The 114,773-nt window shown below is 42.8% G+C and overlaps 3 protein-coding genes and 1 non-coding gene across 9 annotated transcripts; 1 reads left to right on the top strand and 3 right to left on the bottom strand.

The window, feature by feature from the left end:
* Positions 1-15,445: 15,445 nt before the first annotated feature.
* LOC106589410 (protein phosphatase 1B) lies at positions 15,446-50,346 on the bottom strand. 3 transcript variants are annotated; one of them, XM_014179371.3, is made up of 8 exons: positions 49,993-50,344; positions 36,604-37,098; positions 22,012-22,185; positions 21,717-21,890; positions 21,455-21,572; positions 21,108-21,219; positions 20,859-20,916; positions 15,446-18,612 (listed from the first exon to the last, which is right to left on the bottom strand). In XM_014179371.3, the coding sequence occupies exons 2-8, from the start codon at positions 37,084-37,086 to the stop codon at positions 18,589-18,591; spliced, it is 1,143 nt and encodes a 380-aa protein (XP_014034846.1). In that variant the 5' UTR covers positions 37,087-37,098; positions 49,993-50,344; the 3' UTR covers positions 15,446-18,588. The 3 variants fall into 3 exon arrangements, with proteins under 3 accessions (XP_014034846.1, XP_014034843.1, XP_014034842.1); XM_014179368.3 differs by lacking the exon at positions 15,446-18,612 and adding an exon at positions 19,066-20,316 and having other exon boundaries at positions 36,604-37,095; positions 49,993-50,346; XM_014179367.3 differs by lacking the exon at positions 15,446-18,612 and adding an exon at positions 19,066-20,316 and having other exon boundaries at positions 49,993-50,345.
* Positions 50,347-57,263: 6,917 nt separating this feature from the next.
* Positions 57,264-57,358, bottom strand: trnai-uau (transfer RNA isoleucine (anticodon UAU)). Its single transcript has 2 exons — positions 57,321-57,358; positions 57,264-57,299 (listed from the first exon to the last, which is right to left on the bottom strand). It is a non-coding gene; the product is annotated as a tRNA-Ile (tRNA).
* A 1,733-nt stretch (positions 57,359-59,091) lies between these two features.
* On the bottom strand, positions 59,092-78,727 carry LOC106589409 (metastasis-associated protein MTA3). Of its 2 annotated transcripts, XM_014179366.3 has the most exons (20): positions 78,321-78,726; positions 76,729-76,796; positions 74,983-75,076; positions 74,674-74,812; positions 74,439-74,502; positions 74,085-74,202; positions 73,893-73,995; positions 73,716-73,815; positions 73,398-73,586; positions 73,124-73,198; positions 72,921-72,979; positions 69,906-70,024; positions 69,561-69,718; positions 69,175-69,397; positions 67,381-67,473; positions 67,051-67,212; positions 66,851-66,879; positions 66,346-66,476; positions 64,578-64,605; positions 59,092-62,908 (listed from the first exon to the last, which is right to left on the bottom strand). In XM_014179366.3, the coding sequence occupies exons 1-20, from the start codon at positions 78,346-78,348 to the stop codon at positions 62,849-62,851; spliced, it is 2,040 nt and encodes a 679-aa protein (XP_014034841.1). In that variant the 5' UTR covers positions 78,349-78,726; the 3' UTR covers positions 59,092-62,848. The 2 variants fall into 2 exon arrangements, with proteins under 2 accessions (XP_014034841.1, XP_014034840.1); XM_014179365.3 differs by lacking the exon at positions 64,578-64,605 and having other exon boundaries at positions 78,321-78,727.
* Positions 78,728-92,440: 13,713 nt separating this feature from the next.
* On the top strand, positions 92,441-108,357 carry LOC106589408 (uncharacterized). 3 transcript variants are annotated; one of them, XM_014179361.3, is made up of 12 exons: positions 92,441-92,633; positions 95,022-95,064; positions 95,593-95,795; positions 96,076-96,157; positions 96,517-96,801; positions 99,261-99,469; positions 101,971-102,006; positions 102,457-102,537; positions 102,920-103,033; positions 103,790-103,834; positions 105,786-105,905; positions 106,030-108,357. In XM_014179361.3, exons 2-12 carry the CDS (start codon positions 95,022-95,024, stop codon positions 106,147-106,149), a joined length of 1,338 nt encoding a protein of 445 aa, XP_014034836.2. In that variant the 5' UTR covers positions 92,441-92,633; the 3' UTR covers positions 106,150-108,357. The 3 variants fall into 3 exon arrangements, with proteins under 3 accessions (XP_014034836.2, XP_014034838.2, XP_014034839.2); XM_014179363.3 differs by lacking the exon at positions 101,971-102,006; XM_014179364.3 differs by lacking the exon at positions 103,790-103,834 and having other exon boundaries at positions 92,442-92,633.
* Positions 108,358-114,773: the final 6,416 nt, after the last annotated feature.

Genomic DNA, 114,773 nt, shown 5'->3' with positions numbered 1-114,773 from the left:
GCAGGGATAGGCTATTGAAAGCAGTTGGCTAACTCCCCTCAAATGTAGCCTGCTCTGAACATGTCATGACTCTGGGACCAAGAAAATGTAGGCCTATTTGAAATAGCTTCTGTAGTTTTATAATTGTATTTCGTTCATGGGAAAATATGGCAGTTTTTTATTTTTATTTTTTCCTGAAAAGTTTCTGTTTTGGAGATTAGATTTTCATCTGACAGCGATTTAAATGGCCAAGGACATTCTACTGGAGCTATGCATGTGTGCAGTTGCGACCCGTCATTAAGGGCAGATGGGTTTGAGCCCCACATTTTAAGCAAAAAAAAAAAAAGAAATACACTACCAGTCATACGTTTTAGAACACCTACTAATTCAAGGGTTTTTCTTTATTTTTACTATTTTCTACATTGTAGAATAGTAGTGAAGACATCACAACTATGTAATAACACATATGGAATCATGTAGTAACCAAAAAATGTTAAAGAAATCGAAATAGATTGTATATTTCAGATTCCTCAAATAGCCACCCTTTGCCTTGATGACAGCTTTGCACACTCTTGGCATTCTCTCAACCAGCTTCATGAGGTAGTCACCTGGAATGCATTTCAATTAACAGGTGTGCCTTCTTAAAAGTTAATTTGTGGAATTTCTTTCCTTCTTAATGCGTTTGAGCCAATCAGTTGTGCTGTGACAAGGGTCAGTCAATACGGAAAATTTCAAGAACTTTGAAAGTTTCTTCGAGTGCAGTCGCAAAAACTATGGTGAAACTGTTTCTAATGAGGACCACCACAGGAATGGAAGACCCAGAGTTACCTCTGCTGCAGAGGGTAAGTTCATTAGAGTTACCAGCCTCAGAAATGACAGCCCAAATAAATGCTTCACAGAGTTCAAGTAACAGACACATCTCAAAATCAACTGATCAGAGGAGACTGTGTGAATCAGGCCTTCATAGGCGAATTGCTGCAAAGAAACCACTACTATTTTTTTGTTTGGTTTTTTAAAATGTATTTAACTAGGAAAGTCAGTTAACAACACATTCTTATTCACAATGACAGCCTACCCCTGGCCAATTGTGCACCACCCTATGGGACACCCAATCACGGCCGGATGTGATGCAGTCTGGATTCAAACCTCTCGCACTGAGATGCAGTGCCTTAGACCGCTGCACCACTTGGGAGCCCAACTAAAGGACACCAATGAGAAGAAGAGACTTGCCTGAGCCAAGAAACATGAGCAAAGGACATTAGACCGATAGAAATGTGTTGTTTGGTCTGGAGTCCAAATTTGAGATTTTTGGTTCCAACCACCATGTCTTTGTGAGACGCAGTGCGGATGAAGAATGATCTCCACATGTGTGGTTCCCACCATAAGGCATGGAGGAGGAGGTGTGATGGTGTGGGGGAGCTTTGCTGGTGACACTGTCAGTGATTTATTTAGAATTCAAGCCACACTTGGCTACCACAGCATTCTGTAGCGATACGCCATCCCATCTGGTTTGGGCTTAGTGGAACTGTCATTTATTTTTCAACAGGACAATGACCCATCACACCTCCAGGCTGTGTAAGGGCTATTTGACCAAGAGAGAGTGTGATGGAGTGCTGCATCAGATGACCTGGCCTCGACAATCACCGACCTCAACCAAATTGAGATGGTTTGGGATGCGTAGGACTGCAGAGTGAAGGAAAAGCAGCCAAAAAGTGCTCAGCATATGTGGGAACTCCTTCAAGACTGTTGGAAAAGGATTCCAGGTGAAGCTGGTTGAGAGTGCCAAGAGCATGCAAAGCTGTCATCAAGGCAAAGGGCGGCTATTTGAAGAATATCAAATCTAAAATATATTTTGATTTGTTTAACACTTTTTTGGTTACTACATGATTCCATATGTGTTATTTCATAGTTGCTATTATTCTAGAAAATAGTAAAATGAAAGAAAAACCCTAGAATGAATAGGTGTTCTAAAACTTTTGACCAGTAGTGTATATACACTACCGGTCAAAAGTTTGGGGTCACTTAGAAATGTTCCTGTTTTTGTCCATTAAAATAACATAAAATTGATCAGAAATACAGTGTGGACATTTTGTATGTCGTAAATGACTATTGTAGCTGGAAACCCCAGATTCTTAGTGGAATATCTACATAGGCGTACAGAGGCCCATTATCAGCAACCATCACTCCTGTGTTCCAATGGCACGTTGTGTTAGCTAATCCAAGTTTATAATTTTAAAAGGCTAATTGATCATTAGAAAACCCTTTTGCAATTATGTTAGCACAGCTGAAAACTGTTGTTCTGATTAAAGTAGCAATAAAACTGGCCTTCTTTAGACTAGTTGAGTATCTGGAGCATCAGAATTTGTGGGTTCGATTACAGGCTCAAAATGGCCAGAATCAAAGTGCTTTCTTCTGAAACTCATCAGTCAATTCTTGTTCTGAGAAATGAAGGCTATTCCATGCGAGAAATTGCCAAGCAACTGAAGATCTTGTACAACGCTGTGTACTTCTCCCTTCACAGTACAGCGCAAACTGGCTCTAACCAGAATAAAAAGAGGAGTGGGAGGCACCGATGCACAACTGAGCAAGAGGAGAAGTACATTAGAGTGTCTAGTTTGAGAAACAGACGCCTCACAAGTCCTCAACTGGTAGCTTCATTAAATAGTACCCGCAAAACACCAGTCTCAATGTCAACAGTGAAGAGGCAACTCCCGGATGCTGGCCTTCTAGGCAGAGTTCCTCTGTCCAGTGTCTGTGTTCTTTTGCCCATCTTAATCTTGTATTTTTATTGGCTAGTCTGAGATATGGCTTTTTCTTTTCAACTCTGCCTAGAAAGTCATCATCCCGGAGTCGCCTCTTCACTGTTGACTTTGAGACTGGTGTTTTGTTAGTACTATTTAATGAATCTGCCAGTTGACGACTTGTGAGGCGTTAATATGTGTCACATATCAGTTTGCAAACAAGGTAAAAAAAAAAATCATTGAGTTAATAAAGCCGCATACAAACATGGTCTCTTTTTTGTTTTCTTGAAGTAAGGCAGCTCCAAAATGCAGGTGTTCAGCCTAGCTCAGTGCTTTCTGTGGTGATGGTGCAGAAAATACGGAATGTTGCGTCGTGATTGGCCCAGTGTTCTGTCACTCATGGGGACACTACTTCACCGCCAATTCTAAGGGTGGAGCTAGAAAATTCAAGCCGATTGGGTGCTGCCATAGAGTTACATTAGAAGTGCCCATCCAAGAAGGCTCAATGTCATTGGCCACAGATAAAATGACATCAAATCACATTATATCTACAGTAGCTTTGATTGGACTGTCAACATCATACTTTCAAAATCTTAGCTAGCAGTCATCATAATGAATCAAGTCAACAATCTACTGGCAAATCCTTCTTAATCCTATGAAGAGAAATAATGTAGAGAAAGTATAGATAAAATGTATCAGTGCTCATCGGCCATTGGACATAAACATTACACAACAAGTTGGAAATCGCAAATTCAACAATGAGTGGTTTTGGAAGGAATCAGTGGCTAACTGCAAGCATTGCAAAGCAATCATTAGCCTGCTATTCAGTGGAGTGGCTGTGTGGTCCCAAGTCTAAGGGTCTATTTTCCTATTTTAAAATGATAAACATTCAACATTGGCCATGCTGTCAATGAAGCATGATTTGTGCCGAGCTCAAAACAACTGTTAACTCGGAACTGCGAAATCTGACTTTAGTGAGTTCAGAAGGGTTGGGTTAAATGCGGAAGACACACTTCAGTTGAATACATTCAGTTGGACAACTGACTAGGTATCCCCCTTTCCCTTTTACTGCCCCTTTCAAAACAACTGGGAACTCGGGAAAAATGAGCTACGACTGGGAAAATACGTTTTGAACTTTCATCCAACTCTTTCTAAAGCTACGACCTGAAAATCACTGACATCATCATGATTCAACCTTTTTTTGCTGAGTTCCCAGTTGTCTTAAAAACACCATAAATCCAGAGAACGTCAGACTTTGATTACAAAGTTTGATGACAAAATTTGCCCACGGAGGACCGCCACGCCACCTTCCTTTTCAAGTGATCACAGCACAACAAGGTGAGTCCAAAATTGTCTTGTATGCTGCTGCATAAATGATGTAATATGCCAGGGAGGTATGTATACTGTAGCTAAGAAAGTAATACTAAGTGTATGTTGTGTAGTAAGCTGTTAGTAGCCCATGTGCCTCACCCTAATAATTTGGTCTATTTCACCTCTTAATCTTGCCTACTGTTCTGACTTGGTGGTGTACATGTAGCCTATAACCTGTTTTTTAGAAATGTAGTCATCGAATATTGTAAGAACTTTCACTGGCTGCTTATTTGCCCCCTTTATTTATCCTACGGTTCTGACTTGGTGTACAGGGAGAACACCGTAAGAATGGCCCATGTTCTGAATTCTGTTGCTGTACATTTCAAAAGTGCCGAACAAAGTTATATTGACGACGTCCGTCCTAGCTCGCTCATTAATTTCTTAATCGAAATTATGGTTTGCCTCTTCTCCGCTTGTTGTCCCCTTATGCCATAGTTAGTACATCTCAATTGTCAGCAGAAACCACATTTGTTTAAGCAAGTCAGCCATATCAGCTATGTTTTTTAAAGACAGTAAATGAGGCTGAATTAACTGTTTCACTGCCAGACAAGGCTCCGCTGATAGCCAGGTGTAGCAGTGGTAAGGTGTTGGGACAGCTTTATGTAGGCTCTAACAGTTTGTGGGCCCTGTTATAGTGCAATTAATGTATTGTTTAGTGTTGTGTAGTGTCTTTGCTGGCATGCATCCCACATATGTTTTATCCCCAGTGCATTCTACAGTCTGTTGTCTCCATCTCGTGGCCACAAGGAGGAAGTGCGCCTGGCAGAATAATGACTTTTTGACCTCATTTTGACCTCCTCCTTTTCCGCAACAACCGGTCAACAGGATCAATGTAACAGTATAGCTTCTGTCCCTCTCCTTGCCCCTACCTGGGCTCGAACCAGGACCCTCTGCACACATAGACAACAGTCACCCTTGAAGCATCGCTACACATCGCTCCACAAAAGCCGCGGCCCGTGCAGAGCAACTGGGGGAACAACTACTTCAAGGTCTCAGAGCGAGTGACGTCACGGATTGAAACGCTATTAGCGCGCACCCCACTAACTTGATTGCCATTTTACATCGGTTACACGGGGCAGGAAGAGATGGGCGTGAAAGAGCTTGAGCGGCGACCTGAACACCATCGGTTCAATGAAGAGAATAGAGAAGAAAAAGACAGTTTTCTGTTATTAGCTCGCTGGTCTGGAGTCTTTCTATAGCTCACCTGAAGGGCAGGGTGGGACCCTTAGTCTGCATCTCCATTGGGTGTCCTACTGGAGGGGACAGGGCTGGAAAAACAGTAATGCAATGCAATAGTCTGGGTGGCCATTTGATTAACTGTTCAGCGGTTAGAGGTGTCCAATCTACCAGGGCACCCAGGCCATCTGCTAGGGCACCAAGGCCATACACCAAAATAGCCAATTAAATTGATTTAAAAATCGAAAAAACACTAGCTATTCTGTTGAGAAAAACATAAGTGTATGTAAATGTACGTCAATTATTTGCATAGGTGATAGCCTGAAAATGAGAAAGACCAGTGAGAAAGGCCACCCACCTTGCAATCTGAGTCGAGGCAGTCAACATTCTGAAACTATTTAAACATAAACGTAACTGTTTAAAACCTGGACGTTTGTGTCATTTTATGAGGCATGTCTTACCGAGTTCTGACCATAGGAATGCTAAGGGGATTCTCTTATAAACACTTCCTCATATGCCATTGAAACCAGTATTTCTCTCATGTTCTCAACTTTCTTTCGGTGTCCAGCAGCCAAAGACAAAATCATAGTCATATTAACAACCCATGCGATTCACTTTTGAGAACCGTGTTTACTACTAATATCTTTTTTGAACATTCGGCTTATAGCCTACTGCCATTTGTGCATGCTGTGCTTAATGTAAAGAAATAGCCTAATAGTTTATCAACATTTTAATCTAAAGGTTCTGATCTGTTGCATCAGCCTCATTGCCTTTTAAAATGTTTTTTTGATACAGTGGTTGTATTAATTTGGGATCTATCACGATATCCCACAACTGTCCCAGAGTATGTTAGGAATATTTCTTGCTCGCACAGAACAACAAGCTGACCAATAGAATAGGTCAACTTCTGTACTATGGGGGATAGTAGAATGACATAGGCCAGTGCTTTTGCTGTTTGTTACTGATCTTGTTGGCTGACGAAAAGTTAATGTGGACAGTTCTAACATCTTCAATAAGAAGGATGTACACCGTTGAGTCCCCGATGTGTCCGTCTTCACTTGTAGCCTACTTTGGATCTGCAATGCCTCTGAAAAGGACCTGATCACGTGACAGGCATTGGCTAATAAGAATTGAGATATGTGAGTGAGAGGTGCTTCGGAGCATGACGATTGGCAGCCAGGAGAAGGGAATTATAATCATTATATTCAGCCCGAGGGCACAACGGCCACTTTGGCCGCAAGGCATGGATTTTATCTAGGGGGCCTTACGGCCACACAAGGGGGCATTGACAGCCATGCCACGGGGAAATTCGAGACCTGGTCTTATGGCTTGGGGGGTAGAAGCTGTACAGGTGCCTTTTGGTCCCAGACTTGGTGCTCCGGTACCGCTTGCCATGCGGTAGAAGAGTGAACAGTCTATAGCTTGGGCCGCTACGATCTTGGACAATTTCCTGGGCCTTCCTCTGACACCGCCTGGTTTAGAGGTCCTGGATGGCAGGGAGCTCGGCCCCAGTGATGCACCGCCCTCTGTAGTTCCTTGCGATCTGGGGCGGTGCAGTTGCCATATTAATGGTGCAGCTGTAGAACTGTTTGAGGATCTGAGGGGCTATGCCAAATCTTTTCAACCTCTTGAGGGGGAAGAGGCACTGCAGCGCCTTCTTCACGACAGAGCTGGTGTGAGAAGACCACGTTAAGTCCTTAGCTCTGTCAATGTTGATGGGGGTGTGCTTGCCCCTCCATTTCCTGTAGTCCACGATCAACTCTTTTGTCTTGCTGACATTGAGGGAAATTTGTTGTCCTGGCACCAAACTGCCAGGTCTCTGTAGGCTGTATTATTGTCGTCGGTGATCAGGTCTACTGCCATCGTGTCGTCAGCAAACTTGATGATGGTGTTGGAGTCGTGCGTGGCCACACAGTCGTGGGTGAACAGGGAGTACAGGAGGGGACTAAGCACACACCCCTGAGGGGCCCCCGTATTGAGGGTCAGCGTGGCAGATGTGTTGCTACCTACCCTCACCACCTAGGGGCGTTCTGTCATAAAGTCCAGGATCCAGTTGCAGAGGGAGTTGTTCAGCCCCAGGGTCCCGAGTTTGGTGATGAGCATGGAGGGGACTATGGTGGTAAACGCCTCAAAGTTATTGGCTGAATCCCTAAACATATTCTAGTTTGTGCTTACGAAGCAGTGTTGAGGCTTAGTGTCTGCTTCATCCAACCACTTCTGTACTGAGCAATACTCCAAAGGACTGAATAATGAAATGCCTATATGGGTCCTCCATTAAAGCTGTCACTGGGTAGTATCCAGCTTTACATGTATGCTCCACTGACCTTTCACACCTTTGCCATTTATTAGAAACTACTATCACCTCCTTCTACTTGATGTTATGTTGAACACAACATACTGATCATACAAAGTGAATGAACAGACATGGGTCTACGCACAAGGGCATGCATGGACTTGAAAAGAGGTGCAAACATGCCTTATTCATGACTTCACTGTAAACATGTAACCTGCAGAGGTGGTTCTCAGTTCATGGAATATACATACTGATCAAAAATATAAACACAACATGCAACAATTTAAAAGATTTTACTGCGTTACAGTTCATATAAGGAAATCAGTCAAATTAAATAAATTTATTAGGCCCTAATCTATGGATTTCACAACTGGGAATATAGATACCTTTAAAAAAAAGTAGGGTCATGGATCAGAAAACCAGTCAGTATCTGGTGTGACCACCATTTGCCTCATGCAGCACGACACATCTTCTTTGCATAGAGTTGATCAGGCTGTTGATTGTGACCGGTGGAATGTTGTCCCACTCCTCTTCAATGGCTTTGCGAATGTGCTGTCATACACATTGATCCAGAGCATCCCAAACATGCTCAATGGGTGACATGTCTGGTTTGTATGCAGGCTATGGAAGAACTGGGACATTTTCAGCTTCCAGGAAGAGTATTTCAGATCCTTGCAACATGGGGCTGTGCATTACCATGCTGAAACATGAGGTGATGGCGGCGGATGAAGGGCACGACAATGGGCCTCAGGATCTCGTCACGGTTTCTCTGTGCATTCAAATTGACATCGATAAGGGCCTCCCAAGTGGCGCAGCGGTCTAAGGCACTGCATTGCCGTGTTTGAGGTGTCACTACAGATCTGGGTTCTATCCCAGGCTGTGTCACAACCGGCTGTGACCGAGAGTCCCAAAGGGCGGTGCACAATTGGCCCAGCGTCGTCCGGGTTAAGGGAAGGTTTGGCTGGGGGGGCTTTACTTGGCTCATTGCGCTCTAGTGACTCCTTGTGGTGGGCTAGGTGCCTGCAGGCTGACTTTGGTTGTCAGTAGAACAATGTTTTCTCTGACACATTGGTGCAGCTGGCTTCTGGGTTAAGCAGGTGGGTGTTAAGGAGCGTCGGTTTGGCGAGTCATTTTTCAGAGGACGCATGACTTGACCTTTGCTTCTCCCGAGGCCGTTGGTGAGTTGCAGCGATGAGACAAGATTATAATTGGATATCACGAAAAAAGGGGTAAAAAAAAGAACATTTAAAACATTTTTTTTTACATATTTATTTTTTGCCATCAACGTTGATATCAGCAAACCGCCCACTAACACTACACCATACACGTGGTCTGCGGTTGGGAGGCTGGTTGGATGTACTGCCAAATTCTCTAAAACTATGTTCTCTTATTGTAAAGAAATGAACATTAAATTCTATGGCAAAAGCTCTGGTGGACATTACTGCAGTCAGCATGCCAATTGCACGCTTCCTCAAAACTTGAGACATCTGTGGCTTTGTGTTGCGTGACAAAACTGCACATTTTAGTCTGGCCTTTTATTGTCTCCAGCTGTTTAATCAGCTTCTTGATATGCCACACCTGTCAGGTGGATGGATTATCTTGGCAAAGGAGAAACGCTCACTAACAGGGATGTAAACATACTTATGCACAACATTTGAGAAAAATTCAGCTTTTTGTGCATATGTAACATTTCTGGGATCTTTTATTTCAGCTCATGAAACATGGGACCAACACTTTACCTGTTGCGTTTATATTTTTGTTCAGTGTAGGTGAATTACGTTTATAGAGCAAAGGTTCTGCACTGCAGCTGCCTTGAATAGTCATTTCGCATGAAACTCGTCAACTATGAAGGCTATTGCGGGAGATGCCATTCGGAGCAGTATAATATACTCTAATATACTCTGACCTCATCCTTGACTGTTAGACGATTACATTCTTGAAAGAACATTATAACCTCACCTTTTATAAAACACCAGCACAGGAGAACCAAACAGCAGTCAGAATGAATGGTAGAGACAAATCTCTGGTATTGGTATACTGAATAATAACATTTTGTCATGATGGGGTCTCTCAGGTTTCAGGGAATACAAGCCCCAAGTTCACTGTCTTGCCTTGCCAGTGTAGACAATGGGTAGTGCTGTATGCATGCTGTTCGCAAAGAACCTTGGCGTGACCCTGGACAACATCCTGTCGTTCTCTGCAAACATCAAAGCAGTGACTCACTCCTGCAGGTTCATGCTCTACAACATCCGTAGAGTACGACCCTATCTCACACAGGAAGTGGCACAGGTCCTAATCCAGGCCCATATCTCCCATCTGGACTAGTTCAATGTGCTGGGCTCCCCTCTTGTGCCATCAAACCTCTGCAACTTACCCAGAACGCTGCAAACCGCCTGGCGTTCAACCTTCCCAAGTTCTCCCATGTCACGCCACTCCTCCACAAACTCCAATGGCTTCCAGTCGAAGCTCGCCTCCATTACAATACCATGGTACTTGCCTACAGGAGGAATGAGGAACATGAGGAACTGCCCTTCCCTACTTTCAGGCTATGCTCAAACCTTGCACTCCATTCTGCCAGCTCTGGTCTCTTGGCCCTCCCACCCCTACGGAAGGGCACAGCTCATGCTCAGCCCAGTCCAAGGTCTTCTCTGTCCTGGCACCCCAATGGTGGAACCAGCTTCCCACTGAAGCTAGGACAGCAGAGTCCATGCCCATCTTCTGAAAACATCTGAAACCCTGCCTCTTCAAAGAGTATATTAGGTAATCCCACAGCCCCCCCCCCCCCCGATTCCCAAACTTTCTTACTCAGGCCTCTTTTTTTCCTGCCATTTTAAAGCTAATTTCTTGCAATTCTACACATTTTGTAATGCCGATCACATGCAGTTTGTGAATCACTGTGCTAAATGACAAAACTTTAAGTTTGAGATGTTAAGTCTTGGCTAGATTGGTGTTTTGTGCATCTCTTACAAACTGGGCATTCTTGTACAATTATGGTTTCATTAAATTCTTGATTAGAATGAACACTATTTGATAGTGTAAGCTACCAGCTCACTGCACGTCATTTTGATAGCTCAACCATTTCCTTGTTTGTAAAAAGCTTGTCCTGTTATGTCATATGCCCCCATTTTGAAACACCAGTGTTAGAGGATGTGCAAGGTCTCCCATTGGACCTTTGGCAGTAACATCTTTCAGAAGAGAAAGCTGTCAAGGCATGTGCTCTTCTTTAAGCCCAATATACTCTGGGATTGCACTTGGCTCCTACTTAGTATGTGAAGCCACAGATACCCAGAAAGATATCAAAGGTGCTAGTTATCTTTTAAAACACTTGTATGCATTTGTTCCATAGCTATCAGGAAACCCAACCCATACCCATATGGCTGAGCCTAACTGAATCTGTGTTAATGCAGATTGAATGTGTTTGTCTATCAGACTGCTAGATATGATAATCTGACTATATTAGAATGTAGTGTGGCTTAACACTCAAATGACAAATATAGCAGAACAGTGATTAGAATAATGGTTTATGTCATTGGAAAACCACTTAGAGAAACAGACGCAGCCTACCGGTGATACAGTGGACATAAAAGTCACCCTGGACCGGAGGTTTCTTTAGCCATAATAATACTGATGTGTGTGTGTGCTTATCTTTGTCCAGAGTGTCCACTACCTTCGGATGCAGAGATCACACAGCAGGATTTGATTTCAGAGGGCAAGATGAAGCTATAGTACCTGTCCAATCCTCTCAGATCTACAGGAGTGCCAATGAGGTCTGGGGGATTGATTTGGGATGGGGCGAGATTGTTGTGCCCTGTCCAAAAACAACCGTATACCAGATTGCTGATTGACACTAAGACCAATGACAAAAACATCTGGGAAAACAAAAAAGCTGGGGTTGCTGCATGGGCTCAATTAATAATGCCAATTACACCCCCCCCCCCCCCCCACACACACACACACACACACAGGCAGATGGATCTGTCTGAGCCCAGTCACACTGTGTGTGTGTGTGTGTGTGTGTAGTGCTTCTCTATTCTCTAGGAATGTGTTGGTGGTTTATTCTCTCAGGCTGATACTTCTGGGTCAGGATATGTCAAGGCTGTGTCCATTCATTCCATACTCTAACACGATTACTACTCGAGACGCCTTAGCTGTTGTTCACAGATCCACTCCATGACTAAGTGGTGTCTGAAGCAGACTGGTGGGTCTCTATAACAGAACTATCTAGAAGAAAAATTAACGCACACCTATTAAGGCGAGGTGCTGGCTAGCGGAGTAGAAAACTTGAAAATAAGGGAGAGCCGCACACTCTAGGAGCTCAGATGCAAAAATGTAATGACCAACGTTTCGACAGCCAAGCTGTCTTCATCAGGGTATCCCTTATTTTCAGGGTCTCTATAACAGAACAAGACCACCAGCTAGGTGTGCGTCTCTCCTTGACACACAAACGTACATCAGGGTTTCTATACCAGGTATCAATGATGTGTGATGTGTATTTATAGCTGTATTTACAGCTGGTTCTCAGGGCTTTCTTAACTCTCTATTCAATACACATATATTGTCCTCAATCTCCCCATAGAGAAATATGAACTGTACAGGAACATACCTCACATTATTACAGGAGAACAATATAGCATACCACCCTGAATCCCACTCCTGACTTGCCTCAGAAGCTAAGCGGGGTCAGTCCCTAGAGGGGAGACCAGATGCTGCTGGAAGTGGTGTTGGAGGGGCAAAAAGAGGCACACTTTCCTCTGGTGAAAAAAACAAAGCATCCAATGCCCCAGGGCAGTGATTGGGGACATTGCCCTGTGTAAGGCGCCGTCTTTCGGATGGGACGTTAAACGGGTGTCCTGACTAAATGTCCAATCTGGGCCCTCATACCATCATGGTCACCTTATCTTTCCCACCGTCTCTTCTTCCCTGTAACTATTCCCCGGGCCATTGCTGTAAATAAGAACGTGTTCTCAGTCAACTTACCTGGTAAATTAAAGGGTTAAAATACATAAATATGAAGAGGAAAAAGAGCGGAGGAGAGGTGTTACCACTCAATTACACACAAACACCCGTCACACACCCAAAAGCACAAAACACTCACCTATAAACAAAATCACAAGATTATTATAAGATAATAATTCCTCCCGAACAAGCCCTCGTCTCTGATCCAAACTCAGTGTTTGTGCCTGAGAGAGATAGGTTAGGATGAGCTGGGCAGATGTCGGCTCTGTATTTAAATCGCTATCCAGCGAATGTGGTGACATCACATTAACCAGGTTGTTTGTGTCGGTGTAGTGGGTGTATGTGGAGACAAACACATTCAACTGCCCTGACAAAGACACCAGCAGCCAAAAACACAAACAGTCGGAGGGACACGGTCTACAGCTATCTGTTTTCAGTATTCACAAATTGGCAAAAGCAAGAGAAACAGAGGAAAGGAGAGAGAGAGCAGAGAAATGTACAGGGGAAAGAGTACAGGACTAATACAAAAGGAGTGAGACAGGAAGAGGAGGAAGGGACCGAGAGAAGCACAGGAAAAGGGAGCTTTGAAGGGAGGGGACTAGGGTTAGAGAGAGAAGAGAGGCCAGATGGGGGCATGGGGTGTGTGTGTGTGTGTGTATAATAATCTGCACTAATCAGGAGCGTGTTAACCCATCTGAGCAGTCAGAGCAGATTATCCCTCTAACAATGGCCTGCCCTCATCTGCTAAATGACCCCACTCGAAATCACATGCTGTCAGTGAAAAACACCATCTATACGTAGAAGGACCCTCCAGAACACAAAGAACTGCAGGACAATGTCACCAAATACAGTGCATTCGGAAAGTATTCAGACCTTGACTTTTTCCACATTTTGTTACATTACAGCCTTATTCTAAAACGGATTAAAATTGTTTATTCCCCTCAATCAAATTGTATTTATCAATGCGCCAAATACAACAGGTGTAGACCTTACAGTGAAATGCTTACTTACAAGCCCTTAACCAACAATGCAGTTAAGACGTGTTAAGTAAAAAATAAGAAATAAAAGTAACAATTAAAGAGCAGCAGTAAAATAACAATAGCGAGGCTACATACAGGGGTACCGGTACAGAGTCAATGTGCAGGGTCACCGGTTAGTCGAGGTAAAATGTACATGTAGGTAGAGTTAGTGACTATGCATAATTGTTACGGGAATTAAGTTAATGTTCTTAAACCGAACTTCAATTAAGCTTGTAAATAAGAATTTGTTCTTAATTAACTGACTTGCCTAGTCAGTTAATACCAGTAAATACCTTATTTACATAAGTATTCAGACCCTTTGCTATGAGACTCGAAATTGAGCTCAGGTGCAGCCTGTTTACATTGATCATCCTTGAGATGTTTCTACAACTTCACAATTCCTTCGACCTCATGGCTTGGTTTTTGCTCTGACATGCACTGCCAACAGTGGTAAATTCAAATGATTGGACATGATTTGGAAAGGCACACACCTGTCTATATAAGATCCCACCGTTGACAGTACATGTCAGAGAAAAACCAAGCCATGAGGTCAAAGGAATTGTCAGGAGAGTTCCGAGGCAGGATTGTGTCGAGGCACAGATCTACGGAAGGGTACAAAAAAATATAAATTATACAGCATTGAAGGACATCAAGAACACAGTGGCCTCCATCATTCTGAAATGGAAGAAGTTTAGAACCACCAAGACTCTTCCTAGAGCTGGTTGCCTGGAGCAATCGGGGGAGAAGGGCCTTGGTCAGGGAGGTGACCATGAACCCGATGGTCACTCTGACAGAGCTCCAGAGGTCCACTGTAGATATGGGAGAACCTTCCAGAAGGACAACAATCGCCGCTGCACTCCACCAATCAGGTCTTTATGGTAGAGTGGCCAGACGGAAACCACTCCTCAATAAAAGGCATATCACAACCCGCTTGGAGTTTGCCAAAAGGCACCTAAAGCACTCTGATCATGAGAAACAAGATTCTCTGGTCTGATGAAACCAAGATGAAACTCTTTGGCCTGAATGCTAAGTGTTACATCTGGAGGAAACCTGGCATCAACCCTACGGTGAAGCCAAGACAACACAGGAGTGGCTTTGGGACAAGTCTCTGAATGTCGAGTGGCCCAGCCAGAGCCCGATGGAACATCTCTGGAGAGACCTGAAAATGTATGTGCAGCGACGCTCCCCATCCAACCTGACAGAGCTTGAGAGGATCTGCAGAGAAGAATGGGAGAAACTCCCCAAATACAGGTGTGCCAAGCTTGTAGCGTCATATCCAAGAAGACTCGAGGCTATAATCACTGCCAAAGGTGCTTCAACAAAGTATTGAGTAAAGGGTCTGAATACTTATGTAAATGTGATATTTCAGTTTGCTAACATTTCTAAAAACCTGTTTTTGCTTTGTCATTATGGGGTATTGTGTGTAGACTGATGAGGATATATTGTTTTAATCTATTTTAGAATAAGGATGTAACATAAAAAATATGGAAATAGTCAAGTGGTCTGAATACTTTCCGAATGCACTGTACCTGTGTTCATGAGAAGCAGATGCATTGAAAGGAGGATGTATAAAAGCAGTCATCAATAGAAGTAACCCATCACCAAATTAAAACACACACCTATGACCCATAACGCTCACGTCTTAATCAAGCTCAGATTGAGAAAAATGATTGTGATTGGACATTATGACGTGATGAGAGACCGATAGAGGGGGATTAGACAAGGGTATGAGGGGAAAGAGGGAGAGGGGCTGCAGTCTGATTCTCCCTGAAGTGTTCACTCATTCACCGTCTCTCGTGGATTTAAATGGAATGGACTTGTGTTTGAAATAAGCAAACAGGGTGCCCACTTTCATACGCTAAGGCAGACACAGAAACATGTACACACAATCCAGAGACACTGACCACTGGTCCTTGGCAGGTATTTTATTTCATATATAGACGCTTTCTGTAATCAAATGTGAGTGCAATCAAACAGCAGCAAATACAAACATTACCGATGTAGTCTGAACCAGGTACACAGGATTAACACTGGGGCTCTACCTGGGTTAAAAAAAAGGTACACTCCACAATATGACATCATACACAAATGGAGCAGCACTCTGCTTTACAGACAACCGCAACATTTTTATCTGCCAAGAAGACTGACCACATTGGGAAGAGTCAAGTGTCAGTTTTGGCAAATTTGAATTGTGTTGGTGATTTCCGTAGCCAGGAAGTTGCCCTGCAGTCTATGATGACACCACATTATGGAGTAGAGCTTCTGGCAGCCAACCAGGGGTGATGTCACAAAGCAGGATCAAAGACTTAGCTAAAGCTCCTAAATATTCTTAAAACAACTCCATATTTCCTAGTTTACGGAGACTGGTTTGAATTCAACTTTAGCTTTTGTAATACTCTGTAAAAAATCAACAGCTACGCGTGAATGTTGCTCAATGTGATCTGGGCCCGGTTTCACGATAGCGATGACCCTTAGGCTTACAAGTGTTTTAACGATGCATATTTCCTACAACCGCCGAAGATATAACACGCGTTTCCAAAAAACACCACGTGTAGAGAACTAAGTGCATCGTTGGAGCATGTGTTGATACTGATAGGATCGAAAGAAAGGGAGCGCTGCTCTCGGATCAGCTTCCTCCATTCAGATCTTTCCTTTACATTATCATTATTTCACAAAACTGACGACGGATCAGCTACTAGAGATATTACCACCTACAGCTGCAAATATTGAGGCGGCTTATTTTTGAATGCTTACCCAATAACAAATGCACTATATCACTGATTTGTTAGGCTACACGTCATGAAATATATTAATACAAATTACAGACAGCATCCTACAGTACAGTAGAAGCATATTTTTATATGTCGCTTCCCACTGTTTCAATGGCAAAGACATTGGCAACTCTGTAGTTGTAGTCAACTTTGTTCTGAAGTTATCGGTGGTCGAGAGAGACTGATAAACCATGTGATTATGTTTAGCGGAGATCTGTGTATAAAGTGACGTGGGAGGGCAAAAAAAAAACATCTAACTCAGCTGTTCTGAGGTGATCTAATGCAGGTGTTAGATTACGAGCATCTTCAAGTGCAACGTTAATAACAATGGTTTTGGGACACGGCTCAGGGATTTATCGACGCTCCTACGACGTTTCTAATGAGCTTAGCCTTAAGATGCTTTTGGGAAACCAGGCCAAGGTTAACTATTGATCCTGCTTTACTCAGGTGGGTAGAGCAGAGGGGAATAGGTGAGACAGTGGGGTCCAGATGTCTGTTTCTGATCAAAGTGATCAGGTTAACTATTGAATCTCTTTGATCAGGAGAGCGGAGGGGAGTAGGTGAGGTCCAGGAACGGTCTGTTTTTGATGCAGCAGGTCCAACTGTGACACCCTAACCCAGTGTTTTCCAAACTCGGTCCACGTTTAGTTTTTTTGCCCATACACCACTGGTTTATATAATGAACTCATCATCAAGCTTTAATTGCTTGAATCAGCTGTGTAGTGTTAGGGCAAAAAAATTAAAACTTGCACTCCTTGGGATCCCCAGGACAGAGTTTGAGAAACTCTACCCTAACCCCTGATCCCTCCCTCAGTTCAGCTGGTGACACAGAACGACGACATCACACAGAACCCCACCACGCCCAGAGTCCACCATTGTGAGTCCACCCCTACCAGAGAGAACAGAAAACGCTGTAGTCCTCTGCCGAATCCCAAACCAGTCCCTCGCCTCTACCAACTCTCTCGGTACTCACTCCTTTGTCACACTTCCTGACAAAACTGATTTCCAGTATGTCAAATCAATAACCCCGACCAACTTCGGGAGAAAGTCTTGACTTGAACGATTCATTTAAAGTTCATAAATTAAATTAAATAAAAATGGACATGTAATTAAAATTGAGAAATTCCCCATTGTTTAACGAGATTTAAACCACACTAACAGCTAAACATTTCATTTGGGATGTATTTCACTGCTTCACAAAATAAATGCAAGTGCCTTATCATTAAACACGACTTTTCAATGTTATTTATGACATTCCACTTCGTAGTATTCCAACACACACCACTTTGCTGTGAAGCCAGGTTGAAGTGTCTATCGGAGAGACTAATTAGACCTAAACCCCTCAATATTTTCACTCCCTCAGCTTTGGGACACGTGCATATAGCGGGCTCACATGAATGCCCAAATCGAGGGCATTGGAGCGAGTGGAAGGGACTGGTTTGGGATTCAGCACTCCTCTCCCTCTCCTTTTTACCGCTCTTCTCCTTCGTTTATCCGACAGCAAACAGAAAATAAAAATGATCAGAAATCTCCATCCATCAGGAGGAACCAATCAGAGGCGGTCAGGTGGGATCAGTTTGAACCAATACCCACCCTGTAGCTGTGGCGTGGCACATAGGGGGTCAGGTGGGATCAGTTTTAACCAATACCTGTTCAGGAGCTGTGGCATGGAGCAGAGAGGGTTGTGAGGGATGGGGGGGGGGGGGGGGGTTGTATAACCGGCAACATGTAGCACGTGGACCCTCTGTGTGAGAGAAAGGGAGAGAGAGATACATGCATTTGCAGGGCGTGGTGTGTAAGGTTTTAGGGTGTGTGTGTGTTCGGGCGGTTGGGGTTTTCAGGCAGCACAGAGTCCAAGACAAGTACCAGATTGAACCAGTCTGGGTCCCAATCCCTACCTCCAAACATACTTTCTCTCTCTCTCTCTCACACACCACACACACACACACACACACACACACACACACATAAATCCACCCCAGGTCCTCATGTCCATGTGTAGTCAGGTGATCAATGTCAACAACAACAACAAAAATAAAACACCAGAAAACCTGGATGGTAAAAAACTTCTACCATCCAGACGCTTCAGCAGTCCTTAAAACAACCGCCACACCTCCAAAAACACACTCCTCCCGAGGAAAAGCAGAGTGTGTGTGTGGGTGTGTTCATCCTCACACGCACACACACACACACGTCGTCCACTGGGCACGTGGGAGGAGGCAATTCTCCCTCTGGGTGGCTAGACCAATCACAGGAGGAGACCAGGGTCGCAGTTACCACGACTACCAGGGGTCCTCCAGATCACACTGAGATAGAGAGAACGAGAGAGAGAAAAGTTTATGAGGCGCCATAGTACATACAATATAAAACTGAAGTTATTAACGTATTGATGTTGAAAAGCGGGTGTGCAAGTGGATCAGGAGCTGAGAATGTGAGGGGTTGGTATGTGGGTCAATCTGTGGGATGAGTCGATCTTGGACTCACCTGATGGTGTCCTACTGAAAGACCGGCTGTGTCCCAATTCTTACACTAGCCTACAGCCTATGCAATAGGCTTTTTGTCAAGAATTAAACATTTGCAGATGATGCTATAAATGCCATGGTGCCATGTAGTAGGAATTCACTGTGCACTATTCAGGACATGAAGAGCAATCAGACCCACAATGTAATGTTCACAGGAAACAGTGATCATACCCCATAACAGTCAGACACTGACCAAATCTGACAGTCAAGAGACAAACCAAATCAGATGGACAGATCTTAGTATTATTATTCATTCAAATAACTTTTATTGATTATTTTATTCATTCACATATTGCTGTATGGAACAGATTCAGCCCACACACAAACACACACACACACATACACACCTTTATCATATTGTGTCTTGTTGCATACAGTAAGTGCCACCATTCATCAGAGAGAAATACAACTCAGTCTTTAGAAATACAACGACACACACACTTTTTTACTTTGGTATTTAGAACTTTTTAGAACTTTGTATACTGTTCCAGAATTTTGAAGTAGTTACAGTACTGTAGTTAGTGGACACACACCTTAACAAATTCTACCAAACACACACACACACACCTCAGCTGGCTGCTAAGACCTGTCTCTCTCTCGGACGGACAGAGAGACACGCAGGCAGGCAGACAGAGACAGGCAGACAGACAGACAGACAGACAGACAGAGACAGGCAGGCAAAGACCGACACACAGAGACAGACAGAGACCGACACACAGAGACCGACACACAGAGAGGGAGTGTGTTGTGCGTGTGTGGGTACTGTGAGAACAGGTATTGGTGGTTTATGGGAACTTGTGTTTTTATATGGACAGTCCAGTAGGTCTTCTCTCTCTCAGTCAGGTAGAGGTCCAGACATGATCGGCCCATTGACTTAGACCACTCATCTTTATATATCTACCCATTATGGCGTCTGTGAGAGCACGGATGGACTAGACGCTGTGAGAGCACGCATTGACAGACTAGATTGGGGAGGGGGGGGATGGGTCAACAACAACAACAGAGATCAGAGGTGAATTAGGAGGGGGGAGGATCTGGTTGGCGAAGCTCAGCAGCTGGAGGATATAGTGGGACGAGGTCTGCCGCCGGAGGTTCAGGTTGGTCAGTGTCTACCGCTGGAGGTTCTGATTGGTTGATGTCTGCAGCCAGAGGTGGTTGTTGGTTGATGTCTGGAGAGGGCGTGTCTTTGCTTTTCTCTGCCTCCGGGGATGAGGGCGTCTCGATGACGACGGGTGAGGGAGGGGGAGAGGGGGGTGAGGGCCGGGGGGAATCAGGGAGGTCGTCAGCGGTAAAGGAGGAGGATTCCTCCCCCGTGTCGGCTGTGTTCTCCCCAGGCAGACGGTAGACTGCCAGGGCTTCCTCCAGCACCGAGCGATACTGTCCCCGGTGGTGCAGGCGGAACTGACGCAGCGCCTCCAAGAGGTTGGTCGCCGTACTGCTGCCTCCTCCCTCCTCACTCTCCTCCTCTCCTCCACCTCCAGCACAGGCCTGGCCGGGGCAACACCACGCCACACACACACACACACACACACACACACACACACAAGCTAGTGTCAGACACACACCAGCGTCAAACACACACACAGGCACACACACACACACTGTCTCACACCATACTACCCCTACCCCTGTGGCCAGCTACCCGTAGTGACATTGTCTTTGTCCAGTGAGGGAGAGGAGAATACAACAGTGCCTTCCCGTTCCCCACTACAACTCCCAACACCCCAAACACAACACAATAAACACAGACTAGACTAGGCCAAATAGTTCATGTTCAAAAGACGTCCCGGACTTTTGTGTGATAAAAGGTTGGGACACGGTAGGAAGGAACATCAGGGAGCAGTATTCATGTGATGTGAAACCAAGTCTTGACTCTAGATGAAATATTCAATTTTGATCATGTTTGGTATTTTGACGGTCCTCGAAGCCCATTCACACGCCAGAAGAGTGGTGCTGTTGTGACTGGGCTGGAGTGGGGTCATTGTGGAAGTGGGAGGTCAGGGGTGAGCGGTCAAAGAAGAGTTACTCACCCCTTCCTCTTCTCTTTGTGGGTTCAGCCTGCTGTACACCGCCTCGATCACACTGCGCCTGACCCCCCCCACACACACACAATTAGACATTCTTATTTGTGAGCTTGTGTGAAGCTTGATTGAGAAGTTGGATCAATAAATCATTACAGTCTCTCATACTTTCATGAAGAAAGAAAGGGGGAGACATTTTAGTGATCTGAAAAGAAAATGGGCAATAAAGCAGTTGTCTTCAGTGTGTGTAGTATTTACTTGCAGGCCAGGCCTCCTCCAGGCGGAAGGTTGGGGATGTTCTCAGAGGCGATGTTCCTCAGAACAGACACCAGGTCAGGAACCCCCTCCTCTCCACAGCCACCCAGCAAATCTAGAGACAGACACAGGGTTAGAGTGGAAACGAAACAGAATAAAAGACGGACAGTTGCCTCTGACCAGAATATTGGCCGTCATATCCACGTTGAAAGAGCCACTGCTCGTCGACACCCAGCAGGTGGTCACTGTAACGCACAGCGGCGACAGCTTCTCGCTGCTATTAGCTGTTCGTCGGCGTAGTGTGTCCAAGCTCTTAGAAAGGATAGGGTTGTATGTGTGTGTGCTCTCACCCTCTACACGCGTCTCCAGGTATTTATCCAGGTCCTCCTCTCTCTTCAGGGCTTCCTCAGACACCTTGGGAGCTCCCGGTAAAGTCACCAACACCACACTCATGTTATCTCTGCTGCCCTGGAAAGACACACATACAGAGACCGAGGCTTAGAGTGTGGGTTAGTTAGAGTGTGGGTTAGTTAGAGTGTGGGTTAGTTAGAGTGTGGGTTAGTTAGAGTGTGGGGTTAGTTAGAGTGTGGGTTAGTTAGAGTGTGTATGTACCTTGTGCAGACAGGTGTCCACCACGGCAGTACAGACTCTTTCCAGGTCGTCAAACACTTGCAGCCGGGACCTGACGAAGTCGCACAGCTCCTCGTTGGACATCACGTCCCAGATGCCGTCGCACGCCAGCACCACAAACTCATCCCCCTCCGCAGCACGCTCCAACACACACACCTGTGGGAGGTACACACACACCTCAGCTGGAGAGATCCCACACACCTCAAGTAGGAGAAAGACCTAGAGTTTACTATAAGCTGTACACAGTAATAAAGGCATTTTAAATACACAAACAAACCTCTGGCTCTGGGCTGACCAGTTGTTCTGTGGGACCCTTCCCATCCACACACTTGTAGTCATAGTCCCCCAGGGCTCTGGACACGGCCAGGGAACCGTTGACCCTCTGGATCATCACTGACCCCCCTGCATTCTGGATACGCTCCTTCTCTCTGGGGTTGCACGGCTTGTGGTCCTGCAGTGAGAAATAGAAAGCGTTTGAGATAGAGGCTGCTGATCTACAAAATGACCTTGCATTCTAAATAACTACTCATTACATGATCAGGTTCAGAGATCATGCATCTTGCCAAGCTCAAACTGATCCCCTGCTGTCTCTCTCCATCACTCCCTCCCTCTCACTCAGTATATTGTACCTGAGTAGAATGCACCAGTCTCCCAAACTTCCTTCCTCCCTCTCTTCCCATCCCCCCTTTCAAAAATAACACCTTGCAAACGTATTTCAGACCCCTTGGACTTAACATTTTGAGTTACAAAGTGGGATTAAGGTGGATTTGTCAATCTACACAAAATAAGATATAAATAAAATACAGTTGAAGTCGGAAGTTTACATACACCTTAGCCAAATACATTTAAACTCAGTCTTTCACAATTCCTGACATTTAATCCTAGTAAAGATTCCCTGTCTTAGGTCAGTTAGGATCACCACTTTATTTGAAGAATGTGAAATGTCAGAATAATAGTAGAGAATGATTTATTTCAGCTTTTATTTCTTTCATCACATTCCCAGTGGGTCAGAAGTTTACATACACTCAATATGGTAGCAACGCCTTTAAATTGTTTAACTTGGGTCAAACATTTCAGGTAGCCTTCAAACAGGCTTCCCAGAATAAGTTGGGTGAATTTTGGCCCATTCCTCCTGACAGAGCTGGAGTAACTGAGTCAGGTTTGTAGGCCTTGCTCACACACGCCTTTCCAGTTCTGCCCACAGATTTTCTATAGGATTGAGGTCAGGGCTTTGTGATGGCCACTCCAATACCTTGACTTCATTGTCCTTAAGCCATTTTGCCACAACTTTGGAAGTATGCTTGGGGTCACTGTCCATTTGGAAGACCCATTTGCGACCAAGCTTTAACTTCCTGACTGATGTTTTCAGATGTTGCTTCAATATATCCACATCCTTTTCCTGCATCATGATGCCATCTATTTTGTGAAGTGCACCAGTCACTCCGGCAGCAAAGCACCCCCACAACGATGCTGTCACCCCGTGCTTCACAGTTGGGATGGTGTTCTTCGGCTTGCAAGCCTCCCCCTTTTTCCTCCAAAAATAACGATGGCCATTATGGCCAAACAGTTCTATTTTTCTTTCATCAGACCAGAGGACATTTCTCCAAAAAGTACAATCTTTATCCCCATGTGCAGTTGCAAACCGTAGTCTGGCTTTTTTAATGAAGGTTTGGAGCAGTGGCTTCTTCCTTGCTGAGCAGCCTTTCAGGTTATGTCGATATAGGACTCGTTTTACTGTGGATATGGATACTTTTGTACCCGTTTCCTCCAGCATCTTCACAAGGTCCTTTGCTGTTGTTCTGGGATTGATTTGCACATTTCGCACCAAAGTACGTTCACCTCTAGGAGACAGAACGCATCTCCTTCCTGAGCGGAATGACGGCTGCGCTGTCCCATGGTGTTTAAAATTGCGTACTATTGTTTGTACAGATGAACGTGGTACCTTCAGGCGTTTGGAAAATGCTCCCAAGGATGAACCAGACTTGTGGAGGTATACAATTGTTTTTTTCTGAGGTCTTGGCTGGTTTCTTAAAATTTTTCCCATGATGTCAAGCAGAGAGGCACTGACTTTGAAGGTAGGCCTTTAAATACATCCACAGATACACCTCCAATTGAATCAAATTATGTCAATTAGCCTATCAGAAGCTTCTAAAGCCATGACATCATTTTCTGGAATTTTCCAAGATGTTTAAAGGCACAGTCAACTTACTGTATGTAAACTTCTGACCAACTGGAATTTTGATACACTGAATTATAAGTGAAATAATCTGTCTGTAAACAATTGATGGATAAATTACTTGTGTCATGCACAAACTAGATGTCCTAACCGACTTGCCAAAACTATAGTTTGTTAACGTACTGTCCTAACATACTCTAAATTTATGCTTTCGCCGTAAAACCTTTTTGAAATCGTAAAACGTGGTTAGATTAAGGAGATGTTTATCTTTCAAATGGTGTAACATAGTTGTATTTTTGAAAAATTTGAATTTTGACATTTATTTGGATTCAAATTTGCCGCTCTTGAAATGCACCTGCTGTTGATGGAGTGCACCACGGGTGGCACGCTAGCGTCCCACCTAGCCCCAAGAGGTTAACAAGAAATTTGTGGAGTGGTTGAAAAACGAGTTTTATTGACTCCAACCTAAGTATATGTAACTTCCGACTGTGTGTGTCTGTGTGTTATAATATTTTTTTTTATTAATAAAAATGTAATAAATAAAATAGTTGTTGCATAAGTATTCAGCTCCCTGAGTTCATACATGTTAGAAACACTGTGGGCCGCAATTACAGCTGTCTTCAAACTCTGCCAAGATGTTGGGGATCATGGCTAGACAGCAATTTCTAAGTCTTGCCATAGTATTTCAAGCAGATTTAAGTCAAAACTGTAACTTGGCCACTTAGGAATATTCACTGTCTTCTTGGGAAGCAACTTCATTGTAGATTTGGCCTTGTGAAGGTTATTGTAATGCTGAAAGGTGAATTCCTCTCCCAGTGTCTGGTGTAAAGCAGACTGAGGCAGGTTATGCTCTTGGATTTTGCCTGTGCTTAGCCCTATCCCATTTCTTTCTTTCTTTCCTGAAAAACTCCCCAGTATTTACTGATGTCAAGCATACCGATACCATGATGCAGCCACCATCATGCTTGAAAATAAGGAGGCAGTTGCTTAGTAATGTGTTGTATTGGATTTGACCCAAACGTAGTTTATTCCTTTGCCATGTTTTGTTGCATTATTAATTTAGTGCCTCGTTCCATACGGGGCGGCAGGTAGCCTAGTGGTTAGAGCGTTGAGCCAGTAACCGAAAGGTTGCTGGAACGAATCCCAGAGCTGACAAGGTAAAAATCTGTCGTTCTGCCCCTGAACAAGGAAGTTAACCCATTGTTCCCCGGTAAGCAGTCATTGTAAATAAGAATTTGTTCTTAACTGACTTGTCTAGTTAAATAAAAATAAAAAAAGTAAAATACAAGATGCATGTTTTGGAATATTTTCACTTGGTCATTAATGTGGAGTCACTACAATGTTAATTCATCCTCGCCCATCTCAGCCATTCAACTTTGTAGCCGTTTTTTTTTTTTAAATCACCAATTGCCCCATGGTAACATCCCTGAGCAGTTTCATTCCGGTCCTAAAGTGCAGTTCAGAAGGATGACTGTATCCAAGATGTCTGGGTGGTTTAACCTGTTGGAGATAGGGGGCAGTATTTGCATGGCCGGATAAAAAACGTACCCGATTTAATCTGGTTACTACTCCTGCCCAGTAACTAGAATATGCATATAATTGTTTGATTTGGATAGAAAACACCCTAAAGTTTCTAAAACTGTTTGAATGGTGTCTGTGAGTATAACAGAACTCATTTGGCAGGCCAAAACCTGAAAAGATTCCAAACAGGAAGCGCTCTCTCTGACTATTTCTTGGCCTTCTTGATCATCTCTATCCAAAACAGGGGATCTGTGGCATAACGTGACATTTTCTAACGCTCCCATAGGCTCTCAGAAGGCGCCAGAACGTTGAATCATGACTTTGCAGGCCATGGATGAAAAACAGTAGCGCATTTGGATAGTGGTCGATCTGAGAACAATGAGACTGGGGCGCGCGTGCACGAGTCGACTCCATGTTTTCATTTTCAGTCTTTGAACGAAAACAACGACTCCCGGTCGGAATATTATCGCTTTTTTACGAGAAAAATTGCATAAAAATTGATTTTAAACAGCGTTTGACATGCTTCGAAGTACGGTAATGGAATATTTTGAATTTGTGTGTCACGAAACGCGCCGGGCGCGTCACCGTTGTTTACCCTTCGGATAGTGTCTTGAACGCACGAACAAAACGCCGCTATTTGGATATAACTATGGATTATTTGGAACCAAACCAATATTTGTTATTGAAGTAGAAGTCCTGGGAGTGCATTCTGACGAAGAACAGCAAAGGTAATCCAATTTTTCTTATAGTAAATCTGAGTTTCGTGAGTACCAAACTTGGTAGGTGTCAAATTAGCTAGCCTGTGATGGCCGGGCTATCTACTCAGAATATTGCAAAATGTGCTTTCACCGAAAATCTATTTTAAAATCGGACATAGCGATTGCATAAAGGAGTTCTGTATCTATAATTCTTAAAAGAATTGTTATGTTTTTTGTGAACGTTTATCGTGAGTAATTTAGTAAATTCACCGGAAGTGTTCGGTGGGAATGCTAGTCACATGCTAGTCACATGCTAATGTAAAAAGCTGGTTTTTGATATAAATATGAACTTGATTGAACAAAACATGCATGTATTGTATAACATAATGTCCTAGGTGTGTCATCTGATGAAGATCATCAAAGGTTAGTGCTGCATTTAGCTGTGGTTTTGTTTTTTTGTGACATTATATGCTAGCTTGAAAAATGGGTGTCTGATTATTTCTGGCTGGGTACTCTGACATAATCTAATGTTTTGCTTTCGCTGTAAAGCCTTTTTGAAATCGGACAGTGTGGTTAGATAAAGGAGAGTCTTGTCTTTAAAATGCTGTAAAATAGTCATATGTTTGAAAAATGGAAGTTTTTGTATTTTTGAGGAATTTGTCATTCGCGCCACGCCTATCATTGGATATTGGAGCAGGTGTTCCGCTAGCGGAACGTCTAGATGTAAGAGGTTAAGGAGAAGTTTATCAAAAATTCTTTGAATAACAGTTGAATATTTTATCAACGTTTATGATGAGTATTTCTGTAAATTGATGTGCTCATTCACCGGAAGTTTTGGGAGGCAAAACATTTCTGAACATTACACGCCAATGTAAAATGTGGTTTTTGGATATAAATATGAACTTTATCGAGCAAAACATACATGTATTGTGTAACACGAAGTCCTATGAGTGCCATCTGATGAAGATCATCAAAGGTTAGTGATTAATTGTAGCTGTATTTCTGGTTTTTGTGACGCCTCTCCTTGCTTGGAAAATGGCTGTGTGGTTTTTCTTGTCTAGGCGCTGTCCTAACATAATCTAATGTTATGCTTTCGCCGTAAAGCCTTTTTGAAATCGGACAGTGTGGTTAGATTAACGAGAGTCTTGTCTTTAAAATGGTGTAAAATAGTCATATGTTTGAGAAATTGAAGTAATAGCATTTCTAAGGTATTTGAATATCGCGCCACGGGATTCCACTGGCTGTTGAGTAGGGGGGGACGCAAGTGTCCCACCTAGACCATAGAGGTTAACACAATCCTCAGCATCATTATAAACTAGACCATGCTTAAGGAGATATTCAATGTCAGATTTGTTATTGTGACCAATCACTGCCCTTTATGAGGCTTTTGAAAAGCTCCCTTGTCTTTGTAGATAAATGTGTGTGTGAAATGCAATACTTGACAGAGATCTTACAGGTGTTGTATGTGTGGAGGACAGAGGAAGTGTTTGTCATTAAATCATGTCAACCCCTATTATTTGCCAGAGTACACGTAACTTTTGTTATTTGGTCATTTGACACCTGAACTAATTTAGGTTTGCCTAAACAAAGGGGCTGAACACTTATGAAATTGACATTTTTTATTCATCAAAAAAAATAATCTTCCACTTGGACAAGAGTATTTAGTGTATATTGTTGACAAAAACAAACCCATTGTAATCCTACTTTGTAACACAAAATGTGAAGAAAGTGCCTTGATGAATACTTCTGCAAGGCACTGCATATTGTACCAGTGTATATCCAGTGCAGAGACGTTAATCGTTAAATTCGGTTAGCCGCCAAAAACACAGTTGACCGATTGTGCTTATTGGTCTATAGGTGAATTTGCATAATTTTGTGGAATGAAATTGGCCGGTGTGTATTAACAAAATAATATATCTTATTTATCACACAAGCAACGTATACAGAGCTTAGTTTGAGCGGAATATCACCTGTCGGGCAAGCTGGTTGCTGCTTGAAGTGAAACATGTAATCTCATAAACCCAGTCGTTGCACAACAATTCTAAATGCAATTTGAGTGAAAACGATGTTGGCCACCAGCCTATTAAAACAGCTTTCTATTGCTACACGTATTTTTCTTCCCTCCTTATATTAAAGCAACTGCACAGTTTTACAAGCGGAGTAGCCCATGGTTAAAAAGGGACCGTTGAAAACATCCTCAACTCGCTATTTGAGTACGCACTGCGTGATACGGTAGGATCAGTGAGTCACCCACTCCCTTTCAATCTGCGCTGGAGGCCGTTTACAGTGCATTCGGAAAGTATTCAGACCTCTTGACTATTTCTACATTTTGTTACGTTACAGCTTTATTTCTAAAATGTATTAAATACATTTTTTTCCTAATTTCTACACAATACTCCATAGTGACAAAGCGAAAAAAGGTATAGATTTGTAAAAAAATTTTTTTACATCTTTTAAAAATACAAAAACAGAAAAAGGTTATTTACATCAGTATTCAGACCCTTTGCTATGAGATTTGAAATTTAACTCAGGTGCATCCTGTTTCCATTGATCATCCTTGATGTTTCTATAACTTGATTCGAGTCCACCTGTGGTAAATTCAATTGATTGGACATGATTTGGAAAGGCACACCTTGGAAAGGCACATAAGGTCCCACAGTTGACAGTGCATGTCAGAGCAAAAACCAAGCCATGAGATCGAAGGAATTGTCCGTAGAGCTCCGAGACAGGATTGTGTCAAGGCACAGATCTTGGGAAGGGTACAAAAACATTTATGCAGCATTAAAAGGTCCCCAAGAACACAGTGGCCTCCATCATTCTTAAATGGAAGAAGTTTGGAACTACCAACACTCTTCCTAGAGCTGGCCGCCGGGCCAAACTGAGCAATCGGGGGGAGAAGGGCCTTGGTCACCTCCCTGACCAAGAACCCGGTGGTCACTGACAGAGCTCCAGAGTTCCTCTGTGGAGATGGGAGAGCCTTCCAGAAGGTCAACCATCTCTGCAGCACTCCACCAAAAGGCACCTGAAAAACTCACAGACCATGAGAAACAAGATTTCTGGTCTGATGAAACCAAGATTGAACCCTTTGGCCTGAATGCCAAGTGTCACACCTGGAGGAAACCTGGTATCATCCCTATTGTGAAGCATGGTGGTGGCAGAATCATGCTGTGGGGATGTTTTTCAGCGGCAGGGACTGGGAGACAGGATCGAGGGAAAGATGAATGGAGTACAGAGAGATCCTTGATGAAAAACATGCTCCGGTGCGCGCAGGACCTGAGACTGCGGCGAAGGTTCCCCTTCCAACAGGACAATGACCCTAAGCACATAGCCAAGGCAACACAGTAGTGACTTCGGGACAAGTCTCTGAATATCCTTGAGTGGTCCAGCCAGAGCCCGGACTTGAACCCGATCTAACATCTCTGGAGAGATGTGAAAATAGCTGTGCAGCGACGCTCCCCATCCAACCTGACAGAGCTTGAGAGGATCTGAAGAGAATGATAGAAACTCCCCAATTACAGGTGTGCCAAGCTTGTAGCGTAAACAAAGTACTAAGTAAAAAGTCTGAATACTAATGTAAATATGATATTTTTTTATTCGTAATACATGTGTAGATTGATGAGGGGGAAAAAATGATTTAATCAATTTTAGAATAAGGCTGTAACGTAACAAAATGTGGAAAAAGTTAAAGGGTCTGAATACTTTCCAAATACAGTGTACTCTTTTTTTTTTTTTTTAAACTGGAAATTTGACCTTATGAACCTTGCTTCAAAGTAATCTAGCTAAAATCCAACCATATAAACTTTGAGGGAATTATTTTATAAAGACTTCCTTATATGCCATTGAAACCAGCACTTATCTCTTGTTCTACTGGTTTTCAATTCTCTTCCAGAAGCTAAAGGCACAATCATAATCATATTAGCAACCAATCTTAATTGTTGCATCTTTAGATCTCACCTCTTTCTACATTTCTAACAGAGATTTTAATCTCTGAACTGCTCACATCAGGTGCGCTTTTGAGAACAGTGTTTTCCAGCCAATTGCTTTTGGCCAAATGTTTGACAGACACTTGTCTGTCCTAAATCTAGGAGATATATATATAAAAAAAAAAAAAAATCACATATTGAACCCTTTTTTTACCAGTATCGGTTACCTTCAGACGAGTCATGTGACACTTGTGGGGGTCGTGGAGCAAAACGCAGAACACCATCGTGTTTGTGAGAGGCTCCCCCTTAGGACGCTACAAACAATTTCGTTAGAAGACCGATTTTCAGATATCTCATGGTGTGACAAACACCGCTCTGTCACCTTCCACTGCAAATGCGGAAGTGCGACACTGGCGGATGCAGTAGATAGAGATGCATCCAATGCAAAAAAACAGATCTCTAGCTTAAACTGATTTTGATGGGGATTTTTTGGCCATGTAACTTAGATGAACGCACCAGTGCGTCAATTGACTCTGGGGAGTTACTAATAGTGTTTAACATGACTGCATTGTCTCTGTAGCCCACACAGACATTTATCTGTTAAGGTCCCTCTGTTGAGCAATGAATTTCAAACAGATACCAGGGAGGTTTTCCAATGCCTCGCAAAGAGCACCTATTGCTAGATCAATGCATTTTACATTTTTAAAGGAGACACGGAATATTCCTCTGAGCATGGTGAAGTTATTAATTACACTTTGGATGGTGTATCAAATACACCCAGTCACTACAATGATACAGAGTCCTTCTAACTGAGTTGTCAGAAAGGAAGGAAAACCACTCAGCGACTTCACCATGAGGGCAATGAAAATCATGATAGGAGAAAACTGAGGATGGATCAACAACATGGTAGTTACTCCACAATACTAACCTAACTGACAGAGTGAAAAGAAGGAAGCCTGTACATAATACATTCCAAACATCCATCCTGTTTGCAATAAGGCACTAAAGTAACATGCTGGCCACACCGCTTGTGTTGCAAAATAAATGTACACATACATGTTATTCAATCATTGCTCCCACACTGCTCGCGCGTGTCTGTGTAGTCAGGCGCTAAAATAGAACTTGGTTCTATTTGTGACGCTTGACGCGCTGCAATTCCCATCTATCCCATCTCATTGGTTTTGAGGAGAATATTCCCACGGGGGTGATTGAAAGATGAACTGAGGGCCACACTCTAGTCCAGTTGGTGGTGGTAATGCACATTAAAGTTGGTTGCCAACCGCCAAATAAACTCCAAAGAAGAATCCTGAAGGAGGAGAGATTACTAGAAACAAACTGGGTTTAACCCTTTTATCTGTGGATTAAGTGTCAGAGTACAGGACTTTGCGCATTTCAAGTTAAAATAGCAACCCAATGTTTGCTTGTAATTGTTAAGGACTGGGCAGTTTTTCAGGATAAACAAGAAATGTAATGGAGCTAAGCACCGGCAAAAACCTAGAGGAAAACCTGGTCAATACAAAGTATTGACTAGGGGGTGAGAATACTTAAGTAAATTAGATCATTTCTGTATTTCATTATCAATAAATGTTCTAAAAATTCAAACATGTTTTCACTTTGTCATTATGGGGTATTGTGTTGTTTTATTCAAGCTGTAACATTTTGAATAAGTAAGGAATATGAATACTTTCTGAAGGCAATGTATAGCCTCTTGGCTGTGAGACAATAGGCTTGTCACGTTACAATTAAACTCTTAAAAAAAAGGTCCCATGCAGACGTTTTTACCTCAATATCAAAATCATTTCCGGATAACAATGAGTTTGGGACCTTATGATCCAGAGATAATTGGCTTTAAAGTTGAGAAACCCCATTTGTTTGAATGAAGTGAGCAATTTTTTTTATCTTGTATTCTTTTGAACTTAACATGAATTGGGATATTTAGAGTACTATATAGGCAGAGAACATTGAACATAATTTTAGGGCCTAACACCCGCCACCACATGCATTAGCGGGTAAGATGTCTATTTCACCATCCACGTTGGCGGGTGGTCAGGGCTCCACAGTACAATCATTTCACTCACATTTCTGAATAAAAAAAAGTATGATCCCATTTAAAGTAAAATAAATGCTGCATTAGCATTTATTAATTTATTCCTGCTGTTTAGTTTCATAAGCTAGTAAATTAATCTCACTAAGTCAAAGAACTACGAATCCTATGTAGCCGATTCCACCTCGCGCTGCAACACTGCCTGGCTGGGGGCTGTGTGCATGTGAAGAGCTGGGTGAAAGATATATTTTTTAAAAGCGCTGTGCACAGGAATAAAAGTTGGTCTAATTTACTTGAAACTAAAGTCTACTGAAGTGAGGCTTTGTCCTTGTGTTCCTTGGCTATTTAAATTGTTTTTTTCACAAGCTGGGTTGTCTTTCTACGTTTGAGTTTCAACTGCTAAGGAAGAGAAGCAACGCGGATACTAGTCAGATTCTCAAATCCACAGGCACAAACATGACGAGTTGCGCAACCTCGGTAACCTCCCACACTTAAAGGGGCAGGTGAAAACGTTTGTCTAATCTGTGATATTTTGATTAAAAGACTCAGGTCACAAAAAATGAAATGGAGAAAAAAAATGGTAAAACATGTATTATTTTAGAAACATTACAAAGCATGCTCATCCATTTTTTTCTCTTTTGTTAGTGTCATTTTAGTCTAAAAATACTTTTGGCTGGTAAAAAATCTGGCTGGCGGACCAAAAAAGTTAATGTTATGCCCTGATTGAACAGAACAAGGCTGTCATTGTCAATAACTACATTTTGACAAACATACAAATAGAACCTTATGTAGTCCCAAGATCCCAGATGAAGTACATTACTGTGACTGTTTCCACTTCAAATTGTCAAAATCTTATTAGCCATGAGCAATTTTTCAAGCAAGAACTTAGCTAGGACTGTGTGGGAGTGGTCTGAGTGGGTAGGGGAAACTGAAAATGACCTTTCATTGGCAGAGGTTTGGAGATCTTATTGGTCTATTAACCTCTCTTGGGTAGGGGCCAGTATTTTGACATCCGGATGAAGAAGGTGCCCAGAGTAAACTGCCTGCTACTCAGTCCCAGAAGCTAAGATATGCATATTATTTGTAGATTTGGATAGTTTCTAAAAGTTTCTAAAACTGTTTAAATGATGTCTGTGAGTATAACAGAACTCATATGGCAGGCAAAAACCAGGAAGTGTGGAAATCTGAGGTTTGTAGTTTTTCAAGCGATTCCCTATCCAATATACAGTGTCTGCGGGGTCATTTTCCACTTCCTACGGCTTCCACTAGATGTCAACAGTCTTTAGAACGTTGTTTCAGGCTTCTACTGTGAATGGGGAGAGAATAAGAGCATATGGAGTCAGATGACTGAGAAAATTACATGAGCTCAATCTCACACGCTCCCGTGAGAGTTAGGTGTGTTCCTTTTCATTTTTGAAGACAAAGGAATCGTCCGGTTGGAATATTATGGAAGATTTATGATAAAAACATCCTAAAGGTTGATTCTATACATCGTTTGACATGTTTCTATGAACTGTAATATAACTTTTTGACTTTGTCTGAACTCACTGCGCGAGCACAGTGGATTTGGATTACTCGACTGAACGCGCAAACAAAATGGAGGTATTTGGACATAAAGGATGGACTTTACCGAAACAAATGAACATTTATTGTGGAACTGGGATTTCTGGGAGTGCATTCCAATGAAGATCATCAAAGGTAAGTGAATATTTATAATGCTATTTCTGAGTTTTGTTGACTCCACAAAATGGCGGGTTTGGTTTTGTGACTGAGCGCCGTACTCAGATTATTGCAAAGTGTGCTTTCGCTGTAAAGCTTTTTTGAAATCTGACACAGCGGTTGCATTAACCTGTTATGGCTAGGGGGCAGTATTTTCACGGCCGGATAAAAAACGTAGCCGATTTAATCTGATTATTACTCCTGCCCAGAAACTAGAATATGCATATAATTATTAGCTTTGGATAGAAAACACTCCAAAGTTTCTAAAACTGTTTGAATGGTGTCTGTGAGTATAACAGAACTCATTTGGCAGGCCAAAACCTGAGAAGATTCCTTACAGGAAGTGCCCTGTCTGACCATTTCTTGCCCTTCTTGATTATCTCTATCCAATACAGGGGATCTCTGCTGTTACGTGACACTTCCTACGGCTCCCATGGGCTCTCAGAAGGCGGCAAAAAGCCGAATCGTGGCTTTGCAGGCTCTGGCTGAAAAAAAGTAGCGCGTTTGGATAGTGGCCGGTCACAGTACTATGAGACTCAGGCTCGTGCACGAGGGGATCCCATGCTTTTATTTTCTCTCTTTGTACGTATACACGCTTTCCCGGTCGGAATCTTATCGCTTTTTTACGAGAAAAATGGCATAAAAATTGATTTTAAACAGCGGTTGACATGCTTCGAAGTACGGTAATGGAATATTTTGATTTTTTTTGTCACGAAATGCGTTGTGCTCGTGACCCTTATTTACACTTCGGATAGTGTCTTGAACGCACGAACAAAACGCCGCTATTTGGATATAACAATGGATTATTTTGAACCAAACCAACATTTGTTATTGAAGTAGCAGTCCTGGGAGTGCATTCTGACGAAGAACACCAAAGGTAATCAAACTTTTCTAATAGTAAATCGGAGTTTGGTCAGGGCTAAACTTGGTGGGTGTCTAAATAGCTAGCCGTGATGGCTGGGCTATCTACTCAGAATATTGCAAAATGTGCTTTCACCGAAAAGCTATTTTAAAATCGGACACCTCGATTGCACAAAGGAGTTCTGTATCTATAATTCTTAAAATAATTGTTATGTTTTTTGTGAACGTTTATCGTGAGTAATTTAGTAAATTCACCGGAGGTTTGCGGGGGGTATGCTAGTTCTGAACGTCACATGCTAATGTAAAAAGCTGGTTTTTGATATAAATATGAACTTGATTGAACAAAACATGCATGTATTGTATAACATAATGTCCTAGGTGTGTCATCTGATGAAGATCAAAGGTTAGTGCTGCATTTAGCTGTGGTTTTGTTTTTTGTGACATTATATGCTAGCTTGAAAAATGGGTGTCTGATTATTTCTGGCTGGGTACTCTGACATAATCTAATGTTTTGCTTTCGCTGTAAAGCCTTTTTGAAATCGGACAGTGTGGTTAGATAAAGGAGAGTCTTGTCTTTAAAATGCTGTAAAATAGTCATATGTTTGAAAAATGGAAGTTTTTGTATTTTTGAGGAATTTGTCATTCGCGCCACGCCTATCATTGGATATTGGAGCAGGTGTTCCGCTAGCGGAACGTCTAGATGTAAGAGGTTAAGGAGAAGTTTATCAAAAATTCTTTGAATAACAGTTGAATATTTTATCAACGTTTATGATGAGTATTTCTGTAAATTGATGTGCTCATTCACCGGAAGTTTTGGGAGGCAAAACATTTCTGAACATTACACGCCAATGTAAAATGTGGTTTTTGGATACAAATATGAACTTTATCGAGCAAAACATACATGTATTGTGTAACATGAAGGCCTATGAGTGCCATCTGATGAAGATCAAAGGTTAGTGATTAATTGTAGCTGTATTTCTGGTTTTTGTGACGCCTCTCCTTGCTTGGAAAATGGCTGTGTGGTTTTTCTTGTCTAGGCGCTGTCCTAACATAATCTAATGTTATGCTTTCGCCGTAAAGCCTTTTTGAAATCGGACAATGTGGTTGGATTAACGAGAAGTGGTATCTTTAAAATGGGATATAATAGTTGTATGTTTGAGAAATTTGAATTATGAGATTTTTGTTGTTTTGAATTTGGCGCCCTGCTATTTCACTGGCTGTTGAATAGTGTGTCCCGCGGGTGGGACGCTAGCGTCCCACATACCCCAGAGAGGTTAACTAATTTACCAGCTGGTGATGTCACCAGGCAGGCCAAAACCACATTCCATCTCACCAAAACAGGCTGAAATTTCAGGCAGTATTTTCAAACAGCTCTCACACTAAAGGCATTAAACTAATTTTAACAATTTCACAGTATTATTCCAACCTCAGTGTGGAAATGTATACACCGAGTGTACAAAACAGTAGGAACACCTTCCTAATATTGAGTTATATCCCCTTTGGCCCTCAGAACAGCCTCAATTCATCAGGGAATGGACTATAAAAGATGTCAAAAGCGTTCCACAGGGATGCCGGCCCATGTTGACTCCAATGCTTCCCGCAGTTGTGTCAAGTTGACTGGATGTCCTTTAGGTGGTGGACCATTCTTGATACACATGGGAAACTGTTGAGCATGAAAAACCAACAGCATTGCAATTCTTGACACACACAAACCGGTGCGCCTGGCACCTACTACCATACCCCGTTCAAAGACACAAATCTTTTGTCTCGCCCATTCACCATCAATAGCACGCATACACAATCCATGTCTCAATTGTCTCAATGCTAAAAAGCCCTTCTTTAACCAGTCTCCTCCCCTTCATCTAGACTGACTGACATCAGTAAGGGATAATAGCTTGCATCCCTAATCTAGTGTATTATATTGTACCTGTGTAGAGAATCCAACTCGTCCATCTCGGCTCAACACGGCCCGGGAGTCGCCACAGTTTATGAAGTAGAAGTGGAAGGGGCTTAGCAGCACACCCACCGCCGTGGAGCCGCTGCGGTCCAGCCCTTGTCGCAGGTCCGTGAAGCTGCGCATGTATTCGTCGATCTTCAGGAAGCCCGTGCGGATCCCATCCTTTACACCTTCCACTGAGCCAGTCCCCGGGGTGAACTCCGCCCCCCCTGATAGGATGTGCTCCAGTAGGTGGGCGGAGCAGTAGTTGGCAACGCGGGAGCCAGCATGCCCGTCGTAGACGGCGAAGAAGGACCAGTCGGTGAGGCCGTGGGGCAGGCCCACCATGGCGGTGTGGGCATCCTCCATCTCCACCCGCCAGCCCTGCATGGAGCTCAGGCCGTAATGCAGCCCATTGCCCTCACCATGGGCCGTATGCTTCTCTGTCTTAGGCTTGTCCAGGAACGCCCCCATACCTACAAACTGCTGACAGAGGGGGAGTACAGAGAGAACATGCATTAAGCTACATTATCAACGCAGTCATATTTCAATAGGCCAATGTTCCCTTCAAGAGGTCCTGACACTTCTCTTTTAACCATGTCCATTAGGTAGCAATTGTAGGCAATGCAATTCACAAGCTGCAGTATTACAGGCTCAAAACTGATCAAAACACTCGCATTTGCAACCCTTTGACTTGGCAGTGTGAAGCCAAATGTTTTATTGGTGACTAGGGTGCCACAAATGTTTTTCAGCTGGTCATGTTAGTTTTTGGTTCACTATTGTATTATTATCAGCATCACGATTTGGGTATGCAACAATGGGTATTCAAAAACTTTGGTTTGAAGTCTTGGTTGAATCTTCGCAATACACAATTCAGTTATGCGCTGTTTGAATAACAATTTCTAATTGCTTTCCCAAAACCTTCCCAATTAAGATGTCGACTGCAAAGTAGGCCCTACCTGGCAAATCAAAGGTTATTTGTCACGTGCGCCGAATACAAGTGAAATGCTTACATACAGGCCCTAACCAATAGTGCAAAAAAGGTATTCGGTGAACAATAGGTAGGTAAAGCAATAAAACAACAGTAAAAAGACAGGCTATATACAGTAGCGAGGCTACATACAGTAGCGAGGCTACATACAGACACCGGTTAGTCAGGCTGATTGAGGTAGTATGTACATGTAGATATGGTTAAAGTGACTATGCATATATGATGAACAGAGAGTAGCAGTAGCATAAGAGAGGGGTTGGCGGGTGGTGGGACAGAATGCAGATAGCCCAGTCAGCCAATGTGCAGGAGCACTGGTTGGCCGGCCCAATTGAGGTAGTATGTACATGAATGTATAGTTAAGTGACTATACATATATTATAAACAGAGAGTAGCAGCAGCGTGAAAAGAGGGTTTGGGGGGGGCACACAAATAACGGGGATGTCGGTCCTGTGGGGTGTTTGGAGAATGTCTTGTGCGTCGTCTTTGTTGTAGAAAAAAATCTTTGTCTAATCCGAGGTGAGTGGTCGCTGTGCTGATATCCAGAAGCTCTTTTTTGCCGTAAGATACGGTTGCAGAAACATTATGTACAAAATAAGTTACAAATAACGCGAAAAAAACCCCACAATAGCACAATTGGTTGGGCGCCCGTAAAACTGCTGCCATTTCTTCCGGTGCCATTTTATCCCCCAGAATGATATCATGATTTGTATCAAATCACAGGGAATTCTGCCATTACATGTAGCCTACATCGTACAAAAATACCTCTAGCCTAACATTCTCCTGGTCGGGGCACAATTGAAAAAAAGGGCAACTACACACTCCCCCCAAATTGTGTTTGATTGTTCCGAGACCTCAAGAGTGGTCTTCTGATATGGTTTAAGCATTGCTGTAGACTTAAAAACATAACATTTTTGTAGTTTTACATTTATTAATTTTTTTAAACAAAACGTGTGATTAAGAGTGAAAACCTCAACTACAAGCGAAGGAAGAAGAGCACTGGCTGTGCAGCGGCATGTGTACACGCTGTGCAAGAACTCCGGTACACAGCAGGCGGGAGGCAAGACACGTAGCTAGCTAGCACACCGGTAGACCGTGCACTTTGCCCCCGCCTGCCGGGCACTGTTTTCCCGTAGTACTGTTAACGACGGCCAGGGCAGGTGTTCGGCAGCCATTAGCAAACACTGGGTACTAGCAGGAATGCTCACACGCCTTGAATACCTGGAATTGCGGGCCTAAATTACACACTACTGGGCCTGCATGATCTGCTTGAGAAAGGTGCAACTGAGAACTGCAATTCGGAGCATTCCTGCATCTGCAGGAACCCCTCTTTATACTGGTCAATGGTCAATTTTTATGCTAGGACTCCTGTACACAGGTGGGAGGCAGGGGCACTCTAGTACAGTAGTAACACAGCAGAAAGTTGGATGCCAACTGCTGAAAACCCAACAGAAAAAGATGTGGCGCTAGCTAGTCAACACTGGAGTTACTTACCAAGACAGTGAATGTTCCAGAGTGGCCGAGTTACAGTTTTGACTTAAATCTACTTGAAAGTCTATAGCAATACCTGAAAATGGTTGTCTAGCAATGATCAACAACCAATTTCACAGAACTTGAAGAATTTTGAAAATAATAAAAATGGGCAAATGATGCACAATCCATGTGTGGAAAGCTCTTACAGACTTACCAAGAAAGACTCACAGCTCTAAATCGCTGCCAAAGATGCTTCTACAAAGTATTGACTCAGGGGTGTGCATACTTGTAAATTAGATAGATATTTCAGTATTTTATTTTATTTTCAAAATACATGTTTTCACTGTCATTATTGGGTATTGTATATAGATGGGTGAGAAAAAAAAACTACTTAATTTTAAATTCAGGCTGTAACAACAAAATGTGTGGGGTATGAACACTTTCTGAAGGCACTGTATCGAATTAATTTCATTAAATCTAATTTATGGTTCAGCACGAAATTCCAAATGCCTGTATCACAAGAAAATAAAGTTTTTCATGGAGCATTTATGTATTTTTTGACTCGTCTCATTCGCTCGTCCTGTGCTGTGTGTTCCTTCCCATTCTCTCACACAACAGAGATAAAAGATCACTACTTCTTCTCTGAAAAGCCGTTTCATCTCGGTATTTGCATTTGAGGTTTGGTCCAACAGAATAGGTCATATGGACCATGAAACAGAGATATTTTACTGTAATAGATGAGAATGTTAGTGCAGAGCAGACCCTACTAACACTGGAGTATCCATGAACATCGATTCTGGAAAAAGTATTGTAAGTTTGTCGAGCAGTGCAGTGCCACGTATCGCCAGCAGGATTATAGCCATTATTTGCTAGCTTTCTAGTTTGTGTTTTATACATTTGCAATGAACATAAAAATATGCATTTATTGATTTCAACATCTAAGCAAAGTGGACAGGCTAGCATGCTGTTCAAATTTCAAACAGCATAAGTCAGACAGGAGGGTGTGCTCATAAAAGTTCAACTGTTTTGCCTTGTTAGCTAGCAAATAGATCCAAGTTGACTCCAGTTGAAATAAAGATTAGCTGGCTACTCACTAGAACATGGGCTTGAGATTGTTTATGAGATGTGTGTTAATTTTCTATAATGCCTACTATAAGAAGTTGGTCATTATTAGTGAATTATGCATGGTTCTGGTTAAATTTGTAACAAAAAGGGCATTTTCATAGAGACTTGAAAGCCAGATCAGTGATTACAAAAAAGCAGGTAAACCCATTTTGATAGAATTATTAGTGGGTCTTATGGTTGTGGAAGGCCTATATGTAGCCTAGGTATAATTACACAAGCCCTGAATTCATTAGATTATTGCTGGCTGCTTGAAAATGCAGTCTATTGACCTTTAAAAATGGTGCAACAAAGCTTAGAGAAAAATAAAACAGAGATTAAGTTTGAAAAAAACAACAACAATGATTTATTCCAAATCAACCAGCCCTAAATCGCGTGAGCGCGCACACATGCACGACAGGCATGTGCCCAAAAAAGGTTGGTAGGCACAAAGAATGACTCCCCAGCTGGCCTCAGAAGAATGAGAGTGTGTGTGGGTGAGAGCCAGTGGGGAACACACAAGCCATGATGCTCTGTAAAAACACAGTCTATTAATAGTGTGTGGTTTGGGTTTCAGGCTCAAGGTGGGGAAGACACCCCATTCATACCTCTACTAGACCCCTATCACTCCCTCTAGCCCTCAACTATCCCCCTATCCCTCCTTCTACTAGCCCCCTATCACTCCTACTAGCCCCCATCACTCCCACTAGCCCCCCCATCACTCCCACTAGCCCCCCCATCACTCCCACTAGCCCCCCATCACTCCCACTAGCCCTCAACTAGCCTCTATCCCTCCTACTAGCCCCCTATCCCTCCTTCTACTAGCCCCCTATCACTCCCTCTATCCCTCAACTATCCCCCTATCCCTCCTTCTACTATCCCCCTATCCCTCTACTAGCCCCCTATTCCCCATCACTCCCTCAACTATCCCCCTGTCCCTCTACTAGCCCCCTATCACTCCCTCTCAGCCTCTACAATCCCCCTAACACTACATTGGTTACTGTACCCCTATCACTCCCTCTCTTCTAAGACTAGGCTACCCCTTCGTCCCTATACGCAGAGTCGATATCCACGTAATAAAGAATTCCCCAACTACGCCCACAAATTGGATAAAACAAACATTATTTCCAATTGAGCCCCATTTAAAAAAGGAGCCAACTGCGACGTCCATGTTTTGTTATAGAGAAACAACAAAACATGCTGAAAAGCTGCTGTGTTGTTCAATGAACAGTGCCAGTCAAAAGTTTGGACACACCTACTCATTCAAGGTTTTTTATTCATGGTTATCCCTTCTGAAAAAACCTACACTCGATCCCTCCGATGTCAACAACTACAGACCAGTATCCCTTCTTTCTTTTCTCTCCAAAACTCTTGAACGTGCCGTCCTTGGCCAGCTCTCCTGCTATCTCTCTCAGAATGACCTTCTTGATCCTAATCAGTCAGGTTTCAAGACTGGGCATTCAACTGAGACTGCTCTTCTCTGTGTCACGGAGGCTCTCCGCACTGCTAAAGCTAACTCTCTCTCCTCTGCTCTCATCCTTCTAGACCTATCTGCTGCCTTTGATACTGTGAACCATCAGATCCTCCTCTCCACCCTCTCCGAGTTGGGCATCTCCGGCGCGGCCCACGCTTGGATTGCGTCCTACCTGACAGGTCGCTCCTACCAGGTGGCGTGGCGAGAATCTGTCTCCGCACCATGCGCTCTCACCACTGGTGTCCCCCAGGGCTCTGTTCTAGGCCCTCTCCTATTCTCGCTATACACCAAGTCACTTGGCTCTGTCATATCCTCACATGGTCTCTCCTATCATTGCTATGCAGACGACACACAATTAATCTTCTCCTTTCCCCCTTCTGATAACCAGGCGGGGAATCGCATCTCTGCATGTCTGTCAGACATATCAGTGTGGATGACGGATCACCAGCTCAAGCTGAACCTCGGCAAGACGGAGCTGCTCTTCCTCCCGGGGAAGGACTGCCCGTTCCATGATCTCGCCATCACGGTTGACAACTCCCTTGTGTCCTCCTCCCAGAGTGCTAAGAACCTTGGCGTGATCCTGGACAACACCCTGTCGTTCTCCACTAACATCAAGGCGGTGACCCGATCCTGTAGGTTCATGCTCTACAACATTCGCAGAGTACGACCCTGCCTCACACAGGAAGCGGCGCAGGTCCTAATCCAGGCACTTGTCATCTCCCGTCTGGATTTCTGCAACTCGCTGTTGGCTGGGCTCCCTGCCTGTGCCATTAAACCCCTGCAACTCATCCAGAACGCCGCAGCCCGTCTGGTGTTCAACCTTCCCAACTTCTCTCACGTCACCCCGCTCCTCCGCTCTCTCCACTGGCTTCCAGTTGAAGCTCGCATCCGCTACAAGACCATGGTGATTGCCTACGGAGCTGTGAAGGGAACGGCACCTCCGTACCTTCAGGCTCTGATCAGGCCCTACACCCAAACAAGGGCACTGCGTTCATCCACCACTGGCCTGCTGGCCCCCCTACCTCTGAGGAAGCACAGTTCCCGCTCAGCCCAGTCAAAACTGTTCGCTGCTCTGGCACCCCAATGGTGGAACAAGCTCCCTCACGACACCAGGACAGCGGAGTCAATCACCACCTTCCGGAGACACCTGAAACCCCACCTCTTTAAGGAATACCTAGGATAGGATAAAGTAATCCTTCTAACCCCCCCCCCCCCCTTAAAAGATTTAGATGCACTATTGTAAAGTGGTTGTTCCACTGGATATCATAAGGTGAATGCACCATTTTGTAAGTCGCTCTGGATAAGAGCGTCTGCTAAATGACTTAAATGTAAATGTTATCATTTCATAGTTTTGATGTCTGCACTATTATTCTACAATGAAGAGTAAAAAGAAAGAAAAACCCTTGAATGAGTAGGCGTGTCCAAACTTTTGAGTGGTACTGTACATGTAGCCAGGTGAAAAATCCTGACTTCTGGTTCACAATGCTCCCAGGTAGGGAAACAGAGCCTGTGAGAAGAGCCCTGTGGCTTCAGGCTATTAGGCGTGGGAACACGGTGTCCAAGTAGGCTACACGTAGCTATGTGTGTGGAAAACATTTCATCACATGCAAGACATTTAACTTGTTTAGTACATTCCGTTTGTAACTCCACTCACTTCTTGTAGCTGTACAGTCTGTTTGTTCGTGTTGGTAGCTAGCTAGCATTCACTCAATTGGCTGCTAGCCAATGGGGTAACCTAGGTAACCACAGACTTGTTTTCCCCACAGGCAGGCAGTGATATTCTAATACCGACTGGGTCTATATCAAGTGTGTGTGTGTGTGTGTGTGTGTGTACAGAAGGTCTGTCATGTTAGGCAGTACAACTCTAAAATAAAACAAACTCACTTCTGTTGCCTAGCAACCAAACATGCAGTCTAGGCTTCATTCAGCTACCTCACACAGGCACTCAAAAAATGGGAGCAGTGTGTGTGCGCGCGCGCATGCGTTAGAGAGGAGGAACTAGTTACATTGCCCAGCCTGAAACGGCAGGGAATCACAAAGCTCCAGCTTCCTTCTTAGTATCCCCTTTATTCTCCTGTGGCATTTGGATGGAGTCCCACACACACACACACACACACACACACACAAAAAGTGCCATAGGTGTTATTGCGACACATACACACCAGCTCAGGGACGAAACCACAGACTCTCGACCACTCAACCCTCGAAACTGATGTCGCCCAACTTAAAACCACAAGCCGAAACCAGGTCTCAGATCTCCCACAGCCACACATGGTTGTCAAGAACCACTGGCTCAGCAGAGGGAAGTGGAGGCCAGTGATTACATAACTCTAATGAGCGCAGAGTACAGCTCTGTGGTCACACACATTCGTGACTTTTCCAACTGTTCACAGATCCATTTAGAGTATTCCATTAGGCTTGCAAGAAAGGAATCTCTCTGTACTTGTGCACGTGACATTACAACCTATTTGAATTCAATCATTTTTTGACAGAACCCCTTTTGATTTGATCAAAACCTTCCATAAATATTTCCCCATTGTATAAGTGCTCAGAAAGTGACTTTTTGCATTCCCCACCATGAGAGTCAAGTCTTCATCAAAAGATTTACAAAAAAAACAGTTGAGATTGATATTTAAAAGTTTACAAAACAGGGTTGTCATTTGATCATTTCTGGAGATTGCTCTTTCTGATATTTCTTAAAGCATTTTGGGGGATTTGTGTGTATTGGTAGGTATATACTGCACTGTTGGCGCTAGAAACATAAGCATTTCGCTGCACCTGCGATAACATGTGCTAATTACACTACATGACCAAAAGTATGTGGACACCTGCTCGTCGAACATCTCATTCCAAAATGATGGGTATTAATATGGAGTTGGTCCCCCCGTTTGCTGCTATAACAGCCTCCACTCTTCTGGGAAGGCTTTCCACTAGATGTTGGAACACTGCTGCGGGGACGTGCTTCCATTCAAACACAAGAGCATTAGTGAGGTCGGGCGCTGATGTTGGGCTATTAGGCCTGGCTCGCAGTCGGCATTCTGATTCATCCCAAAGGTGTTCGATGGGGTTGAGGTCAGGGCTCTGTGCAGGCCAGTCAAGTTCTTCCACACCGTTCTCAACAAACCATTTCTGTATGGAGCTTGCTTTGTGCACAGGGGCATTGTCATGCTGAAACCCAAACTGTTGCAACAACGTTTGAAGCACAGATTCATCTAGAATGTCATTGTAAGATTACCCTTCACTTGAACTAAGGGGCCTAGCCCGAACCATGAAAAACAGCCCCAGACCATTATTCATCCTCCAACAAACTTTACAGTTGTCACTATGCATTGGGGCAGGTAGCGTTCTCCTGGCATCCGCCAAACCCAGATTCGTCCATCAGGCTACCTGATGGTGAAGCGTGATTCATCACTTTAGAGAAAGCGTTCCCGCTGCTCCAGAGTCCAATGGCGGTGAGCTTTACACCACCCCAGCCGACACTTGGCACTGCGCATGGTGATCTTAGGCTTGTGTTCTTTGGCAGTTCTTAAGCTGACGTTGCTTCCAGAAGCAGTTTGGAACTTGGTAGTGAGTGTTATAACCGAGGACAGGCGATTTTTATGAGCTAGGCGCTTCAGCACTCACCGGTCCCATTCTGTGAGCTTGTGCGGCCTACCACTTCGTGGCTGAGACGTTTTTGCTTCTAGACGTTTCCACTTCACAATAACAGCACTTACAGTTGACCGGGGCAGCTCTAGCAGTGCAGACATTTGATTAACTAAGTTGTTGGAAAGGTGGCATCCTATGACAGTAGCGGACGTGGCTGTCCCAAATCAACTCCTCAAACCGTAGTACCTAGCCCCTAAACAAAAAAGATTGGATAAATGTAACAAAAACGTATGATAATCATTAGGTAGGATGGTTGGATTTGTAAGCATTAAGACAATTGCTTCAGCTTGCCATCAGAATGGGTGGAAACCTATCCAGTCCATTCAGATCTACATCCCAGCACACCTGATATAGCTAACAGAGATCTTGATGAATTGATTAGTTTAACATCACGCCTGTTAGTGCTGGGCTGGAACTAAAGCCTGCTGAAACTGTAGCTCTCCAGGACCAGGGGAGGAAACAAGTATTGTTACCTGTCCAATAAGAAATACAAAGACTTGTTCCAAAATATTTTTGTGCAGATGTAACCGGTGTGAAATGGCTAACGAATAAGCAGTGCGCGCGAGTAGCATTTAAATCTGTGACATCACCCACTCTGAAAACTTGAGGTAGTTTCCTTTGCTATGCAAGGGCCGTGGCTTTTGTGAAGCAATCGGTAACGATGCTTCGTGGGTGACTACTGGGGCAAGGAGAGGGACAGAAGCAAGCCTGTCACACCATCTGAACACGATCCTGTACTGAACCTCGCACTCCACTTCCCTCGTAGTGATGGGAGAAAGAAATCTAGTTTTAACTGCATCAAATGTCATAGCTTGTTCTCCATCTTTTTAAATAGGGAGCCAATTTGTTTTTAGCACTTTTTTCCATGACTGATCAAAACTATTTTTCTCATGGCTCCCTCATCCATCAGCAGCAGAAATATCTTAGGAACATCGAATCGCAACGCATACACTGAACAAAAATAGAAAACGCAACATGTAGTGTTGTTCCCATGTTTCATGAGCTGAAACAAAAGATCCAGAAGTGTTCCATACACACAAAAAGCTTATTTTGCTCAAATTCGTTTACATCTCTGTGAGCATTTCTCCTCTGCCAAGATAATCCAATAACCTGACAGGTGTGGCATATCAAGAAACTGATTAAGCTTATGGTACAGAAATTAACATAAAATTCTCAGGCAACACCTCTGGTGGACATTCCTGCAGTGAAATGCCCTCTCCCTCAACTTGAGACATCTGTGGCATTATGTTGTGACAACTGCACATTTTGGTGGCCTTTTGTCACCAGCACAAGGCACACCTGTGTAATGATCACGCGGTTTAGAGAATTGGGCAGTACGTCCAACCGGCCTCACAACCGCAGACCACGTGTCACCACGCCAGCCTGGGTCCTCCACATCAAATCTAATTTTATTGGCCACATATTTAGCAGATGTTACTGCGGGTGTAGCGAAACGCATCCAGCTTCTTCCCCTGCGGGATCAGTGGGAAAATGCTCACCGTCGATGGCCACAGAGATGCCATGACGAAAACCTGAGGCCCATTGTCGTGCCATTCATCCACCACCATCACCTCATGTTTCAGCATGATAATGCACAACCATGTCACAAGGATCTGAACACAACTCCTGGAATGTGAAAATGTCCCAGTTCTTCCATGGCCTGCATACTCACCAGACATGTCACCCATTGAGAATGTTTGGGGTGCTCTGGATTGGCATGTACAACAGCATGTCCCTGTTCCCGCCAATATCCAGCAACTTTGCACAGCCATTGAAGAGTGGGACGACTTTCTACAGGCCACAATCAACAGCCTGATCAACTCTATGCAAATGAGATGTGTCACGTTGCATGAGGCAAACAGTGGTCACACAAGACACTGACTGGTTTTCTGATCCACACCCATACTTTGAGGTATTCTATGACCAACAGATGCATATCTGTATTCCCAATCATGTGAAATCCATAGATTGGGCATATTGAATTAATTTAAAATGACTGATTTCCTTATATGAAATGTAACTCAGTATAAAATCTTAGAAATGTTGCATTTATAGTTTTGTTCAGTGTAAAATCGTGAGAATCGCAATAGATGTAAAAAAAAAAAAATATTCACAAAAATCTAACTTTTAATTAAAGTAAAATAATTGAAACAAATAAATTAACATTAAACAAATATTTCTCTAATATATGTGCACCACAATTATTGGCATCCCTTCATTCAATACTTTGTGCAACCTGCCTTTGCCAAGATAACTCAGAGCTGTTTTCTCCTGTAATGGGTAAGGAGGATAGACTATGATGAGACTATTCCTCCATACAGAATCTCTCCAGATTCTGAGGTCCACGCTTGTGGACTCTCCTCTTCGGCTCATCCCACAGGTTTTCTATGGGGTTTAGATCAGGGGACTGGGATGGCCATGGCAAAACATTGATTCTGTGGTCAGTGAACCATTTTTGTGTTTATGTTGAGGTGTGCTTTGGTTCATTGTCCTGCTGGAAGATCCAACCAAAGCCCAGTTAAAGCTTCCTAGCAGAGGCAGTCAGGTTTTGATTTTATATCTGCTGGTACTTTGGAGTCCATGATATTATGTATCCTAACAAGTTGTCCAGGTCCTTTGGAAGAAAAACAGGCCCACAGCAAAGATAAACCACCATACTTCAGTGGGGATGAGGTACTTTTCTGCATGGATATCTTTCTGTCTATGCCAAACCCACTACTGTGTTTGTTTCCAAAAAGCTCAATTTTGGTCTCATCTGACCATAGAACCCGGTCCCATTGAAAGTTCCAGTAATGTCTGGCAAACTGTAGGAGCTTGAGTGTTGTTTGATGACAGCCAAGGCTTTTTTATGGCAACCCTCCCAAACAACTTGTTGTTACGTAGGTGGCGTCTGACCGTAGTTTTGGAGACTTTCTGACCCCAAGACCCAACTAACGTCTGCAATTCTCCAGCTGTGATCCTTGGAGATTTTTTGGCCACTAACTATCCTCCTCACTGTGCATGGGGTCAATATAGACACACGTCCTCTTCCAGGCTGATTGTTAACATCTCCAGGTGCTTTAAACTTGTTAATTATTGCCCTGATAGTGGAAATGGGCATTTTCAAATGTTGAGCTATTTTTTCATAGCCATTTCCTGATTTGTGCAACTCAACAACCTTTTGGTCGCACATCATTACTGTATGCTCAGGTCTTTCCCATAGTGATGGATGAACTTGGCCTGTATGTCACCTCATATTTATACCCCAGTGAAACAGGAAGTCAAGGCATACCACTTACGTATTCCTAATCCCTCAGGTGACCTTAAAAATGTAAAATATGAATGGGAATATACTTCAGTTAGATTTTACTCATAAGAATTTCTAGGGGTGCTAGTAATTGTGGCACACATGTTTGAGAAAAATATTTCACATTTATTTTTTTTCAATCATTTTACTTCAAATTAAAAGGTTTGATTTTGTGTGAATATTTTGAATGAAAGACCAAGAGGATAAACAGCAAAGAAATGTTTTTTTTGCAGCTTGTTTTGCTCATATTTACCAAGGGTGCCAATATAAGCACTGTATCTAAAAGCATAATTGAGAAAAAATGAATCAAAGTTGGCCTCCTTTAAGACTCCATGTTTCATTTGTAGATGCTACAAAGCAGAAATTGCTGTCATATTAAGCTTGTCCGCTTGCTCTGTAGTATGAGTAGTATTTTAATGTCAATAAAAAAAAAATCATTATGTACATTATGAATATTGACAAAATTAAACATGAATATTCTAAATAAGAAATATACCTATCAGTCTTCTAGTAGTAATACAGATAGGGATGTGTAAATGACAAGGTTCTGTCTAAGTTAACACTATTGCACCTAGTGTCACTACTCTGTGTGTGTGTTCCACGTCATGTAACCATGATTGTGTTCCGACCTCAGCTGCACGCTCAGTGTAAACAAGTATGTATACCGGTAGGGTCAGTATCTTCTGGCAAGGTGAATGGGACAACATCGGGAGTCTGTTGGTTTGACTCCCTGCGTTGTGCATCGTTCTGGTGTGGCGACGAAAAATAACCCTACCACAATATAGCCGGCTACTAGGACCCCTGGGGGTACTTAGCCTAGCCACAGGGAGTACTTAAGACAATATGCTTACTACGGGTAAAAAGAACATGACTTCGGGTAGAGCAGAATTCAGTTGGTGGCAAATTTACAGTAACCGAAAAAGGTTAGAAACCACTGGATTATATAATTAACTGTGCTAATATTACGATTGATCAGATTAGGTCATTTTTGGCACGTGCGGATGTTTGTTGGTTGCGTTAAAACTGACAACAAACCAAACGCCACATTTAGCTAGATAGCTGACGTTAGTTAGAAAGGTGTCACCTAAAAAAAAAATAAGCGGCTATCTATTTAGCTAAATAGTTGGCAAAATAATGACATTTCCCTGCCCACGCACAGTATTTGAAAACAAGTGATGTACCTTTTAGACGACGTTGACAGTCAAAAGCATATAACTAACGTTAAACGTTAGCTGCAATTCAAAATAACGTCACACAAATTCATGTTCATGCGAGAATCAATCACTGGTGACGATAACGTCAGCTACAGTTGTAAGCTAGTTAAATGCGAATAGGCCATGCTAGGCTAACGTTAGCAAGCTAGCCAACACAACGACTGCCCCCTAGCTAAACCTCTTCATTTATACTTACGTTTCCAACTGTAAAACGAATGTAGATGTTTTTTTAGGTCCCTGAGTAATGGGTATCGTCGTGGTGATATATTGTTTTGTTTCCTTACTTGACAAAACAAAATATGCGAGTTTGGCCTCAGATGAGCGGCGATAATTCCTTTCTCGGCGGTTCCCTGCTTGGATGGCGTAGGTTTTTACGCATGTTTGACACCAAATAGGTTTCTCACATCAACAAAAAAAAACTGTTCAGTACGTTTCTACACAAATATGGACAGTAAGAATTGGTTATAATAGACAACACAGGCGATTCTCGCACTTTCGTCCTTTGGGTGCTGAACAAGAGGAGGTGCTATTTTTGGTACTTGTTCGGTGATTGGTCAAGAATTATCGAGGGTGCTAACATTGATTGATTGAAATCGCTTTCAATCAGCTCTGCCCCCGTTGAAATCTGCCGTTTCATTGGTTGATGTGTAACCGTCTAACGTTTGTCAAAGGTGCGCTCGTTTTCCCCAATGGCATGTCCCGACATCAGCAGATGAGCTCAGGGTTTGAAAGTCAGTTAAAACAAAAAAATGAGTGTTTAGTTTTAGACAATGATGTGATCTTCCCATACTTCAAAAGATGTACAACTAGATGATTCAAAACACCTAAGATACACATAGGAGAGAGGGAGTGACAGTAAAGAAATATAGAACATTTCATTGATCTTGGAAAGTCAGTTTAGAAACAAGATCTTATTTACAATGACAGCCTACACCAGCCAAACCCAGACAACACTGGGCCAGTTGTGCACTGCTCTATGGGACTCCCAATCACAGTGAGTTGTAATACAGCCTGGATTTGAACCAGGGTGTCTGTAGTGATGTCTCTAACACCAGAATGCAGTGCCTTAGACCACTGCGCCACTCAGGAGCCCCAAAGAAAAAGAAAGGAGAGGGAGAGAGAAGAGTTATAGAGAGTAGGATGCGGGAGGTCAACAATAGATGGTGCAGACAGACAGTCTGGGGTCTTTAGTGTGAATATCAGCAATTACTCCTCCCTGTAAGACCAGGGGAGCTTGTTTTCATGTAGTGTTTCTTTGTGTTTTTCAGCAGTATTAATCTCAGTCTTATTAATGGCCAACTCATCAGATATCACAGCAGCTTTCCCTGAGGCCAACAAGTGTTATGACACACAGCCACAGGCCTGAGTGAGTGAGTGAGTGAGTGAGTGAGTGAGTAGAGTGAGTGAGTAGAGTGAGTGAGTAGAGTGAGTGAGTGAGTAGAGTGGGTATTTTCATTTGCTAAAATGCAGGATTAGCGTGGGTAGAATTCTATCATTTTTCTCTGATCTCAGGATGTTCAATCTCAGTTTACCTCCCTGAACAAACACAAACACACGCAGGCTCTGTCTGGTCAGCTTGGAGGTTAGGGGTGTGTGTGTGTGTGTGTGCGTGTGCGTGTGCGTGTGTGTGTGTGTGTGTGTGTGTGTGTGTGTGTGTGTGTGTGTGTGTGTGTGTGTGTGTGTGTGTGTGTGTGTGTGTGTGTGTGTGTGTGTGAAAGAAACCAGGGCTAGGGGGTCAGGGGCTGTGTTGCTCTGGCCCCTTCAGGGGATTTAGAGTCTTATAGCAGCGGATCAGAATCCTAAATTAAAAACTGTCCTGTCTAATCTGCAGGGAGAAAATAGTGTGACACACACACACACTGAAATCTGAGCACTGATAAACTGTGATCAGTGATTGTGTCCTTGGCCGGATGAAAGAAAGAGGAAGAGAGGGAGGGAGGGAAGAATGAAGGATAGGTAAGGGACACAGATTTACACTCTCATTTTCAGTCCAGAAATCAGATATCTATGTCACATCATCACTACAATATTTTTGTTGTTCATTCGCAGTTAACACATTTTACAGAGTTTATATACACACACACACACACACACACACACACACACACACACACACACACACACACACACACACACACACACACACACACTCTTACACACATATTTGATTGCACAATGAAACATTGGTAATAGAAATGTCACAAATATGTCAAAGTTCTAACATTTGCTTGGTGGCTAGCCCCTTTAAACAATGTTCTGTAAGCTTTACATTGCAACCTGCCCCCACCTGGCTCCAATATTTTTTGGGTGGCCCTGGACTCAGCCATGGAGTCTTTAATTCATTAATTTAAATGTATTCATAGAAATTACTGGTCAGTTTTCATTTCATCAATTGAATTTCAATTAACTTCCTGAATTAAAAAAACATCCGTCTGGGTTGCCCCCCCTTGGGTTGTGCCGTGGTGGAGATCTTTGTGGGCTATACTCGGCCTTGTCTCAGGATGGTAAGTTGGTGGTTGAAGATATCCCTCTAGTGGTGTGGGGGCTGTGCTTTGGCAAAGTGGGTGGGGTTATATCCTGCCTGTTTGGCCCTGTCTGGGGGTATTGTTGGGTGGGGCCACAGTGTCTCCCGACCCCTCCTGTCTCAGCCTCCAGTATTTATGCTGCAGTAGTTTATGTGTCGGGGGGCTAGGGTCAGTCTGTTATATCTGGAGTATTTGTCCTGTCTTATCCGGTGTCCTGTGTGAATTTAAGTATGCTCTCTCTAATTCTCTCTTTCTTTCTCTTTTTCTTGCTTTCTTTCCTTCTCTCTCTCGGAGGACCTGAGCCCTAGAACCATGCCTCAGGACTACCTGGCCTGATGACTCCTTACTGTCCCCAGTCCACCTGGCCGTGCTGCTGCTCCAGTTTCAACTGTTCTGCCTGCGGCTATGGAACCCTGGCCTGTTCACCGGACGTGCTACCTGTCCCAGACCTGCTGTTCTCAACTCTCTAGAGACAGCAGGAGTGGTAGAGATAATCTGAATGATCGGCTATGAAAAGCCAACTGACATTTACTCCTGAGGTGCTGACCTGTTGCACCCTCGACAACCATTGTGATTATTATTATTTGACCCTGCTGGTCATCTATGAACATTTGAACATGTTCTGTTATAATCTCCACCCGACACAGCCAGAAGAGGACTGGCCACCCCTCATAGCCTGGTTCCTCTCTAGGTTTCTTCCTAGGTTCTGGCCTTTCTAGGGAGTTTTTCCTAGCCACTGTGCTTCTACACCTGCATTGCTTGCTGTTTGGGGTTTTAGGCTGGGTTTCTGTACAGCCCTTTGAGATATCAGCTGACGTAAGAAGGGCTTTATAAATACATTTGATTTGATTTGATCAGTGGCCGAAAGTCCCATTAGGTGGCGCACAATTGGCTCAGCGTCGTCCAGATTAGGGGATGGTTTGGCCAGGGGGCTTTACTTAGGGGAGGGTTTGGCCAGAGGGCTTTACTTGGCTCATTGCGCTCAAGAGACTCCTTGTGGCGGGCCAGGCGCCTGCAAGCTGACTCCGGTTGTCAGTTGAACAGTGTTAACTCCGACACATTGGTGCAGCTGGCTTCCGGGTTAAGCGAGCGAGTGTTAAGAAGCCGCGCGGCTTGGCAGGTAATGTTTCGGAGGACGCATGACTCAACCTTTGCCTCTCCCTAGCCCGTTGAGGAGTTGCAGGGATGAGACAAGCTTGTAATTGGATCGCATTTGGATATTTCTTTTGTTTTAACCATTTAACTAGGCAAGTCAGGTAAGAACAAATTCTTATCTACAATGACAGCCTACACCAGCCAAACCCGGGCGATGCTGGGCCAATTGTGCGCCGCCCTATGGGACTCCCAATCACGGCCGGTTGTGACACAGCCTGGATCCGAACCAATGTGCCTGGAGTGATGCCTTAAGCACTGAGATGCAGTGCCTTAGACCGCTGTGCCATTCTGGAGCACCATATCATGAAATTGGGGAGAAAAAGGGGGTTAAATTACAACAACAACAAAAAATATATATACAGTACCAGTCAAAACTTTGGACACACTTACTCATTCAAGGGTTTTTCTTTATTTTTACTATTTTCTACATTGTAGAACGATAGTGAAAACATCAAAACTATGAAATAACACATATGGACTCATGTAGTAACAAATAAGGTGTTAATCAAATCAAAATATATTTTAGATTTGAGATTCTTCAAAGTAGCCACCCTTTGCCTTGATGACAGCTTTGCACACTCTTGGCATTCTCTCAACCAGTTTCACCTGGGATGCTTTTCCAACAGTCTTGAAGGAATTCCCACATATGCGGAACACTTGTTGGCTGCTTTTCCTTCACTCTGTGGTCCAACTCATCCCAAACCATCTCAATTGGGTTTCGGTCGGGTGATTATGGAGGCCAGGTCATCAGATGCAGCACTCCATCACTCTCCTTCTTGGTCAAATAGCCCTTACATGGCCTGGAGGTGTGTTTTGGGTCATTGTCCTGTTGAAAAACAAATGATAGTCCCAGTAAGCACAAACCAGATGAGATGGCATATCGTTGAAGAATACTCTGGTAGTCATGCTGGTTAAGTGGCCTTGAATTCTAAATAAATCACAGACAGTGTCACTAGCAAAGCACCCCCACACCATCCCACCTCCTCTTCCATGCTTCACGGTGGGAACCACACGTGGCGATCATCCATTCACCTACTCTGCATCTCACCTAGACACAGCCATTGGAACCAAAAATCTCTTATTTGGACTCATCAGACCAAAGGACTGATTTCCACCAGTCTAATGTCCATTGCTTGTGTTTCTTGGCCCATGCAAGTCTCTTCTTAATATTGGTGTCCTTTAGTAGTGGTTTCTTTGCAGTAATTCAACAATGAAGGCCTGGTTCACGCAGTCTAATCTGAAAAGTTGATGTTGAGATGTGTCTGTTACTTTAACTCTTTGAAGCATTTATTTTGCCTGCAATCTGAGGTGCAGTTAACTCTAATGAACTTATCCTCTGCAGCAGAGGTAACTCTGCATCTTCCTTTCCTGTGGTGGTCCTCATGAGAGCCAGTTTCATCATAGAAGTTGATGGTTTTTGCGACTGCGCTTGAAGAAACTTTCGAAGTCCTTGAAATGTTCCGCATTGACTGACCTTCATGTGTTAAAATAATGATGGACTGCCGTTTCTCTTTGCTTATTTGAGCTGTTCTTGCCATAACATGGACTTGGTCTTTTACCACATAGGCCTATCTTCTGTACACCACCCCTACCTTGTCGCAACAGAACTGATGGCTCAAACGCATTAAGAAGGAAAGAAATCCCACAAATTAACTTTTAACAAGGCACACCTGTTAATTGAAATGCATTCCAGGTGACTACCTCATGAAGCTGGTTGAGAGAATGCCAAGAGTGTGCCAAACTGTCATCAAGGCAAAGGGTGGCTACTTTGAAGAATCTAAAATCTAAAGTATATTTTGATTTGTTTAACACTTTTTTGGTTACTACGTGATTCCATATGTGTCATTTCATAGTGTTGATGTCTTCACTATTATTCTACAATGTATAAAATAGTAAAAATAAAGAAAACCCCTTGAATGAGTAGTCTCGTCCATATATGTATATAGTCTTAATTCATTCCTACTTAGATTTGTGTTTATTGGGTATATGTTGTGTAATTTGTTAGATATTACTTGTTAGATATTACTGCATTGTCGGAGATAGAAGCACAAGCATTTCGCTACACCCGCAATAACATCTGCTAATCACGTGTATGTGACCAATAAAATTTGATTTGATTTAAAATAAGATGTGTAGGCTACTATACTGCGGCAATGGGACAAAGAACAAAGATTTGGGAAGACTGGGTTGGGGCTGGTTGTGATATATGCTTCCCTCTGGTGGAGAAGTACAGATCACACGCAGTTTGCGTTGTTATGATTATGAAACAGTCGTTTCATACAGTACTTTCATTACGACAAATGCACAATGGAAAAAGTCACTAACATCTGCAACAGCAAAACAATGTTTCCTTTTAACCTTTTAAGTAAACCTTTTAACATATTTCCAACGGGTAGAGAGACCCTCTGCTAGTCAGTTGCTTGTTTACCAGTAGGGTGTACTCTTGAGCAGCTATCCCCAACAGGTTAAAGCACTATTTGAACACGTACAACGCAAATATCGGGCATCTTTCTAGAGCTTCGATTTTCCGACCTGATGATCACTGACGGAATGATTTGACCTCGTTTTTTCCGGAGTTCCCAGCTGTCTTGTGGTGCGTTCAAGACAACTGGGAATTCGGAAAAATACTAGGTCAAGTCATGACGTCAGTTATCCTCAGGTCGGAAAGTCGGAGCTCTAGAGGCCCGAGTTCTCGAGTTAGAATTCCGACTTGGATGACCGTTCAAAACTATTTTTCACCGTCGCAGCTTGTTCACAGTTGTCTTGAGTGCACTGAAGTCGGGGGTCAGAGATTTCCGAGTTCCAAGTTGTTTTGAACTCGGCATTGAAAACATCATAAATACAGAGATGACACCACATATCAATTATGTATTATGCCTCGTTCAAAACAACTGGGGGAAAAAAATAGTTCTGACTGGGAAAAATATTTTTGAACGGTCACCCAACTCGGAATTTCAAGTCGGAAACAACATCTTTCTCAGATCCGACTTTCCGACCTCAAGATCACTGACATCATGATCTGACCTATTTTTTTCCCGAGTTTCCAGTTGTCTTGAAAGCGCCAATAAACCCTGAATTTCTGATGCTATGTATTGGCCAATGAGAGACTTTGAAGCCACTTGGTCGGCCATATTAGCACTTCTCAGGCTCTCCAACCCGGTTCCTGGAGAGCTACCAACATATTTTAATTCCAAAACGTATCTAGCGCAACTGATTCTAATAATTAGCTGGTTGATAAAATGAACCAGGTTAGTTACAGCTGAGGTTGGAGCGAAAACATATAGGAGGGTGTTTAGCTGTCCGGGAACAGGATTAGACAGCCCTGCTCAGAAGAAGCAGTCTCCATAGGAATGAATGGAAATCTACAGCATTGCGCAAGAAATATAAGTGAAATATGCAATTCAATTACATGTATTACAAAATTACATGTATTTAGGTATTATTAAGTATTATTTTGTTGTAGTGGCCACAATAACATTAGAACAATTATAATTGAAGGAAAATTGTTTTATATTTTTTTATGTTTATGTTTAGCTCACATAATATTATTTTAAATGTAAGCATTAAAGTGTCTGTAATATCATAAACGTGGCAAAAATGAATGTAGACATTAATAAATGCATTTCTATAGTTCCCAATATATTTTTCTCAACGGTGGGGGAGTTCCAAGATGGAGTCTCGGTGACTTCAAAACAGCACTCCTTGTCATTGATCCTGTGTATATATAAATCATTGGTTGTGCTTTTCTTCTCCGCCGTTCGATAAGCGGGATCAGTTAAAAATTCTCTGCTCCAGGTGAGGCTCGAACTCACAACCTCGGCATAGCTCAACTGAAATACTGCTGTATAAGTACCGCGCGCTAACCGATTGCGCCACTGGAGCCCCAATATTGCCGACTAGGAATTCCGTTGAAGAATGTCATGTTTGTTTATTAGGTAGACGATTTTTTTCTTTTCTTTTTTCATTTTCTCCATCCAACCGAGTAGCTTGCAGCTAATTGTGTCGCTGACAATAACCGATTGCGACGTTATGCAGTGAAATCACTGGAAGGGAGGAACAAGGGAGGATAGGAAAAAAGAAAAAAGAGGAGGATACAGGAGAATGCTGGGTCAGATAAGATACGAGGCTAATGGGAAATAAAAGTGACAAACATGAACAATTAGCTAATAATATTCTAAATATTATTCCTAAATATCTCAGTATCTGTGGAATAACAGGGACCAACTTGACACCTGAGGCGCAGACTTGGATCAGGCCTCATTGCTCCCATCCTTGGGCCTTCCTCCTTGAGACCAACCATCACCACAAGGCCAACACACACTAAACAGACTGTAGGGACAGAGTGAATTCTGTGTATTGTATTAGGCTATTGTTTATTTGCAAGTGTCCTGGGGCAAAGATTATTCTCATAGCTAACCGTATTTCCCTTATTCATCTGTGGTTGTGGGGTTCTTATTGAAATTCCTCTGTGAAAAATAGATATTGTATTGTAGGCCTACTGTCTGTGTCCCATTGTGTAGTCTATAGCTTTCACTGGCCGTCACAATAGAGTTAGTTTATGTGTGACTAAAAGACTGGAACAGTCTGTCATTAATTCTGTGTTTTTGAAGGCTAGGAGGCAGAATATGAGAAGTCACACTATGAAACAACACACATAAAACAATAGGAGGGGAGGGAGAAAGGAAGGTGGTGTATTTGTTTGATGTAATAGTCTCGCCAAAGCAACCCAAGCATAACCATAACTCACAGAAATATTTGTTTTATATCATCCTCTTTACATACAGACACAAACACTCTCTCCCCACCCCCTTCCCCCCATATCTCTCAGCCTCTCTCTCCCTCTCTCTCTCACACACACAAACACACACACGCACACAGACATAGACACAGACCAACACTCACACACACACATCCCTGTGGCAAATGTGGTCTCAGAGCATTTCATATTATTGTGTAGTAAATCCGAGACAGTCTATATAGTATATGTTACGTTTCTTATAGTATGTATTCATTTATCATAATTTTTTTTATATGTTACGAATTACAATTTGTACAATATGTTTTGAAATTGGCAAAACATATGATATGTTACCAATTACAATTTGTTGTGGCTAACGTTAGCTAGGTGGCTAATGCTAACGTTAGGTAGCTCTAGGGGTTAGTGTTAGCTAAAAGGGTTAAGGTTAGGGTTAGCGGAAGGATTAGCTAACATGCTACAGTAAGTAGTTGCATAGAAGCTAAAAAGTAGTAAGTAGTTGCAAAGTTACTCATTTGAGTAACCCGGATTTACATTTACAATGTTACGTCTAGTCTATGAGACCAGTCAGCTGTGGTGTGCTGTAAACATCAGTGTGATTGGTCTTCTGAGCAGAGTCGTCATTCTTCTCTGGATGTGGTTATTATTCCGGAGCACTGTGTTTCCATGGGATATTCACAGCATCATTCAGATATCAAATATCCAAACCAGAGAACCCGTCCCATTCTTCATTAACAAACAGACACACACACACACACTGACCCCTGGAAATAGAACAGTTGAATTAATTCAACCGTCAGACCCTCTGAAGGAAAGGACACAAGGAGACACAGAAAGGAGACGAGGAAACATAAAGGAGGCGAGTAGAGAAAAATCTGTAATGTGTTTTGTTTTTAATCACGTGACGTACAGGAACACGTGACGTACAGGAACACCAACATAAACATAGTGGAGAAGTAATCAAAGATCAGCTGATCAGGAGGTTTGACCTCAAGAGGCATGCTGCTGCAGGAGACATGTCCTAAAAGTCACCCTATTCCCGAGTGCACCAGACGGCTCTGGCCAAAAGTAGAATAGGGTGCCAAATCAGATTAGATCTGTCATGACAGTCCCAGGTTCTGTTGAGCAAAGAGGAAGCGTTCTGCCTAGAGCAGGGCTAGGTAGAGCATAGAAATAGAATGGCTAGACTGTACAGTGTTGCAATGGGTATAGTAATATACAATGACTCTGAGGGAAAGGAGCGTATATCTATGTTGTTGCCTCAGAGGTTCGCAGTGTCATGGAACTGTAGGCTACAGAATGATGCAGCTATCCTTTTAAATGATAACGATCCCTTTAACCATTTAGTTTGTGATCAAACCATCCCTTTAAATCTAGTTGATCCGATTTGTTTAGTTGATATCTGGTTAGATCTCTCTGACACACTGAGGAGAGCTACACAGTATATACAGTGACCTCCGTAATTATTGGGACAGTGAAACATTTTTTCTTATTTTGGCTCTATACTCAAAAATCAAACAATGACCATGAGGTTAAAGTGCAGACTGTCAGCTTTAATTAGAGGGTATTTTCATCCATATCGTGTTAACCATTTAGAAATGACAACACTTCTTGTACATAGTCCACCCATTTTAGGGGACCAAAAGTATTGGGACAAATTCACTTACATGTGTATTAAAATAGTAAAAAGTTAAATATTTGGTCCCATACTCATAGCACACAATGACTACATCAAGATGTGACTACAAATTTGTTGGATGCATTTGCGGTTTGTTTTGGCTGTGTTACAGATTATTTTGCTCCCAATGGTAAATAATGTATTGCGTCATTTTGGAGTCACTTTTATTGTAAATAAGAATAGAATATGTTTCTAAAAACTTCTATATGAATGTGGATGCTACCATGATTACGGATAATCCTGAATGAATCATGAATAATGATGAGTGAGAAAGTTACAGACGCACAAATATCATACCCCTCCTCCCCCCCCCCCAAAAATGCCTCCCCTGTTATTGTAATGGTGAGAGGTAAGCATGTCTTGGGGGTGTGATATTTGTGCTTTTTTAGAAATTACAGCACTTTTTGTACATAGTCCCCCCATTTTAGGGGACCAAAAGTATTGGGACAAATTCACTTATTTGTATTAAAATAGTAAAAAGTGAAGTATTTGGTCCCATATTCATAGCACTACACCTAGTTTGTGACTCTACAGATTCGTGAATAATGATGAGTGAGAAAGTCAGTTTATGGTAGCATCCACATTCATGTAGAAATGTTTTGATACATATTCTATTCTTATTTATAATAAAAGTGACTCCAAAAGGACATAATACATTATTTACCATTCATTTATATTGGGAACAAAATCATCTGAAACACAGAAAATGCATCCAACAAATGTGTAGAGTCACAAGCTTCATATAGTCATTGCGTGCTATGAATATGGGACCAAATACTTAACTTTTGAATATTTTAATACACATATAAGTGAATTTGTCCCAATACTTTTGTTCCCCTAAAATGGGGGATGTACAAAAAGTGCTGTAATTCTTTGAGGGTATTTACATCCGATATGGATGAAAATATCCTCTAATTAAAGCTGACAGTCTGCGCTTTAACCTCATAGTCATTGTTTGATTTCAAGAAGAAAAAATGCTTTACTTTCCCAATAATTATGGAGGGCACTGTTTTATATAGATGCATTCGGAAAGTATTCAGACCCCTTGACTATTTCCACATTTTGTTACGTTACAGCCTTATTCTAAAATTGATTAAATACTTTTTACCCCTCATCAATTAACACACAATACCCCATAATGACAAAGCAAAAGCAGGTTTTTAGATATTTTATCAAATATTACATTTACATAAGTATTCAGACCCTTTACTCAGTACTTTGTTGAAGCACCTTTGGCAGCGATTGCAGCCTCAAGTCTTCTTGGGTATGACGTTACAAGCTTGGCACACCTGTATTTGGGGAGTTTCTCCCATTCTTCTCTGCAGATCTTCTCAAGCTCTGTCAGGTTGGATGTGGAGCGTCGCTGCACAGCTATTTTCAGGTCTCTCCAGAGATGTTCAATCTGGTTCAAGTCGGTGCTCTGGATGGGCCACTCAAGGACATTCAGAGACTTGTCCCGAAGCCACTACTGCGTTGCCTATGTGCTTAGGGTCATTGTCCTGTTGGTTCAGGCCAGAGTTCAATCTTAGTTTAATCAGACCAGAGAATCTTGCTTCTCATGGTCTGAGAGTCCTTTAGATGCCTTTTGGCAAACTCCGAGCGGGCTGTCATGTGCCATTTACTGAAAAATGGCTTATGCAAATTCGTGAATTTGCCTGATTGGTAGAGTGCTGCAGATATGGTTGTCCTTCTGGAAGGTTGTCCCATCTCCACAGAGGAACTCTGGAGCTCTGTCAGAGTGACCATCGGGTTCTTGGTCACCTCCCTGACCAAGGCCCTTTTACCCCAATTGTTAAGTTTGGCCGTGCAGCCAGCTCTAGGTAGAGTCTTGGTGGTTCCAAACATCTTCCATTTAAGAATGATGGAGGCCACTGTGTGCTTGAGGACATTCAGTGCTGCAGAAATGTTTTTGCACCCTTCCCAAGATCTGTGCCTCGATACAATCCTGTCTCAGAGCTCTACGGACAATTCCTTCGACCTCATGTCTTGGTTTTTGCTCTGACATGCACTGTCAACTGTGGGACCTTATATAGACAGGTGTGTGCCTTGCCAAATCGTGTCCAATCAATTGAATTTCCCACAGGTGGACTCCAATCACGTTGTAGAAACATCTCAAGGATGATCAATGTAAACAGGATGCACCTGAGCTCAATTTCAAGTCTCATAGCAAAGGGTCTGAGTACTTATATAAATAAGGTATTTCTGTTTTTTATTTGTAATAAATGTGGCAACAAAAAATGGTTTTCACTGTGTCATTATGGGGTATTGTGTGTAGATTGATGAGGATTTTTATTTATTTTATCTATTTTAGAATAAGGCTGTAACGTAACAAAATGTGGAAAAACTCGAGGGGTCTAAATACTTTCCGAATGCACTGTATATATATACTGTGTATATATATATATATATATATATATATATATATATATATATAGCTCACAATCCCCACTCACTGGCATGTAGCAGGTACAGAAGAAGAAAAAACATCAAGTTCACACACTCGTGCACACGCTCATACTCTTGCGCGTGCACACTCGTGCTTAAACACATAAATTCTCACACGCACACACTGGTTTCTGTCCCAGGGAAGTTTAATCTGTACAGGTGGGAACCACTTTCTGTCTGTCCCCACGGCAACACAGCACATCACTTCCTCCCGCGGTGAAGGGTCTGACTCCGTAGGGTGGGGAGGTTCACAATATTTTTTTTAAGTGGGCGATGGGGAGGGCGGGGGTCGGGTGCCAGGTGAAACTAGGGTTGGGGTCTTGCATGTAGAGCATAGGCAGGGGACAAACATGGCAGAGAGATAGGGTCAGAGGTCAGTGGTCAGTCGTGGATAACGATGGGTCCCCTCATCCTGAGGCTGGGGTGGGGGTGTGGAGGGGCGAGGAGCGGCCCCTGCAATAGTGCCTGGGAGGCCTTGCGCAGGGTGATCTGCTCACAGGGCTGCCGACAGGCGCGCCTCAGCTGGGACCGTGACAGCAGCCGCCTGGCCCTCCTGGAGAGACAGGACATGACATCAGAGGGGACAGGACATCAGAGAGGACAGGATATGACATCAGAGGGGAACTCAACAGAACGTTAGAACACACGTCTCACTCTAACCTTTTATTCTGCTAAAACATTGGGAGAGACTGAGAGAAAGATACATGAAGTAAAGGGCTGTTGTTGCAGGGAGTCTATTACTACAGCATTTCTCTCTATCTCTCTCGGTCTCTCAGGGTTGTTTATAATTTCTCTGAACAGAAAAATGTATCAATTACCTCTAGTACAACGCACGCTGGGATTTAATTAGGTTAATATAGACACTGTGTGTGAATGTGTGCGTGCATATTGTGTTGTTTAGACCATTGTGTTTTACTGCATCAAGGAAAGAGAGAGAGAGATGAAGAGAGATATGGGTCCTGAGGGCAGGGCTCTCTGGTGAATGTATGAGTGTTTATTAGAGAATTTCTCTGTGATATAATCGGTAATATCGATCACTCCATCTAGTGAGGCAGGACCAGTCACAGAGTCATGGAAAATGTATGTGTGCCACACACACAGTCTTTTACTGAGTATATTCTTCCATAGTCTCGAAAATCCCAGACCTAGAGCAACAGCATTAGGTCTGGGGAACATGGGGGATTTTCTAGGTAACTTCGAAAGGGGAGAAAAAAAAAAAATATCAGACAGACAACTCTACCAACAAATCACGAGTTTGGGTAGGTGGGGCTTAAAATGTGAATGATAATTGTGCTCTTGAACAATAATCATATCGGAGAAACATGACAGAGGTAGACACAATGCAGATGCACATACAGTAGTTAGGCTTATTATAGTGGTTGTAAGCTAGTTACGCTAACGTTAGCTGTCACGGTGCATGCAAACTAGTTACTTGGGAAATACAAATATTGTCTGCAAGCTCCATCTAGCTAGTTACAAATGTTGTGTCCGGTGGGGATGTTTAAGGCATAAGGCTCAGAACGGACTTCCTGCACGTCCATTCCTGCCTTGCCCAACCTACACATGAACCTTGGCACACCTGTAAGTTGGAACATTGTCATTGTGGGAGACAAGCTGTCTGCCAGCCCTTGGGAGACTAATCTCTACCTGTTAAGAAATATTGGGCATATGTAATCTCTCACACACACACACACACACATACAAATGCACACACACACCACCAGCCTGACCTCTATCTGAGCTCTAATTGGTTCTAATAAAGCATAGAGCATCTCCATCATCTGTCGTTAGTGTCAGCCAATCAGATGAGACTCAATAGCATATTCCAGCTGTGATTCTGGGAAGAGGAAGTATTCTGGCACACACATACACACACACACATATACACACACAGTGGCATGTAAGTGGATGCTCCAGTGGTGCAGTAATGATATTTCCACTGAAGCCTGGTCAATTTCAGACAGTTAGACTAAAATAACCCTTCATCCAGGGAACAAGGGGGGTGATGCGGGTGGCAATTTTTCATGGACACATTGAGTGTGTGTGTGTGTGTGTCTGTCTGTCTGTGTGTGTGTGTGAGTGCATTATCCCGTTGACTGGACTGTACTATCCACAAGTGAGAAACAGACTCCACAGGTAACCCAGTTCACGTGTGTGTGTGTGCTTGCATGTGCGTGTGCACGTGAGTGTGCATGTGTGTGTGTGCGGGGTGGGGGGCTTACCGTGAGCAGGTGTGTAACGGCTGCAGCACTGAAATGAAACAAGCAGCCAGTCACTGACACGAAGGGAAACACACGGCGACCCACGATGCAACAGGGCACGAGAGGTCAGGGCCTGTATTCCCAAAGAGTCTCAGAGCAGGAGTGCTAATGTACAATCTTAGGAAAAAAGGTGCTATCTACAACCTAAACGGGTTCATTGGCTGTCCCCATAGGAGAACCCTTTGAATATCCCTTTTTGGTTTCAGGTAGAACTCTTTTTGGTTCGATGTAGAACCCTTTCCACAGAGGGTTCTACATGAAATCCAAAGGGTTATGCTATGGGGACAGCCGAAGAACCCTTTTGGAACCCTTTTCTTCTTAAGAGAGTAGGATTTTGCATTTGAGGTCGTAATAACGTTTTTTATGGAACTGATCCTGGCTCAGCACTTCTATTCTGAGACACTTTTTGCATACGGGCCCAGGTGTGTGTGTGTGTGTGTGTGTGTGTGTGTGTGTGTGTGTGTGTGTGTGTGTGTGTGTGTGTGTGTGTGTGTGTGTGTGTGTACATTAAGATACATAACATTATGTGAGTGTGTTTTGTATGAGATGAGCCTATTTGGTTACCTGTGGAGTCCCATTCGTCAGCTTGGCAGTGGCCTCAGTCTCAGCCCTGTGTACCCTACAGTTATGATCCCCTATAAAATATGTTCAACTAACTATCCCTTAACCTAGCAAGTTGATGCACAGCAAAACAATATCCATAGACCACACACTAAAAACAAATGGTTCTATATAGTCCCAACTAAGGGTTCTTTGGCTTGTAACCATAGCGGAAGGTTTTTGAAGGTTCTATAAAGAACCACGCTCATAAGGTTCTAAATGGAACCTGTATGGTGCTATAAAGAACCCTTTCCTAAGGTCCTCTAAAGAACAATTGACAAAGGTTCTATATAGCACCAAAAAAGGGTTCCGCTATGGTTACAACCCTTTTGGGGGCTAAAAAGAACCCTTTTTTATGGTTCTTTATAAAACCTCTATGGAGAATGGTTCTATAAAGAACCTTTCTCAATAAAAACTTTTGTTGTAGAACCATGCAGGGTTTTTAATTCTGGTTTATTAGCCATATTAAATTGTTCAAATTCCATACATTTTATTATTGTGTTTATGAACAAGTTGAATTAGGTGAGCTAGCTCTGGAACGGCTGGGGTGTCCCTGAGGAAAGAATTGAGAACTACTGATTTAGTCAACCGTGAGTCTTACGTTGAGTCTTTCACACGACACCATCATTGGCCATAGTCATAAATAAAAATGAAATAGCATAACACAACAGATTAGATAAACTGGAATGACACTCACTCACGGTTGCACAAAAAGAGCTGTGTGCGCAAACCACGCCCCAAAATATCTGAATAAGCCGCCACCCCTACATTTGAATTATCACTAAAAGAGGAAAGAACCCTTTTCTGAACTGCAAAGAACCATTGAAGGCCTCAAAGGGTGCTTTGGGTCAGTATGGTTCCACACTGAACCATCACCCTTCCCAAAGAACCCTTAAGGAACCCTAATTTCTTAGTGTGCATCTACAGACCAATTTGACCCAGTTTGACACAGACTCAACTTATTCTATTTCTGTGCTCGGTGAGTCATGGTTGTCGAAGCTTGTCAGGACATGGCTTCTTCAACCCAATCAGCTGTCAGTCCCAGGCATAATCAGCCGTCATGCTCCAAACACATATAAGACAACCGAACGCATCATTAGCCCAGCAGCCAATCAGAGGCCATGCCTACCTGGTCTCCCGGGAGACGACGAAAAAGCTGTCGTCAGGGGCATCGATCAAGTTTGGGCGTCGCTTCCTAATCATGACTCCGCCCCTAGCACTGCCCCTGGTCCCTCCGCCACCACTGCTACGGCCGTTGTGCTGGGAAGAGCCAATCATAAACAATTAGAATGAGCCAATCAAATACACGCACCTCAGAATCATCCAAGAAAAAATGGCATGTTAAATGATGTAATATTGCGGAGTCAACCTTAAATGTCTGTATTTGAAGTCTATGGTTGAATTGCTGCCCGACTACATTGCAGACGTTGCATTGCATCATCAACCAATGGTTGTGTGCTACGTCATCAACTTGGCAGCAATTGGGCAGATTGGTATGTCATATGATGTGATGAGCAGATAAATGAAAAACCTTTCTAGGTGTTTTGAGATCTGGGATGCGTCTGCAATGAAGTCAAGTAGGAGCGCCACCTACAGTATGTAAAGTGTTAAGTAAAAGAAAGACTGTTACTCACCACTGGTCCTGTTGTCTGCCCTGGGTTTTCTACAGAAGGACACAGGAGACAACACGATAGAGATGAATAGGTGTGTGTGTGATTGTTCGTGTGTGATCGTTTGTGTGTGTGTGTGTGTGTGTGTGTGTGTGTGTGTGTGTGTGTGTGTGTGTGTGTGTGTGTGTGTGTGTGTGTGTGTGTGTGTGTGTGTGTGTGTGTACCTGGGCGTTTCTCCGGCTCGGCTCTGGTGTGGTGGTGGAAGCTGCGTTTACCCAGAAGGCCATGGGGACCGTAAGGGAGAGAAGAGAGGAGGCGACGTGGGGGAGGGGCTTGCAAGCCGAGGGTTCGGTGTGAACGGGGGGCGTGTATCGCGGGGCGGGACTCTGGAACACATTACATCACACATTTGACACCCATATCACTAATTCTTTTAGGTTTTTGTTATCATAGGAGTATGTTATTCCTTACGGATTACTTCATGTCATAGAAACATGCCGTGGGACATATTCGCTCCATCATTTAGGTATTGTGTGTCGGTGTGTGTGTGTTACCCAGAAACAGCAGGACGCTGGTCAGGGTGCTCCTCTGGGCAGTCCGGATTCTAGGTGGTCGCCCGACTTGCCCCTCCGACACCCGCAACATATCTAGACCAATCACCAAACAGCAGCTCATCTACTGACCAACCACACCGCCAGTGACAAAGCAAGCAGCTGTACTGTCATTCAGTCAGATGGACACATGTTCAGAGACTAAAGGTATGAACATTGGTTTATTTACCGGTGCCTGTTGCATGCGGTGTAGTTTCCTTGTATTGTTTAATCTCTAAGGCGGAATTCATCTGAAGGCTTCGAAACTAACTAACCCACTAATAACAACTGTGCAACTACTAATCTGCTAACGTAACTATCTAGCTTCAGTCTGAGTTGAAAGCAGTCAGTTTGAGACAAACACGTGTTTTATAGATGACTTTCTGAATAAGATGGTTATGGGGAGACGCAGTAGCAGAGCTTTCTCTCACACACAAACTGAATAGAAGTGTAAACACCTAAAAAAAAACACATACATGCACACACACACAGCATGTTGAGGGTGTGATGGAAGCAGGCAGAGAGGCTGAGTCTATGCTGTAGGGGCAGGCCTTGTCTGGTCCTCTGGCCAATCGGTATGTTTGGTGTAGTGATGGACAGGTACACAGACACATGAAGCACAAGGACTCAGAGAGGATGGTTTCAGCTGTGACTTTATTAGTTACCACCGTCACATTCACAGAGGGAGATGGAGAGAGGAAGAGACAGAGAGAGAGCTGGAGAGGAAGAGAGAGACAGATGAAGAGAGAGGAAGACAAGGTAGGAGAAACAGAGATGAGTCCATATGACTGGGACAGAGGAAAGTCCCGATATGGGCATGTGAGAGTTGCTTACAGGACGGAATGGGAGTGGGTTGACAGAGCAACACAGAAATAGGAAATAATAAAACAAGCTTCAAACTCAGAAAGAAAAGCAGAGAATGGAGATCTGATTACCACCACCATCTTCATAGAAGCCACTACTGCCTGAATTCCCCCTCCCTCTACCTCCTCTCTCCCTTCTTTATGTCCATTCCTCTTTAAAACGCCCTCCTGGTCGTCAGTTGAGCTCTGTCTAATCAAACTGCTCTCAAGCAATCACAGCAATCACTCATACACACAATTACTGGCCGGAAAAGCACCGGCACACGGAGAAAAGCACACATACAAAAGGCTCATTAAATGTAACACGCACTGTGCAAAATAGAGCTTCTCTTAGTAAAATACGTCTCCTCTACTTCTAACCAACCTTAAACATACGCGTACATTCTACAACCATCACGTACTCCGGCCTGGAAAATAGGAAGAGCATCAATTATATGCATCCATGTTTGTCTATGGGTCGACATGTATAGTGTGTGGCATGCATGTATAGAAAATGACTTCTGAGAAAGGCGTGGAGAAGATTGTGTGCTTGTATGGATTCCAAACGGCTCTAAAGGCTGTTCGGTTGATACAGTGACTTTAAAAAAAAAACGAACCAAAACAGACAAACGAACAGATGATGAAACCCAAAAGTCATGAGGACAGGCAGTCTTTATTGAAACCGGGGAGAATACAAAAACCAAAATAATAATAATATAATACAATATAACAAAAACAGAGAGAGAGACAGACAGGGAGGGGGGGCGGGGCGGAGGCAGCGAGGTGGGGTGAAAAGGGGGGTGTCAAGGTGAAGGAGGGGGGGGCGGTGTGTGTGTGTGTACGAGTGTGTGTGTTCGTGCGTGTGTGTCCGTGTGTGTGTCATGAGGCAGAAGTTAGGAATTGAAGGAGCTCTTACACTCTGCCTTTATGGCGCCACAGTTAATGGGCACAAAGGGGCGCCGCGCAGCGCGTCGCAGTCTGATGATGTCGCGGCACATGTGGCGTGCCAGCTTGGTGAGGCGGGTGGCCTGCAGCAGGAATGCCTGCTTGGTCTTGGTGGAGGACTTGGGGCTGCCGCTGTTACGCACCGGCACCATGTGACTGGACTGGCGGGGGCCGTGGCCGCGCGACCGAGGCTCCTGGAGAAGGAGAGAAGGCTCACATGAATACCGGCTCTCCATGACCAAGAAGATCAACTGTTCTGAACTTTCAGTGACATTGTATAAGCAGAATTTGGTTTTATGTTGAGTGGTGTACAACGTTAAAGAGGACGTGTGGGGGTAGTTAAAGGTGAAGGCTTACGTTGGGCACAGGGCTGGGTGGGGTCTTCTCCTCGGGCGCCTCCGCTCTGCTTGGCATCTTAAGTCCACCGTACTTCTTCCAGTACATCCAGCACGACACACACAGGCGACATTGCATGTTGGGTGGCCCCCACGAGTACCATTGGGCTGATTGCATTGCTGTACACACACACACACACATATAAGGACTGATACACCTCATCAATGCATAATCAATAAACATGATCAATATCTAACAGTCCATCAATATGGTTTCCTCTTAAACAATGTTCATCAGTCTCTCATGAGGGATGGAGAGCTGGCTGGATGGATGCCTGGATGGATGAAAGGAGGAAAGTGTACTTACAGTAGCAGCTCTCGCAGGCCCGTCCTCCCCCTGCTGCATGGTAGGCTCCAGGACCCGCCCCATTCACCGTCGCCATCTTCCCATTGGTCACTGAGATCTGGTTAGGGTTGGGCTTATTGCTGCGAAACGAGAGGAGGTGGAAACACAACAAAGCTTACAATCTCAATCCTATGTAACGACTAACGATACACATACACACTATATATACAAAAGTACGTGGACACCCCTTTGAATTAGTGGATTCGGCTATTTCAGCCACACCCGTTGCTGACAGGTGTATACAAATCGAGCACACAGCCATGCAATCTCCATAGACAAACGTATGCCCTGCTAGAGCTGCCACCGGTCAACTGTAAGTGTTATTGTGAAGTGGAAACGTCTAGGAGCAACAACAGCTCAGCCGCAAAGTGGTAGGAAACACAATCTCACAGAACGGGACCGCCGAGTGCTGAAGCGCCTGTTGTCAGTTGCAACACTCACTACAGAGTTCCAAACTGCCTCTGGAAGCAACTTCAGCACAAGAACTGTTTGTTCGGAGCTTCATGAAATGGGTTTCCATGGCCGAGCAGCCGCACACAAGCCTAAGATCACAATGCCAACTGTCGGCTGGAGTGGTGTAACACTCGCCGCAATTGTACTCTGGAGCAGTGGAAACAGAGTTATAATTGGATATAGGCCAAGAACAGTCATTGATGGGTATCGGATGTAAATACATGTATTGGTTTTGTTTATTCTTGTATGACATTGATGATTCCATATGGCGTTTGATGTATCAGTGTGTATTATTTAGTCATTAAGGGAGGATTGATAAGGGAATTATATGCTTAAAGGTAATGATTAAATAATTCCACCCTGAAACCTAACTATTAGTGATTATTAGTTTATGTAGCATGTATAATGAATGATTAAAGTACTAAATGTAAGTCCAATAAGGTTTGGTAGAGATGTGAGGGATAGAAATGCGTGAGGGATAGAAATGCGTGTGTGTCTAAGAAAATACCGAGAACAATTCAACTGTGTTTGACCCGACCTGGCTAGAACTCTGAGAAACTTATGATAGGACAGGGAGACATTTTCCAAGGTTCCTCTATTCTCGGGGGAATGGAACGGACAGCGCTGGGTAGTGATAAACAGTGGTGAGAACTCTGGGGAGGGATACAACCCACCTACTGTTCATGTGTATGCATGTGCGTAGGATATCTACTGTTTGTGTGGATATATGTGCGTAAGTAAGGAGTGACCTATAAAATGGATGTCTTTGTATTATGGACTTCAGAACGTTCTCTGAATAAACTGAACAAACCTTTTGCAGAAGCTGAGTCTTTGACTAATTATTATTAACCCAGTGTCTTACAAACCCTGGGGATTAGTCAAAGCTTATTGATTGTTAGTTATTACCATTGGGATTCAAAATTCTCATGACACAACCCCATCCAACACCTTTGGGATGAAAGGAACGCCGACTGCGAGCCAGGCCTAATCGCTCAACATCAGCGCCCGACCTCACTAATGCTCTTGTGGCTGAACGGATACAAGTCCCCACAGCAATGTCCCGACATCTAGTGGAAAGCCTTCCCAGAAGAGTGGAGGCTGTTATAGCAGCAAAGGAGGGGACCAACTCCATATTAATACCGATGAGATGTTTGACGAGCAGGTGTCCACATACTTTTGGTGATGTAGTGTATATGGACATTGTGCACACACACACACACTCAATCAAACATACATACCAGAGGTCGACCGATTAATCGGAATGGCTGATTAATTAGGGCCGATTTCAAGTTTTCATAACAAATCGGAAATCGGCATTTTTGGACGCCGATTACATTGCATTCCACGAGGAAACTGCGTGGCAGGCTGACCACCTGTTACGTGAGCGCAGGCAGCAAGGAGCCATGGTAAGTTGATGGCTAGCATTAAACTTATCTTATAAAAAACAATCAATCTTAACATAATCACTAGTTAACTACACATGGTTGATGATATTACTAGTTTAACTAGCGTGTCCTGCGTTGCATATAATCAACGCGGTGCCTGAAATTGTGTCACTTCTCTTGCGTTCAGTGCAGGCAGAGTCAGGGTATATGCAGCAGTTTGGGCCGCCTGGCTTGTTGCGAACTGTGTAAAGACCATTTCTTCCTAACAAAGACCGTAATTAATTTGCCAGAAATGTACATAATTATGACATGACATTGAAGGTTGTGCAATGTAACAGCAATATTTAGACTTAGGGATGCCACCCGTTAGATAAAATACGGAACGGTTCCGTATTTCACTGGAAAAATAAATGTTTTGTTTTCGAAATGATAGTTTCCGGATTTGACCATATTAATGACCTAAGGCTCGTATTTCTGTGTGTTTATTATAATTAAGTCTATGATTTGATGTTTGATAGAGCAGTCTGACTGAGCGGTGGTAGGTAATAGCAGGCTCGTAAGCATTCATTCAAACTGCACTTTCCTCCGTTTGCCAGCAGCTCTTAGCAATGCTTGAGGCACAGCGCTGTTTATGACTTCAAGCCTATCAACTCCTGAAATTAGGCTGGCAATACTAAAGTGCCTATAAGAACATCCAATAGTCAAAGGTATATGAAATACAAATGGTATAGAGCGAAATAGTCCTATAATAACTACAACCTAAAACTTCTTAACTGGGAATATTGAAGACTCATGTTAAAAGGAACCACCAGCTTTCATATGTTCTCATGTTCTGAGCAAGAAACTTAAACGTTAGCTTTCTTACATGGCACATATTGCACTTTTACTTTATTCTCCAACACTGTGTTTTTGCATTATTTAAACCAAATTGAACATGTTTCATTATTTATTTGAGACCAAATTGATTTTATTTATGTATTATATTAAGTTAAAATAAGTGTTCATTCAGTATTGTTGTAATTGTCATTTATTACAAATATATATATAAAAATCCGTATCGGCTTTTTTTGGTCCTCCAATAAATCGGTATCAGCGCTGAAAAAAACATAATCGGTCGACCTCTAAAACATAGACTTACTATGTGGGGATGTAAACCTGCTTCAGTTTGCTTTCTGCCTCTGCTGCCTTCAGTCTCTTCTGCTCAGAGAGAAACAGAGAGGAGAGTTAGACTGCAAGCCAAGGGAAGACCAGAGAATAGCTTGGCACTGGATGCTACGCTGTGGCTAACAGCTAAGTAAGCTAGCTAGTTAGCAGGAGTGGTGTAGAGATACTGAGACTTACCTGCTGTACGTATCTGTCTGTTGTCTTCCACATGTAATAATACTCTATTATACTGGTCAAAGACTTCCATGGTAGCTAAAGTGAGGGAAAAGTATTAATAATTTATGTTTTTGATGTCTGTGGGTCAGATCCCTCAAGAATATTGAAGAGCAGGCTAACCAGGGTTATTCTGAACCCAACATGTCAGACGCAAACACACTTTACTATATATACAAGCAATCTCACATGTATGGCTATTCATGAGCACCTGACCTCCACACACACTGAGACTTACAAAGTCTTGTCTTATGTCGTTGAAGTCCTTTCCGTATTTCTCCAGAGCCTCCTCAAACATGGCTGCCTCCGAAGCGCTCCACTCCTCCATCTCGTCCCGACACAGTACCGGCCCACCGGACGGCACCAACACACTCAACGCACTGGACAGGTCGTAACCATGACGATGCAGCGTGTCCATCGCATGGAACTAGACACACACACACAGGCAGATCGAACGTTATCGAGTTTATCCGTGGACGTTAGAGAAGGTTACAGCCACAGACGAACAGCTAAACTCAGGACAATTAAAAATGGGATGTGTGTGTGTGTGTCTCACCAGTGTGATGTCTCGGGAGGCGGCAGCTGCACTCGTATGTAGACTGGGCTGTCTGACCGAGCTGCTACAGTCCAGCGCTCTGGCAAACGTCCCCACCGCCCTACAAACACAGTTTTGAGGTCAGGGGCTAGAGATCAAGGAACTGAGAGGTCAGGGGTTAGAGGTTAAATGTCGTACCGTGCGACCACCAGGAACTGGTCAATCTGTTTGCTGGAGAGAGGACAGTCAGGATCCCAAAGCTTCTCCTCTAACTTTGACTGGTCCCACTCATCTGATTCCCCTACAAAGAGATGCATACAGTCAGAGGGTGTGAGTGTGTGTGTAAAGAACGTATGGTAAATATGTCTGTGTGTGTGTGTGTGTGCCTACCCTCCTGTAGCATGTCAGGTACATCGGCCTGAAAGCGTGGTCCCACTCTGATCTCTCCTTTATCAGCCAACAGTGTCTTCTGGGTAGGGTCGTAGACCAGCGAGTAGAAGAATGTATCCTACGTAAAACACACACACGTTTTACATTATATATACACACACACACACACACACACACACACACACACACACACACACACACACACACACACACACACACACACACACACACACACACACACACACACACACACACACACACACACACACACACACACACACACACTAGAATGGTATGGGAGGCATTTTAAATGGCAGATGTGGATGCATGGTGCACAAACACAAGCCCCCTTACCTCTTTGTCCAGGTAGGAGAGGACAGCTTCAGTCTCATTCAATAATGCCACACTACACTTCCCCCTGAAAAAAAGAGAGACAGAAAGAGGAGAGAGACGGCGAGGGGCGAGACAAAGAGATGGGGGAGTGAAAGGAGAGAAAACGAGCACCCGTTGTCTGTGTTAACATGGTTTTATGGCTGGATGAGTGGGTATGCAGGGGTACTGCCTGTTACAGCAGGGTGTGTGTGTGTACCTGATGTGTGTGGCTGGTAGACTCTCATACTGACGGGAGAGGAACAGTTCTCTGTGGCGTAACTGATGCTTCTGTTTGTCTGTCAGCTCCGCCTCCAACGGACTCTCTTTCTCCTCCTCTTTCTCCTCCTCTAAGTCCTCTGCGCACACACATATACACACACACACACTAAACACGACCGTCTGAGCCTGGACCCCTGCTGTAAGGATCAGGAAACTCTCCAGACATTCAGCTACCGCCTATTGTTACACTAATACACAAAAGCACACATGTGGACGGGCGGACCGACCCACACACAGAGCCACTTACTTGCATGTTTGTCAGCCAACTGTATGAGGCTGTGTGAGATGTCTCTCCTTCTGTAGAAACACACCACCTTGGCCTCCACATTGCCACTGGCCGTCTAAAGGGAGAGAGAGAGACGTAAAGTGAACTCTTAAAACACAGATTTATCACAAATAATACTCCTCCACATTACCACTGGCTGTCTATGGGAGGGGGAGAGAGAGTATAAACACTTTAAAAACAGTGTCTTGATTTGAACTGAGAGAGAGGGGCTGGGACTAAGTGACACGTTTGAGACGTTGCTCCCTGGCTCAATAGCCACGACACCGACTGAAAGATCATTTATTTGCAAAGTACATTTACGCATCCCCGGAATGTTACTCGGTAACATGGTGCTACTAGCAAAAGACAACAGAGACAGAAACAGACTGAGGAATTTACACAAGGTTTACATACATTATATACAAAAAAGATACTATACATTGATTGATTGCCTGATTGGTCAGACAGATGTTTTGTCTCCTCTGAGATTAAACACACTGGAGGAAAAGCATGGAGGAGAGAGGGGAGGGAGGTACGGATTAGGGGTGTGAACTTTAAATGAAATTGGGAGTCTTAACATGATGAAAAATTCCCTAACATGAAAAACTGTTTTTTCCTTCACAAATTAAAATCGCAGTGCAGTCATCTCAAAACTACCACTAACAGGTCCCAATCATCATCAGAGGGAACATAAAAATATGACAAATACCTAATGCAATAATGCACTGACGTTAGTAGGAGGGAAAAAATATATATATATTTTTAGCTACTTTACTAACCGGAGCTGTAATGCACAAGGTAGAGTGAGAGGCTTGAAGCAGAGGAGCAGCTCAATTGTGAGTGACGAGGGGAGCGGGGAAGGGGAGAGAGAGATTGCAACAAAATTGACTCACGCTGGTAGACTAATTCATCGCTAGTTATTTATCATCTCAATACATAGTACCTGTCTTGACTGCATCAAACGGAGTGGCGCTTTTTAAGCTAGCTAGCGTTAGCTAGGCTAATTGAGACAACATATTGTAACTTGAACTGTGCACTTTCTCCCCTTCCTAATCCTACAGTAAATAACTCCGTTCAGATTATTAAATAGCAGCATACATGTTGGCTCTTGGTGTTGTAGCTTGTCCTTCTTGTTTAATTTTTTTGTTCTGTCATTATAATTCCATCTTCCATTGATTAGCCTAGATATCTCCTAATAACTTGCCACACGGAGGCACTATGACCGTAGCCTAGTGCCGGTTTGATGACTTGTGATTACAAACAAGCTACAAGGCCAATCATTAAAAGCAAGAGCACCCAGCAGCATAAATTATAAATTTGTCTCTCTCTAAGGGAAGCGTGATGTAGACCATCTACATTGTGAATTCACGTGGAATTTTATGATTTTTTATCGTTTTAGCGGAAAAACCGATAGAAAAATTCAGGTTTAAATGTTAATAGAATGTTTCCCAAGGTCACATCTCTAATACTGATGGAGAGCGAGGGGGAAGGGAGGAAGTGTGCCCATTCTCACCTGCCGGTTGAAAATGACAATTGTAGGCAGGTAACATCTGTTGCTACGCGTCATATTACACACACACAATCTCACACGCGCCACACACACACTAGCGCAGGGGAGGAGAGGGAAAGTCACAAAACAGACAGGCATTCCACCTATTCCCTCCTCAGGCACATCGGCCAGAGTACTTGAATTACACACACAAACACACACTCCAGGGCGGGCAGTACCTTGTTGAGTTCTTCTATCCGGCGGATCAGGTAAGGGTTGCTGGAGGAATTCTCAAAGAATACATAGTCTGGAAGAGAACAGAATAACATCACGTTAACACACGGCCTGCGATATAACCATTACATATATCCATTACAACTACTGGGTGTGCAGGCTTTTATTCCAGCCCTGTTCTAACACCTAATTCAACAACAGGGTGGAACAACCCTAATGGGGCTTAAACCAGTGACCCTGCAGTTAAGGGGCCAGGCCACCGTATCCTGTTTGTGCCATAAAGATCCAGAACCCTTGGCAGGGGCTGCAGTAGTCAAATGCTGGGAGCCAGGGTACACAGTCACACACACAAATTCCTTCCGAGAGTTGGTGGTTCAGGTCAGAGTTAAACAAGTCAAGCAGATCTGAGTGGCACCTCTACCTACAGATGCCTGTCAACAGTCATCAAAATGGCTTGCTACCATACTGCACACACACAGTTCACACCTCTACTCAGAAAGACAGACCATACACAGACAACCACTCTCAACCCAAAGCCAGATTTAACAGAGTTGATCAAATATCATAGCAATAATATCATACAGTATATCATATTGATGCAATGCAAATACACAGCAAGTGACATCCGGTGGAAAGCACATCACCAAGAACTAGCTTCAAGATGACAACAAATTAGACATCACGTGATACATTCCAATATTCTTTAGCCTTGTAGGAGAAAAAAAAAATCGTTACATTGTTGCCAGTAAATCTTTTCACCCGGCAGCGCGTGTACATATATATGTAACGTTATCATACATGAAATACAACTTCCTTTACCGCCGACTTTGTTGCACAGATGTTGTGGGATAAGTATCATAAAACAGTAGCTGGCTACTGGCTATCCTCGCAAACGTGAAAGACTCATTCACGCGACGCCATCATGAGACAATGTCGGATGCCATCAACAGCTATCTAACTGTTAGGTGGCTAACCACATAGCTAGTTATGTAGCCATCTGAATATGACCAACAGTAAAACGACCAAATAAAGATGTATGGGATATTTTCCTTCACACTGTCAAACAATGGAGCGTTATTTGTTACGGTTAAGATAATTAATTGCATTGGCAACAAAGCCTGCACTGCTAGCCAGGGGGGTAGTTGGCTAGTTCCTAGCTAACGCAATAAGGAGCCGTAATACATGGATGCGTGCCAAAAAGGAGCCAAATACAAAAGGCACCTATTCCAAACAACAAAGTAAATCAAACACGCACACAGCAAATCATGCAATGCATGGCCGTGCATGTGTGGATTAAATGGGATATGAAGTGAAAATACGTGCATAAAGCTAAATAATAAAATAGTGAATGTTTATGGTGTAGCATGCGAGCTAACGGCTAACTGGTATGGCCACGATAGTCGCGAGGCCTGACCCATTAGAATCGCAAATATTGGGAAATCCATGCGTTTCTCCGGGAAATGACAGCACGCGTTTGCATGTATAATATCAGAAATGACACCACGGGTATATATTTAAGATAAAATAACACATTTGCTGCATTGATAGAAAATCTGCATGTTTCGACTTCATCAAAAAAAAAAACAATGTGACATACCTCCGACCCGGTACATGTTGGCGGCCATTTCTGCCCTCCCGGAGTGTAAAAACACAAACCATAAACTAACCGAAAATAGAATCAATAAATAAAGCAATCAGATGTTTAAATCCTGTGGTCGGTTTTAAAACGCGTTGAAGTTAGAAGGTAAGTTGGTGGGGGGATTGAATGTGGAGTTGAGCGGGAGATTTTGGTGAGGTGCCCCCTATCTGCCTGCCTTCTCACAGTACAATACAGTAGGCAGACAGCCTGACACAGCCAAAAGACTTGGATCAACCCGAAACCACATTGTTTGTGGGCCGACGCATCGTATTTGCTTTAGTTTTCGAGATGATCGGTCCCTGGCGAGGGAGGAGCTGGTTTTTAAATATTGTGTATATGTATTTCTTCTGAACACATTTACGTTTGTTGGCAATGTCAATTCTTGCCAATTTTTCAAAATACATTTATGTTCACTAGCTGAACCAATAGTGTGCAACTGCAGCCCGCAATTAGGGGCGTTCCTGCATGTGGGCATTATTTTATCTGCAGGAACACCCCCCCCCCCCCTTCTTCCTCCCTCCTCCCAGCACCCAATTAGTTCCTGCATGAACGGCCCCCCTTGAGCATTACATTTTTAAGTTTGTGTGACACTTTCGAATGCGAACAGGTGGGTGTTTGGGCAGGCAAAGAGCGATCAGTTTCAGGAGCTGGGTGAGCAGGTGATGGATGGCTCTGGTAGATATGACAGGTGATGCGGATGGTATGAATAACTGGGTGAGAACAGCTTTAGTGGGGGCAGCTACTGAGGCTATACCTAAAAGTCCAGGGAGGAGAAGGAGGAAAGCAGTCCGGTGGTGGATGGAGGAGTGCAGGGCAACGGTGAGGAGTACGGACAGGGCATTTACAACTTCCAACATCTGATTCAGTATGAGCAGGCCCTGGTGTGGAGAACTATCCGTCAGGCAAAGAGGTCATGTTGGCGTCGGTTCTGTGACACCATTGGAAGGGCGACACCTGTGGGAGAAGTGTGGGGGATGATTAAGAGGATGAGTGGGGTCAGAAGGGAGTGGGATTATCCAGTGTTGACGAGTGGGTTAGGATGTGGCAGTGACAGATGATAAGGCAGAGATGATGGCCAAGGCATTTGTCCAAGTGCATAGCTCAGCAAATTTGTCAGAGGGGGAGAGAGAAAATGAGAGAGGAGCACCCTGGAGTGCTGGATAGGAGGGAGGATGTAAATGATGCATTGAATGCACCATCGACCATGGCAGAGATGATAAGGGCAATAGGTAACGCTGGGTTAACTTCACCTGGGAAAGATGAGGTGTGCGATGTTATGTTGGCCCATCTTAGTGATGAGGCACTAGATAAGGAATTGGTGTTGTACAACAGAGTGTGGGAAGAGGGGAAAGTACCAGGCAGTTGGAAGGAGGCAGTAGTGGTACCAATCCGAACGCCAGGGAAGGACTCAACGAGGCTAACAAGCTATCGGCCAATAGCTTTAATATCACATATATGTAAGATTATGAAACGGTAGCTTGCTTCCTGGAGAGCAGAGGGCTAGTATCGCCACATCAGAGTGGGTTCAGAAAGGGGAGGGGAACTATGGACCCAGCACTCTGCTCAGAAGCAGAGGTCAGGAAGGAGACTATTGTAGCTGTCTTTTTTGATGTGGAGAAGGCGTATGATATGGAAGGAGGGGTTGTTAATCAAGCTTGATATTATGGTGGTTGGAATAAGAACTTACAACTGAATAAAGGATTTCCTGTTTGGAAGGTCTATCCAGGTGAGTGTGGGGAAGTCTCTATCAAGCAGCTACCTGGTGGATAACGGTCCAATGCAGGGGAGCGTGATTAGTCCTCTGTTGTTCTCAATCGTGATCATTGATGTTTACTCTCAGGTCCGGCCGGATATTGGAAGGTCGTTATTTGCAGATGATGGGGCCTAATGGAGGGGAAAAGGGGAAGAAATGTGCCATATATAGTCAGGAAGGTACAGGAAGCAATTGATGAGGTAGAGCGGTGGGGATTCAGGTCTCTGTAGAGAACTCAGACAGTGTTCTTTACCAGGAGTAAGGTAGGAGATGAGGTACGCTTGAGGTTATATGGGAGAAACCTGGGGGACTTCAGGTTCCTTAGGGTATACTTTGACACTAGACTGACCTGGGCAGAACACATTGAGAGAGCGATGGGAAAGTGTAAGAAGGTACTAAATGTGATGGGCTGTCTGGCGGGGAAGGAGTGGGGGGCTGGGCGTTCCTCATTGAGGACCATGTATGTTGCATTGATCTGATCTGTAATGGACTATGGCAGTATTGCTTGGTTCCGCAGCCCCAACCTTATTGGAACGGCTAGATGTCATGCAGAGGCAAGGACTCAGAATATGTAGTGAGGCGTTTCGGCCCTCCCCAGTGGCTGCACTACAGGTGGAGATGGGGGATATGCCATTGCACATTAGGAGACAGCAGCTGGCAAATAATTATTGGGTCAACCTACAGGGACATGGGGTGTCTCATCCTGCGAAAATAATTTTACAGGCATGCTGGGTACATGAGCGAGAACAGAACATGAGCTTTGGGTGGGTGGGTAATACCCTAGTTGATCTAGAAGTGTTGGAGGGACGACGGAAAGATAGGGAGGGTGTTGATCCATCTGATTTGTTTAAGAGACGTCTGGATACTGTGTATCAGGATGTTGTGGCCATTTACACAGATGGTTCAAAAGATCCAAGGACAGGAAGTACTGGGTCAGTATTTGTAGTGCAGGAATGTGGGGTGTCAGTCAGGAACCGTTTTACACATGATCTGACTGTATATACGGCAGAGCTGATGGCCACACTGTTGGCCTTGCAGTGGGTGAAGGAAGCCAGAGAGAGTAGTTATTTGCTCTGATTCATGTGCAGTGTTGATGAGTCTCCAGTCCTTTAGCTCAAGTAGCAGACAAGACTTCCTTTATGATGTGCTACAAACCCATGACAGGATTAGACAGATGGGTACACAGATAAGATTGACTTTGATCCCAGGCCATGTGGGGGTGGAAGGGAACAAGGCAGTTGATATACTGGCTCAACAAGCACTTAGTAGTGGGGATGTGGATGTTGTAGTTTCAATGAGCAAGGCACCTGACGTGATCCATGATGGCGCAGAGATGGCAGGAGCAGTGGAATAGAGATACTAAGGGCAGGCATTTATTTCAAGTACAGAGGAAAGTCGGGGAGGGGAGTACGGCAGGAAGGGACAGAAGAGAGGAGGCTATTTTTACAAAGTTGAGGGTGAGACACAGCCGTTTGAGTAATACTTTAAATGTGTTAGGAAAGCATCCAACAGGAAAGTGTGATTATTGCCAGGGAACAGAGACAGTGGAGCATGTATTGCTACAGTGTGGGCAGTATCAGAGGGAAAGAGAGAGGCTGACATCAAGTATGAGGGAGAAGGGAATGCAGGAAATTAGTTTAAAGAGTACAACGTCATTAAAGATATAGAGCATTAGGTAAAGTCTACAAAACTTAGTCCACTATGTTTATATAACAGATTCTACTATTGGGAACAGAAAACTATATTGAGATCCAATGTTTCATCGATGAGAAGTTGCAGAATGACGGCCAAAATCCATCTCCTTCAATCTTTTCCCACTACCGGCCACTGGGCTTCCTCTCACTACCATATTTAGTAGTGAGTAGAAACACCGAGCGGATCTTACTCATTGTTCTATCTGGCTTTATCATTAGCATGTCATTCCGGGACAGGGAGCTTTAGCTATCATTATTCCAAGTAATAATTTAAGACTGCAAAAATCTATAGGAAAGGTATTGTATAGCTCATACAGTCATCAAGACAGGACTCACAAATTGTATTTATACTGACAAATAAGAAATGCCACATTATCCCTGTCAATAGGCCTAGTTGGAGTTAGCTACAGATTGTAGCTACACCCGATAATGTGATATAACCAAAGATTGTTGTTATCCATTACGGGACGTTACAGGTTTGCCTATACAAAACGCTGCCATAGATTCTTCAACTAAGATTTAAGGTCAGTAATTAGTGACTGCCCTCACCTGGTTGTTTAGGTCTTAATTGAAAGGAAAATCCAAAAACCTGCAGACACTCGGCCCTCCGTGGAATAAGTTTGACACCCGTCCTAGAAGAAAAGTTGGTTCAGTCTTCTTTCCAATAGACACTTGGAGATTAATTCACCTTTCAGCAGGACAATAACTTAAAACACAAAGCCAAATCTACGGAATTGCTTATGAAGAAGTGAATGTTCCTGTGTGGCTGAGTTATAGTTTTGACTTAAATCTACTTGAAAATCTATGGCGAGACCTGAAAATGGTTGTCTAGAAATGATCAACAACTAATTTGACAAAGCTTGAAGAATTATGAAAAGTGTAACGGACAAATGTTGAACAATCCAGGTGTGGCAAGCTCTCAGTGACTTACCCAGAAAGACTCACAGCTGTAATCACTGCTAAAGAGGCTTCTACAAAGTATTGACTCAGGGGTGTGAATGCCTATGTAAATGAGATATTTATTTATTTAATTTTCAATAAATTTGCAAAAATTCACATTGTCATTGTGGGTTATTGTGTATAGATGGGTAAGAAGAAAAAAGTTATACATTTTGAATTCAGGCTGTAACACAACAACATGTGGAATAAGTCAAGGGGTATGAATAATTTCTGAAGGTTACACTATATTTAGACACAAACACTGCCTGAGACACCTTTGCTATTTGTCCCCTTGCTCAATAAATGGTGAAACACTAAATGTGATGGTGTTCTTTGTTTGAATGTACGGTATATACATTAAATGTACATTATGGAAGACATGCCTCACACTCAGTCATATTTGGTAGTCGAATAATGGATTGGCAAGAATTTGATACGGGCAACTTTTAGAAGGTTAGTAGGAAAGTTAGGCTAATCATTTAAACCACCTAAATATATTCACAATCACTGAACATTTAGTATTTTGGAACGCAAACATTCATTTTTCAGCTGCTTTTTCTATAATCCTGAAGACTCTATCATTCTCCAAACCTTATATTCCAATGCATCCAACATTGTGCATGCCAACCATGCTATTGGGCAGCTTCTGACATTTGAGAACTCATCTGGTCTAGAAACTAAAAGGGAAAGGAAACTGGTCATCGTATTGCAGAGCACATTGTATAATTTTTGCTGAGCTGTTTTTAGAGTAGATTGTATTGCAAGGTATGCTATATGTGTAGGATATGCTGTGTTGGCTAATATGCATATGCAGCTGTAGTTTTTAAACCTCCATTCCAGCATACATGACACACACATCTTTCTATCTACATGCTTTTATTTGGTTTTATATACAAAGTATATGATTGAATGTTTCTTTAAGCCTGCTGCAAGTTACTTGAAATGAGACATATGATCATGTTAACAGAGTTACCTCTTCATATGATCAAGACAATTGGTAATACATGCTGCATATTTCAAGTGCACTCAAAAACAGGTATCTTATTTCAGTCTTTGGGAGCTCATCACACATGATACAGAAACAAGCTCCAGTTTTCATTTGAGGCTGTGTTTAGATCCTATATAGAAGCAGGCCATTAGCTTCCTTCACCACCAGGGGTATGTATGGGAGTTCTGATTGGTTCCGAGTTTAGCAGTTCTGCAAATTTGCCTGAGCACACGGTGTTGAAATATGATCCAAATCAAATTGTATTTGTCACATGCGCCGAATACAACAGGTGTAGACCTTACCATAAAATGCTTACTTATAAGCCCTTAAACAACAATGCAGTTTTAAGAAAGTAGAGTTAAGAAAACATTTACTAAATAAATGAAAGTTTTAAAAAAAACAATCAAATAACAATAATGAGGCTATATACAGGGAGTACCGGTACCGAGTCCATGTGCGGGGGTACAGGTTAGTCGATGTAATTTGTCCGGGTGACCATTTGATGAATTATTCAGCAGTCTTATGGCTTGGGGGTAGAAGCTGTTAAGGAGCGTTTTGGACCTAGACTTGGCGCTCCGGTACCGCTTGCCGTGTGGTAGCAGAGAGAACAGCCAGTGACTTGGGTGACTGGAGTCTTTGACAATATTTTGGGCCTTCCACCGCCTAGTATATAGGTCGTGGATGGCAGGAAGCTTGGCCCCAGTTATGGCTCATCATTGTTGGTGACCACAGTTGTGTTGCCAGAAAACTTAATGGCGGTGTTAGAGTCATGCTTGGCCACGCAGTCGTGGGTGAACGGGGAGTACAGGAGGAGACTAAGCACGCACCCCTGAGGGGCCCCCGTGTTGAGGATCAGCGTGGCAGATGTGTTGTTGCCTACCCTTACTACCCGGGGTCAGCCCATCAGGAAGTCCATGATCCAGTTGCAGAGGGAGGTGTTTAGTCCCAGGTTCCTTAGCTTAGTGATGAGCTTTGTGGGCAGTATGGTGGTGAACGTTGAGCGGTAGTCAATGAACAGCATTCTCACATAGGTGTTCCTTTTGTCCGGGTGAGAAAGGGCATTGTGGAGTGCGATTGAGCTATCATCATCTGTGGATCTGTTTGGGCGGTAGGCGAATTGGAGTGGGTCTAGGGTTTCCGGGATGATGCTGTTGATGTGATGACCAGTGTTTCAAAACACTTCATGGCTACCGACGTGAGTTGTACGGGGCATTAGTCATTTAGGGAGGTTACCTTTGCTTTCCTGGGCACAGGGACTATGGTGGTCTGCTTGAAACATGTAGGTATTACTGACTCGGTCAAGGAGAGGTTGAAAATGTCAGTGAAGACACTTGCCAATTGGTCCGCGCATGCTCTGAGTACACATCCTGGTAATTCATCCGGCCCCGTGGCCTTGTGAATGTTGACCTGTTTAAAGGTCTTGCGCACATCGGCTACGGAGAGTGTGATCACACAGTCGTCCGGAACAGCTGGTGCTCTCGTGCATGCTTCAGTGTTGCTTGCCGCGAATTGAGCATTAAAGGAATTTAGCCCGTCTGGTAGGCTCGCGTCACTGGGCAGCTTGTGGCTGGGTTTCCCTTTGTAGTCCATAATAGTTTGCATGCCCTGCCACATCCGACGAGTGTCAGAGTCGGTGTAGTAGGATTCAATCTTAGTCCAATATTGATGCTTTGCCTGTTTGATGGTTCGTCTGAGGGCATAGTGAGATTTCTTATAAGCGTCCGGATTAGTGTCCCACTCTTTGAAAGCGGCAGCTCTAGCCTTTAGCTCGGTGTGGATGTTGCCTGTAAAGTAAAGGTGGTCAAGAGTCTGTTTGCAGATGTGACATGCTGGTAGAAATTATTATATATTTATTTATTTAACAAGGCAAGTCAGTTAAGAAAAAAATCTTATTTACAATGACAGCCTAGGAACAGTGTGTTAACTGCCTTGTTCAGGGGCAGAACGATCGATTTTTTTACCTTGTCAGCTTGGGGATTCAATCTAGCAATCTTTCGGTTACAGGCTCAACGCTCTAACCACTAGGCTACCTGCCACCCACGAGGAAATGAGGTAAAACTAATTTAAGTTTGCCTGCATTAAAGTCGGCCACTAGGAGCGCCACTTCTGGATGAGCATTTTTCTTGTTTGCTTATGGCCTTATACAGCTCGTTGAGTGCGGTCTTAGTGCCAGCATTGGTTTGTGGTGGTAAATAGACAGCTATGAAAAATATAGATGAAAACTCTCTTGGTAGATAGTGTGGTCAACAGCTTATCATGAGCTACTCTACCTCAGACATCGCGCACCAGCTGTTATTGACAAATAGACTTACCGGACGTAGCTGTTCTGTCCTGCCGATGCATGGAAAACTCAGTCAACTGTATATTATCCGTGTCATCGTTCAGCCACGACTCAGTGGAACATAAGATATTACAGTTTTTAATGTCCCGTTGGTAGCATAGTCTCAAACGGATCTCATCCATTTTATTCTCCAGTGATTGCACATTGGCCAATAAAAAGGATGGTAGAGGCGGGTTACCCACTCGCCGACGAATTCTCACAAGGCACCCTGATCTGTGCCCCCTGTATTTCCTTATTTTCTTCATGCGAAGGACAAGGATTATATCCTTCGCGTCAGACTTATTAAAGAAAAAATATTTGTGCAGTTTGAGGTGAGTAATCGCTGTTCTGATATCCAGAAGCTCTTTACGGTCATAAGAGACGGTAGCATCAACATTATGTACAAAATAAGTTACAAACAATGCAAAAAAACACACAAAATAGCACAATTGGTTAGGAGTCATTCCCTCCAGCAGCCATCCTCTCCGGTGCCATTCTATTATGGGATTATAATAACAGAACTACGTGAGTTTGTATTTTCAATTTCGTGATCGCAGTTTGAGTTTTGTGGTTGCAAGTATGATTTGCAAATGTGTAATTTAATTTTGCAAGCTTGTATCATGATTAACAACGGATTAACAACGGCGCCAAACTGTAACTTAACATTTGAATACATTCAATACGATTTTCAAGTATAATAAGTCCATTTACGAGTCCATTTATGGGGAAAAAAGATCAGAATTGAGCTGCCTGTCTAAATGCAGCCAGGGACAAGTGAATACAAGTCAGTTCTTGTGTTCGTAGCAGTTTCCATGAATTTGAGTGGTTACATACACTACATGTTAAATGGCTATTAGACAGCGATAAGGAAACTTGCTGTAATCAAAGGGAAGGTACCACAGAAGGCCCCAGTATTCAGGCAGGCAGCTTGAAGCAGATGTGTATCACCATCCAGGCCCTTGTCACAGCATAGCATAGCCTGATAGGGAGATGACAATAAATACATTGTGTACGTTTCATCACCAAAGCCGTGTTAGTATTTACTGCACGTTGCTGAACAATCCAGCCATTTTGTTAGTGTGATTGATAAAAATTGGCAATTCAATTACAATATTCAGTTCATAAGCATTGACTGTAATACCTTTAGGGTCCTTTGGAGGTCTGGCAGCATGCTACTTTCTAGTGATCTTTGCAGTGGAATTGGGAGGGGCATTTTACAGTCACCAATTAATCAATAAACAGGCAGTGGAATGAAGTATTTTGACAAGTGTTCAAAAGTCAGTAACATGTCTTTAAAATATAGCTTAAATTATATGTATATTTTTTTCTCTAGAAACCAGGCTAACATTAGCTACACTGCAGTGATTATGGTGGGAGTTAGTTGGCTAGCTTTCCCCCAGAAGTTTCAATTTACCCATCTAGCTAGCTAATGGCATTTATAATCAACTTCATCAATCAGATGGTTAACTAACTAGCAAATATATTTGTTTTCCCCTCGCGTCTAAAGCTCCCTGATAAAGATAGCCAGTTGATAGTAAAGCTAGGATGAATCTCAGAGGCCAGCTAGCTAACGCAAAGCAGCTGTCAATGCTATTGCGTCCCGAGTGGCGAAGTTACTGCATCTCAGTGCAAGAGGTGTCACTGCAGTCCCTGGTTCGAATCCAGGCTGCATCACATCTGGCCGTGATTGGGAGTCCCATATGGAATATACACTGCTCAAAAAAATAAAGGGAACACTTAAACAACACAATGTAACTCCAAGTCAATCACACTTCTGTGAAATCAAACTGTCCACTTAGGAAGCAAAACTGATTGACAATAAATTTCACATGCTGTTGTGCAAATGGAATAGACAACAGGTGGAAATTATAGGCAATTAGCAAGACACCCCCAATAAAGGAGTGGTTCTGTAGGTGGGGACCAAAGACCACTTCTCAGCTCCTATGCTTCCTGGCTGATGTTTTGGTCACTTTTGAATGCTGGCGGTGCTTTCACTCTAGTGGTAGCATGAGACGGAGTCTACAACCCACACAAGAGGCTCAGGTAGTGCAGCTCATCCAGGATAGCACATCAATGCGAGCTGTGGCAAGACGGTTTGCTGTGTCTGTCAGCATACTGTCCAGAGCATGGAGGCGCTACCAGGAGACAGGCCAGTACATCAGGAGATGTGGAGGAGGCCGTAGGAGGGCAACAACCCAGCAGCAGGACCGCTACCTCCGCCTTTGTGCAAGGAGGAGCAGGAGGAGCACTGCCAGAGCCCTGCAAAATGACCTCCAGCAGGCCACAAATGTGCATGTGTCTGCTCAAACGGTCAGAAACAGACTCCATTAGGGTGGTATGAGGGCCCGACGTCCACAGGTGGGGGTTGTGCTTACAGCCCAACACCGTGCAGGACGTTTGGCATTTGCCAGAGAACCCCAAGATTGGCAAATTCGCCACTGGCGCCCTGTGCTCTTCACAGATGAAAGCAGGTTCACACTGAGCACGTGACAGACGTGACAGAGTCTGGAGATGCCATGGAGAACGTTTTGCTGCCTGCAACATCCTCCAGCATGACCGGTTTGGCGGTGGGTCAGTCATGGTGTGGGGTGGCATTTCTTTGGGGGGCCGCACAGCCCTCCATGTGCTCGCCAGAGGTAGCCTGACTGCCATTAGGTACCGAGATGAGATCCTCAGACCCCTTGTGAGACCATATGCTGGTGCGGTTGGCCCTGGGTTCCTCCTAATGCAAGACAATGCTAGACCTCATGTGGCTGGAGTGTGTCAGCAGTTCCTGCAAGAGGAAGGCATTGATGCTATGGACTGGCCCGCCCGTTCCACAGACCTGAATCCAATTGAGCACATCTGGGACATCATGTCTCACTCCATCCACCAACGCCACGTTGCACCACAGACTGTCCAGGAGTTGGCGGATGATTTAGTCCAGGTCTGGGAGGAGATCCCTCAGGAGACCATCCGCCACCTCATCAGGAGCATGTCCAGGCGTTGTAGGGAGGTCATACAGGCACGTGGAGGCCACACACACTACTGAGCCTCATTTTGACTTGTTTTAAGGACATTACATCAAAGTTGGATCAGCCTGTAGTGTGGTTTTCCACTTTAATTTTGAGTGTGACTCCAAATCCAAACCTCCATGGGTTGATAAATTGGATTTCCATTGATTATTTTTGTGTAATTTTGTTGTCAGCACAAAAGTATTTAATAAGATTATTTCATTCATTCAGATCTAGGATGTGTTATTTTAGTGTTCCCTTTATTTTTTGGAGCAGTATATTTTGATTTGCTTAACACTTTTTTGGTTACTACGATTCCATATGTGTTATTTCGTAGTTTTCATGTCATCACTATTATTCTACAATGTAGAAAACAGTAAAAATAAAGAAAAACCCTTGAACACTATGTGTTCTAAAACTTTTGACTGCTAGTGTATATATATATCCATTGAGTCTTGAAGAATGTAACTTATAAATGCCTGTTTCGTCTGTGGATTTGCCCTTTAAACAGCTGCATATTATCAAGATATCAAAGTGTCACCAACAAAAAGGTAAACAATAGGCCTATAGAAAATGCAACATATGGCATTCATTTTTCACATGAACAGTGAGGGAAAAAAGAATTTGATCCCCTGCTGATTTTGTACGTTTGCCCACTGACAAAGAAATGATCAGTCTATAATTGTAATGGTAGGTTCATTTGAACAGTGAGAGACAGAATAACAACAACAAAAAAACAGAAAAACGCATGTCAAAAATGTTATGAATTGATTTGGATTTTAATGAGGGAAATAAGTATTTGACCCCTCTGCAAAACATGACTTAGTACTTGGTGGCAAAACCCTTGTTGGACAATCACAGAGGTCAGACGTTTCTTGTAGTTGGCCACCAGGTTTGCACACATCTCAGGAGGGATTTTGTCCCACTCCTCTTTGCAGATCTTCTCCAAGTCATTAAGGTTTCGAGGCTGACGTTTGGCAACTCGAACCTTCAGCTCCCTCCACAGATTTTCTATGGGATTAAGGTCTGGAGACTGGCTAGGCCACTACAGGACCTTAATGTGCTTCTACTTGAGCCACTCCTTTGTTGCCTTGGCCGTGTGTTTTGGGTCCTTGTCATGCTGGAATACCCATCCACGACCCATTTTCAATGCCCTGGCTGAGGGAAGGAGGTTCTCACCCAAGATTTGACGGTACATGGCCCCGTCCATCGTCCCTTTGATGCGGTGAAGTTGTCCTGTCCCCTTAGCAGAAAAACACCCCCAAAGCATAATGTTTCCACTTCCATGTTTGAAGGTGGGGATGGTGTTCTTGGGGTCATAGGCAGCATTCCTCCTCCTTCAAACACGGCGAGTTGAGTTGATGCCAAAGAGCTCCATTTTGGTCTCATCTGACAACAACACTTTCACCCAGTTGTCCTCTGAATCATTCAGATGTTCATTGGCAAACTTCAGACGGGCATGTATATGTGCTTCCTTGAGCAGGGGGACCTTGCGGGCGCTGCAGTATTTCAGTCCTTCACGGCGTAGTGTGTTACCAATTGTTATCTTGGTGACTATGGTCCCAGCTGCCTTGAGATCATTGACAAGATCCTCCCGTGTAGTTCTGGGCTGATTCCTCACCGTTCTCATAATCATTGCAACTCCACGAGGTGAGATCTTGCATGGAGCCCCAGGCCGAGGGAGATTGACAGTTCTTTTGTGTTTCTTCCATTTGCGAATAATCGCACCAACTGTTGTCACCTTCTCACCAAGCTGATTGGTGATTGTCTTGTAGCCCATTCCAGCCTTTTGTAGGTCTACAATCTTGTCCCTGACATCCTTGGAGAGATCTTTGGTCTTGGCCATGGTGGAGAGTTTGGAATCTGATTGATTGGTTGCTTCTATGGACAGGTGTCTTTTATACAGGTAACAAACTGAGATTAGGAGCACTCCCTTTAAGAGTGTGCTCCTAATCTCAGCTCGTTACCTGTATAAAAGACACCTGGGAGCCAGAAATCTTTCTGATTGAGAGGGGGTCAAATACTTATTTCCCTCATTAAAATGCAAATCAATTTATAACATTTTTGACATTAATTTTTCAGGATTTTTTTGTTGTTATTCTGTCTCTCACTGTTCAAATAAACCTACCATTAAAATGATAGACTGATCATTTCTTTGTCAGTGGGCAAACGTACAAAATCAGCAGGGGATCAAATACTTTTTTCCCTCTGTAAATTGAACTTTTCAGTAGTGCTCAAAGCATGCCATTCCATAAGCACAGCATTTATTTTTAAACTCGAATCAACGAGCCCAATCAGTCCTCCATGACAACAAAACCATAAACTATAGAGTAGGGCTAGCTACTAAGTCCTTAGTTTTGAGGTTATGCTCAGGTAAAACAATTTGGCTAATCTACACTTCCATATTTCCACGTCCTATTCTTGAAGATCAAGGGGTATGAAATGTATTGGAATTCTGATAGACTTTGGTTTTTAATGTAAAGAAAGAATTGAATCATTTTATTATATGTAGTAGAAAGCGATGGGTTGGAAGAAACCTACATAACCAACCCATAAAGTAAAATTTAACACCCATACATGGCCAGCTATGTAAACTTTAACATTGATTTATCCAGCAACAGACGTCGTTCAATTGGTGACATACATTTTTGTCTAAAAGTAACTGAATGTTACGTTACTGAGATTGGATAATCCCAAAGTTACTTTATTGACTACAATTTTGGACAGGTAACTAGTAACTGTAATGGATTACATTTACAAATTAACCAACCCAACCCTGGTTAATTGTTACATGATTAATTTAACCGGGTAACAATTAAACATTGTTATTTATCTAATGAACTAACTGTCATCAGATGAATGAAAGTAAAGTCATGGCATAAACTACAAATTAGTGGCTAATATGTGTACCCTACAATAAAGTGTAACCGAACACATCACTCTGGAGTCAGATGTTAACAGTGTATTGAGGTATCAGTGACAACCATAGAGTGAGTGCATTGGCTTAGCCCACTTGTCAGGGAGAGAGAGAAAAATAGGGGATCGTTTTTTTGAGAAAATTATGATTATAATTCTTTTTTCTTTTCGGGGGGTGAACAATTGTGTGGGTAGTTCAAGTAGTTAGCTACATGGCAAAAAAAGTAATTAGCTAATGAAAAGACTATGGAGATTTGAATTTAGTTAAACTACCACCTTGCTTCTGTGGATCTATTAAATGATAAAGACGAATAACTTAACATTATAGCACATAAAACAAATTAATTTAACACCAATGTGCAGCTGTGTGGTTTAAAAAAAAAGTAATATATAATACTGCCTAGACGAGATTCTACCCCACTATATAACCTACTGACAGCGCCGTTGCTTCAAAACAGTGGAATGTCATCTAGGGTTTATAGTTTCGTTGGTCGGATCAGAAGTCTTTTGAAAACCGCTTCGGAGCATCAGAGCTCCGGCATCAATCGTACGCTTGGCCTACTACTATCCGTCGCCTATCGAGTCATCGCGTGACGCTCTCCCGTCATAGATACATTGTTTGGAGGAGAAAAACAGGGAAATAATCAACTAGATTCTTTCCTATCAAGGTATGTAGCCTATAGGCCTACTACATATCGTCTGCATGCACAATAAGAATGTTTGTGCGATGGCCATGTTTATGGCTCATAATTCGATTTTTCATTTCTGCTGTCTGCTTTCTCCATGCAGCAGTAGCGGCGTTTAGTTTTATTTGGTCTATTTTATTTTGCAACATAGGCGAACAATAAACTCTCCTCCTTTTATCATTTTTGTTGTTGTTGCATTGCCTCGGTTAGTGATGTTTGTTATTTTTGTCGCATGGTGTGCTATGGTCTGGGCGCTTGCGTGAGAGCCTCTGTCGAGCAAGGAGATGAGAAGAGGTGGTTGTGGGTGTGTGCCATAGACCGTATGCGTGTGCATATTGTTTTGTGTTGGGATTGTTTTCTACCCGTCACACAGCGATCCGCACTAGGTGTAATAATGTGATTTAATCGTATTCTATCTATCCCTAACATAATGTTTTGTTTTTCTTTAATGAAAAGATCATCGTATAGTAGATGCTCTTATTTTCTAGAAATCGTCTTGATATGGTTCATCCTTGTTTTTTGTTGTTGTTTGTTATTGGGGTTTTTTCCTGAGAATTATTGCCGTCGTTCTCCCCTTCCCAAATGAAAGGCGCTGCACCCTCCGTAGATTTAACTGCCCCATGTGAACCGCTAGCTCTCTGGAGAGATAGCCATTAGGCTCCTCACTGTAGCCTAATGTTCTTTGGATCCTCAACAGGTTGAAGCCCTATGTTTCATATAGGCTTATCAGGCGTGAGAGATGCCAAAGAATAGCTATATGTATGGCTTTAAAATAATAATAAAAATGAATACATAATAATAATTATATATAAAAAAAAATATCACGTTATAAATTGCATGGGCTGTTGTGGCCCTGTAGGCCTATTGTAGAATTTGATGTAGTCATGGAAATTATGTTTGTTTCATTATCTCTAATCGGGGCGGCAGGTAGCCTAGTGGTTAGAGCGTTGGGCCAGTGACCGAAAGGTTGCTGGATCGAAATCTCGAGCTGACAAGGCAAAAATCTGCCCTTATGCCCCTGAACAAGGCAGTTAACCCACTGTTCCTAGGCCGTCATTGTAAATAAAAATGTGTTCTTAACTGACTTGCCTAGTTAAATAAGAAATCTAAAATTGAATTGCGGGCCTTGTGTGACAATTTTTAAAGGATCGTTGTGGCCCACACATTTATGAAACGCGCACGACCCCACACCGCCCTTGACTTGACTGATGCTCTCCAAATTGTGAGGGAAAGGACCATAAACATTACAATAACATGAATGGCTGTAAAGTCTGGTTTGAGACGGGGGGTAGTTGTTTGACTGACCAACGTTAACCTGGTAGCCTAACTCCTGGACCTATGGGTCCTGGTCAAAAGTAGTGCACTGCACTATATACTACTGTAAACTTCCGTTTGAATTTGGAAAATAAAGACAAATGACATGGACAAAATGATTGCCACCCGGAGCACTTGTTTGCACAGCCTTTGGCCAAGATAACTGCAGTCGATGATTGTTGCTGCCATCGATGAGCTTGCTGCACCTTTCTACAGGCAATTTGGCCCAGTCTTAAGCAGCAAACTGCTTGAATTCTTCAATGTTTGAGGGCTGCCCTCCACCTACTGCTGTTTTCAGATCTTGCCATAGGTTTTGGATGTGATTCTGATCTGAACTAGACGCTGGCCTCTCCAGAACAGTCCAGTGTTTCATCTTGTACCATTCCTGGTTGCTCTTTTTTGTCATGTGTTTGGGGTGTTTGGACCCACAATGTTCAATGGAGACCCAGTTTCTGGACACTGTGTTGAACATTGGAGTCCAAAACACCTGATAATCTGCTGAATTCATGATGACATAGCCGTGGTATACTTATTGGCCATATACCACAAATGCTAAGGTGCCTTGTTGCTATTATAAACTGGTTGCCAACATAATTAGAGCAGTAAAAACAGGTTTTGTTATACCCTTGGTTTACGGTCTGATATACCACGGCTGTCAGCCAATCAGCATTAAGGGCTCGAACCACCCAGTTTATAAAGTTGTTTATAAAATATTTTTTAAACTGGGTGGTCTGAGCCCTGAATGCTGATTGATTCTTTTAATTACGTTTATAACCAGTTTATAATAGCAATAAGTCACCTCGGAGGTTTGTGGTATATTGCCAATATACCACGGCTAAGGGCTGTATGTTGCACATGTTCAAGGTCCCCAGTACCAGAGGCAGCAAACAACCCCAGAGCATCATTAAATGTTCCCATGGTTGATTGTAGGGAGGGTGTTCTTTTCACTGATTTCTTCATCATCTGTCTGTCTTATAGCCCCCACAACGACCTGTTCACACTGTAATTATATTTCAGGTCATTTGTTCACAAAAAAAATCTCTATTTCCCACACAGATGATGTGGAGCCTGTGGATCCTGTTGGGAACACTCAGTGTGGGTGAGTCATTTATTTTCCATAATTGAAATGTTTTATTTTTGAAGTACAAAATGTGGTACAAGTTTCGAACCTGAAGAAGTACGTGGGAGTTTTAGCTTACTGTATTAGCTCTTAACCTTCCAATGAAATGTCATCCAGAAAACACGTTGATGAACAAATTCCTTAAGCAATAAAGCCCGGGGGGGGGTGGTACATAGCCAAGGAGGAGGGCTGTTGACATTTCAAGATGAATAGGATGCAATGTTAAAAGTTAAACTACTGTGTACATAAGGCCATTATTACACCATATTACACTACACCATTATTGTACCTGTTAACTTTCACCTCACATTTGGCATTAGTCAGCATCGTAGGGCCTGTAAAATGCACTACTTTTGTCCAGGGTCCATATATAATGAACAGCTGTAGAGATTTGTAGAGAAAATACATCATTAAAAGGGTTTCAATTTACAGTGTTTTAATCCTGTCTTTCTCACTCCATCTCTCTCTGCCTCCCTATCTTCCCCCCCATCTCTCTCTGTCTCTCAGATGGCTATGCGATGCAAGACCTGCACGAGCGTCTGTCCCACGGGCGTCAGCTGAAGATCTACCTCCCGAAGAGCTCTTCGAAGCTGGAGTTCACCCCTGCTGCAGAGCCCATGAAGACCTACCTGTACTGGGACCGTGGCGCCCGGACCAACAAGGGACGGGTGTCTGGGACAGGAACTGACAGGCGCTGGTATCTGGACAAGGTGACTGACTGACTCTTCAATTGTCCAAGTCAAATTTTCCTTAGGAGACAATAAGGTATATCATATCATACCACCAGATGTCCAATCGAGGGGGGGGTGTTGGGGGATGGTGTCCTCCTCTTAACAAAAAAAGACCACTTTATTTTGACCATTAGTAATACATTTGCACCACCTCCGCTAATGTGACTACCATCCTCTATCTATCTCTTTCACTGAATTGTATTGTTTTTATTATGAAGCAATTTTAAATGCACTTAGATTTGATCTTTGCCCTCTGAAGGTGACTTACGAGGACCAGGGAACCTACGTCCAGAGAGACCACTGGAACAAGGAGATCTCCTTGCTCAAAGTGGCCGTGAACAGTAAGTGCAGGAGGGGGTACACGGTGGGGTGGTGGGGAGAGCTGTTGTTTTGCATGTTATTGAAATATCGTCCTTTGTTGTTGTCAGTTGGTGTACAGATCCTTCTTGCCTTTTTTGTCTCTCCCTTTCTCTCGCTCTCACTCTTGCTTGCTCCTTCACTCTCTCTCTTTCCAACTACTCTCTCTCACCCACCCCACTCTCTTGTCTCTCATGTACTCCCCCTCTCTTTCTTTCACTCTCTTCCTCTAATGCTAAGTTTCCTCTTACTCTCTCTCACCTCTTCATGTGCCTGCCCCATCTCTGTTTCCAACTACTCTCTCGCCCGTAACACGTTCTCACACCTTTTCTCGCCCCACCAGCCAGGCGTGAGTACCCGAAGTGCGTGGCGGGCGAGGACCTCTACATCTCATTGGAGGGCATCGACCTAGCCGACGCCCAACTCTCCTTTTCTGGCGCCGACGCCAATGTCACCCTGGTGCATGATGGGGCCGTGGTCGCCCAGGACCACCTGGACTACTGGAACCGGGTCAAGACCTACTCCACCAAGATCACCATCGAGAACGTCAACACCACGGACGTGGGTTACTACACGCTGAGGGACAGGAGAGACAGGGTGGTCTCCATCATCAGGATGGAACTCACAGGTGGGGGTGTGTGTGGGGGAGTGTGTGTAAGGAGAGTGCGTGTGTGTGTGTTGTTTTGCTGTGTCACCATGCGTTGTTAGTTGCTCCAAACCTTGGTCGGCATATATGCTGGCTGCTTCAAATGGCATAGCCCCACTTACCTAACCTCAACCCTGCTTGGGAACAGCAAGAGTAGAGTGTGTGTATATATGGTTCTCATCATAGACACAGAATGGATTCTATTCTAGAATATAAATTATGCTATTTACAGTGAGCTCCAAAAGTATTGGGATAGCGACACATTTTCTGTTGTTCTGGCTCTGTACTCCAGCACTTTACATTTGAAATGATACAATGATGAAACTTCTACATTAATGTGGATGCAACCATGATTACGGATAGTTCTGAATGAATTAATGGCATTGTTAGTTGCTCTAAACCTTGGTCTGCATATATGCTGGATATGTCCCAAATGGCTCCCTATTTGCTCTAAAGAGCCCTATGGGCCCTGATCAAAAGGAGTGCACTAAATACGAAAAAGGGTGCCATTTGGTCTCCATAGACACTGGCTGGCTGTAAGTGGCTATCCAAGTATCGTATTACCCTGTCAATGGTCTTCACCACTCAGACTGCAATATGTGTCCCAAATGGCACCCTATTCCCTATTAAGTGCACTACTGGTCAAATGTAGTGCTTACATAGGTAATTGTGTTACATTTGGGACAGATACCATGAGTGTACAAACTGAACTAGAGCTACAAGGAATCCATTCTGGAATTGACACAACTACTGTGTCCATTCACAGGAATCAGAATTCCATAGAATTGCCATCTTCACTCCTTCTGCCCACCAGCAGGCCTCCAAATGTTTTCGAATATTCCATCTGCTGACTTCCAGAGAAGGGATAGGCCAAAGGGCAGGGGTTTATTTGTTATTATGAACTGGGTAGTTAGAGCCCTGACTACATTTTAGTCATTTAGCAGACGCTCTTATCCAGAGCGACTTACAGTAGTGAATACATACATATTCATACTTTTCCATACTGGTCCCCCATGGGAATCAAACCCACAACCCTGACGTGGCAAGCGCAATGCTGTACCAACTGAGCCGTACAGGATAGGCTGAAAGGCCTGGTATAATTAAGCAATAAGGCACGAGGAGGTGTGGTATATAGCCAATATACCACGGCTAAGGGCTGTATCTAGGCACTCTGCATTGCATTGTGCGTAAGAACAGCCCTTAGCCGTGGTATATTGGCTATATACCACACCTCCTCGTGCCTTATTGCTTAATTATAGTAGGTCTGCTCTGCATACAAAAAGGATAGCAAAGAGCTGAATTCATTCTGACTGAGCACTCCTATTCTCCTGTTGTGCTTGTTCATTCTGTCATCACTTTTCACTTCGTCTGCGTCCCTATGGGCCCTGAAAGGTATACTACGAAGCAGGACCAATGAGCGCGATTTAATTTGAAACCTTTCTTCAACAATGTGCATATAAAGAGTCAAGTGTTTATGTATTTCTCAGTTTAATCTCTATGTCTTGCTGGTCATGTAAGAAAACCATGCATACACCAGAAACATGCCATGAGTGACATATGGAATTCCAACCTATTTTAACTGCCCTACAACCCTACACTCTTAGAAAAAAATTGCTATCTAGAACCTAAAACGGTTCTTCGGCTGTCCACATAGGAGAACCCTTTTTGTTTGCAGGTAGAACCCTTTTGGGTTCCATGTAAAATCCTTTCCACAGAGGGTTCTACATGGAGCCCAAAAGAGTTCTACCTGCAAACAAAAAGGGTTCTCCTATGAGGACAGCTGAAGTAGCCTTTTGGAACCCTTTTTTCTAAGAGTGTAAGAAAGAGGCCCCTGTAGACCAGAGTGGTTGTTTCCGACAGGCACCTACACACACTTCAAATGGCCACCAGTCTCAGTTCTACTGGTCTCTACTGTGTTTCTTTACTTTTTATTTATTTTATTTATATTTAACTAGTCAAGTCAGTTAAGAACAAATTCTTATTTACAATGACGGCCTTGGGTTAACTGCCTTGTTCAGAACAACAGATTTTTACCTTGTCAGCTCAGGGATTCGACCTAGCAACCGTTAGGTTACTGGCCCAACGCTCTAACCACTAGGATACCTGCCTCCCCCAAGCATGTACTAAGCATAGTCTTCTAATAAACATGCTCTTCGGGTCCTTTGTGCTAAATTATCACGGTCTGTATTTTAGTTGTATGCTTTTGGGGCTATTTGAGAAAGACCTCATAGGCAGCTACAGTAACTGACTCTCTGATCTCTTTCCCTCTCATCCCAATTTCCCACTCTTTCTTTCTTTTTACTATCCCGATTTCTCCCCTTTCTCCCTGTCTCTTTCACACCGACTCTCTCTTATTCTGTCACACTCTTTCTCTGTCCTCCTCCCCCTCTCCTGCCTTCCTTCTCTCATTCCCTCCCTCCCTCCCTCCTCTCTCCCTCCAGACCACCATGCCTATGAAGCAGCTAACCCCCTCATGGCCCTGCTCCTCCTACTGGGGATACCCGCAGGTATCTGCTGCTGTTGCCAGAAGAAGATATTCAAGAAGAAATCCCCCCACCCCACAGCCGTCCTCCAGGGGACCCCCGAGACTCTGCACCCTCCTCCCGGCTACAATATCCCCGGAGGGGTGTCCCCTGGACCTGGTGGCCCGGTAAGGGGTAGTTTGATGGTGGCTTGGCGAAATCCCAAATGGCATCCTATTCCCTATTTAGTGCACTACTTTTGACTAAGCACCCCATAGGGCTCTGCCCTAAAGTAGTACACTATGTAAGGAATAGTGCCAAATGTTACCCTATTCCCTATATACTGTAGTGCGCTACTTTTGACCAGGGCCGATGGTACCCTATTCCCTATTTAGTGGGCTCTGGTCAAAAGTACTGCACCGATGGGCTCTGGTCAAAAGTAGTTCACTTTATAGGGAATATGGCGTCGTTTGGGACACAACCCTTGTTATATACCCCTTAAGAAAGTATTCATACCCCTTGACTTTTGTTGTTACAGCCTGAATTCCAAATGGATTAAATATTTTTTTTCTCTCACCCATCTACACACAATACCCCATAATGGCAAAGTGAAAACCTGTTTTTAGACATTTTTCCATATTTATTGAAAATGAAATACAAAAATATATAATTTACATATGTATTCGCACCCCTGTGTCAATACATGTTCGAATCTCCTTTGGTTGTGACTACAGCTGTGAGTCTTTCTGGGTAAGTCTCTAAGATCTTTACACACCTGGATTGTACAATATTACCATATTATTCTTTTTTAAATTCTTCAAGCTCTGTCAAGTTGGTTGTTGATCATTGCTAGACAGCCATTTTCAAGTCTTGCCATAGATTTTCAAGCCCATTTAAGTCAAAACTGTAACTGCCATTAAGGAACATTCAATGTTGTCTTCGTAAACATCTCCAGTGTAGATTTGGCCTTGTGTTTTAGGTTATTGTCCTGCTGAAAGGTGAATTCATCTCCCAGTGTCTGGTGGAAAGCAGACTGAACCAGGTTTTCCTCTAGGATTTTGCTTGTGCTTAGCTCCATTCCGTTGAAGTGAATGGGTGTATTGATACACCATCCAAAGTGTAATTAATAACTTCACCATGCTCAACGGGACATTCAATGTATGCTTTTTTATTTATACCCATCTACCAATAGGTGCCCTTCTTTGCGAGGCATTGGAAAACTTCCCTGGTCTTTGTGGTTGAATATGAGTTTGAAATTCCCTGCTTGAATGAAGAACCTTAACAGATAATTGTAGGTGTGGGGTACAGAGATGAGGTACTCATTTAAAAAGTATGTTGAACACAATTATTGAGAGTCTGTGGAATTTATTATTTGACTTGTTAAGCACATTTTTACTCTAACTTATTTAGGCTTGTCATAACAAATCGGTTGAATACATTTTTTATTCATTTGTAAAAATGTGTAAAAACATAATTCCACTTTGACATGTAGGCCAGTGACACAAAATCTCAATTTAATCAATTTTAAATTCAGGCTGTAACACAACAAAATGTGGAAAAAGTCAAGGGCTGTGAATACTTTCTGAATGCACTGTACATAATACTACATGCCATTTAGTATCCACTTTGGTCACACTTTATGCTCATATGTCATAACAACTGACATAATTTGTCATAACACATTATAATATGCTCATAACACTGTCATGTATGGAACACTGTTTGTATGTCATGATACATAGATTTAGACCTGTTGTGACATATATTACATGGCTGGTTATAACACCTACATAAGAGTATCAAAACCCACAAAACCTACCACACAAGCAAAACATTCCATATCACCATAGCCTACCTGTCAACAGTATGTTTATGTTATATATATATATATATATATATATATTGTTTTAATTGACCATATTAAATTATCATTGTTGTTGCGCACACATGAATGATTACTGGGATGAATGCAGATTACAGGAGCAGGACAAGACACCCTCTTTTTGACTGAATACTAATGAATATAAGGGCATGTACGTGATAGGCCTCTCTGGTTAATCATGATTATGATGGTCATAATGCTCCTTGACAGTGTCATAAAGTGTATTTTCTTAGTCCAAGTAAAGTGACACAGGATGGTCATAATGCTTTTTGACAGCGTCATAAAGTGTATTATCTAGTTATATAAAATATGTTGAGAAAAAAAACACGACTGTAAAGAATTCATTGCAACAACAACAAATGATTTAAGGAACAAGCTTTCAAACGAAGGGAAACTTATTGGCAGGGGAAAAAATTATTTGAATAAATATTTGTCAGAACAGGTGTAAATATATGCGTCATGACAGTGTTATGACCATATTATGACAAGTTATGTAATCTGTTATGACATATTATGACATGGTTATGACCGTGTCATAACGTGTTATGACACTGGGTGTCAAGTGTTCCTGACACTTTTATCCAAAGCATTTTAAGGTATGGGGGGTGCCGTGAATCAGACCCACTATCCTGGCGTTGCAAGCACCACGGTCTACCAACTGAGCTACAGAGGACCATCCGTTGCCTTTATGTTCCTCACGTCTCCCCTCTCACTCCTTGATGTACTATCATAGTGACATCGCAGTGAGCTTTTGTGAATGAACGGTCGATAATACCATAAATTGTGTTTTTGTTGTGATTGTTGCAGGTATTTTATCATGGCCCAGGCCCAGATCCTAACATGGTACATGATGCATTTATTATTACTCAATTAACTACACTGTGTGTGCGTGCGTGCGCGTGTGGTTGGTTAATGGCTTTGTGTCACTGATCTGAACGACAAGCAATAATGCCTTCTATATGTATATAATTTTCTTATTTTCGTCTTAGTCATGTCATGAGCACTGTGCGTGTAGCATGTGTGTATTGAGTAGAAGTCCCTATGTCTATCTATGTACACTATCTGTGTATGTTCAGTATGAGTATATACTGTCATGGATATATATATATATATATATATATGTCTAAGCAGGGATGGAAATGAAATGAGTCTAGTACTTTTCAGACTGGGCTAGTAGCATGGCACAGATTTGGACCCCAAATCGTTAAATTCCATCCCTGAATATGATTATATAAAAGTATATTTCAGTCCCTCTGTCTAACTGTAGGAACTGTGGTGCTCCTCCATGTACAGGGAGGTTACCCCCAGGTCTACTCTCCCCCCAACCCTGGGATGCCTGGCCAGCCTCAGTGGGCCGGACCCCCATTCCAACCAGTGAGTCAATCCGTTCATCTCTCCGCTCTCTCCTTCACGCCTTCTCTCTCTCCATCTGTTCATTTGATCACTTAGCAGCACAACTGTAAGGTCTGAAAGCACAGAAAACAAAGGAGCTGGGGAGAAAATGTCTGGCCTCATGGCACCTCATTCCCTTTATAGTGTGCTACTTTTGACCAGGACCCATAGGGTGCCATTTGGGACACATCCACTCTCTGTACAGGAGGATTGTGGCTGTGACGCTACACTAACCTTCCAGGAGTAAGGTTTTGTCTGTCCTAGTTGATTAATACTCTCAATATGCCAATCTTCATCAACAAGCAATATGCCTGTGTGTGTGTGTGTGTGTGAGACGGTGTTGTTTTGCTGTGGTTTGTTTCAGGGGTTCAACCCAGGCTACCACCCACAGGACCCTATGTACCCCCCCGCCCAGCCCCTGCAGTGGAACGGCCCGCCGCCCAACCAGCCACAGTACAACCCTGGTGCCCCTCCTATGGTATGTCTCTCTACTCTACCATATGCTATTATTTTATATTCTTCTCCTCTACTCTGTTCTATTCTACTCTAATCTGTTCTACTCTACTCTAATCTGTTCTACTCTACTCTGTTGTATTCTACTCTACTCTGTTCTATTCTACTATATTCTATTCTACTATTTTACTCTGTTATATTCTACTCTACTCTAATCCTTTCTACTCTACTCTGTTCTATTCTACCCTACTATATTACATTCTACTATTCTACTCTACTCTGTTATATTATACTCTACTCTAATCTTTTCTACTCTGTTATATTCTACTCTACCGTGCTATATTATATTCTACTTTACTCTAATATTTTCTACTCTACCCTGTTCTATTCTATTTTACCCTACGATATTCTATTCTACTAGTCTACTCTACTCTGTTATATTCTACTTTACTCTAATCTTTTCTACTCTACCCAGTTCTATTCTATTCTACTAGTCTACTCTGTTATGTTCTACTTTAATCTTTTCTACTATACCCTACTATATTTTATTCTACTCTGTTCTATTCTACTCTGTTCTATTCTACTCTAATCTTTTCTACTCTACCCTACTATATTCCATTCTACTCTTCTACTCTACTCTGTTCTATTCTATTCTACTTTACTTTCTACTCTACCCTATTCTACCATATTTGGTTATATTATTGAAAACTATACTCAGCCTCTACTCCTATTCCCTCTATTCTACAATCTATCTCACTCTGCCTTCCTTCTGACCCCTAAGTGGAGTGGGCCGCCTAACCAGTATCAGTATCCCGTGGCTCCGATGGTATATATCTACTCTACTTAACCATAGTCTAGTGTCTCTTCCCAGTCCTCCCCATCACCCTTGTCCTCTGTGTCAACAGATGTCAAATCTTAATTTGACTCCATTTGTCGCTGGAGGAAAATAATCCAGCAGTCAGTTTTGAATATCTGAATAAATATTTAGAATGGCCACCAGGGGGCAGCTGGAAGCGGTGTTTGTACAATGCACATTGTACCTTATGTAGGCTACATACAGGCTACAGCGCATCTCGTGTGAATTCTTATGTGAATTATAATACATTTACATATTTGTAGGGGGTAGATGTATTTTTAGTTCGGGAAAATCATTTTTTCAGATCTATTGTTTTATTATATGTTGAAGGCAAGCAATAGGCAGAATAAATTATACATTTCCTCAGTGACTGTGTGGTCCAGAGGTTACAGCCACTGTACAGGAGGATTGGGGCTGTGACGCTGACCATAGCACACATATGACAGAGTCGGCATGGGTTTGAATCCGGCCCACTGCATATGGATGAATGTCTATTTTTGACACAATTAACTCCGCAAGGTTAAAACAGAAACAATTCAAAGGTTAACAGTTCAGGCACTCATTCTAAGTGGTTAAGGTTAGGGTTATGGTTGGGGAAAGGCTTAAAACAGCAAAAATGGAAAACTACGCGCCTATGTTTCATCAGTATTTATAGTATTCTTAGTGCTTGTGAAAGTACAGTGAACTGTCGTAGTGCAGTGGTCTAAGCAGCATGCGCCAACTCTGAACCTCGTGAGTTCATGCCCAGTGCTGGGTGATCTAGTGACCAGCCTGAGCCTACATTAGGCCCACAAGTGAATTGCATTTATTTCAATAAGTAAAACAAATAGTCTAATCATTTACATATTGTAGAAAAGTGTCTCAGCTCAACGAAATCATCTTTGGATAGGCTCAAATGCGTAAACATCTTGACAGCTTTACGAAATGAAATATTAAAGCCACACAATACAGGCTTTCAATCCACACCAAAGACCAGAACTATACTGACAAATTATACATAGTCTAACTATAAAACGTGGATGAGAGGGCGAACATCCGGTAAGCTTACATCTGTCAATCAACTGATGGCCCAAATCATCTGATCAACTCAGCCAGGGAAACGGTAGCCTACTATCAGTTTTCTCTCCTTTCATTATGTGACAATGGATAGGCTAATGGGTAGTCTACAGAATGTAGCCTGTTGGAATATAATCAAATAACAAGGGCCCTATTGCAACCATCAATGGCACTAGATCATCGCCAGCTGATGTCTCGTTAATCCATCAATATGCGCTAAATTCCCCCACACAGCTGATCTCAATTGGAACCATTATTACCTCATTACCGCTCCCTAAAAGATCGGTGGTCCTTAGTCCTGCTTGCAACCAAAGTCTTTCAAGATATGTTTGCCCTCTGGTTGGTATTGTAATTGGAACATTTTAGTTATTTTTGAACAGACTAAGGGCGATGTTGACCTGATAAACTTGACACTTGCGCGTCGTAGCCTAGTGGAGACCAAGATCTAGCTTGTGTTACTAGGCTATATAAAACGACAGATGTTGATGTGTATGGCTTCATTTCAGATACATTTTGTACATTTGAATGTTGTAACAGGACCTAGGACTAACGTTTGAGCGAGAGAGAGAGAAAATGATTTTGATAGCAAACCCTGATCCCAATGGCTCGACTGTCCCCTCATGGAAGGAAAGATTACTGCTCTTTTTTCAGGGACTGCCGAGGCTCATTAGAATTTTTTGATGCAGCAGGAAAATTCTTAGCGACAAAAGAGTGATCAAGTTAAGAACTGACATCTGTATCTGTCATACGCTGCTCCGGTTTGGATCCTTCTCATCTCAGTGTGTAGTGTGTGTGCGTGTGCGTGTGTGTGTGGTGTGTGTGTGTACATGACCTGTATTTGTGTGACTCATTGTGTGTGTTTCAGGGGTATGCTCCGGTGATGTACAGTGCCATGCCTCCAGGTGAGCCAGTGAAGGAGGAGATAAAGATGGAGAACATGTCTCCTGCTGATCCCCTCCTCACCCACCCCCCACAACCCCCCCAGGTCAGTCCTCTCTCTCTCTCTCTCTCTCTCTCTGTCTTTTCTTGCTTGCTCCATCTCCGTCTCACAAACACACTTGCTTGCTTTACGGATACATGGTTTTCAACTCTCAACTTTCACTCCCTAGGCGTCATCGCCCTCCGCCCCCGTGCCTGCCTCTGACGTCCTCCACTCCTCGGACGGAGCCTACCAGTTTAACATCGACACAGGAAAGAACACCACCACCAACACCACCAACTTCCTGTAGAACACCACCCAATGGCCCAATCAGGAGCGGCCTTTTCAACGTAATGGGGGGCTCGTCCCAATACGTCTCAATTGCTTCCTTTCCTCGTCTCCTTTCCTCGTTGCTTTCCCTGTGTGACCACTGATATTAATGGGAGGTATAAACCATGGGGGCTGTTTGCGATTCAATTTAGGGAGGTGTTAGACAAGAGAAGTGCTAATGAATTTACCAACGAAAATGCAGAGCTCCATTCTCACAACAACAACAAAAAACAGCTGACATAACTATGTCTCGAGCTGTGTTTTTATTTACTGTTTTTTTTTTTTTTTTTACCCCCTACCCCTTTCACATAAACAAAGGTAACAAAATGTAAAAATAAGGGGTTTTGTCTCTGTGTAAATGGGGTATTAGTGAAGGAAAGGAGATAAGGATAGTAGGTAATTGGAATATGCCCCTATTTTCTGTATAGGGACAGGAAGTGCCCATTAGATGTGATACAGAGCCTGTCAAAATGGCTGAAACAGACAATGGAAGCATGGGATTGGTGCAAGAATGGCTGAAGGTAGTTACCACCATATTCCCAGTCCATTTATTTGAAATATACTAGGGGGATTGTACGAGTGCACACTTTGGGAGAAGGGTAGAAAATTGGAATGTAGCCAGAGTCTAGGGACGAGGGTTGGGAGGCAGTGGAAAAGGTTGGTTATTTTACATCTATTGTTTTAAACGTGTAGCCTTAGATTTTTCTAACTTGTCTTTTTTTAAACTCAACAGTGAAGATAGTATCTATGAAACACTCCAACTGCCAACCATCTCGCAAAAAAACAGAAACACGATCATTATCCAACCAGAGCATTCAGAACCTACATCACACCCAGTCATGATCCAATCAGATGGTACCAGGAAAACTCATCATCACCCTGGATAGACCAAGCAAAGCTCTCTATAAACAAGTATATACATGTAAATACAATCACAAATGCCTTTATGTTCCAAAGTTTAGTTTGTCATTATATGCATGATGGACCATTTTAGTACTTTATATGAAACTACTGTCATTTCAACAGGGTATGCAGAGTTAATTATCTGTTTTGGCAGCTTATGATTAAAAACAATTGGGAGGCGGGTGCTATTCTATTAGACCCAAATATTCCTTACATAGTTCACTACTTTTGACCCGAGTAAATGTCATTCCTGTGCATCTGTTCTCTTGTATTGTCATCACGCTAGGTTGAACACGGACAGTTTTGTAGCGTCAACGAGGCTAACAGAGGTGTATGAGTTCCACAAGAGCCTATGCAAATCACAAAGTTGGAATAGTTACCACTTTATTACTGTATATAATCAGCAATGTTAATATTATTCATATTATGTTAAAATATGTAGTATGTATAAATATTCAAGGAACATTTTAATTTGCGGTGTACAAACTTAACATGATGAACAGCAATGACATTTACGCTAACGGGTGACGAGCATTTCCAGACCATGTGACCTGACCAGAAAGATTCCTGGCCTCGTTCTCATCATTACATCGTAGCTAGTCATCTTTCAACCATTGCAATGTGACACTGCCAAGGAACCAGAGTTGGCATTCTACCTCTCATTCCTTCATCTATGCACATATCGGCTCTACTCCAATATCCACACTATCATACCACTTAGAATGAAGCTATGGCAGTATCCAAAATGGCACCCTATTCTCTATAAAAATGTATTACTTTTGACCAGGGCCCAAGTTTATTAAGGTTACTCTACCACTGCATTTGTTTTGTCTGTTACCAATACCCCCATGAGCTGTAAACAAACTTGCTACTCCAGGGACATATTCATTAGTGCAGACTAGTGAAAAGTTTTTCAATGGAATTGTGTCATGTTGTAAAGCGTTTGGAGTAAACAGTTTCCGTTGCAAATGTTTTGCTACAGTTTGCTACGGTGTGTGCAGTGCGCTAATGATTACAACCCAGGCTCCCGATACTCATTTTGTATTTACATTTTGTTACCTCACTCTTTAGGGATACCACATGAGCTTTTGGAGTAACTTTTAAAGCGATCTTACAGAACGTCTTTTCTCACTTTGTAACTGTCTAGATGATTTCCAAAGCAATATCATTAGACCTTGTGGAATGTTCCGTTTGTTTTTATTCTATGAATATCGTTAGCATTTATAGTAGAATAGTCTGTAGGACATGCACATATCCATCTCAATAAACAGAATACAAAAACCCTGCCTGTCTGTTTGTGTGCTTTAAAACAAGATAATCACATCTGCAGTTAATTCTGTTATCACACAAAAAAAAACGTAGTACTTTATGAAAAAAGGCAAATGCTTTTTTATACAAAATGGAACCAAACGATTTATAAACAGAGACATAACAACAACAAAAACGATTGTTTCTTATTAATTGTACTGCCTTTGACATGACTCAATAAAAACAATTGAAAAAGAGTATAGAGACAGGGAATTATCGAAGCACCATTACACCTCAACTTTCATAAATGTTGTCTGGGATTCTGGCTTTACTTCATCTCGAGGAGATGAGCTGAAACCAGCAGGCCAGTGATAGACTTACAAGTCCAGATGGTAGAAGAGCAGGACCAGGTATCTTCCTCTGTGGTAGTAAGACTGAGCTGTTTAAACTGTCTGTCAACTACTGCTGTCCCCATCCAGTCTGACGCAGGCTTAGATACTAGGGGAGGTAAGAGCTGCTGTAACAATTAGCACCACCCATATATCTCTATTACTATTCACTCCCTCCTTATGAATAATCTCTCTGTCTCACGTAATCATATGAAGACTAAAAGTGATCAAATATATCAGCATGATAATACTCAGTCACGTAATCACGTGAGGACTAAAATGTATCAAATATAGCAACAACAGACCCGCACCTCATGTCATTCCATTCTGGTTTGGGTAACGGGACAGCAATGACCGGAAGTTACTTTTCGTAGTAAGTTAGGAGAGCATTGTCGCTAACCCTAACACTTTTCCTAACATTAACCTTACCTGCTAATTCTCCTAACCTGCTACCTACAGTGAGGGAAAAAAGTATTTGATCCCTGCTGACTTTGTACGTTTGCCCACTGACAAAGAAATGATCAGTCTATAATTTTAATGGTAGGTTTATTTGAACAGTGAGAGACAGAATAACAACAAATAAATCCAGAAAAACGCATGTCAAAAATGTTATAAATTGATTTGCATTTTAATGAGGGAAATAAGTATTTGACCCCTCTGCAAAACATGACTTAGTACTTGATGGCAAAACCCTTGTTGGTAATTACGTATCAGCTCCCTCCACAGATTTGTGAGAAGGAATCACCCAAGAACTATACGGGAGGATCTTGTCAATGATCTCAAGACAGCTGGGACCATAGTCACCAAGAAAACAATTGGTAACACACTACGCCGTGAAGGACTGAAATCCTGCAGTGCCCGCAAGGTCCCCCTGCTCAAGAAAGCACATATACATGCCCGTCTGAAGTTTGCCAATGAACATCTGAATGATTCAGAGGACAACTGGGTGAAAGTATTGTGGTCAGATGAGACCAAAATGGAGCTCTTTGGCATCAACTCAACTCGCCGTGTTTGGAGGAGGAGGAATGCTGCCTATGACCCCAAGAACACCATCCCCACCGTCAAACATGGAGGTGGAAACATTATGCTTTGGGGGTGTTTTTCTACTAAGGGGACAGGACAACTTCACCGCATCAAAGGGACGATGGACGGGGCCATGTACCGTCAAATCTTGGGTGAGAACCTCCTTCCCTCAGCCAGGGCATTGAAAATGGGTCGTGGATGGGTATTCCAGCATGACAAGGACCCAAAACACACGGCCAAGGCAACAAAGGAGTGGCTCAAGTAGAAGCACATTAAGGTCCTGGAGTGGCCTAGCCAGTCTCCAGACCTTAATCCCATAGAAAATCTGTGGATGGAGCTGAAGGTTCAAGTTGCCAAACATCAGCCTCGAAACCTTAATGACTTGGAGAAGATCTTCAAAGAGGAGTGGGACAAAATCCCTCCTGAGATGTGTGCAATGCTGGTGGCCAACTACAAGAAACGTCTGACCTCTGTGATTGTCAACAAGGGTTTTGCCACCAAGTTCTAAGTCATGTTTTGGAGAGGGGTCAAATACTTATTTCCCTAATTAAAATGCTAATCATTTTATAACATTTTTGACATGCGTTTTTTAGGATTTTTTTGTTGTTATTCTGTCTCTCACTGTTCAAATAAACCTACCATTAAAATTATAGACTGATCATTTCTTTGTCAGTGGGCAAACGTACAAAATCAGCAGGGGATCAAATACTTTTTTCCCTCACTGTATGTTCTCCAAACCTGCTATGAAAAAGTCACTTCCAGTCGTAGCTGTATCGCCATTTTGCCCGGTGGGCGGTGCTATACATCACGGTGGGCATAAATTTCATCGTGCACACAGTGTCGAGAACAAGCCAAGCGCTCGCTCAAGTCCAGGTCGTGGAATCTATTCAACCCACCTCTAAATCATAGAGTACAGGTTGGCTTAAACCTAACTACAGTAATGAATGTTATTTTTTCATCAGGGAGCCACACAGCAAATTATGAGTGTTAAATCCACACTGAGAGTGTTACATTTAACACTAGCCCAGTATCCGTATGGGTCCACACTTTTCAGTGTTAAATTAACACTCTGCTTAGTGTACAGCCTTATTTGCATATTTCCCAGAGTGTCTTTCAAATGAATTGCAGAGTTACCACACATGACTGTATTCGTTATGGCTAGCATCCCGGAGTCGCCTCTTCACTGTTTATGTTGAGACTGGTGTTTTGCGGGCACTATTTAATGAAGCTGCCAGTTGAGGAATTGTGAGGTGTCTGTTTCTCAAACTTTAGACTCTAATGTACTTTTCCTCTTGCGCAGTTGTGCACCGGGGCCTCCCACTCCTCTTTATTCTGGTTATAGCCAGTTTGCTCTGTTCTGTGAAGGGAGTAGTACACAGCGTTGTACAAGATCTTCAGTTTCTTGGCAGTTTCTCACATTGAATAGCCTTAATTTTTCAGAACAAGAATAGACTGATGAGTTTCAGAAGAAATGTCTTTGTTTCTAGCCATTTTGAGCCTGTAATCGAACCCACAAATGCTGATGCTCCAGATCCTCAACTAAAGAAGGCCAGTTTTATTGCTTTTTTAATCGGAACAACAGTTTTCAGCTGTGCTAACATAATTGCAAAAGGGTTTTCTAATGATCAATTAGCCTTTTAAAATGATAAACTTGGATTAGCTAGCACAACGTGCTTCAGTGTTGTGATGCAAAAATCCTAGCAAAATGCTTGGCGCATAGAATTAAGAAAGTATTGTCAGATATTATTCATCCTAATCAGACAGGTTTTTTACATGGACGATACATTGGAGATAATATAAGACAAGTACTGGAAACAATAGAATACTATGAAATATCGGGGACACCAGGCCTGGTTTTCATAGCTGATTTTGAAAAGGCTTTTGATAAAGTATGACTGGAGTTTATATATAAATGCCTAGAATATTTAAATATTGGGGAATCTCTTATAAAATGGGTTAAAATTATGTATAGTAACCCTAGGTGTAAAATAGTAAATAATGGCTACATCTCAAAGTTTAAACTATCTAGAGGAGTAAAACAAGGTTGTCCACTATCAGCATATCTATTTATTTAGCTGTTAAAATTAGATCAAACAATAATATTAAGGGATTAGAAATCTGTGGCTTACAAAGTAAGGTGTCATTGTACGCTAAGGATTCATGTTTTCTTTAAAAAACACAATTAGAATCTCTCCATGGCCTCATCTCTCTCCACGGCCTCATCTAGATACTTTTGCTATCCTCTCTGGATTAAAACTAGATTATGATAAGAAAACCAAATTAGGTATTGGATCACAAAAAAAATTCAAATTTTACATTACCATGTAGTTTACCAATTAAATGGTATGACGGAGATGTGGACATACTCTGTATACAAATCCCAAAAGAAAGATATGATCTCACTCCAATACATTTTTATAGAAAGTTAGCAAAAATAGATAAGATCTTGCTACCATGGAAAGGAAAATACCTGTCTATTTGTGGAAAAATCACCCTGATTAACTCTTTAGTCATATCACAGTTACCTATTCACTTTTGGTTTTGCCTACACCTAGTGACCTGCTTTTTAACCTCTTTGGGCTAGGGGGCAGTATTTTGACGTCTGGATGACAAGCGTGCCCAGAGTAAACTGCCTGTTACTCAGGCCCAGAAGCTAGGATATCCATATAATTGGTAGATTTGGATAGAAAACACTCTAAAGTTTCTAAAACTGTTAAAATAATATCTGTGAGTATAACAGAACTGATATGGCAGGCGAGAACCCGAGGACAAACCATCCAGAAGAAAAGAAAATTCAGCCCACCACTGATTCCAATGGCTGTCATTTTAATATGAAGGGAAAACCTCCCAGATTGCAGTTCCTAGGGCATCCACTAGATGTCAACAGTCTTTAGAAAGAGTTTCAGGCTTGTTTTTGGAAAAATTAGCTAGAATTTGTAGTTTTTCTAAGTGGCTCCCATTTTGGCTGTAGTATTTTCATGCACGTGGATGAGAGCGCGTACTTTGTTGTTTATCTCCGGTAAAGACAATAACGATTCTCCGTCTTATTTTTGATCATTTATTTACGTATTAGGGTACCTGAGATTTGATTATAAACGTTGTTTGACTTTAAGGAGAAGTTTATTGGTAACGTTTGGGATTAATTTTGTATGCATTTTGAAGGAGGCAAACCGGTGGATTATTGAATGAAGCGCGCCAGCTAAACTGAGTTTTTGGTGATATAAAGAAGGACTTTATTGAACAAAAGGACCATTTGTGATGTAGCTGGGATCTTTTGGAGTGCCAACAGAAGAAGATCTTCAAAGGTAAGGCATTTATTTTATCGCTATTTCTGACTTCGTGGCACACATGCCTGGTTGGATTTTTTTTTTAATGCTTTTGTGTGCTGGGCGCTGTCCTCAGATAATCACATGGTGTGCTTTCGCCGTAAAGCCTTTTTGAAGTCTGACACAGCGGCTGGATTAACATGAAGTTAAGCTTTTTTCTGATGTATGACACTTGTATTTTCATGAATGTTAAATATGACTATTTCTGTAATTTGAATTTCGCTCTCTGCAATTTCACCAGAAGTTGTCGAAATGGGACGTTAGCGTCCCACTGATCCGCAAGAAGTTTTAAATTATATGAACAAAAAATATACAATTTTATTTGGAACGGCAAGCCAGACATAATTAAAAGGGCCTATTTATATAACAAATATGAATTCGGAGGGCAGAAATGATTAAATATTAAAGCATTAAACCTCTCACTAAAGGCATCAGTCATACAAAAGTTATACTTAAATCCAATCTGGTTCTCTAGTAAATTGGTAAGAATGTCTCATCCTATGTTGATGAAGGGCCTTTTCCCCTTTATTCAGATTACACCTGCTCATTTTCGGTTATTTGAAAAGGAAATAATCTCCAAAATATCGTTATTTTTTAAACAAGCCTTAGAAAGTTGGTTGCAATTTCAGTTTAATCCACCTGAAAAGACAGAACAAATAATACAACAAATATTGTGGTTAAAGTCAAATATACTAATTGATTAAAAAAACGTATTTTTCAAAGAAATCTTTAAAAAAGGTATAATTTTTCTGAATGATACCATAAATAGGACTGGTGGATTTATGTCACACATAAAGCTAACACAGACATATGGAAATGTCTGCTCTACCCAAAATTACAACCAATTAATTGCAGCATTACCACAAAATGGAAGAGGCAAGTTGAAGGGGGAAAAAGTAAGGCCCTGTATTAAAGAACATAAATGGTTAAAGAAAAGTGTGATAAATAAAAACATATACCAATTTCATTTAAGGACCAAAAAACTGCCGGCTGTGCCATATAAATTGCAAAATAGTTGGGAAGAGATTTTCGATATACCCATTCCATGGCACATGGTTTATTAATTGATATTAAAAACAACGCCGGATTCAAAACTTCAAATTTTTCAATTTAAATTACTATACAAAATTCTTGCAACCAATAGAATGTTATATATATGGGGATACAATCTTCCCAGCTCTGCAGAGTCTGCTGTGAGGAGGCAGAGTCATTAGATCATTTATTTTGATATTGTCCATATGTAGCTCGTTTTTGGTCACAGGTCCAGGAATGGCTATAGAATTGCAACATTTGGCTAGAACTAACGCTGCAGATAGAAATACTGGATGATTTGAAAAGCCATAGTCAATCAATCAATAATATAATAATTATTTTAGCAAAAAATTTGATTTTTAATTTACAATCTGTAGAAGCTATGAGAATAGAACGGTTCAATACTTTTGTGAAGCATCACTGCACAGTTGAAAAATATATGGCAAATAGAAATCCAAAATGGATGATGTTGAGAGATAGATGGGAGGGGTTGAATGGAGTTGAAGGGTGGGACTAATAACAAGATAACCAATGTAAAACATGCGGGGTCTGTAAAATGTATATAGGTTCAGAACTTTTGTGAAATAGCACAGTTACAAATAGAAATCAAACTGGATGGACATCAGAAATAGAGGAAGGACTAAAAGCAAACAAAATATAGCTATTGTGAAATAGGTAGTGTC

The sequence above is a fragment of the Salmo salar genome, chromosome 28, assembly GCF_965601325.2.
Source record: "Salmo salar chromosome 28, fSalSal1, whole genome shotgun sequence".
Taxonomy (NCBI): domain Eukaryota; kingdom Metazoa; phylum Chordata; class Actinopteri; order Salmoniformes; family Salmonidae; genus Salmo; species Salmo salar.
This window is presented reverse-complemented; position numbering and strand designations above follow the sequence as displayed.

Bases quoted from the DNA above. Each gene is read 5' to 3' on its own strand.
- LOC106589410 (XM_014179368.3), bottom strand. From the start codon at position 37,086: ATGGGGGCGTTCCTGGACAAGCCTAAGACAGAGAAGCATACGGCCCAT. The intron at 21,573-21,716 runs GTACATACACAC...GTGTCTTTCCAG, and splicing joins TGGACACCTGTCTGCACAAG to GGCAGCAGAGATAACATGAG. The intron at 20,917-21,107 runs GTAAATACTACA...GGGGGGGGTCAG, and splicing joins GGAGGAGGCCTGGCCTGCAA to GCGCAGTGTGATCGAGGCGG.
- LOC106589409 (XM_014179365.3), bottom strand. From the start codon at position 78,348: ATGGCCGCCAACATGTACCGGGTCGGAG. The intron at 67,474-69,174 runs GTAAGAGCTCCT...TGATTGGTCTAG, and splicing joins TGGCGCCATAAAGGCAGAGT to ATATGTTGCGGGTGTCGGAG. The intron at 66,880-67,050 runs GTACACACACAC...GTCCTTCTGTAG, and splicing joins CGAGCCGGAGAAACGCCCAG to AAAACCCAGGGCAGACAACA.
- LOC106589408 (XM_014179361.3), top strand. From the start codon at position 95,022: ATGATGTGGAGCCTGTGGATCCTGTTGGGAACACTCAGTGTGG. The intron at 95,796-96,075 runs GTGACTGACTGA...TGCCCTCTGAAG, and splicing joins GGCGCTGGTATCTGGACAAG to GTGACTTACGAGGACCAGGG. The intron at 103,835-105,785 runs GTATATATCTAC...TGTGTGTTTCAG, and splicing joins AGTATCCCGTGGCTCCGATG to GGGTATGCTCCGGTGATGTA.